The following is a 144,179-nucleotide window of genomic DNA, read 5'->3' as shown; positions in this document are numbered from 1 at the left end:
AATTGCAAAAAGAAAATGTTATTGTTCACGACCTGTCACGCTGCTTCTAGCATTTCAAACAACATATGCGTTTATGTTTTTACTTTATTCTTGCGCATGACTCAGAAACGAATAATAACTTTAAATTGTTCTAATCTAGAAACGCATTTGTTGAAATATTTCTAAGAAATATGTAGGTCGAGGAAATTCCAAACCAGTCGCATCGTAGAAAGACACGTACGCTGAAACTATGATTAGTTGTCATTAAGAAATTACTATCGTGTTTAAACCAATTGTAAACCTTTTCCACGCTCCTCTATATGTAAATGTTTGATATACAACAAACATTCTGTTTGTTAATAAAGGACAAAATAAGGAATTTTTTGCAATATTTAGCAACAAATATACATTGCTTTTTTTTAAATCAATCTATCAACAAATTTGAGTACCACGAAAACTCGCAGTAAATCGTACAGTTACAAAGAAGCAAAAATAAAATTTTCTTACGATATCAATAAATAACAATAATTAATTCTTCATGACTAATAATTGCAACGTAGAAGAATCCAATGTATGCAAAAATATGTACTGTGCGATATTATTAGTACAAATAGCTGCATTAATTATCTTATTAAGTAAGCGCAGAAAAATAAAACGTACAAAAAGTTGGCACGTGGTACAGCAAAGCACACGACCTTAATTTCTATCCATTCACCTACTGTCTCCCTTGTTCCGCCTTTTTTGATAATCAAGAAGACTCGCGCAGAAAGCAAGCGAATATCTGCGTTCACGTGCGAAGAAGCAGCAGAAAATAACACGTGAAAAAGGTGAGATAGACATGGAAAATGCGCAGTGTACATTTGTACAAGCACGAGGCAGGAATATCGAGACTTGTTTTTCCAATAATGCCGAAGGCTAAGAAAAAAAAAGAAAAAAAAAAAAAAAAGAAAAGCGACGTAAAAATATGATTGGAAAATGAAGCGATCGCGATACACGAGGTTTAATAAGAAGAAAAGTTTAAGCGAGCTTTATTCGGACGAAGAGTGGCTACAGAGCGGAGGATAAATGGAAGCTAAGCGCGGCTTCATAATTCAGGTGCATCATTCGCGGCGTTATAAAAATTATCAATGATTTCCTGATGCTCGTCCGTTACATTCCAACGCGGATGTTTCGAAAGGTCGTCACGTGCAGGAATAGCGGGAAGGACGAGTTTCATTCAAAAAATGGCCGATGCGTCACGCACGTACGTTCAAGTTCAACCGAAACTCACGAGCTGAGAGTTGTAATACACGTTCTCAGTAAAGAAAATAAACACTATTGCCGGCACGCTTCTACGAAATACTCGGCTAACAATCGTTAACAAGGTCAAACGTACAAAACATTATCCGCTATACTAAGTAAGAAGACTCCGGGCATGATCGCATAATCGTGGTATCGATTTCTCGACATCTCGGCAACAAAAAGAGCGATCGTATTACGTCGAAAGTACACTCCTGTTCATAAGTGTTACGATACTTACTCTCGCTTCTGTAAGCGTCGCAGGACACTTACACAAACTGAGGCAAACTTTGGAAATCGTTCGAGTATTATTGAGAAGTAGAAGAATCATTGTTATGATTTGAAAGCTTGGCTGAAGATAAACAGAAATTCGATAACGAAAAGTACAATTTTTAAATCTTCTATCAAAAAGATAATTATCGGTAGATTGTTAAAATTCTTGTGACAAACAACAACTTTGTCGCGCATAAAAAGTAACTTATGCCAAGAAATTAGTTTGGAAAAAGTTCCACGTGGAAAATTCAATGTCGCTTGGCTTGAGACAGAAATAAAAATAGTTCGAAAGAGAGCAAAAACGCGTTAGCAAAAACTCGTCCACGTTGGCTAACTTTAGCAATTCGTCGTATGCGTATGGTAGTATGATAAAATTCTAACGAAAAATATAAAAACTGTAAGTTTTCACCGAGGCAGTTGAGTCATCGAAAATATCATTTTCATTTATCGCTATCAAACCATCGAGCTTAAACGTCACAGACTAACGATTAACACTCTAATTGATAGCGAAAAATGATAAAGGTTTGGATTTTGCAAGATGAAAACCTCGCGAGGAAATATACGAGTGTCTCGCAGTTTAAAATACTACCGTCTTCGCTTCTTTCTCGCGTTTATACCTTTTCGAATATTCTTCTTTTCCTCGTCTATTTCGTTCATAGAGAACGTGCGATATACAAAAGCTAGAAAAATTACATTTACATATCGTCGAATAGTAAAAGCAAATATTTCAAAACTATGTATATTTTAATAATATCTGTCGAAATATAATATCCACTGGAGGTCACATAGACCCGAGGAGGACAGCAAAGTCGAGCAAATATTTCCTTTGCTGTATGTATGAAAATCAAAATCAGGTAACGTTGGTCGTAGACTGCGACATAAATTCAACTGCGGTTGTCCGTGTACAGTGTTAGATACAGTTTTACGAACGACGCAGTGGAAAGCAATTAATTTGCCCTTGGCTGGAAAATAATAAATTCTCTGCGCTATTAGAAATCAACGAAGTTTGGCAAACCAAGGACATTGATCACCAGAGACATTGAATACTTGCTACGCCTATTTATTTGGTCAGCGTGCACGTGCAACATCACTCGCATGTAGAAGGTTAGAATGTCGTGTAACACGATAACACGCTTGTATAATCGTAGAGAGACTAACGACAACGTGACTGCCCATTTGATAATTCCGTACATCCATTAATTTACCAAGATATTGTAATACCGCACGTACGCTCGGTGCATACTTTCGCATAAACGTTGGCACAATTGCTTTTAGATAGCTGCAGAGTAACCAGCGATAATATATTTCACTGCGAAATATCAGTGCTATTAATAGCTTTATAAAGGCTCTGGCAGACCTGTAAAACTTTCTTTCGTTCAACAATTTTTCTTTCACCTTTAGTTTCCCGATGCTCGTAAAATATCGAATTAAACGTCCTAATAGATTTAGATATTATCAGGTTGTCCGAAAAGTTTCTTTCGTTTCATAAGGTGATAATAGACGAACAACAATTTCTGTTTTATATTATTTCATTGAATTAGGTTTCTATTATTATTATGTTCGTGCGTAATTCAATAAACTAATATAAAACAAAAAACATTGTGCGTCTATTATTTCCTTATAAAACGAAAGAAACTTTTCCGACAACCTAATGTTAACATAGCCAAATTATAACGAGCAGCAGATGAATTCATCGTCACGTTATACGATAGTTCATTGAATCAAAAAACCTAATATGTTTGCGATACGAACTTTTTTCATTGTGAATTTTTCGAAAATATTATTCAGTTTCATAAATAATTTCGATACTTTGTTCTCTTTTAACGAAAAATCCTTTGGTAATTTTTTGTTTCGGAAACACTATTCCCCTGTAATTAAAAACGCGAATATATCGACGTATTCAGAAACTTACTCTTTTGGGATTCGAGACCCTCCCTGTCACAAACAAACGCGTTAATTACTATGTCGTGTTGCACGTTCCGATGTCCTATAATTTCGGCAGAAATGTCTGTCGCACACAGCCCTTGTGCACGAAGACGCTTCTGATTGCAAAACATTTTTCCAAACCGCGCAAAATTTAAAACGCGCGTTCGGAAGCTACACGGCTGACCACGGCACTGCGATACATTGGAAAACTAGAAACCACACACAAAAAAAAAAAAAAAAAAAAAAAAAAAAAAAAATTGGACAGCAGAATTTCTACTCTTGGAAATTTACATCCGAGATCTAACGATTCGCTAGTTTTTCAAATTCCGAGAATTTCCCTTCGTAACCCGAAATACAACGAGGAAAAGCTGCGAAGTTTCGAAATCCTAGAAAACGTTCAAACGTGCTCGTTTTAGAAGAGAAGACAAATTCCGTGTCGAATAATCTTACGAAAATGTTATAATCGATGTTATATTTCGATGCATCGAACGAACGAAAAACTATAATTTTACGACTTTTAAATATTTCCTCTTGCGGTCGGTGCGTTAAGATGCGCTCGAGCAAGTGCCGTACGCTTATCGCTCGCATAGTAATTGGCCTTCGTTATTAGAGCTTCTTTTTACACTTATTCGGAGCTCGGGGTGATTTTACGCGCACCAGACGACCGACTTTCGCATTAGTCGAGACGAAAATGCGACTATCTTCGTGTTCTGTACATAGCGACAATTAACAGCATCGATAAGGAAGCAATCGAACGATTTCTTAGTCTACTTTATTCGATTTAAAATAAACGATGCGACAAGGTGGTGCGCGTAAAATACAAATTTCTGTATTTATACGAGATATATTATTATCGCGAAATATTTTTAACCAGGCAAACAATACGTTGGAGAATGATTTTAACGAAGGAACGAATTGTGAAAAATAGACGGAACAAAGCGTAGATTGTTTAGACATTACGCAAGTGTACGAGACCAACCCATCTTTGCGTACGATATAAGATGATTCGAGTATTTTACGCGAAACAATGTCAGTATATTCGTAAGCAAAAATAGGAAACAATTGTTGCATAAACGTAGGACCATAAAGGCCTTCTTAATCCTGCCGCTCGGTTCTTTCAATAAATTTTGACCCATTGTATTCCTTTCACATTGAAAAGTATCTCAAGTTGGAGTGAAATATAAAGAAAAATCGTGGGGTATTGTGCGTGCGATCCCTTGTCTCGATCCTTCGTTCGACATTTTCTTAAAACATTAAAAGTCTTCTTATTCATAGAGATGAGAGCAAGGTTGCAACATAAAAATACGAGAATTGCAACAGGACTGCAAGTTATAACAACGGGGCTTCGAGTCATAACAAAAGTACGAAAAAATAATAAGCTGTTTACTGTTTGGAAGAGTAGAAACAGATTCGCGCTATTTACGTTGGTTCCATTTGGAAAAACGGTAATGTTCAAGCGTGGAAAGTGAAATCATTACGAGTTTTTTCATTTCCATGAACGTAATACGAATTCTTTGCATTGATTCCAAACACGTATTAATCTTATTTGCGTGAAAGTTTCTTAAAGTTCCCAACAAATAAACATTCGGTGACGTAACATCGTGCGATCTCGTGGGCCCAAGCACCGGTCTTCCTTGACCAATCCATTCTTCAGCCTAACGTCTGCTTAATCAACCTGTTGTCATTTCGTATTGTTACTACGACTTTGATAAAGCGTTTATGAGCCTGCGTTCGTATAAAAATGTTCTCTTCTCGATATAATTTCGCGAAAAAACCAAATCTTCCTGAATAATTATTTTCGGAGTAGAAATGTTATTTTTATCGAAGTTACTGAACAAATATCGACTCACCGGGACGAACTACCGCTCCAAAATATTCGGATAACGTCAACATTTTAGCAAGCTTAAAAATGCGCTATATTACGCATTATTTTCACGCAGACGTTATGTCACGTTCGGGACATCTGCACACAAAGGCCAATGATACAAACGAACGAACGAACGAACGCTTTACGATAAAATTACTCACATTCGTTCGCGTACCATTTATTATACAATTATGTCAGTACTGGGAAAATGGGAAAATAATGCGGTGCACGAAACGGGAATAATGGATGCGTTTGGCTCAACCTGTTTAATGATAATGAAATAATTTAGGTTGGCATTAGCATATTAAGTTGGCGATTCAATCGAAAACTTTACTCGATGTATTTTCACAAATATTAAAGCTGCAATAAATAATAATTTGCAGACGCAGTTCCATTTACTTTTAAACGAGCCAACTCAAAAGGTTTAAACATTACGAATTTAGACATTCTTCCTTACACATTGCCTTCAGAAACTTTTAATTTTTATATCTTGTATTACATATATGTATAATTTCCCAAGGCAATAATGATAAAACAATAAGATGTGACATACTTGAAATCACTTATTTCTATCCGACAGCTATAGAACCAATGTAATGAATAATAAATAAGAAATAACATATTTTTTATTATGCAAAAATTAAACTCAGGATATGACACACTGAAACTATAACAATAACTGTAACAAATTCACCTGTTCGATTTTGCATAAGTACTTTTAATCGGATTTCGTCGTATCGTGTCTTGTACTCTCTACCCGAGCAAATGATATATCGAAATGATAAGAACCGAAAATGTTTGAGCGATGTTGCAGTCACGAGACACAACGATGGATAAATCTGTTAGAAACAACCAATGAAGCACGAGATCACTCTTACCGTTCCTCTTACCAAACTATAAAAGTAAATTATCCGATGTTGTGGCATAATCGAAAAAAAAAAAAAAAAAAAAAGGTTATACCTTTGCAAAGAAATACTTTAACTTTGCTATTCGCGGAATACCAGGTGCACAAAGAAATAAACTGGCTTTACAAACAGTATGTTTTATTTTGGTGTATACTTCACAGTTTATATTGGTTGAGAGAAGAATCTAGGCATGAAACAAGTAAAAAACTCGAACGTGAAGTCTCAATGAATAGTTCCACCAACGAGAACAGTTCACAGTGGCTGAAACCACCGTGCGCGTAGTGTACATATATATCTATCTCGATATCGCAAATTCAAATTGGCCGTGTTGGGCCACGATCGAAGTCTCCGATGAATTCGTTCGCGGCCCGAGTCTCTTTTTCCACACACCTGTGCTCTTTTTCATTCTGCTTCGAGGAAATAAGCCAGCTGCGTGCTACGCTGCTGCTAAACGCAATGAGTCAGCAGCGTTCCCTTTACGTAACGATCCTTCAAAGATAGCCGAATAAAGACAGATGTAACAATAACGAAAAAGTTTCACTTTCATGACACATTGGACGTGAGTTTAACGCGAGTCGTAATCGATTGGAACGCTGCTGCGGATTTGTACGCAATCGTGAAAGATCGAATGCCGTGAAAATGCACGGAACGCGCGTAACATGAAAAAATAACATCTCCGAAACTATAGTAACGTCTATAATACTTAGCAGGTGAAACAGATGCCTGGGTGATTGCGTCGAGAGAAATTTTAATTCGCGTGAACGTTTGCAGTCTAATTCTGTATTACGTCGCGGGAAATTTTCCAGAAACTTTTCGATTGCTAGTCACGTCGATCTATCGTTACGAAAAACGAAGAACGTTAGGTAGCAAAGGTGGTAAAATAGACGAATTGGAAATACGAGAGAAATAATTTTGGCGGAGTCGCGGCTAGCAAAATTGAAATTGCTCGATATTCGTTTCTCTCGAAGCAGATTGTATGTGGACAGAGGCGTGGTTTTTTAAACCATTTATTTTCCCACTTGTACAACACGAACGAGGGGAAAAAAGAATCCTTTGTGAAGTCTGTTCCACCGCAAAATGCGCTCATTCGCCGCGTCGATCTACGCTCTCGCCCGTACACATAGCCGATTTTCTGCAGTTGCCACAGTCACGACACTATTTTCTATCACAGACATCTACACCGTTACAAAATCTACGGATCCAGTAGATTACGCTCGCAGAATGATCGCATCAACCGTACAACTCATCGGCCTCGCTGCTGTTAGTCATAATTTAAAACGCGTTTTTCTTCGTTGCGCAACCTCTCGCGAAACTTTTCACTTTCGTACGTACCAATTTCGTGCGGTAGTTATGAGTCACTGGTCATTATGAATTTCACTGCTTTAACGCGCACAACCGTATAATCGCGTTCTTAACCTTGCGTTCGCAAAATTTACCTACTTCTGCTTCGCTCGTCTTTCGTCTCTTGCGCCTCTACGAATCAACTTTTACGAATCGAGAGCTTACTACGGAGACGATCATCCAACGAATGTTCCATACCGATCGTTTCACGCTCGACTATCATTTCTCATTTATTTCTGAGTTTTCGCGTAAACCGAAAGATTCTCTAAATCGAAGTCCGGACAACTGATTTTGGTAGCAGTAGGTTCAAACAAAAAGATCGCGCATAATATATATATATATATTTTTTTTTAAAGTAATTCACTGATTAAATAGAACGATAAAATTGTATATTAGTTTAAAGATAAGGAATAACTCGTCGGCAGAAACCATATACCCTATCGTTAAAACGGAAAGGGAGCCATTACAGCGAATTATCTGCCAGTTTAATCGCCTTTCTCCGCTTCAACAAACGCGAAGATTAATCGCTGTAGTACGTTAAACGCACGCGTTTCCGGTTCCACTGGTAGCACAACTTTTGCTCAACGACGAAGTGTCTCGGCAAAAGAAGCTCTGGCATCCTTCCCCGATGTTTCTCTTGCGAGAGATATTTACATTTTCACAAGCAACGAGTCTGTCGCGTATGACAAACACGCCAACGCATACGTCTCTACTTCCATCTCAGATGGACGTACACTGACTTTCAAACAACGAAAATTTCTCAATGTCGTACTCGAATCGACAGAGAACTAACATTGCTTGCTGCGATCCTGTAATTTTCTATGCTCGAATCTCGCTGTACTTTCAACTTACGGAGAGAGAATTGTTTACGGAGAGAATTTTATTTTATTTGGAGGGTATCTGGCGTACGATTGACGCTTAACGATAACGATTTGTTATATTTCCATCAAATTCGAGATATTCTTTCAACGACAAAGAGATATTATTTCTTAATCCGATTTCAATTTTGACGAATTCTGTCGCACGTTTTAAACTCGTATTTCAAACTTTATGTTTTAACTTACATACGTTCAAGCGTTACTTTTCGGTGTAAGAAAATTGTCAAAGCTAATTACGACGATACGTGAAATACGCATTCGGTGAATATCACGCGATACCAAAGCCAAGTCGAATTAGTGCGATTCGATGGTTGGTGCAAGTATTCAGTGCCAAGGAAAACACGCTATCGAATAAATATACGTATATTAACACCCAAGTACACAGTCATCGTCTAAACTTTTACGAAACAATGTTACGTTTGTCTTGTGTCCGAGTGGCCTATGAGATCGGATGCTTCTAAACGATTCTTCTTCTCTTTTCGTCTTCTTTTTCTACGGCGACGATCCAACTACATACCGACATATATTCGCAGTTTCTGATAATAACAATGTGAAATTCATACTTCCGCAAGCATACTTCGACTTCAACGTGTACGACGAATACGTTTCAATGTCGCGTACTAAAGCATATCGTTTCTCGTATCGCGCGTAGGATTTTACTGTTTGTCGATTACCGAAACCACAGGAAACAGCTTTTTCTAATACAAAAGGAAAATGGTATTTTTTTTTTTAGTCAAATTAATACGATAAGCTAGAGGTTTGAATCTAGCAATTTCAGGAGTAGAAAATCAAAATTATTAAGCGAAAATTTTCAATGAACGTTGTTTTGTATTTAACCTAAATATCATTTTGCTCTTGTTAAACGTAGAACGTAAAGACGTGAAATGGAGTTATTATTGAAAGTGAAAAATTGTAATTATAACTCAAGTTCTCTTTGTTGCTCTCTTACGAAACGTTGACTTCATTTGCCAGAGATTACACGTACGTTTATCGCGTATATAATACACTATCCGCTTCGTCGTTCCCTATTGGGCACATCGTAGTCGTCAAACGGAATAATTAGCTAACTGCGAGCCTACGGCGTGGATCATCAAACAATACGTTGATCAGATAATGAACTCATTAGAAACGTTAATTCTTAGTCAAAGGCAGTCCCTGAATGCGTTCCCTGCACGATTTGAATTTCACCGACGTGATTAGCTTTGACCTATATTTCAAAGGGATCTTCCTCCCTACAAGTAAAATTTACGTGAAACACAGCGACGTTCCAACGAGTAATCAAACGGAATGGAAATACGATGATGAAAAGAGAGGCGCGGATTCGTCAACGAAGAACACGGCGACTGGGAAAAACGACGATTCGCGTGAAACCACTCGAAGATAACGTGGACAATGTGGAAAAAAAGAAAAATTGGAAAGCTTTACGGGCCGAGTCGTTACAAGCATATTACTCTTATCGGTATTAGTCATCGTTGATTTTAGTCACTTCGCCTCGTTTCGTTTCAGTTAAGACAGTAAAATCAACGTTTGTTAAAATAATGTGCACGAGTCAAGTATTTCTGACACTTGCTTTAATATATGTCAGCTAATGCGACACGCGAGAGGTCGTGTAAAAATTGAACGATCCGACACGATAATAGCTTTCGCGATAAGAACTTTCGCGATACTCGGTCACGATAAAACGGAAGAAAAGAGCGTTTCAATTTCTCTGCGATACACGTACACTCAACGAGCAACGTTTTCAAACAGACGATCGAGACGAAGAGCAGCGACGTGCGTGAGTTTGCCGAGGATACTCGAAAACGAGACAAGGAATGTATAAACAGCATAAAACACGGTTAAAAGTTGGAAGACGAAGTAGATGTATTAGAATGTGGGCGAATTATAACAGTTTATCAACCCACGCGATCAACGCCATTACTCGATTGAGACGAGAAAGAGGTCGACAGTATCTAACGAGAAACGTGTTCTACCACGGGAAATCCATAAATCCGATTTTACTCGGAATGAAAGAGACGCGGCGCAATTACGATCGATGAAGACCAAAGACTTGGGCTCGTCGAATGGTAAAAGAGAATTCCGGAAATGTCTATCGTTTCGTCGTCTGCAAACGTGGGAAAAGCGAATACGCGAAAAAGTCTACCATTCTTTTGTGTTCAACCGTGTCTCTTTTTTTAGCAGATAACATTCGTACGTGTACACGCGTGTCGCTAACGTTTAGAATTGATAACGGTTAGGTTAGTATCGATGAAACTATGTACGTTGTTATTATCGAACGTGTAAACAAGAAAATAAATGTACGTTTCGATAAACGTTGGAAATGACAGTTCCACGTTCGCGTGCGAAGAAACGGATATACGAACTATTAAGAGAAACTTGCGAATTATCTCGTGAAATGAATTTTCGCATCTCTGATTTCACATATTTTTTTAATAAACGACAATAAAAGTCTGATTCGAAGGTGGGTGCTAATAAAATTCTGAGATATGCAAAATTAAATCAAAGACATCTTTTATTGAACTTCTCGAACAATGTAATTTGAGTTAGTGCGGTACAGCACTGTAGCGACATTGGTTGACCGGCGTTGATCAGTCTGGACGACGAAGCAGAATCGAGTGTATCATCGTTTCGTTATCACAATACCTTGTATCGTCAAACGACGATGTTCAAAATAAATACATCCAGAAGGAGAGAGCTCAGAAGGATCGAATTTCGAAAGAAGAGAAAGAAAAAAAACAGAGCGAATCTACTCGAGTCACAATTCATGAAACAAAATTGTCGATAATTCTAACGAAAAAACACAACTCGCGATCCGTGTGAAAATCTTTTCGACGATCTTCGATTCTCTCTCGCTCTCTCTCTCTCTCTCTCTCTTTCTTCTTCCAGAGATCAAATAGCGTAAAGCGCGATTGGCAAATGATCACAATCAGCAAACACAAAAAGCAAAATAAAACCGGAAAAAAAGCGTTCGTCGAAACTCCGTCACGATCGATAAAAGTAAGGTCGAATGTACATTTCGCCGATCGTCAATTGCGATTCGTTCGCGATAGAATCTTTACAAAAAAAAAAAAAAACAAAAAGTTGAACGTCAAATATAAGTTCTTATCTCTCCCCGTCTGAACAGCGCGGCATCGTTTAACAAAACGAAACAGGCAACTTTTTTTCATCTCGATACGTTCGAATCGCTTTTATCAATTTTCGTTTCTCCAGCTGCAGCCTTCGAACGTTTCATATAGTATACAACACCAGGTTTGTATACCACGGCTCTGTTCCATAAGCAAAAAGAGACGCGACGATTCGACGCAAATAAATTAAATTTTCCTCCGTTCATCGTTTGTGAAAACAATAAGTGGACAAGCTCCGGAAGAGGAGGGTCGAACGGTATCATCGTCGAATCTGTATCGTACTACGAACTCGTTTCGCAACGTGTATCCGGATTGGCGGCGGCGGTGATGCGTTCTCGAGCGAAAAACCTTTATTCCGGAAAGGCGGATTGCAAGTGCCATCCGATCGTTTCTCCACGGACGCTGCCAACGAACGATGCACTGCTCGGTAGAAAAGAAAAGAACGCGTGATACATTGAAAAATGAAGGAAGAACGTGGTGGCGAATTTATTGGTGAACGCTATACAGGCAGGGTAAGACACGCGTTTGGTTACACAGCAGCGAACGTGATACCGTGCAAACGGCGTTACACTCGAAGAAAAATATCAACGAACGACGATGTTATTAAAGCAGCAACGATTATCTCTTGGCTTGGTATGTGATACGCGGTTGTTGCTACTTTAACAAGAGTCAACATCAATATTTATCTGTTGCTACTTAGCAATAAAACTTGCTATGCACGATGAGGACCAGAGCAAGAGAGAAATATTGCTAATATAATTCTTCGCGTTGGATTGCGCGTCTCGTTGGTCGAACCCCGGACGCGAAGCACGCACGCGCTAAGCCTAATTAGTCGTCGGTGATTCTCGCGGCACGCTCTTTCGTTGCCTTCGAAATTGCCGCATCGTCTCTAATATCCCCTAACACTCTAATGGTAAATAAAAGGCGGACCGTTTAATACGCGACTTCTCCTATACACATATAGACAACGGTGATAATCTAAGTGAATCGCCTTAACATCTAGGCTTACAGTCTAAACGAAAGAGGATGGTGGGTAATGGATACGTGTGTGTGTGTGTGTGTGTGTATATGTGTGTATGTTTGTTAAATATGCGAACGTGCGTTTTTTTTTTTTTTTTCCTGTCTGATTTCGCGTACGAAACGATGAAAGTTCGCGGACTCGCCGCGGTCTCGTGCCGGGTCGAGAAACAAGATCGGCGAGCACGGGCTGAGAAGCGTTATCGCGACGTCGTGTCAGAAAATCACGCGAAGCTCGTGATCGATACGATCGACGCACAGCTCGCGAACCGCGATCGATCGATTTGGCTTCACCGTGCCCCGTCTTACGAAAATTCACGCGATGCCCTTTTCCTACGATAAAACGTTTTAAGGTCACGGCCGATCGAATGGTAACGACGCGAGAAGTAACCGCGACACGGAGACGAGTAACTCTGTTCGATAAATTTTCACGTTAACAAACATTGTACGCTAAAGTACTAAAGGTCTTGGCTGAACCAGAGACCAACGAACATCTAACCAAGTTCCAATGTTAACCAACTTACTTCCTAGCACTTTCCAAAATAGAATCAAGGTCTGCCTTCCAATCTGTTTGTTTTGTACAGAGTGCAAGCTACAGATCAAAAGGCAAACGGCGTAAGCGTCGACCAAACGTCGGACAAACTTGGTAACTTTGAAAGATTACGAAGCAAAATGAAATCGATACACCGAAGTGGAACACGTAGCGAAATCTACGAGATTTTCGAATCTCGCGCGTCAATCGCAAAGGACAGACAATTTTAACATGCATTTGTCGATGATAGACACAACTAAAATTTAACTAACGTTGCAACAACGAGACCACGAGGAATGCTTTACGCATCTACGACTACGCAAACACGAATCGCGCAAGTAGCACGAAACAACCTCAAACTGCTAGCCATCCTTTCGACCGCGAATTTGTGTGTATCATGAACTTAGTTGCAGGAACAAAGGATTCGCGGGATATTTGCCAGCCACTGCACTACTAACCGCAAGAAACGTTCCGGGAATGATCGAAGTATCTCGATAGTAACACGGATCGATGTTCAAAGGTTCACGCGTAAACGTGACTCTACTTTTCAAGTAGCCGAAGTACGCAACGATATCGAACGTATTCGAAAGACCGCGGTGTAAAGACCAAACGATTTATGGAACGAAGATTCAAAGCGAGTTTCGCAACGACGACACAGAAAACGATATTCGACAATGAGAAAGCAATCATTCAAGGGGTAACGAGGATCGGAGAAAACTGTCGGGCATCGCGTGATTAAAAGAGGAAAAACGGAGAACGCGAACTTTCTTGGCGACCAGCGGCCGATTTTCATAGTTCCGTTTAATTACTACGTTACGATTTAAACAGTCACAACTCTAGTTGTTCCGGTGACGGTGGTTGGCGGCGAGGAGAAGCGTTATCTCGTTGCAAACGTTGACGACGGTTGAGATCGTACGACGCGAAAGAGGAGACGATGTTAAGAAGGCGAAAGAAGGCGAAAGAAAGTGAAGGAAGGGAAGGACGAGGAGAAAGAGAGAAAGAAAAAGAGAGAGAGAGAGAGAGAGAGGCGATTACAGGGAATCTTTCTCTCGTGCGATCAGCTTTAGGCTGGTAGTCATCACACACCGGCCTTATCGTTGAGTCGATTCGCTTGACGACACGAGCCAACCACCGTTTATTAGTAGCATGTTGTCATCGATAAGCAGACCGCGTGTATTCCCGACATCAAGGTACGATCCTTTAGACCTACTCTCGTGCGTGCTTCACGAATGCACGCACATCACGTATACTACGTGTATACAACGTACACCGTTAGGAAGAAGAATCGTTCGACACGTAGCTTTGCTCGTTACAGTCAGTTACACTTGTTCGTCGTTTCACCCAGGACTGCTGGCAACGAGGGCGTCATCGCGGGAACAAGACCGAGGAAGGGAAAAGATGGAAGTAGGATATAATTACAGCGACGCGCGTTACTTCGGACGAAAGGAGCGAAGGTTTTTCGCGGAAACGGATAGCTACCGTTCGAAACTCGAGCAGTTTTCGTTTCACGCGATCGCGCACGCGTCTACGCAAGTCCGTTCGGCTTTGTTCCCTATCGACGAACTAATTGAATCTACAGGGTCACCTCTCTTTCGCTCGCACTCACGCGTCTCCCTTTCTCTCTCTCTCTCTCTCTCTCGCTCTCGCTCGCACAGTCGACGTGTTCACGCTCCCTGCTACTCTGCTTCTTCTTTTAGCCTCGCGTGTACGCACGCACGCGAATCGAAGAAGAAGGAACGTTCGCAAACACGGACAGACGCGAAAATGTTCTCTCTTTGCACCGTAACGAGTCGGACCAGCAGACACATCGAAAGAGAATCTCGGATCCCGTGTTCATTCCTCCGCTTGTAGCAACGTGCGGAAATCCTGTTGCAGCTTTGACTCGTGGTAGCTCCAAATGTCGCTGAAATCTTCCTCGTCTTCGTCCACCTCCTCCGCGAACATACATTTCTTCTGCTCCGATATCGGCGCGTTCGGTGACGGCGAGTAAAACTTTATCTCCAAATCTCTGTGGCCGTTCGGCGACGTGATGATCTCCGTCGAAACTTCCAGCTCCTTCGGCGACTGTACGGTACTACCGTTCACGTCCATACCGGATGGTCCAACGTTACTCACAGGAATACCGATAGAGTCGCCGCGCCACAGCGTTCGGCGTTTCCCGCTCTCCGTCTGTCCCCTGTCACCGATCACGCCGAAGTCTTTGCTAGGCGTGCTGATCTCCTCGCTGAAATAACTGGTCGGATCGCTCCAGCTGCGCCTTAATACGACACCGGTGGTGCCGTCTTTCTCTTGATGGGCTCGAGGAACGTTATCGCCGTTGAAAAGCCTCTCGATACTCTGCTCCGGACAATTGAGGCTCGGCCGGGACAAGAATAGCGGCATCTGCGGGAAGTGGCCGGGACAGAAGTCGGTCGACGGTGACGGGGTCAAGAAGGGCGAGTAACAGTTCTGTTCCACGTCCCATATGAGAGCCGCGGGATCGCAGTACCGGCACTGGCACGGCCCTAATTCGTCGTTGATGCCGTCCTCGCAGCCTGTCGTCGCCGTCGGCTCGTTGTATTCGTGCAGATAGCGCAGAACGTTGTTGCCGTTGCCATTGACGGCGTGATTATGGTGATGGTGATGGCCGTTATGTCTGTAACCCTTTGGCGGAATGGTGCGCATTTGCGCCGGCACAACGATGTTTCTGTTGTCGTCCAACACTTTCACCTCCACGTGCCGGTGCGGATACCTTTGCCTCGCGTCAACTATCTCTTGCACCGACATGCTGCCCGTTGTCCTTTCTCTCGCTATGGGTGGCCTTCTATGGTTTCTAAGGTGAGGCGCGGCTTCGTAACGTTGCTCGTAACAAGCCGGCACGTACGGTTTTAAAGAACCCGCGCTCGGTTGTTCGTTGGCCACGCTCGAATTTGACTGTTGCTGTTGCTCGTCGTGTTTCGCTTCCACGGAGGCCACCGTGTTGTTCGGCGGTTTTCTGTCCTTCTTCCTGCGCTTTCGCGGCTTGATGATTCGTGGTAAGCTGTTCTCGGAATTGTTCGACCCTGAACTCTCGTCGCTCGCGATACTCAATGAATCGATATTCGCTATGTTGTTTCCTGTGTTCGCCGTTTCCTTGGTCGCCGTGCAATCCGACGATTTCGCGTTCGTCTGTTGTTTCTTCCCGAGCTCTATCGGCCTCTGGGGCCGCGACGGTGGACACCTCACCGAGTTGTTCATCGTACAGTTCGATGTCACGGTAGCCACGTTATTGTGAACGTAACTATTCACCGCGCCCGTATTGCTGCACACCGCATTAGCAATGCCATTAGCGTTCCCGCTGTTATGTATCTTGCCGCGATTGTGAAACCGATTGGCCAGGATTAGCGGCGCTCCCTGCGTGTGAATGGCCAATCTAGAAAGTGGATTCTTGTGTAGATGAACCGATACCTGCTGATCGCAAGCCTGCTGTTGCTGTTGCTGTTGCGGCGACGGTGATTGTTGCTGTTGCTGTTGCTGCTGACCGAGCGACGGCGACGATCTCTGCGTGCATCTGCGAGGGCTGGACGTCATAGATATCAACGGAGCGCCCGTCCAACCGCCAGGTCCGTACTGCACCTGACATTGTTCCGTTCCGCTCGGGAAGTTCACAGTTCCGTAACAGCCTCGCGTTTTCCCGCGAATCACAGCTTCCTGTTTCCTACCGACGATTGGCTTGTGCGATCCTGGCCTGATGCTCGACGATATCAAACAACTACCGATGTAACGCTCCACCTCCACGCCGCCCTGGGAGGCCGGGCTCATCTTACAAAACCCGCGACCGATACCAACTTATATAGCAACGACACCGTTATATTCTGCCGATTATCAGAAAATGCCGCACCTCACGGTATTCCAATCGTTGACAAGTACGTTACACCAACACGTTACTCCATTGACCCAAATTCAGGTACAACGTTTCCGATGCTTCAACGGTATCACCGGTTTAGCCCATTGTCATCCTGAGCCTCTTTCGAGTCGATACCACAAACAGAACTGTAACACTGTTAACGATCGATCCAAGCCGAACAAGCGTAAACAGCGTCGTTTCGTCAGACACGTAGCGTGGAACGATCACGTTCCAGACGACGGAAACGACCGATTAAATACGGGAACGGCGACAGTTAAGTGGATCGAAACACAGCGCTCGGTCGAACAACCATACAGGACCGCGGCTGCAACGATACTGAAGCTCGCTCCACCGAACGCGCTTACGCCGTCTTTCGCATCGCTCTGCGACGTGGAGATGCCCCACCATGCTACCCACTGGCCCCACCACCGTCCTTGTTCCCCACCACCTGAACCACGTTCACCGCCGACAGACGTGTGTCCCCACCACTCTTCCCATCCCCCTTTTCTTTACGGTGTACCTCTCCACACCGTTCAACGAAACTTTACCATCCTCCTATACCGCTTATATACACATAACGTTGTTCCTTCCGGTGGACGAGCCTGTCACAATTTAGCAAGGTATCGGAGAAAGCTGGGCAAAGAAGGTAAGTTGCGTGGTGGTTGACGTTAGCTAGTGGAAACTTTCCGACGACATCGACTGGCGAAGACGAATTTCAGACGGCCGATGGTCGTGGCTGATGCGCGCTTCTTTATGGCAGATAATCCGAGAACGCCGCAGCGGTATTGTGTCTCGTCGAGGTAAGTTAACGAAGATCACGGAGAAAGCAGAGGCTCGGCAGCTCCTTTCGTATCAGCGTGTTGCCGTCACCGTTTCTTCTACTTTCAGCAAAATTTATATCGGTATCTTATTCGGCAGTTATAAAAAAATTGCGCGTTTCAGAGTGCAGTGAACCACGCAATTACCAAACAGCGCATTAAATTGAGCTGATTCGATAAAGAATTTTAGGGAACGCGAACAGTACCGTGGAACGTGGGATTTTTATTTTATAGATTAGATGTTGCAGCACTCTCTCGGATGTATTGCAACGGTGCATAAGCAGGTCTCTTACAACGTTTTCTTAAACGATGTAACTTCCAAAATCTCGTGTATCTTAGGAAATAGTTCTATGGTGTAGATACAGCGTAGAAAATGCAAACGTTAATGTGAGGCCATACGTATAACTCTTTGTAAGGATTGCTTTGGGGTTTTAATAAATCAAAAATATCAAAACGTTGTTGTTGCATCTGATATATAACATTCTTTAAACCTCAGAGAGTATTTCTAATATATATATATATATATATATATTCGCACAAAATTAACACGAAAGTTTAGTAAATTGGAAATAGAATTCAGGAAAGTTCAAAAGTACAAGCTACGAGCGAGCATAGCCATACGCAGATCGCGATCGAGCGAAGCAACAAAAAAGAAGGCAAAGTTTTAATTTGAAACGATCTGTCAGGGTCCATTGGAAGCTAGAGCGGAGAAAGGCGGAGCGTACAAAATATATATATATAAGGTGGAAGCAAGATGTAAAAAGGAGGGAAGAAAAATCCTGCGAGGACACGAGTTATGTCTTAACCGGTGTAAGTCTGGAAGACCGTCGTCCGTGAAGTAGATGGCACGGCGACGAGACTAGAAAGAGTAAAGGAATAGAAAACGGGGGGAAGGGTCGGTCGGTAGAAAGAGAAGGAGAGGAGGGAAGCCTGATATCTTAGATCAGGTTACAGCACCCTCGCATCTAGGCCACCAAGCCTTTAAAAGTGGGTCACAAGTCATCAATCGCCTGCGGCACGCTACCTTGCTCAGTTGAACCCTCGCATACAACCCACCTACTCTTCTCTGGAACGTCTCATCTGGAGCGAAGTAACGCGACACGTTCGGTCCCTCCTTTCGTTCACGCTGGCGTTCGCGTTATCGTGTGTGCGAACCCCGTGTACTTGTTCACCAACGGCAGAAAGCGCGATCACCAGATTCCACGTCAGCGAACAAGAGACACGGCGACGAAATTAACACGTTACCAAGCAACGGCCGCCACCACGCGTTTTCTCGGCTACGTTTTCGAGAGGCTCTTACCTAGTAAAGTATACTTAGATTGATACACACCGCAGCTCAAAACTACCCGACACTTGCTTCTTTTTCATGAGTTACGTTTTAATTAGAGAATTATCGATAAGTGAAACTGCACTGATTTTACGATCGTCGTGGCTACGTCTGATGTATCGCGACCAGATTACAGTGATTTTTAACGGTCAGTACGCGATAACGAAACTAGTATTCGTAATTGCGTTTTATTTGGCAAGTACTTTGGCCTTAGATTCTTTCATTTCTGAATTCTAAGTCGGATCGAGAGGAATCATTCTAATTAACGGAGAAACTACCGATGTTAATTTACGTAATGATAGCTTACAGGTAAACGTATGTAGTGTAGCTTGCACGATAAGTAGCAAGATCAGATTTTATTGCTGTTTTTATATAGCTAATTTATATTTGTAGTTTAGTTTATTCCATAAGAAAATCCGTTGTAAGTACTGTTCCTGGTTATTAATTCCGCCATGGATGTTTCATATATCGTGACCTGATTAAAACGATCTTCAAAAGCCGATATGCAATAACGAAAATGTATTTGCAATTATGTCTTGTTTGTATTTTACCTTTAGATTTTTCAATTTCTCAGATATAAGTCACTTTAAAGCGAATCTTCCGTATCGATGGAAAAACTTCCCATGTTACTGTAAGCAGTAATACTTAATTAAAAAGTGTATCTAATAGCGTATACGACAAATGGTAACGTTACATTTTATTGCTCTTTTTATACAGGTAATTTAGATTTGTATCTCGGTAATTCCATAAAAAAAAAACGTGGTAAGTACAGTTCTTCGTTAATAATTCTGCCATTAATTTCTACACATCGGATAATCTACCAAAGCTTTCAGATACTTACAAGAAATATCGAATGCATTTAATATTTTACCGATTCCTTATTTTTATTTTCCTTTCATATTTTTCGTCATAAAGAAATAATTTCGCTTTCCTAGTAAATATTTCACTGCGGCAATTGAGAAATTGCAATTCGAATTCGACAATTAGATAATAATAATTAGATAATAGTAGTTGGTATCGAGATAAGAATCAGTAGTGGAAATGCAAATAAGTTTACGACTTGTTAGCAGATCTAATGAATAATAAATTATGATAATTAAATCGAAGAATGGGGAACGAGAGAAAGTTGGCAGATAATAGTTACTTGTTGGATTCTTCGGTCAACTTCAATCGACGCGACTCCCGCCGGTGTATCCGAGAAATTTGTAATTCATAAGAAATCAATACGAAACTAACTATCATCTTCTAATTTCCTTTGGGACCCAAGTAAACTTTGTTGCTATCTGGCAAATTCACTTTGCATATCGCTCGATAAACGACATCGTATATGCCAACAAATTTATGTCTTATTCATTAGCCTCGATCGATATAATCAGCATGGATGAAATTCAACGACGTATGAAGTACGATTTGCACCAAGTCCGGTAATTTTTAGATGGAAATCTGGTGTTTTCAACGCGGCAGAAATGTTTGCTCCTGTTATCGTGCGTGTTTGCACGTGCTGCGGATTAACACACAATACAATCGTCTGCCACGCCTTTGATGATCGTCAATGTCTTTCAGATGTACGTGTACATACGTGCCTGACTGTCGTCGTAATTCATCTTTACGTACCACGATATACAGGGTGTTACGTCTAATGTCTCAGGAAGGATCGAAGCTTTCAAAAACGTGTTCGTCCAAAAGTTGTATAAATACAAGGATTATTTATACAACTTTATTATACGATATACATAATTTTTCTGTAAGTGTAGCCAGTGGACGAGATATCAGAGCGAAGCTGATTCTTTTTTAAACACAAAACCTCTTTTTACTTTTATTCAACGTTTGCTAAGACGAACACAGCAGGAATTTTGTCACTGGAATTTATCGCGTCGTAGATTTTCCCGAATTTCGCTATGGAACGCTTTATGTCTGTCAAAATGTGCAGGGAATTCGACTGAAATAAACGGACGCGTGGCCTTAAGACTAATGAAACGCGATACATTTACTATGAGCGTAGTTGACGCGCGAACTTGTAAGGAAAGCTTTCTCGGTTCGTCGTAAATGTACTTCCTGCTATGAAATTTATCATAATTTTATAAGCCACGCGAGCCGAGAAACTCACGGACGTCTTGGCACACTTTCCTAACGGGTATTCCGTGTAAGAAACTAATCATGCCTGACATTATCGGCCTGGGCTGAAGCGTATATACGCGCTCGAAACAGCGATACGTGGCGTTTTTGTGAAAGAGAAATGACGCATATTAAAGAGAGCAGAGAAAAGTAGACGAAGTGCTACGTGAAAGTGCGCCGCGTGACCGTTGTGAAAATCTCGGTCGATACGTACGCCTGAACGGGTGATTTTACGGTGAAAGCGATACATTGAAATATTCACCAATACCACGCAATGGCGAAACGCTTTCGTTTCTCACTTGAAATTTACCGCCGATGAAACCTTTCTTAGTTGTCCCATATTTTACGACACGTGGAAAAGTGGTTTTGCTAACGTTTCAAAGATAACGTTCCTTGTTGCAAAACGAATAAATTCCATGAATCAACAAACATATATTGAATCTTCCTACAACACACACACTAGATCTTTCTATAAAATCCTCTGTACGATTTTCAAGTATTTGTCCAATTCTCTTTTTTTTTTTTTTTTTCTTTTTTTCATAACGTTTATTGACCCAGAAGATGATTATTACATATGTATGGAATTTTTTATTATTATAATTTATAATTTGGATTTAAGTCGCCGTAGAGCGGTGTTTATATATGGTATTGTTTTTTCTTCCTATCTCTGTCCTGAAAATCTGGTCGCAAAACAGGGCAGTTCGGTAGTTTGCTTTTGGTTTCGGTGGATCTGATTTTGGGAAGGGACGGGAGAGGGCGGGAGAGGGCGGACGGAATGGGGGAGAGGGGGTATTTGTTCAATTCTTTGGCGCGTGTAATGACTTTCGAGTCTAACATTTAGATATTCGTAATTCGTTGTCGTTAAATGATTGTACTAAGAAATTAAGTAATAAGAAGCAGGCGAAATGTGAAATTTCAATTATCGTAAAATCGACAGGAGTATTCATTCCGGAACTAACGTTGGAAATAAACAATGGTGTTTTTTCAAAGAAATAATCTAAGAGCAATATGAAAACCAATATTGGAATCGTAATTAAAATAGAAATTTTGCTTGCTTAACGTTACTTCCAGAGTTACTCAAAGTGCTGGTTCATAGTCATTGTAATGAAAATTATTAATAACATTTTTAAGAAATCGCTATTTTCAACCTAATATTTTTAAAAAAAGTTGAACAAAAAGTCGGTTTTTTTTCTTTTTTTTTTTTTTTTTGCAGATTCGTGGAGAAGTTTACAAGATAAGCCAGTCTCGATACTTTTCTTCGTCACTGTGTATAGTAAAAGTGAACACAACGCGGTCATCAAACGTGCATTTAAATTTCAATTTCAATGTACGGTGATAAATGTGTACGTGAAACACGATTGCAAGCGATAATTCTACATAAGTACATGCAATCTTAGAAACCGATTAGCGAACAATAATAATTTGAATATCGCATAATTAATCGTTAGTTCATATTTATAGCTGCGGGTGTTAAGGCGTTTCGCGATTAAGATCCTAGGAGACGCGAAGAAGCTCGAAGATTGCATTCTTTTCACGAAATACAACGTTTAAGAGCTTATGTAAGCCGACATTAATGATTACGCAACCTCGAAGAATCCTGTAACGCGTTTCTAGAAATTCTAACGTTTCGTATGTTCTCCGACTACTGGCGGTGGATGCGCAGCACTTTGAAAAAGCTACAGAGAAATTTCCAACACCATCTTGCCAGACGTCGTCCTCTAAAACTACGAATATCAATTAGTTTCACTTCTCGTTTACGCGTTTCACTGAAATATCAAACATCCAATTGTTTGCTGAAATCTACACAAATATATGCGTTTCCTGGAGAAAGTAAAAAAAAAAGAAAAAAAAAAAAATCTGATAATACGACACGAGCGCGCGTGCGTCGACGAGTTTTATTTGTACGAACATTCGATGCAACGTGATTCGATTCTTTTGTTATTTTGAAAAGCACGTAATTAGCGTTTCATGACGTATTTGAGAAATGCGGGTGAAGCAATGCAGTTGTTTTGCGCAAATCGCTGTTTATTCGTGTAAACAATTAGCAAGGTAAACATTGTTAACGTTTAACACGGCTAGCATTGACGCAAGATATTTTATGACATTTCAAATATTTTATTTACATATGTGGAACAATAACAAGCAATCGATGCAGTTTTATCGCATCGCCAGAAATCTCATATTTTAACGAAATGTTGGTTGTTGGTCAGTTTATAAAGATATTTTGCAACGTTACCCCGATGCTATTAACAATGTTCCGATCTCTGAATAAAATATGTAACAGCAATTCGACACGATCGAAGCTCCGGACACGCAATCGAAAATGCAGAAAATCTGATAAAAATGCAACAATTCTGCATTTTAGATTGGCCTGCGTACAAGTAGCACTGAGAATCCCATCGAATATTTATGGAGATTATTAGAAAAGATGAACGCGCGATTCATACGTTTCTCCGTCGCCATCAATTACGGAATTACGTGGTACGATTCAAGACCAAAGGTATCAAATATTTCTGGATTAGTGTCGAAATGTAATAGTAAGTATTCGAACAATACGATAAATTAGTTCGGAATGTGTGAAAAATTAAAAGCAACGTGATTTATCGGAGCATTGGAAGAAGGAACGCACGGCGGTATATTTTTGCGGACGCGTGAAATATTTTATTTGTCGTCCACAACTGTCTCTGTCATGAGTGTTCCGTGGTATACGTTCGTCCTTTATTTACCAGCGAGATCGCGGAAATATGCGATTGTAAGAAAAATTTATTCGCTATGATTTTTACACGCTAATCTTTTCGCCTATGATATAGTTCGTTGCTATATATCAAGCAGAGGCGCAGGATTAAAACTGGTCGAACCACTCGGCGAACTTGTGATTTTATTTTCGAGCATTTGCGTTAACTGACTTGCGTTAACGAGCGATTTATAGCGCTCGGATAATTATAAAAATATTTCATCGGTTTTGCTTGTAAAATGGGCGGTCGCGCGTTGCAAATGCTTTCTCTTTTTCTTTCTTCCTTTTCCTCTTTTTTTTTTTCTTTTTTTCTTTTTTCGTTGACCGTTAATAGGACGGCCGGGTGTTTTCTAGACAGCGAAGGAAAAAAGGGAGGGACGAAGATGCGTGGAAAAAGCGAGAGAAAAGACAAATAGGGGAAACGGTGAGCGTACCGGGGAAAGAAAGCTGGGCAAGTTAGTACATCGATTACGAGAAGTGTCGACCACATGCCTCGGTTCCGCACCAAAAACAACACAGACCCTCTACCTTTTGTACAGCCGAAAACAACCACCGTGGGATACGTTTCCGCACACTTTCTCAGATCTGTCTCCACGGGACCGGCCAAAAGGTTCGTCCTTTTTCTACCCTCTCGCTCGCTCCCTTACAAGTTCGAGGGGCACTCGATTATTACACCGAAACGGCTATAACTTTTCCTAGAAGGCATCCATTATCGTGATTGTTCGCGGGTTTACGGCCGACGCGACGGTGTAGAATCGCAGCAAACTATGTACACTATCGGTCAAAAGTATCCGGACGCCTGTTCAACTTGTTTTCCACGAGTTGTATTTCGATTACGAAACTACGGATAAATTAAAATTCAATGATTTTATATTTGACAATCGCCATAGTAGCTACAGTAGTACAATGACGCGCGTGAAAATTTATGAAATTGGCGATGTTTAAATAACATTTGTTATGATAATTGGTAGGTAAAACTAATTTCTCTATAGGCTACAGTTTTTCAATTACGTTCATGAAAATATGAATTTGCGCGTAAATATCTCTAATTACGTGTAACAAAGTTTTGCAAGAATGTGAAATTAGTTTTTCTGAATATAATGAATAGCGAGACCTAAAGTCCGAACGCAAATTTAATTGGAATTTTTATTAGTTACATAAAAGTAAATTCATATTCCCGCGTTTTATTTATTTATTTATATCTCTGTATATATATGCACACTATGGTCAAACGTATCCGAATATTTGCTCGTTTCTGATACATTTTAATTACAAAACTAGGCATAAGTGAAAATTCAACGATTCGTTTCTCTATAATCAGCTATAGTGTATATGACGAACGAGAGAAAGAAAAGTTGAAAGCTTAATGTTAGGAAACGGAATTCCACCTTATACGGGCAATGAGTAGACTTAATATACGTATACACCGAAAGGAACATTAGCAAAATTAAAATTAAAATTAAAATTGACATTAGCATGACAGGTACCAGCATGGTGAGAAATATCTAGTACAAAGTTACAAACATTCGTATGTAAGTGGGAATTTTAAGCCTTCTTTTCACCATAACTGCGTAATAATACACCGCCATGTGGTTCAACTGGTTTTCGGGCGCCAGCATAAAAATGTTTGTAATTACCTCATATAGAATTATTTTATATCACATTGCTTAACTAGTGAATCAGAGTCAGATCAGCAAGAGTTTTCTATTCTAATGGAAAGACTGGATGTTAGTAAGAACAATGATATTTAAATAATACACATAATAATATATATATATACAGTAAAATATATTATATATTGTTATATTTTTTAATGCTACTTTAGATGGTACTTTGTAAACTGGCTACATAAGAAACGTAGACGACAGTGGCCAATTATGGAATAATGCTACTTTTAAAGATCTGACAAATAGATATTTATCAAACAGTTATACGCTATCTTGAGTGTTTCTTTTGGCAAAGATACGTTTCACAATACCGTAGTGTAGAAATACGAATCAAGTGCCTAATCTGAACACCTAACAAATGTACTGGTACAGAGTTCGACACGTAAACAAACTATTCCAGATAGCTATTTTTTCGTTTAAATTCTTAAAAATGCGATTTCACAACCAAAGTGTCTCAAACAATAAAAAAATGCAACTATTTTTTTCATATTTGTTTTCCACGAATATGTTGTATCTGATGTCAATGTTTTATATTTGGATGTCCATTAAGTACAATTATTTTAAGGTTTTTTTTTTAGTGTTAATTCAATTCAATTATTGAAAATGTTTCAGAAAGTTGGAAATATAAGTAAATATAAATCGAATATCCACAGAGCTCTTTTACATGTTGCAACTGATTTTATGAGAATGACATTCGAAAAACAAAGTGGTATTCTATTTCATGTTCGACTGCTTCTAATTATATTTTCCTCGTTGTATCTGTATACTTTGATAGCATTCGTATACTGTTGGATTAGAGGTAAATCAAAGTGTCGGAATACTTATGAACGATATTGTACCTCGTGAAGGGAGAGAAATGGAGACAGAGAGAGGGAAAAACATCGTATAAGCGACTAGGTTGAATGAATTTTGGTTTTCATCGCGTTAGAAAGCTCTGACCGAATTGAAGTATACGTGCTATCGGGAGAAAGTCGGCCAATCGGCAGGTGTACATCAAAGGTTAGAAGATCAATGAAAATGAAAAACATTTTTGAACGGCAAAGAGGACACGAATTCGCGTCACGATAAGATCGTTTGTGTTTGCTTACGAATCGACAATTTCGAGATTCGTGTCGACGCATCGCAACGTTTTTCAAGCTCGCCGCTTCCACCGTACAAATAAAATCCGAATAGCGAAACGAATTCCGATCTACTAAATATTTCGAATACGTTCGATGTTTCAATTGCTTTAATTGGAAGAAATAGTGCACAACGTATGAAGCTCGTGATTTGATTCGCCCGTTGCGTCTATTCTGTCGGCAAAATAAAAAGCCGTGTCCATCAAACCATAGAGTATTGGCAGGACAAGTTGAAATAAATACGATCGCTGCCAGTTTTTTATCACTATCGGCTGAAACAAACTAGCGATAAAATAATAGCGAAATTCTTTGGATAATTTTCGCTGTCCTTTGTTATTCATCAAATCTAAAAATTTTCAATTACTAACGCATAAACGTTGTACATGCATATATATTACGTACATATTCGTTCGATCGAAAATCACGAAATTTACATTTTATCGCAAAAGTTAGAAAATACACTTTAATGTAAAAAATTCACTAAAGGTAAATAGAAAACAGATAAAAACGTGAAGAATAAAAATCTACCATTTTCCATACCTATTAATGGCAAGGAAAGTTGTTTATACAAATTGCACGTATAATAATCGTATAACGTTATAAGGTAAACGCAAATAGCAAACTATTAATATATTCGTACTTTCTTTAAATCGTTACGAATAGCGTCGCTACTTAATCGTAAGGGCGATGCTTTAGATAAAGAAGCCCTTCTCCTTCAAACTATTTATTTTCAATTCCAAATCATTTAGATCTCCATAATCGTACAGGCATCGAGCACCATATACTGGTGCTTTTGTGTTTTAGTCAGTTGATCAAGTATTACAAAGCAGTTTACTGCAAACGTCACGTTTCAGAGAGACATAAAATCGATGGACGCCAATCTAGCCCCGTTCCATTTTTGTCCTTTTGGGCGTTCCTCTCTTTCCAACGATTCTCCTATTACTGTAACTACCCTCTTTCGAGGGAAAACTTCGTTTCCCCGGGGTATTAGCCGACTGATTGGCGAAGACTCCAAGTTCACGCCCAACCACTAACGAACGAACGTACAGTAAAACTGGTCAAAGTGTAATACTGTCGTATATATGGTCGCGATGGGATTCTAAACATTATTTTCAGGAAATAAATGCTGCAGCATTCCGGCAGATTCATTTTAAATTTGTCTGTTTAATACACTGCGGAAATCTGTGTTGGATCGTGCAATAAGTAGACCGTGAATTGTTACGCGTTCAGGGGAAATTTGAAGATGTGGAAAATATGAATTTGCATAAAGAACCACAGTCTAGTAACGAATTTACGCGTCTTTCTATGTTTTTCTTATATTTTGAGAATGAGAAACGAAAAGACAATGTAATAACGACGATGAAGCTGCTACGAATTTATGAATTTATTAATTCTGTAGTCGGCGCAGTCATTAAAAATAATCAAGAGAATATCAAAGTAGAACAATCTATATTGTTAATTGCGAGAATGATACTCGATGCACCATACGTAACGAATTGAGGAGCTACGATATAAAGAATGCTCTACATGTCCCATCAATCGAACAAATGTTGAAAACCATTGATCGGAGATACTGGAATGGAATCAACGAATAGGATTCAGCAAGATCCTTTGATGGAAGACTGTATGATGCCAATATTGAGAAGATTACGTAGATTATACCCAACTATCCAACTGTTTCTCTTACAACGCTGATGAATGCGAACAGGCGTAGGCGAACGAATGTGTAAAAAGACTGGCAATAAGTGAAACGAACGATCTGAACGACTGATAATAAAAATATATATATATATATATATATATATATATATATATATATATGTCGAGTTAGCATTGGGGTTAAGGGCGTTTAACGAACCTTCGTTTGAATTAACAATTTTTTTAGTATACAGTATAAATGATAGTTAATGGTACAAATATGATTATTACAGAATAAAGTTCACCAGCAATAAACAATTTCATTACACAATAATAAGTTCTCGCTAAAGACTTATATTATAATAACAATGATTACTTAGTCACTAAATGAATATAATAATAAATTCACAAGGTGATTATATGCATATTACAGAATTTGACAATTAACCGTGACGATTAGATGCTCGAGATTCTAATGACAATAATACAATACACGGTCAACAGGATAGCAAATGCGCTTCCTTGTCAAAAGTCCAAGTGGAACTGAAAGCCCATACTTCAAGTACAGCTATAATAAAAAGTCTAGACTAAAGTATTGGGAATTTTCCCAAAAATTCCAAAGGAAAGGCTCCGATGTCCTTTCATATCCGACATATATATATATATAAAAAAAGCCAACAAATGGTAAAAGTAATGCACGAATAAAGGAGTTTTTTTTTTTTTAGAAAAAATATAGAATACGATATAAGCAGTCCATGCACGATTATACGTCTGTTCAAACTGCTTGCACTTCTATACACGGTTTGATTAACCCATTCTGAGTGCAATAAAATTTCCAATTGCAATAAAAAAGAAGTAAAACGGAATCTCGGTTACGCGAGTCCCATTTAACCGAAGTTCCGTATTATCCGAGGTGCTCTGGGGTTTATCATAATTTCATTTCTTGTGACTTCAAACCTAACCTTAACCCTAACCTAATCCTACCTCGCGTTTCTCCTCAACACGAGGACTACGCGAGTGTAAATAGTTAGGTACTGTGAAAGCGGTTAATCAAGATTTCAACCGATAGAATAATTAATTGATATTATATCAACTAAATACACGTGCAATATTACATTATCAAAATTATTCTATGATTTTATTCCACGATTTATGAACATCGATAGATCTTTCCGTATTATCCGAGGTTCTACCGCATATATTTTCACGTTGGAAATTATTTTTCTACGTGCTAACAAACATAGAGAAACATACTTTACTCCAACCTGCTTTTTCTTAACAATCGAGCCATATTGTTGATCGTGATCAGTTTCCAACATATATCGACTTTCTAACCGAATTATTTTACAACGGACCATGTAACAGAGGTGGATACGTCAAATCGTAAATTTGCATATCCCGATGGTAGATTACACAGATACAACGCCTCGGTGTGTTTCAAAATTCCTCGGAATAAACTGTTTGCTCCGAACGAGCTGACGGATTAAAAGCCAATGAGCCAACGGCGCAAGATTTCTCTTTGTCCCGCGCTGCTGCTCTACCAAACGTACGTCTTTATTTCTCTTAGGTTCCTTTGTTCTCGATAACAACACGCGAGGAGTCATCGCACGCGCAGCAGTCATCAGGCAACTCCAAGAATATCCTGCAGAGTAAATTCGAGAGATCGTTTGATCAACAGAGTCGCGGTCCATTCCACGAAGCTCTCGCATCGCAACTTCGATAAATCACTGTATCAGCCGATGAGCAATCTCCGATCGCCTCCTGCAAATGTGCCGCTGGCTCTCACCTCGGCGCTTCACTTTCTTCTTTACGAAAAGTTGTTCTAACGGACGCTGCTACATACAACGTTAAGACAGCTGTCCATTTAAGAATACCGCTTATTCGAGTCACCGGTTAATCGAGGTGGCCGTTTATTTGGGACAGACGACTGCAGTACTTCGTGAGAATGAGAAGATAGCAAGTGGAACAGCCCAGGGAGAAGAGATCTTGTCACGCGTTGCTGTATGATCTTGTTTGTAACGTGACGCTTCCGGTCAAAATGCGTGTTCATCTGCATGACTGTATCGGGTTTATTAGAAACGACAAATGAGCGATCAGACCCGCGTTCCTTTGTCTTGTCATCTCTTCGGTAAAGTGCTAGTATATGAGATTATCCTCGAGCCAATGTGGACATGCGGAATACAACTATGGATACAACAACTTTAGGAAAGCAGTTCTGAATATTGAAATGCTACAAAGATTGCGATCGGAGACCTTACAAATCATAACGCCCCATGGTACGTAAACAACGAGGATATATACGGTGATCCTGCAGTGGCCTCGATTAGACAGGAGATAACTAAATACAGCGAACGTCACGCTAAGCGGCTCCCGAACGCAAAAACTAACTGGACGCAGAGCTAACGTGTCCCAGAAACCGCGTGTTCAGATTAAAAAGACACCATCCGCTAGACGTAGCAAACAGATTTCTTCGAACAAAATTCAATAAAATTCAACTTCTTACACGCTATATGAAATAACCACAGCGAATTTACTTATAATTACTGAGAGGAATTGATCGTAAGTACTTTAAGCTACAATTTAAAAAACGTCTTTTCGTAGACGCACCGCTTATGTCGCTCGCTTCTCGTTCGTCTTCGCTCGCTGTAGCTCCGTCAATCCAGAACAGTCTTCGACTACCGTTCTGTTCGTTTTATATCAATCGACATTAGCCTCGCCGCCAACTCTGCAAGATTAGTTTTCGAGTGAAACGTTGAAAACATTGGTCCGGAGAAACAGAAATTCAGCTTGCAATAAGAAGTTCACAAGTGAAATATCGTTTGCAGCGTAAACGACCCGACCTGTCTACAGAGGATTAGGTATAAGATAAATTCGAGCATTTCCAAACATTTTCATTACTTACCACATGTTGTAAGGTAACCGACAGACCTTCGATACAGCGATAAAAGTGAATGGAAAATTGGCCGGCCATAAACTAGCAGATGCAATATCCCAATGGATAGAGCTGCGACATGGAACGATATCGAATCAGACCCTCCGATACACGGGCGAACCATCGAATGGCAGAGAAGGAGAGAACCACGAGGACATCGTCGTTTACGAACAGAGCTACGTTACGATACACCATGGAACCTCGGCGTATGTACCGACTACACATCCACCGACGCTTCAATGCAAGTCTCGTTCCACCGAGAGACATCACAATCATACGGGTTAATCAATATCGACGAATTATTACGGACGGAGCAGGGCATTTGATTTCCCGGCGATGGTTCGCTTGAGACGCGTGTATAAGCGGAAACGGATAACGCGCAAGTCTGGCGGAAAATAGAAAAAGATGTTAGTCGAGATGAGTACAATCAAAGTGTTAACCGTCACTGTATGCACATTTATAGCAAAGACGGTGGGATTTGAAGATTTTTAGATTCGCGAAATAGGAATTCGTAGGCACTCAAAACAGTCGAAATACTGAATTCTTTCTTTCTCTTGAGGGGATTTTCATCTATTCCGACAGGAACTAGAATCATAACTGAATTATGTACTTTCGTGCATTCACTTGAAATTTGGAGACGCAAAAATTAGCAGAATGCCCAGAACACGCGAAAATTTATGAAATATACAAACTGCAAATAGTATTTGTTAGGATACTCGGTAGGTAAAATAAATTTCTGTCTAGATTTCAGTTTTTTTTTTTTTTTTTAAATTAAATTGACACAGAAGTATGAATTCGTCTAAATATCCGCACTTTAATTACAACAATCTTCTTTCAGAATATCAAATTAGTCTTTCTCGATATAAATAATTGCAACGAACGGTGAAATCACACCGATTAAAATGAATCTAATAAGTGTAAACACAAGCTCAATTGGCTTACGATTAATTGAATAAAATCTACACAAATTCTTATTTACCTGAACGTCGAGAAATTCGAGTCACAAGAAGAGTAAGAAAAATGTGGACTCTTGAAAAATTCCAATTATCTCATCCATAATTTATAACGTTACGCGGAACGTTTTCATTCTTGAAACAAGTTGGTCGTTTTTGATTCGAAGCAAAATCGCCGATATCTTGACGTACAGTTTAGAAACAAAATTTGCTATGCTGATTACATTGGCATGCCCTGTAGGTTTGACATCGATTGCGAACCCGCAATTGCGAGATAGCGCGATCGGGGTGACTAATAAATGCAACCCAATTAACGCTCGACGCTTTCACAAACCTGACGAACCATAGCCCGCGGGTATTCAATTTTCAGTTAACGATTTATTATCCAATTATGTTAAAGCTTACGAATATACGTGCGCACACGTATATGCGATAATATAATTTATAAATGTTAAGAGAAGAATCACTTGCTGATACGAACATGGTAATACGATAAGTAAAAACATAACTGCAAGGTTTATAAGGAAAACATCACACGTTTATGTTCTTCCACGAGGGTGAAAGAATTAAAAAATACTTTTGTATCTTTAATTTTTTTTTTTTTTTTTTTTAATATTGCAAGTGCACCTAATATCGCCTACCAGATTTTCAAGTAAAGACAAGGAGACGTTATTTGTATTCCATGTGCATAAAATACGTTCCTTTACGCATGTTTGACTACAACCCCAATTCTGCCAATGCTTCTTTTCAAAATATTACGGGTGGCGATATTCGAAACAATTATCCTGCACGTCGACTTCTTACAACAAAGTATTCATTACGTTATATGATCCTTAGGATCCGTAATTAATTCTAAGAATATATAAATCTCTAAAGAATAATGTATAAATCTCTAAGAATTATCCGTATATATAAAGTATATTTAGTTAAATCGTGAAATTCTAAATTTTGTTAGCCCACTGAAAGTCTAAGTTTCTTTCTTATCAAAGGGGCGATACACTTGAGCGACGGTGTATAAAGTCATCAACTTGATAAAGATAAAGATTTCGTGATTTTGAGAAAACCGGATGATTTTCAATCGACAACGACACGTTGTGAGTCTACTAGCCTCTGACTATTAGGATACATTGTTATCCAAAGAGTGGGAAACATTGACAATATTTATTTTTGTTACGAGTTGCTCGATTCGCGTAACGATCTTTTCTTCTAAAATTATAATAACGTGCCGTTGTAAGAAACGTTTGCTCAATTTAACAAATAACACAAAGCCCCTTGTAACGTGCTATATTTTATACAATAAGAATAAAGCGTGGTCCCTTTGCCTCTAAATATCGAAGAAAGTCCAATTTCTATTTGAAAGTCCAATATCTCGACTCGGCCGAATAATTATCGCTTTCTCGCTCGTAAACTACGTTTTACTTTAGAATTGGCCTATTCTCGAACAATCGACAAATATACAGATCGAAAAATTTCATAGACACATAAAAAGATTCCGGAGATAATACACGTATAAATAAACGCGCATACTCAGCAGGAATAATACGCGAAAACGAAATGATCATGCTGAGAGAGAATAGAGCGTGAAAATGTTTATTATCGCGTATAGTTGGTACTGTATTCCCGAGTGAACGAAAAGTAGGTAAAATAGCTGATGATGCATCCGTATCTGCATGCTTAGCCGCTCAACTATATTTCATAAGTAGACGCAAAGCTTACGTTTTTAGTCAGCTATACAAACCAGTGGTAATATCAAAGTGAATCTTTACTGCATCTACGTGTATATATATATATATATATGTAAATATACTGGCAACCTACTCATTTCGGAGTTTCCAGTTAATCATCGCGCGTTAAAGTTACCGCATTTTTGATCGCATATTTCGTACATTTTCGGCTGGATCGTTTATGATGGATCGCAGTATCTGCCTCTGGGAGGCAGGCAGAGCGAGAAAATTTGTGCTGGGAAGTGAAAAAAAAAAAGATTCTCGAATTAGAAACACCGATGGTATATTTCGCCGAAATTTCGTACTATTTTTCACGCATTATCTGCTAACCTGCATTTTTTATTCGTATATTTCAGTTTGGCTTGTTATTTTAACTTGTGTGAACGAGTTCCAAAATTCGTATACTACATTTTCTAGTTTTAGTTGTACTAGTTTCCAGAGCGTAATATTAGTCTCTATAATTTGCTGATCAAATTTTAGCAGTGCCTTTAGGGAAATCATACCTTTTCTACATTTTTGCGCATCTATCATTATATAATTGCTAGCAACAATATTTAGTGAAAAATGAATAAATATTAATAACTGTTACGACCGTTCGCGGAGAGACACGATCGCGAGGAAACGCGTGAGCGAGAGGCGTAAATTACCGCTACGATTTTGATAGTCGACGCCGCGAATCAGTCGTTCCCCTGTTTCGATTAGGATAACACAGCTAGTTCAAATGATTGTAACACTGAATTAACAGGGTTAATATAAGCTTCTATATTGAACAATATTTAAGATTATAATTAACACGCTACAAATGATTTACCGATGATACGATTAGTTTATTATTATAATTCGACTCGACTTTATAATAGTATTTCTCGACGTATTCGTTTCACTAAACTCTCTGAAGCTCTCGAAACATTCGGTTTGACTCCTCGTACGATACTGATTGCCCTTCGATGTTTTCCTTCGTCTTCTCTTGGAGACGACCCCCACCACGCTCGGGTCTCGCGACCGTTCGCGCCCATGATCACGTATGCCACCTTTTTCGCGTAGGTAAAATAACGAACCGAATGCGAATCGATGCTTTTTAGAACTCGCTGCTTGACGACAACTATACGTTTGTCTCTACTTTGTGTATATCTCGACGGTCATGTAAGACGATTTGTCTGCGACACTGTAGTACCAAGGGAGATGGATAGGAACACGGCATATGGTAAGCCTCGGGGCGTAACAATAACAATGGACGGTTTCAACATCTACCAAAGTGCGTTTCGAATTTTGTCATCGAAGCAAATTAATTTTAACGCGTACGTATGCTTATAAAATTGTATATGTAAATATTAAGACGGCGATTCGTCTTAGACGAAAATATTTAACACATGTTTCTTTCTAAATAATTTATCATAAAACTTAATTTTTATTTTATAGATTTTATTGGAAAAAGAAAGTGGTATAGGGGAACCAGCGATGATTTGTCCTAGAACAGAGACCAACGAAATCATTAACACATTCCTTTCCACGTCTCGTTTGAGGGATTTGATATTCAAGCTACGTGTTCCGCTAATGACGCGCGTTGATGCATTCGTTAGGTCTGCAAGTGCATATTTTAAGTGTAATAAGTTTAAGATCGAAAAACTACTGGAAATTCACCACAACTTTTAACAAATATCGTCGTTATATTTGATAATTACCAAGAAAATAGCTTGCAACGCTTTATACAGACTTCTTTATTCCTGTATTCGTATCAGCGAAAAAGCTAGTGTTCCAAGAAACGATTTATATGAAGTTGGCAACTACCATATTACCACCTAATGACAAAATCCGTAATCACTTAGTTGCCGAACCAATAGAACGATCTTTTTCGCGTTTAGATTTTATGCGCGTTACATCGCACTAGTGTTAGAGATCGCTAATTTAGCGAGAAAGAAACCTGGAGATTCTTAATTGGATAACGCAAAGATTATTTTCCTACATGCGATAAATATAAAAATATCAAAATATGTTCACCTTGCGTAACATTGTATACACTTTGATCAGAATCGTTGATATACAATCGATATTTTGTTATGAATTTATGTATGAAAACAAGAAGAACGAAGATTATGAAGGAGCTAAATTGAGTATAAAAACGACGTAAACAAACATCGGTGAAAAAGTATGGAAGGAACGAGCTATTAACCTTTAACTGCAGCTTTTAGGTAAAGAACTTAATTCACTGTATTCAAATGACATAATAACTTAAGTGGAAGGCATTTGACACTGTAGGAATTGTTCGAATTTAATCTACCGTTACTTATTATTATAGCGAATCTCTATTATTTACGATCTTGCGCAGATAAAGAAAGATTTAGTAATTATATGATAATTGCAATAATTATATGTTTCCTTTCGATACTGAATAATCGTTGCTCGAAGCAAGAATTTTCATAAATAATTAAAAATATGACAAGTAAATATCACCGAGTGCGATACAATTTTAAACGAATATGCAAAGTAATACGAAAGTATTTAATAAATTACAATGAATGTAAAATTAATGTTTTTGAAATTAAAATAAGAGTTCAAGGCTTTAGGCACTTATGGTATTTACTAAGGGAAGAATAAAGAATGTTTAATTAGCATAAAATCCATTTTCTCGTTAATTTTTTTCAACAATCTCTTACCGTCGTCACTATCAACGAAATATCGTAGAAATAATCTATTTCCTCTTTCGACAAGAGAGTTATATGTCTTCATTTCGTATTCGCGCGAACAAATTATGAATCAACGTATGTACAGTTTAAAATATTTCTACGCTGTTCCATATATTCTGATATCTCATTGTTGTAAATCAATTACAATACTTTTTATGGCCGACTAAATCAAACTGATTAAGTATCCATAAAAGGTGGCACAAATTACATTTTACATGAAAAATATTGACTTTAGAATCGAGGGCGATTAATTAATATTTTATACCTCTTAGCGCTTATATATTACGGGTAATTGAGCTCTCAGACTTTTTATTCCAAAAATTGAATTCCTATTTTTATAAAACTCGTTACGTATTTTAAAGTCACTTCGATAATACGAATAGCAGAATATTCGATACTGTGAGAAAGGTTATGGGAATTATTCTTCTTCGACAAAGTTTTCTCTAGAAAAAATACGCATTTGAAAGTCGATGGTTATGATTTGGCAGCCAGTTGCATAAATCCTATCTTTCGTATCATGAAATAACAACGCAAGAAGTAATTTGATATTTAGGGATCTGTCTTGGAAAATTCAACGTAAATAAAGCAAAAGTAGATAAAGAAAAGGAAAGAATGCTTGATCCATCCTTATTATTCTACACCCTATCGTTTGCTTCTTTGTCTACGTATAACGAAGAAAAGTGCAACAACTATCTCGAGTTACTTAAAGCAAGACAAATAATTATTATTTACAAAATAAAAAGACAAGATGACATCTCTTTCTATTTCGTACATTCTTCTCCTTTTTCTCCAAACATCTGCAAACTCGTCGTGAGTTTCACATAATTGAACTTTTATTTCATAAATACTAATTATATATTATATCGCAATTATAAAAGGAGAAATACAAAAGGCTGCATCAAACACAGTTGCCTTTCGCCGGATATGCAAAAGTCAATCTCAAACTAACGGCTTAATCAATTGGTCGATGACATGACGCTAAACAGATTATTTGTTGAACAACAAACATTTTATTTCTCCCTGTGACTCGATCGAGGGACGAGTAGAGTGGCTCAGTGTACGAAAAAAAAAAAGGACAGAATTTAGATTAGTTTTTTTTCTTTTTTTTTTTTTTTTTTTTTTTTTTTTATACCAAATACATACACCGATTCGACGTTAAATGGTTTGCGAACGTGTATTCGATTACGAGAATGATTTATTCCGTTGCACGAAGTCATAGCATGTATAAACGAGGATGTTGGCGCGTTCGAGTTAACGAAATAACCAGTCCCAGTAACCGAATGTGAATCAGAACGTTCATGACTGTCCATTAATGCAATTCGTTCTCCTTTCAAATAGCGACGCGGATAACGTGCCTAAACTATCGTTAATTAATAAACAGTTGGCCATGGAAAATTACTTCGTTATTATCCCATACTCGCAGCAGAGATCGACGCAAATATCCTCACCGATGATGTTTATTTATCGCTAAAATTACCGATCACACAAATGCAAAACTTGTATCAAGGAATTTAAAGTTTGAAGAGATAGGGCAATGTTTACGATGCAATAAGAGATGCAAGTTTCTTATTCGTAAATTTTACGAAAACATTTAAACGTGTAAAAATACAGCGTGAATGTATGAAATTTCAATAAAAAATTACGAATTAGTCGTTTTCATCAGTCAGGTAGTTTTAGTGTTTTAACAAAGTATTGAAAAAAATATACGGGTCAAACCTTACGCGTGTCTACTTGCTGAAAAATCAAGCCAATGTGTAACCGACGCGACTAAATAAAGTCAATGGAACACATCGTCACGTTTCGCTAAGAATATTAATGGGAAGAAAGTTGTACCAAATCGACGATAATCCTAAAATACGACGAACTGATACGGATTGCAAATTTATATCGAAATGTATCGAGCTTCTTCGAGTTCTGTTGGTTAAAATTTGTCGCTAAATTTGATTTAATATCTACTTTTTTTTTATTAATAGAAACCTCAATGAAAGTTTTTATAGCGTAAGTGCGTAAGCGTGCAGAAACTATTTATCTTTTGAAATTGCTCAAATATTGCACTTAATCTAATCCAATATCTATCTCTTAAAAATGATTAAAACCCTTCATTCAATCTAACCCAATGCCTATCTCTTGAAGTTGTTAACATTTTTCATTTAATCTAACGTAACATAGAACTACGTCAAATATATAAGAAGAAGAAAAACAAAAAAAGAAAAAAAAAGAACAGAGTCAATGGAACACATGCAATATACATATAGCGAACCTCGTACTGTTCTTACATATAGGCTACTACACATACGGGGTCGCGTAACGGAGTTATGGGGTCGTGAAAATTTTCGCAATCGCCACACACCAGCGAAATAAAAAATGTTAATCGTCTATCATTAAAGCATCGTAAAGAATTCACCGAGTTGTTAATCGACATAAGTATGAAACACCAGCTTTTTAAAGAATCGTTTACACGAGTTTTTTCTTGGAATCAGCACACAATTTCTAGCAATAATTTCTAAAATAGTCTTTCAACACGCTTATGGCATTTCATACCACGTATCTATCGTAAATCAACGTTCTCACCATTGACGATTGTAAAATTAAAATATCGAGTAACTTTGAAAAACGTTGGAGATGTTGTTACGTCAAATATTTAGTCAAGATTTCATTCTTAATGCAAACATAAACGCTATAGTGGATAAAAATAAAATAAACGAACACGTCTATCTTATCGGGGTACGTCCTTTGGCTTTGACTGGTAATTAATAATAGAATTAATTAGAATTAATAGAATTAATAAAAGACTTTAAATTGATAATTAATAATAAAATTGTAAATATAACAAAGAATTGTTTCGAATTCAACTTTTTTCGCTTATCACTGGCTAAGGTTTTCTTTGTATTTTTATTTCAAGCACCTGTTTACGTACGTAACTAGAATCACGTACAATTGTCTCCGGCAAAATGGCCTAGCGAGTAGATAAATTTTAAGAAACGCACCGTGCGATTATCGATCGAAATAGGGTACAGACCTGGGCGACGACGAGTCCTCCAAGGCAAGAAATGACAGGCTCTAAGGATACAGACCCATTAACACCGAGACACGAGCACACGGGGTCGTTAAACTGCTCGGTAGCTATTGCACGCTCATCTGCTCGTGATTACGGAATCCTCGAACCAGAAGAAACGAGCGTGGTAGCGTTTCTCGAAGCTAAGCGCTAGTGACTTACCTGCAACAAGAAAAAGAGGAAGTTAGATCGAGCGCGTTGAAATTATGTATCTCGCGAGTAACGGGCGATTCACAATAGCGATCACGTCAAGTCAGGCACCGGCGAAAATCGCTTACACGTAACTCAACGAGAACATTGAGAGACGACTCGCGTTAGCGATCACGGTACGGTCAGATCACGACGAGTCAGGCACCGGCGAAAATTGCTTGCACGTAATCGATTGAGAGCATTCAGCGACGATTAACACCAGCGATCGTCACGTTAAGTCAGGCACAGGTGAAAATCGCTTACACCTGGTCCAATGAGAGCGTTCAGCCACGATTCACACTCACGATCACAGTACAATCAGATTACGTTTAGTCGGACACCGGTGAAAATTGCTTAAACGTAATCCAATGAAAGCATTCGGCAACGATTAACAGCAGCGATGATCGCGTCGAGTCAGGCATAGGTGAAAATTGCTTATACGTGGTCCAATGAGAGCATTCAGGCTGGATTCACATTGGCGATTATATAATCGAACGAGAGCATTCAGAGACGATTAATACTAACGATCATCGCGTCAAGTCAGACAGGTGCGATGTGAGCATTCACGGTAAGCGGATCAGTCGAGTCAAATGAAAATCTCTGGACCGGTGGCTGACTCGATGTGATCTGAGATGATCGCTAGTCCGAATCCAGCTTCGCAATAAGCGGTTCGATCGAGTCAAATGAAAATCTGTCGACGACAGTGCTTTCACACGCGTCTATATTTTCCTTGTCTTTCATACGATAAGTTTTACAAAGATTAAAGTTGAAATCTTTCTAAACTAAGCATTTTTCGACCCAAGTAGCTTAATACATTTTTTTTTTTTTTTTAAGGAATTAAAAAATGCATCGAGTGGTGTATAAAAAAAATGTGCAGTTTAATATTTAACGTTACACTGGCATTGAAATCTCTTTACGTTCGAATGTAAAAGAATCAAAGTATCTTATTAAGTTCCCCTCGTGAAGTCCAACAAATTTCAGATGGAACATTCCTTTGTATTTTTGATACAAAAATAGTCACGAGTGTACATTTCAAACGGACATACTGTATGCGTTTACTATGAATTAGCGTGAAATACTTTTCATACGTTCAAGTACCAAGATATTAGGTTGTCCAAAAAGTGTCTTTCTTTTATAGACACGTGTTTTACAACGACGCATCTTTATACAAACATGAAACCAAATTTGTCGGACGTTGTGATCTTTATTTCGATAGAACAAAATGGATCATACGTAGTTCGATAAAATAATAAAAAACGAAAAATGTGCGTCCATTATTTCCTTATAAAACGAAAGAAACTTTTCGGACGACCTAATACTAAACATGATTCAAATGATGTAATGCAACGATGTAATGACTTTTTCAACAATAACTAAAAGAATAATATAATGAATTTTATTTTGTTTTTTATGTATTCAAACTGAAAATTTCCAAATTCAACAATATGTGACATAGCACAGGAGTTAACAACCACCAAAACCTTCTGATTACTCAACTACTCGACACGTCGAAACAGTTCCGCAGGCTAAAAAAACATTACACCTTAGACCTGAGCATTAGATTCAAGTAGAATCAAGCATACTATAAACAACTATTAATCATATCATAGTACCACGTCAGACAAATTTACTTAAAATCCTCTAACGAGAATTGATTGTAAAATAAACGCAAATAAAAAAAAAAAAAAGGAAAAAAAACTGAAAATAATTTTGTATGAAGGCTACTTATACCAATACCAGCCAAAATAACGGGTACTTGTCAAGGTGTAAAAGGATGCTGCAATCTGTTTATCGAACTCCAAGTAATCAGTTTCTCCGTTTTGTACAACTTGCCACGCGTTTTTAAAATTTTTACCACGTATCATTCGATATGACGATATCAGTTATCAGGAAAATTTCGGATCGATCGCTAGATCGCTAGATGCTAACGCTAGAAATACTACACCAGTAAAAATAACTGAAAATATCTGGATTTATAAATGTATCAACCCTCGTTTAGGGATGATGGTCCCAGATGGATTAATAATACCAAAAATGTACTACATAACATGGAATTGCTTCTGTAAGAAAGTAATAAATCAATAAATATAAAAATATTCTATTATTAGGTATTTTTTAAAGACCAGTCATTTTCACTGGTTTTTGATAGAAATAGCTTCGTGTTAGCTATCGGTAGTTCTAGTGTTAAGTATTGTGAAAACGCGGATTTTATGCCGGGAATAGTAAATAATTAGGACAGGCGATTAAAATTTTTAAGTCGCCATTGTTACGTTTCGTCGTATAATTACGTGGAAATTATTCGAGGTTCGTGCACACGTTCCCGTAGAAAGTTCAAACTTTACAGAAGCGGATTCGTCGTCGGTTACGTAAATCTCAAAGCCACGAATAGGATATATATCGAGGAAGAAAAGAATGGAAAACCGGTTGGTAAATGTAGTTCTGTTTTATTCGCCTCTTATGGGTTATTAATCGCACCTACAGCAATTTCCACCATACATGTTTGCAGGCTAATAGTCTCGCGACGTTGTATAATAGTCGAAACTTGTTATATAAGAGTTCGCTCTCAAGGGAAGTACCATAAATTTGTATAACGGATACGCGAAAGAAGCGAACAAGCAATGCGTTTCTAAGTGGTTGTAATTACAAACTTTTTTTAAACTTTTTCCTTTTTTCAAACTTCACGCAGATGCAAATTTCGAAAACTTTCTTTGCATACACTTCGCTACGGCGAACCGTAACTTGTGCTACGAGTGGGATAAAAGAGACTCCATGGCTCATAGTAACATGAAAATCAAAAACGTGATTACGTTGAAAGCTTCGTCTTCAGGAAGAATGCATTAAAAATTCCATTAAACGCGCATACATTTATTTATTTATCGAGATAACTTGTAAAACTAAACATTATACAAGTTACGTTGCAGATCGAAGTACGAATCGCACATTATTTTCTTGGATCGTTGAGCTACAACTTTTCCAGGCTAAATAAACTTAAACAGAAGATTTTGGGAGAAAACTAGAAGAGAAATCTAGTTCCAGCAGTTGTTTAATTTATTTAGTTTAATTTTTTGCTCGTTACAAACAGTAACTTCTTTTTTACCTTACCTATTAATTTTAATCTTACCTATTAATTCATTTTAACACTTGATGGTAAACATTGTTAAAACGTTGGGCAGTAATACGGCCACAGACAATATCTCGGCTGAAGTAATAAATTAAATTGAAAATTAAAATAGATCATTCGTTAGGCATTTTCATTCTGTTCATTCCTAAACTTTAAAAATGAATTAACAGGTAAGTACGTAATATTAATAGAGAATGAGCCTTGACACATTATATTCCATGAAAAATCGTCCATAGCAGCGCTTTTTAATCTTCTATTTATCAGAGACTTGTTCAAACAATTTTTTGCCGTCACAGACTCTCGTGATTTAACTAAAAATTTAAATCCTTGATACAACAAATATGTATATTTAAAACATCCATCAACTGCTCATCCACGATCTTTTTGGAGAGAAGAGATTCGTTATAGATAAACAAATACATATGCTAAATATGTTTCATTCGGAGGATACAGTAATAACTTGCGTGTGCGAAGAATTTCATTTTATTCATAGTGAAATCGTAACGTCATTCACCAGTCAGGTTCACGAGTATTCGACAATTTGTTAGCTCTTTCTCTCATCATTTTCGATTCTCTTATTTCGAGCCCATCAAAATAAAGATCTATCAAAATAAAAATCAGAACGTTCGACAGATTAGGTTTCATGTTTGTATAAAGATGCGTCGTTGTAAAACACGTGTCTGTAGAAGAAAGACACTTTTCGGACAACCTAATACATACGACAGCAATTTCAGGTTTAGCCACTGTGTACAGTGGAAATTCCTAACGGCGTTTATAAAGTGGCGGTAATCGAAGAATTCGACGTTTCGTGCAGGCTACGGGAGTAAAACGAATCAATTAAAACGATAGGAAGTTGGGAAGGAAGAGGAGTTTAATCAAGTTGTCAAGGCAGGCGCAGGATGAAGTAGAGACGATAGATCTGGTCTCGACAACGCTCACACGTGCCATCAGGAAGGAAATTCGTTGTTCTCGGCGAGAACCGTTCGCGCGGAAAATCGTAGCGGAGAAACCGAAGCGAGAGAGACAGCGAAGAGAGAGAGAGAGAGAGTGAGAGGGGGGAGGGAGAGAGAGGAAAAGAGCGGAAGAGACAGAGGGATGGGATCGAAGGGGTGAAGTTGAGAGTGCGCTCGGGACCTTACGGTGCGTTCGTAGATCGCGGTAGCGCGATACGGGCTATTAAGTGTATGCAAAGCAGAGTTAATTTCATTGAACTTTCCGGTGGCTCGGGCGCACAAAGTTTTCCCTCGCAGCCATGAAATGCGGGGGTTTAAACGGCCATCAGGAGAATACATAATGAGGATGAGAAAACTATACTCGGCACAGTGACTACGAAGTGAAATACCTGACGGTGCGGTGTCGCCGTGCTTAACTTGTTGGATACAGGTCTGGCGCCTCCAGTTGACGCAAGTTACTGTATTACGTTGTATTACAGGGAGGTGTTGGCGTGAATGACAGACTTCCGTGTCACTCTTTCATCTCACGCTACGGTCCTAGCGCACAAAATAATCTTTAATCGTAAGAATTTGGTAATTAAGCGGCCGACCTATTGCTACACGGTGAAAGTGCTTATTTGGCTGTATTTTCTCTCTCTCTCTCTCTCTCTCTCTCTCTCTCTCTCTCTCTCTCTCTCTCTCTCTGTTTTATACAGAGTACTCATGGCTGACAATAAATTTATTCTTCGCTTATCGCAACGCAGACAGTCTCGGAAAATTGGTTACTCGAAGAAAACAGTTTCGAGCAAGGTTTCTCGTAAAAGTGTTTGTTTCGCGTAGAAATATGTTTAAGCCATTAAGATCCGAGTGCGAGTTTATCACGAGATTGCGAATGTTGGCGTATTTGGGGGAAATTTAAGGCCGTACACATCGACAGAATCCATATAACGAGCAAAAATATTTAATAGAGATACGGAGCACACTTTATAGTATATATATATACATGGTATATGGTTATTACAATTGTAGATAATGTTATCAATGGGCTATTGTTATCGTAATCAGTCGTGATAATTACACTTGGGAACAAACGATAAGAAATAAGAATTCGATCGAAATGAAAAGCATTACGACTATGAGAATCACATTCGGAAACTAATAATTTCAAACAAACGAAAGACAACACTGGATAAGTTCTTCAAATAAATTTTATGTTGTTTTCAAAAATAATTTATAGCATATATGTATATATGTGTGTGTGTGTGTAATGTTTTGCCAATTTGTTGTAAATATACTAGCAGATAAAATGTCAGGTAAAATAGAGAAATGAAACTGATAATGAATATTGTTTGTATTATTGACGAATTATAAATAGAAAATTAGTAAATCGGTCTTACACGTAGAGTAAAGTAAAATAGTTTTATAATCTTATCTTTCTATGCATAATATACATTATGCTTATGATTTCACTGTAGATTTAATTACAGACAAAATTGTTGAGGTTGATTGATAGAAAAACGAGTGGATGAATTTGTAAAAGAAAAATATATTGAGATAAGTATAAGTATAACTATATAAGTATAAATTCATGTATAGTATGTGCTGATCCAGATCCTCGCTCTTACAGTGTTACAATACAATAGAAGAAGACCATGATAGGAGCATGTTCATATATTTATAGCAAAGGACATTACCAAAAAATTAATCTTGTAGCTCTAGCTGAAGGCTACAAGAAACAGCAATAGAAATCTACTTATAGTTCTTTTGTTTCTAGACCTTGTAACCCAAAACAAAATTATATTCGAGGGCACAATAATATACGCTTCTCCTTAGAATTCTTTTGTTTACTAAATTCTATTCTCTTCGTAACAGCGGTCTCCAGGTCGCGGATATACAAAAGTAAAGATTTTTTTTTTATTTGGAAGTAGTTTACAATCAATTCTCATTAAGAATTATAAGTAAATTATTCTGGCGTGGTATTATAACGTGAATAAGTCTAGAGGGTAATGTCTTTTTAACCTGCGGATCTGATCCGTCGTCGTGTCAAGTAATCGAGTAACTAGTGGGTTTTGGTGGTTGTTAATTCTTATGTTATATCTATTACTGAATTTGGATATTTCTTCTTTATTGTTATTACTATTGTTTCATTGGTAACATACCAAGGTGCATCTATTAACATGTTCGTCGCCCAGCGTGATTCGGCCAAGTTTCCTGCGGGGTCCAAATCTGACCGCCGCTACGCAGAACGTAAATAGAGCGACAAACAGGAATTCATCGTTTATCGCCTTCGATTCATTGTTTATCGCCTTCGATTCATTGTTTATCGCCTTCGATTCATTATAAAGAAAAGGTTATTTATTACTGAAATGGAGGAAGCGATAAGCTATCCAGCTAGAGTATTCCGAGGGATCTCACGGCAGATATCTCGGATCTTTCATTTAGTCGAGAAGCATACTTGTGAGACGTACATCGGTGATTTTTTCCTCCAGAAAATGAACAGCGTGAAAATATATTTGAAAGCGAGGAGAGTAGCGATGACGGAGTCTATAATTATTTTTCAAAGTGCCCAAAATCACCCCCAATGTGTTTGGAATGTTTTAACGAATACCATACGATACAGGATAATGTAATATATTATCCAGAATATAAATTAATAAAAAGTATGGTATAATGTATTTTTAATATTTTTATGCTGTATATCCTATATATAATATCGCATATTTAATTAACTAGAACAAGAAGAGAGTCACCATCGTCGAAGAATTTCTATGTTGGAATTACTCGGTGTTCCCCATAGTTGGATCCCATAGGTCCAAACAGGTTTTAATATGGCTTTGTACAGCATTATTTTACTCTGCACGCTCAAGTTGGAACGTCTGCCAATGAGCCAGTGGAAGTTTTTAAATTTTAATTTAAGTTGCTTGGATTTATCTACGATGTCTCGTTTCCATGTCATTCTTCTGTTAGGAATTATGCCCAGATATCTGACTGAATCTTTGTTCGGATAAAAGTAAAGATGTAGAGTTTTTCTTGAAGTAATTACCTCGACAAAAATCAACTCGTTTCGTTTGGTAAATATAAATCATAACAATGATTTGACATAATCGTTTGTAATAAATTCAGTTCAATAGACTATCAGCCAGTTATTCTTATCAGAAATTGCAAGTTCCAAAGTGATGATAGCAAGCGGATTTCACTGTATTTGGCAGATGAAACGAATTTCTATCTGGTTCCCAATTCTTCGGTTATGTCTATAAGCATATGAAAATGAACATATTCCCGTAGTATCTCTATATTTATCATTACGTTACGAATACTTCAGTATGTTTAAATTTCACAAAATTGTAGAATTTAAGTGGAAGAGATAAAAGTGAAAAAGATACTAAGCGAATCTTTGAAATTCCCTTTCATATTCGCAATATTAAAAATAGAATTCGATCACGCAAACTGATCGAAAACAATAGGAAATAAAACGTTGCTTCGTGGGTTAAAGTTAAAACGCTTTGATTATACCCGATTAAACGAAGATTTATACGCTATCAACGTACTATTTTACCTAAGGGAAACGTTCCTTCTTTCTGGAAACCGTTCGTCTTAACTTACGTCCATCGTCGAATTCTTCGACGCTATAAAATGTTCGCAAATAACAGGTTTCGTGGGGAAGGAGAGATAACCAGCGTCGCCAAAAAGCCTTCGATGTAATTGACAGTTGCGTTCGTAGCAATTTACTCGACAGTCCTGACAATGCGGTTTCCACCGATTCATTCGTAGCATTAGAAATTTCTCTAAAAGCTGCGACCACGAGGAATAAATTATCGGTGGGATTCTCTAACAAAGGATCCCACTACTCCCATAAAACGTCTGCCAGCAGACCGTTTTCATTGAAACAGTATACCTTCCGTGTTTTCCATTCTGTTTTCCTGTACGCGAGCTTCGCTGTTCGTGTTTTTAAAAACACTAAGAACACTGGCTTCGCTAACCCTCAACCTATATAGTCAGAGCCACACATAGGGGTCCTGTACCAACCGTTTATCGGCATTATTCTACCCACTTATGCAAATAAGATCTAACGTAGAGGGGATCGAATAAAAAGAGCCGGCCGCGGAAAAGCGATGGTCTCTTAAAGCCAGTACTTGTATAAACTTCGATCCCGTCACGTCGTAAATCGAAAACTCGCAGACAGTTTAACGCATCGCGCTGCCTTTCCATATCGGGCTTGCACTTTATGGACTGAGAGTTCTTCCCTTGCGTGCTTTGTGTTCGCTGGCGCAGTGCTTTATCACTCCTTAACATTTATTTAATGTTATGGAAAGACATCGATGGGACGTACCACGTCGATCTACATACCGGCTCATAAATACACCGTTAAATTGAAACTTTTACTCACTTTCGTTTCTCCGTTGTTTAATCAGAATCCCATCTAGCCCCGTTTCTATTTAATTTATTCACGAATGATACGTCTGAGGCCCTCCTCTCTTGCAAATACCTCCTCCATGCTGGTCATTTAAAGATCTTTCATAGTATCGACGATCCATCCTATAACTACATACACTGAAACACTAGTGTACAATAGATCATCCCTCAACACAGATAAATGCTGTAAATCACGAGATTTAGTCAGAGGATATGCAACATCGTTTTCCATTACTTCCTAATTCATCGATTTAGTTTAAGATCTTTCATATTGTCCATCCTACGCTCTACCAATCCAGCGAAATCTACACAGTCTGGAAAATTGATGTACAACGAAAAGATCATCCCTCGATACAGATAAACGTTGTATGGTAAGATTTAGTCAGAGGATATGGCAGCACTGTTTTCGATTACTCTCTAGACGATCTAGTTCAAAGCTCTGCTAACTCAATAAGGGATCTAGGCACTATTTTCTTCTCGAATTTAACTTTTCCTGAGCAGTACAAGCGCATTATTTTCCGCTACTATAGATTTTTTCATAGCACAATTACTGTAATACTGCTCTACTGTGCCTTAACGGAGGTTAATATCGTAGTATGGGTCGATAGTCTGCACTCCTTGTTTCAACACCCATATTATTACGCTTGAAAGAGTGCAACATAGATTCTTACATCTAGCTGCGAGACATCGCGATGATCCCTATCATTAGTTGAGACTATCAACTAATTCTGTCTGATCTTGGCCTCGCAACATCGAAAGGCAAAAGCTTCGTGACATCTTATTTGTACGTAAAGTGTTTAACGATCTCATAAACTGCTGATATTACAGAGACTTAGGAAATTAATGTTCCCATGACAAATCTGCGGCAACATAAAATTTTCTACGCTCAACCGCGCAACACTGAATTTGCTTACCGCACCGGCATAAACCGCATGGCCATTAATATTAATAACGTACTTTCCGCAATTGATATATTCTCTGAATAGAAGACTTCTTCTACTATCAAGAAGTCATTATACAGCACTTTAATGCAGTTTTTTCTTTTTCAGTTGTAACGCTTATTTTTATTTGTAAATATGTATAATTGTATTATTTGTATATTTTAATGGATTATTCCTGTAAGCAACAAACAATAAGTGAACCTTCGAACCGTGCCACTCTGCCAGCAGTAATTTCACGTGAATGTAACTGCATTGCGACAGAATTATTTATCTATGTTAGTTTGATGTTGATACCAAGACAATAATCAATACAACAATGGAATAAAATATTACATGAAAAAAAAGCGCAATTATACGTATTTTTACGTAATTAAACGTAAAATAAAGCAGAGGAACAAAGGTGATAATAAATATCGTTCGTGTTATTGATAAACTAATAATAATCGATTAGGACGAATATAATGTCGTATACATAGCAAATTAGCAAACCTAAGGTCTTACACGTAGAAAACTCATAACGTGAAGAATCGTTCGAGTAGTTTTACAATTTTATTTTTGTATGCATAATATACGTTATATTTACCACGTCATTGCAGATTCAATTTAGGCCAAAATCAACTCGTGTCGTTTCAAAGTACCTTTATCGGCCAATACCTCGTAGCTATTGGGATTGTTATCATATCGCTTTCCTTTCTTTATGAATATAAAATATTCTCAAAGTAATATACCGCTTTCATAGCTTCGGCATCGATTCTTCACTGATCTATGGTAAAGATAATATAAACGTATGACAAAGATGATGATCCAAACATGTAACGATTGAATAAAGAAGATCTTGTCCTTGCAAACGACTCCGTGCCTTTTTACAAGACACTCGCCTAGCCGTTCTTATCGCTCAGTCGACGTGCTATTATCTGGCAATCGGTAAATCCCGACACTTAGTCAAACAACCTCATTCCGTTTCGCGTTCTTGCGTGTCGCTGCACCATCAAGAAAGCGATCGATGTAGATCGTTAAACGTGCTACATGGCTACATCCGGTAAGTGCAGCCGAGATTACGTAAATGGCAAACGGCTTTGAACTTCGGTCTTCGATTAATCAATCCACAGGCAGAAATGTAGAGGGGCAGAAAGATCAAAGACAAAATAATTAGCTGGCGCTAGGTAGGATAGAGATGGAACAGGTAGAAAAAGGATGGGATAGATGAATAGATAGATAAATAAATATAAGTTAATATACATATTTGTATATTAACAAGGCTAACAGAGAGAGGCAAGAAAACCAACGACAAGATAATTTCGCGGCGTTAGGTAGGAAAGAGATCAGAGAGGTAGAGAAGTGGGAATATATAGGTATATGAGACTTTATGTTTACGTATATAACATAATAATAAAATATATATATAGATGAGCCGTTCGCAGACCAAAATGTAGAGAGTAAGATGCTTATCTTACATAATTTCACTGCTTAAGTTCAAGATGAGCTGAAGTTAAAGTCTATGTTAAGTTCACTTTTGCTTTTAATTCTAATTTAATGAGATTATAATGGTGATAGGTTTCGTGCTGAAAATAGTATATAAGATAAGATAATGTAAGATATTGTAAATGAAAATATAACCGGAAGCTATCCGGAGCTAGAAGCCACGGAACGCAAATAAATATAATAATAGTATAATTTCATCGATATTTTTCATTTTTTATTCTATAGAAATAATCAACTTGACAAATAACTCTTGATGTATAAATTTTAATAGAAAAATGTACGTTAAAAATATCTACATATATAGGAGGAGATGAGAGACAGAAAGGAGAACGAAGAGGGTAATGGCAGGGAGACGAGAAATGACCAAAGACAGAGAGGGAACGAGGCATAGTATGCAAGGGGAATAGGAGATTTGGCATTCTATTCAGATGGTTTCGCGGGCAGACTAGAGCATACCTCGTTGAATAACTCCTTTGAAAATGCCAAACGTAGGTATCGATGGTCGCTACTACGTACTGGCACGTGCCTCGAAATCATCCTGTAAATACCGTCCTTTTGGAAATGCGGCGTCGTGCCAGCATAGGCCTTGTCTGTACGCCGAGTATTCGATGGCATGTACGTGCCTGTACAGATACATCGTTAATGGATTGCGGAATGAATGCTTTAAATTTCTCTTATTTTTTTCACTCAATCCCTACCCTACCCTACTTTGTCCTGTCTCACCGGTGAGAAGATTGAACGACGCTATACGACCATTCAAATTATCAGACATTTTCGATGACACTGGAAAATGATTAAGCTTAGACAGAGAATACCAAGTACATGCTAATTCCAATTAATAACGTTTCAACTGAGAAGAATTCGTGAGTATCGTGGACAGTGGCTGTTAACGTTTCATGACGGAATTTATTAGGCTACAAAAAGAACAAAAAAGAGAAAATCTTTTTGAGAATCGGTTTACCTTATGTACTGTGGTAATGTATCGGGGAAAAGTGTGCTGCTTCAAAAATACAAACACGTTTTATGAGTAATAGTAATCGTGATAATCAGACGTCCGATTATATAAGACACGAGTAAATGTTGCTATTGCGGTTCTATTTTCAGTTCTTACTAAACAGCGTAATATAAAACGCCCGCTTTGGCTCCAAGAAAGATAAGGATTTGTTTACCGTTTGTAAGCATTGATAACTTTTTGTACGATAATGATAAGTCTGGTTAAAGTGTCACTTCACTATCACTCCCCTGCGCTTTTAACGTTCTACATAATTTCTAAAGCACACACATATAAGCAAGCAATTCTATCACGTTAATTTCCATTGATCTGTCTTACATTTTAATCGCAACAATAATTTAGCGGTTGAATATTTCTTTTTAAAAAGTATATAAGTTAGACCCGTAGCCAGTTCGTTTTGAGACGAACGAATACGTATGACGGAACAATCAGTATTACAGACTACCGAATTTAACCTAACAGTGTCTTGCTGGAAGGTAAATTCCTCAATTCCAAATACATATATATTTAGTACGTATTTAACCCTCGAGTACAGACACTCGGTCTGCAGATTTCAGACTTCGATCTTCAGTATTCAGATCACAGACATATAGTCTCTCAAATTATTATCAATATTTTTAATTTTCCAACTTACCGATTATCACCAATAACAATTATTCTTAATTATTCAATATTAATATTATTCACTATTCAATAACAGTTATTCTTAATCTAATATAATTGTACCGTTCTGTAATATATATATTTGTTTATTAAATTTCTATAAAATAGCTCTTGAGTACCGAGACTCCTAAATTTCCCAATAGATGGTCGTAATAAAATAAAAACTCAGACTTACGTCACTGAAGGGTGACTTGTAGTTAAGAGCGAAAGCGCAATATCCGTTTTCTCGCTTCGCAATTCGCTAGCAACTTGCCTTCTGAGTAAAATTATTTCATCCTTTCTTAAAGCATGATAATAACGCGAAAAACCACCGGAAGCATTGAAACGAAACTTCTTTCTCCTTCTGCAAGAATATCCCTCTTTCTCTATTCTTTTTTTCTTTGTCTCTTTTTTTATTTTTTGTCGTTCCACGGAACGATATCGTAATCCTGGTAAATTTCATCCTCTGGTAAATGTGTTTTCCGCTGGTGGGATTGTTTTTTCTAATCTTTGATATTTAACAGTTAGGATAGTCCTTACGAGATTGGATCTTATGGATGTCGGTTGCAACACCAGCTTCCTATACTATCAGCGGAAAGAATATTGTTTCGTAAGTACATGTATCGCATCCGCTACGGCATATTATTTCCGCTAATTTCGCATAATTTGCGTTTTCGTTTTTCTTTTTCCATCCAATTGTTCGTCACAATCGAATCTCTTTGAATAGTTTCTGAAATTTCTCTACGAGAAAGGTCGTTTCCTTGGAGCTATCAATCTACGCGTTGATTTAATAATTATAAAAACCAGATTTTCCCATCAGGTTTCTCGCACCATCGATCCAATTTACCGTACACCGTCTATGCACGTTTCATAGACGTATTACGGCATCTAAGATCGTTCCAATTTAGCAGCTACTTTGCTACTACAAAACAAATGAGAATTTCCGTATAACTGAAAAGTATACTTAGGCGCATAATAGATAAACATAAGAAGATACTGTAGCAAATGTTACAAAATAAACCAAATATTTAACGGTTACACATATTCGTTACCAAACATCGATAAAACGGCATATGGAATAGCATAAACATGTTCTTTACGAAATACGTTTCTCGCAACAGCCTCCGTGGCGCAATCGGCTAGCGCGTTCGGCTGTTAACCGAAAGGTTGGTGGTTCGAGCCCACCCGGGGGCGGTTTATTTTGTTTTCTCAATTATTTATACATACAACAATTTCATAAACATAAGAACAATCCACCTCTTCATTTGTTTATTCGTTATTTTAATAAGAACATTTTTATATAAATCGACCAATTTCGATGATATCTGGGAATTTAATATACAGCATTCGTCGTTCCTGACAATATGTTTGAAATTTTCATATCGTTTTCGATAACAGTAGGTATCGTAAATATACACTAATTGATTAATCTTTTAGCTTCAATGTTGCACTGATTCGACGTTTATGTTAAAGGTTAAACTCCTTCAATTAATATCTAATGCGTGTTTAGAGAGAAATTTTTTATTTCAATTGCAATAAAATAGATTTCTACGTTTCAGATCGAGGATTTAGATCAATTAATTAAATAAATAAACCAAATTTATTAGTTTAATTTGAAGTTTGAGCCTTTCCGAATATCTTTGATAAGCAAAAGAGCGATATCATAAATGTTACGACAAAATTAGAGACGAAATGAAAGAGGTAAGTTGTGTAGAATATAAAATCATAAATAAATAAAAGATAATTGTATTCGATGTGGAATAAAATAAAAACGGAAGATTATATACAAAAGAATTTCGTGATTTCTGTCACAAAATTGCAAGGGTGGCAATATATTTCTTTTCATAAAAAAAAAAAAAAAAAAAAAAGCAGCTCTCGATATACGTTTACCATATCGCAAACTCTTATCACATATATTTCCCTCTTATCAATTTACATAGCTGAAAATAAAACTTTCGGGAAAGATGAAATGTAATGTTCCCCCTCAGCCTATGTATCTGACCCTGTAATAAAATGTTTATTAAAATCATCTCGTTTCTCCCTGCTGAATGATTTTTATACGAATGTCGCGCGTAAGAATACGGCGAGCGTTTGAATTCCTGGGAAACGCAAGACGCTCGTTCAAAAAAATCTGGAGTTTATTTTTTCTTCCGAAAGCAGCATCAAGATGGACGTAAATTTCCTTTTCCAGGAATGTGAAGTGTAAAAACTCGCTTAGAACAACGACAAGTCGTTTTACGCTGTCACGTCTCATGCAAGGATACGTTGGACAATGCAGCCGGCATAATAGAGTGGCATTGCCTTTGCCTTTTTTCTTTTTCCCCTCCTTTTTTTCCCCGAGGAGAATTTCGCGAGAAATCGTTGGTGTCCGTCGAAAATCGTGCATGTCCTAGCAAAATGGTGGTAGAGTAAGGACGATTTCCGGGCAAACTGCAAGCCATAAAACCGATGCGAAGCGCCGAAGCATGCCAGTCTGTGAGGTCGAAGAGGCCGCGCATATGCAAACAGAAGATGTACGTGCTCGGATTTGCGTATACGCTCCGTTTGTTTGTCCTACAACCTTGGCATTGGCGAATGCACCAAGAAGAACAAGCAGAATTACGGGTAAAATATTCTAACCTGAAGCTTGTGTTCCGATGTGTTGCAATTTCCTTTTTCAAAGAAAACACGAAAGCTTGGAAAATGTTGCTACTTTTTGCTATTCTTTCGTGAATAAATTGATCGCACAGGCGAATAAAGAAAAATGAAGAGAATTCGATAACATTGGCATTTCTTACATATCGTCGTTGGTATTTTAGGTGACTAAAAGAAATTGTAGTTCGGTACTAACAACGCAAGAATCACAGTTTACCTTTTGCCGGGTTTATATTTTCTATGCACTTTTTAAGTATGACATTGTAATTTTAGTTCCGAGAAATGCAATTGTCACCTGGTGAGACGTAAAATAGTATTTAACATAAAGCAATGGTTAAGAAATGACACGTAGTTTGATATAAATTTCTCAACTTTCAAGCTGCAAAATTTTACGCTTTAAATATATTCTAAACACAAATACAGTAGTTACTTTAGTCATATTTACCTTTTATTAACAAATAGAAATTGTTGAATAGATGTATAATAACAACGCAACACGTTACAAAATAAACACAGCTTCCGACCAATATTTTGAATTTCCTGGAAATTTCAATAATACAAAAATAGTGCTTTCTTTTTTTTCGTGATACGAAAATACAACATTGGTTTAATAATAAAATGAAATTTCGAGAAAATATAGAACGATGCAAACATTGCAAACACACGGAATAAAAAGTGCTAGTTTATTGAAAACGTGAATGTTATGTATCTTGCAAAATTACACGAAAAAAAATATTTTCCAAGAAATTAATCACGTTGAATTAGAGATATTTCATCAGAGTGCAATAAGACATTAGTTTTTAATTGACGCAATAAATGTGCATACGCTGCTGATCCTGCACGGTAATGTATTAACACATTCCTGTTCACGTAACAACCTACGATCAATTCACTAATCATTAACTAGTGAGAATTTATGCAACATTTATCTATGTACCTAGAGCAAACATTTGAACGCCACGTAATACACATTTAACAGTGAAATGTTGATATTAAACGTTTAACATACACGGTGATTTGTTGTAGTATCGTTCAAAAATATTGCGGTTTCTATTACATTCGTAAATTTTCGAACGAAAATGATTGAACGTGACGCGGGGAAGTCAGCTCGCGATATCGAACTCTAACGAAAAATAAAAGTTAATCTTACATCGAAAGGGCTGATTTTACGGCCTATGTGTATTACACGTATTTTACTCGTCTCGGTAAGGACCAGCCTGTATGAAAGATTGAAGAGTGCAGCGAAGTTAGCTATGCATACTGTTCGGTGTACTACCGATCTTCGAGTAACAGCAGCGCTAAATGCTCCCATCGGGAAAATCGAGTTATTTCGCAATTTCAGAAAAGCGAAGAATTTTTGCCACGCAACGCACGATTACGGGATTTGAATAAACAAACGTCCGATCGTGGAAATACGTTTGGCGCCGAGTTGTTACATAATTCAACGTCGCTTCGAGACTAATGATAAAAGCAATTAATGCCAAGTGTCGTAAGACGGCACCGCCCGATAAACTTTCTAGCGCTCGTATCAAAGATTGAATGCCTGGTTAAAGAACAGCCAGAGAATCGTAGCTGCTCTCGGCGAACGATGGATAACTGCGCGAGGCACCTGTTCGCGTATACGTACGCGATCGAAGTACCACGATTTCGCGCTTCAGTCCATTAGCTTCTGAAAAATCCTCCGCGCTAGAAATACTATAGCGATGGCGTTTATGATTCGATAAAACTGCTTTTCTCATACTCATCCATTTAGCCACGAGCACTTACAGCAGCTCGTTAAACTGGCAACGAAAGAAGCAACCGTCTCACCATCCTTCTTGCGCCATAAGAAAATATACAATTGGAATACGCCAAGTCTGTTAATTTAATATGTGCGGCTGGTTTGGCCCTGTGCCTAATGCGTCAACAAGTGCAATTGGTATACCGGTTAATATGAATCTTGTACGAAGAGACGTCGTAAGAAATCGTAATGCACACAAGATGCGAAAGAATATAACAAAATAAACTTTCGATTTTAGTAAACATCGTAGCAAGATGAGAATATGGGCAGATTCGTCTCGCGAACGAAGTATAAAACATCGTATGAACGTGTGTCCTAGTTTAGTTTCCTCCCTTATGGATGATTAAAGATCATGTTGAAAGTGTCTGCTTCGTGTCTTGACACACGACACTGAATGCTTTAGCATCGATTGCATAGTAAAAGAAAATAATAGATGCTAAAAGACTTACCCATGGGCTTTAAAGTTAATTGTTTTAGATCCTAATCTCGCTGTTGTAATTAGTATCACTAATACCACTGTCAGATTTATTAGTATCGGTAATAGTACGAACGTGTCTTGACACCTGTCTAACCCTTAGGAATATCGATCGACGTGAATATCGATCACGTAGAATTTTAGACAATCAGAATCTTATCATCGCCAGTTGACTGCTGTTTTATAAAAGTGGAAAAGTAAAAACTGATTGCAAACTTCACGTGTGATCGAAAGATGCTTCGGCTCTATATGCGGACAACGCTAAGACGCGGGGTAACGCGGTCCAGGCATAAGACGCACACTGTGACCATTTTCTTTAATGATTCATAACACGAAAGCTAAGTTACGTGGGTTATATGTTCGTAGGATGTTTTCTTGCTTATTTTAATTTGTAGATTCATGTTCTTAAGTATGGTCGTGTGTTCACGAATCGTGCCACATAGTAAGAGCTGTGTTGTACGAAGAACGCTGCATAATGCGTGAAAAGCTATTCCGTAGGTTCCCTTCGTTTCATTGGAATTAAAAGTTGTTTTCATCCTTCTGCTTGATTGTAAACTTGCAAAACTAATTTTTTACGAGAGTTCGGATAAGTTTGAGTCAAAGTTTTTACTATTTCACGTTTCATCGGCTCCTTGCGTTTCTTTGTTACGTGCTCTCGTTATTTCTTCACAGGTGTTCGGTAAAGTTCAGTAATTAATGGAAAATAATGAAAAGCAGGTTGTAAACGTTAGCGAAATTACGTAGGAGATACTGGGAATAATATGGAACTTTAAACGATTTTCGCACGATTTATAGCGAACGTTCGTCGAAATTTATCGAAGATCCACGCATGATTAAGATTCGCCAACGTGGATAATATTATCGAAATTACGCAGGCGAGAAGAAATCACGACAGGAAGATATAATAGTGAATCGTTCGGGTAATTGTGATTAAAAATACATTATATCCCATTCGAATGAATACAAACCGAAATCTGTTTTATACGGAGAGAACGCGTCTTTCTGTATATCGCTGTTTAAAATGAATTCAATTCGAATCGCGTTTTCAGAGATTAATACAACTTTTAAGCAAATCAGTTTCCACGCTATCTCGCTTACCAATATCCAGCATTACGCGCGTTTGATAATCATTGGGCATTCTAGCGGAAGATATCTCATACGAAGTAGCAGGAATGTTTAAATGACAGGCTTATAAATGCGAACTCCAACGTACCACCTAGCCGCTGCTATGAAACGGCGTAGTTTAGAAAATTATGAGGCGTTCCGAAACCTTTGATCTGCACAAATACGTGCACGCTACGCAGAATTATAATCAAGTGACGAAATTTCGAGAATTCGGCTGTGCACTGAGCTTCGCTGCTATTTTAACGAAGCAAAAACTACCCTGTGAAACCGAATTTTCTACTATTTTTCCGATAGATTTCTTGTAATCAGAGCAAACATTGATTACGATAGTTTTTATCAGACGATCGATGATTGCGATAGAACGAGAGACGAAAGAGTCGGTTTATTCTAGAAATAAAAAGGGAAATATTTTCTATATTCGTTTTATTAGATATTACTTTAATTTTAATTTTAATTGTTAAAAAAAAGACTATTAAACATTTTTTTAAATTTAATAAATATATCGAAATATACGTAAGTGTATAACTCGGCGATAAGTATACACAGAAACCAGTTAACAGCGTATAAATGTTAAATGTCACGTCGTATAAATGTCAAAAGAGTATCTTACAGACATTTTGAAAAAATGCAAAAAATGCCAAGTTAAATTTAATATTAACCATGCTCGATAGATTGCGGATATTTTTGCGGGAAAGGGAAGCTCATGAAGTATTACCTATATATAAACATTAATTAGCAATAGACGCTATATGAATAATTACGAATACTTTCCACAAGATATTGTATCTTTGTATCAACTTTATCGCGTTACAAGTTATCAAATAATTTCACCAATATCTTTTTATGTACATTCTGTGTAAACTCTGTTTAGTTTTATTAATACGTACGCTATGATAAATGCGGTGGTATGGAAATATCTTTTCTAACTTTATATTTCTTTTTATATTTCGATATACGTATCGAAGAGTATAGAAGATATTTCTCTTTCTATTTCCGCAGTTCAATTGTACAAACACTTTGTGCTCTCTTACCGTAAGTGTAACAAAACTCACCGATTCAAACGAGTAAAGAATAGGCATGAGATACTCGAAACTCAGGTAAATGATATTTTATACGAACAGAGAATACCGAGGTGATATGATTTATTTAACGTAAGAAAATCTCTTGCTTTATAAGCAAGTTATTCTCACGAGCCTTAGAATCGCATATATTAAACTGACACGCTGCTGTCTTATAACAAAAAATGAGTGCCAAATAAGTGCAATCAGTGTAACAGTATCCTGTATATCATTTTCTTAATTGTTGTAACATTTCCGTAATACAAAGTTAGATTTGCTCTTCCCAAGGTTGAAACGCAGACACGTGTAAATCATAAAAAAAGCACCGTGAAAATCTTCTTTATTCTCTCAGGGATATTAATTCGTACCACCAATCACGATATCGTAAGTTACCACCGACTTTTAGTTCTGAACATACACCGTATCATATTAATTTAGTTTAATCGTACTATATCTTACCGTAATTGTGCTATAATTGTACTGTATATGATGCAAGTTCAACGTGTATACATACCAGAACTGTATAAATTTCATCAGACGATCACGATCGTTTGTATAGAGAAAAATAATAAGTAAAAGATTTCTTAATTTTACAAACGAAATTTATTAAGATTGAAATTCCTACGAGACGGATACTTACGAGAAAAAAAAAAAAAAAGCACTTCGAGTCTCGATAGATTCCAGATCGCACAAGGTTCTTGATCCGAGATCGGCGAATCGAAAAATCGGGTTTCTCGACGCATCTCTCCGTAAAAAATAATACCTCTCTGCTTATATCTATGTAGAGGAAAATATTAGAGTTGAGCAAGATCTGTAGCAGACCTTGGAACGTAAAAAGCGAACAGCAGAAATAACAATCACGTGCAGTGGCCGGAAGACAGAAAAAAGCTGATATTCTTCGATTTTAACCGGACGAAAGCAGCGATCGGGCTATACCGCGCGACCCGTCGTCCGTGAAATCGAGTATTCCGAATTTTCCAGACGAAGTCAACTACCTACGAACATCTATGCTGCGACATCGGACATTACGTGCAGGTGCTTCCTCGAGTAGCTGACTAAGCACTTCGTAACGGCCGATGGTCATTCGTTTTCGACGCTATCGAGCTTATGTGAACGATCCTTCTCGTGTCAAGTGGTCATCTGCCGAGAGTTAGGTATTTTAAGAGAAGATAAGCTTAACTGCCGGAGAAAGCAAGTAGCACATCCGCGAAGAAGGATAGCATGATCATTCTCTATATTCGTTAAATATATATCGCTATCAACGTAACGTGAAAGTTATGCCCAGTTAAAGCTAGCAAGACGAATCTACGTTTGTATAATCCGAAAAAGATGATAACGAAAAGAGAAAGAGAGGGGGAGAAGGATGAAAGCACCAAAATATCAATCGCCAAAGTTAAGATGTCGTTGATCCGTATGCTTGTACAGCTATTCGGGTCGATCTTAATCCTTTAATTACAACTACGTATAGAAATATTTAATTAATTCTAGCAACGTACAGGAACACACTACATATACATACGTATACGATTAAACAGGATTAAAAGCTAAGCTCACACACATGCAAATCCACGGATCTACATGGAAGAAATAAAAGTATTAGGTGAATGTAAAGTTCTGTCGGTTTTACGTGATAAAATATTACTAGTATCCTTTTGTACGTCTACGTGTTGTATATTTCATTTTAGGACGCTTTCTCATCTCATTCTCCACTTGTTAAAGATTAACGCTAACTGTAAGGAATTTTTGTTTCTCAAAGTCTACGACGCGTCTCATCCGCAAGTGTTTGGTCAGTTAATTGCGATTGGTCTTTAAGCGAACATCTGCAGAGTGAAAATAAATAATAATAGTTGGCGTGTCTCTTCACTGACAGCTTCATTATCATACATATTTTTGTAGGTCTGTACCACAGTGTTATTTTTCTGTGCAATTGACGCGTATGATTTTTAATCGCGTACATCTTCTCACTTTGGACGTTGGCATAAAATAAACAGGAAAATCATAATTTATGTATTGTCCAAGCAGATTGTCTGTGGTTGTTACGTAAGATTGTTATAGAAGCTTGTCGTAATTTATTTAAAAAAAAAAAAAAAAACACAACAATATACTATTGATAGCTGAAGCAGGAGCCGGCAAATATTTTGCAGCCACCTAAGTATTTAATTAAACATTTACCATAGAAAATATATTCTATGCGTTATATAAAACAGTTTCAAATTTCATTTGCATCGTAACGAGACACGGCTGTCTTAATTATATTAACAAATTTCGAAACCAATATGAAAATGTATACAGAAGCTACAAAATATTTATTAATCATTTTAAACGCACACTAGGTGTTATGGCCTCGTTGAATATTAAAGCTTATTAAAACAATGGATAATCGAGCTGCTCAGAAGTCGAATTAATTAACTGCATAAATTGAAAAGTAACAATTGCAACTGTTTCATTTTCTCGCGAACAACCAACTTTTCTTTTTCTTTTTTTTTTTTTTTTTTAAACAGTTCGATGCTAATTATGAATCATTTAGGTATTCGAATAACGAAACTCACGAACTCGACAAGGTACGGAGTTGGTCGAATTAACTTCTCAGAGGCTCGTTCGACTGCCTAAGTACTTGGTTCGACCTCAGCGAAGTATACCGTTGCGCCAAATATCTTGAAAATTTGATGTACATTTTCACATGGACCCCAAAGTTGGCGAATATAAAAACGATAATCCGTCTGGTTAGGCCGATGAATTTTCAAAAAATTTCGCACAATACACGTAACATATTCACGAAACGCTTCTACAGGTGTTCGACGAGCAGTTTCCTCGGCTACCGTAAATATTCGGCGATTTGATAAATTCCACGCTTTGTCCGATCGACGAGATCGCTGGAATAAAGAAGAGGCCTGTTGTTTTGATCACGAAGGGGAATATCGTCGAAAAAACATCTCGAGAAAGCAGCTTCGCCATCAATATGTGCAAGCCGTTTTTACGAGTTGCAAGTGCACGCATATAGACGCAGGATGCGCGTGCGGAGCGCAGGTTGCACACATGCATATTGGAAGGCTGGCTGCGATGCGGACGTGCTGGCATTTGGCATTGCGCCGCATATTATCCAAGGATGCACGAAATGCCTTGCCATTTGCACACGAGACACGCTCGTTCGACGTTGTCGTTGTTGTTGCGTTGCCGTTGCTGCTGTTTCACGTCGTCCCAGCCTCATTCCTACATGTTCAGGCCCTGTGACAGGGCGCGCTCCAACTCCCTTGTCTCGCCAGATGAGACAAATGCGTCCTTTGAATAACGCAAAACAACTTTGAAAAGTATCTCTTAAAAATTCTCTACACTTGCAGATGCCTTTGCCTGTTAAGACATGAACCGTTACGCAGGCCGAAGGTCGGCTCATTCGTGTCAAAACGTCGCCATAACTTACAACCCTTAGGTGTTGACCGGCCGCGCGTACCGTCCGAACCAGGAAGAACTAGAATTTTATTTTTCCCTCTTGGCGAAATTTCTATCCGCCCACACCAACATCACTTTTTTCCCTCGTCATATCCATTACAAATCGGCCAGAAGTAGAAGTAGCTTCCAATCGTTCGCGAAAAAACCATTTGCACGAACAGATGGATGAAAGAAAATCAGCAAGCCGGTATCACTTTCGTGTCTCTCAATTCCTCTTCTAAATAATCGCACAAAGAGAATTGGCATGCGAGATACGGATGAGATTTCACTATCGAATCCGGCGGATTATTCTTATAGCTTTCTTATACATTAGTTATACTCTGTGAGATGGATTACTTACTCGGTTAAAGGAATTGTGGCATTCGAAATACATATGTAAAGATACATAGTGGGTTTCGAGTAATTTCAATTGTATATACACGAAGGATAGTAATATTTGTTTTATTCTTATTCATCTTCGATTATGTACATACTTGATCCTTAACCCAATTAAATTTTCTATATCGCTTTCTCCATCATCACGACTTAATTTCTATTTAACAAATGTATCATAAGAGAAGAAGATTTTTATTAGTTTTATATTATACATCGATTTTAGGATTAATTATATTTTTCACTCTAAGTGATATAACATCATAAACTTACGGTAAACTAACAAAATAATTTACTATTCCAGTCGATACTAAGTCGAGAATTTTCTAAATCTAATTTCTCTATGAATATTCATTTTATTCCAATATTAATTGCGCAAACATCACAAATTTTTTTCTGAAAGATAATTTTATAAAGAGGCATGTACAGTTATTGGCATGATAGTTGGAAAACATTAACGAATTCTCCACAAGTTTTTCCTCGTACGAAATACTTTAGAAACAGAAATTTAGTAAACCGTTAAATATCTTCGGAATACGAGCGCATAATAATATTTCCGATGATAATATTTTGCCTGGTGATTACAGTGATTAGAAATCAGTGGCTGTTTTCATAGGAGATGCTTTTACGCGTTCAATGCACGCGTTCAAATATTGTTTGTTGATTCTATCGATCGTTCTACTGGAGGAATTTGAACACAATAGATAGTAGATTCTGCTTAGAGCACCATTAACCTGCTCCTCTTGTTAATTATTGCCAAGACATCGTGGACTTAATCGCGTTGTAAATTGGTGCAAATCCATGCCTACAGTTAACCCAAGGTACAAGTAATCGCTTTCGAATCGATCAATCATTCACTAACGTAGCAACGAATACCTGCTATACGTGTTTAAGCACCGACACGTGCACACGTTGGATCGAGGAACCGTTAGAACGTTATCGACATAAAAGTTGATTTTCACATAATTAACAAACGAGCTAATTGCCGTAAAATATCATCCACGTCGTTTCATACAAAGTATAATAATCGACGTGTCGTAAAAGATTTAAATTATTTTTTCCTATAACGCAAGTAAATCGTATTCGGTTTCGCGTAATTACGATCTGCAAGGTAAATTTGTGCGATATTAAAAATGCGAAACGCGAAAGCACAAAGGAAGCCGATAACAGAAATTGAACCGTTGTTGATCGATCGTTTCATTCGTCGGAACAATATATCGTAAATGAAATTTTTATTAAAATAATTATACGACAGAGGAAAACACCTAAATTAAAAATATCCTGTCAGATATTACGTCCGGAGACCGGACGTAAATTAACGATTAATAGAATCGATATAAAGTTGAAATTAGTGAAGAGAATAGAGGAATAATCGGATAATAATGAAGTTTCCAAAAGAACTAACAGTAGTAGAAATAATGTGACTAACAACGTGATTGTTTATCTATTTCTTTTCGAATCGTACATAACTATGAAAATTGCTTACTCACCGTCGATCTCTCTTCGAGAACGAATACAGTCATTAGTAACCCTGTCGTAAAAAGCTTACCTGAAACAAAATAAAAAGAATAAGCTCATTAATATCAGCATCTACAAACATTTGTATGTGATTAGTATCACATTGTGTATCATATGTATAAACGTCTAAGCAGATCGAGTATCACCGAGTAACTTTAAAAATGATTATCCTCTTACGATTATTTACTACAGAATCTATCGCTCTCTAGCTATTTATCATCTGGCAGAAATAATTTACTACGATTAGATTCGATTTCCTTTTACAGAGAATATACATATTCTATTAACGAGAAGAAAATAGAATTTTCTACGCAAAAGGCAAGATACAGTACGATATAGTTTACATAATATTTATAACAGAAATGGAAAAACAAGTTTGTACTATGAAAATAATTTCTAATACAAACTTTCGCTTTTCTACGATATATAAGAAACGATATGTTGCCTATGATTGTACAGAGTTGAAAAATATTTGAACAAAGTATTAAAATTTTAATGAAGTTAGAGGAAGAAAAATACCTTATCTTCGCTTAAAATTCAAAAATTCAAACAAAGTTATTGCCTTTTATAATTGGTAACATGGTATTATGCGTTTTCGAAAATTACAGATAATAATTGGAAAGATAACCGATGCTGTGTGTTTTATTTTAAGATTATCGAATATTTATTTAAAATTTTAAAAAAATACGAGAAAAACGTCGCGCGAGTGTGATATTAATTCACAGACTGCGAATCTATTAACAGATGGATCGCCATAAAATTTTAGAAATCAGAATTATAAACCGTAGGAATCACGAATGACGTAGCACGAGCGATCTTTTTTCTAGAAAAAAGTAGGTGAGTCTTTAATTTTATTCCGCCGGTACGTAAAATTACATTCAAATCATACGTCCCTCGTTTCACCTATATTCCTGGAAAGATATTACACAATGGATGGCACGTGAACGTTCCACCGAGAAAACCAGGCTATGCACACGAAATAACATGAAAAATTTCCATTTAATTTCCATTTATTAATATGAATGTGAACGATCGTAATGTTCAACCGGTAGCGACAGTCTAATAGATGAATTAACGATGGGTTCGAACAAATGCATCATCTGCATGTTGATTGGGGTCAAACACCTGCGACTGATCTCTTTGGCAAACTGCACCAATTCATTCGTAATTCGCCGCGATGTCGTGATACCGGAATCATCAACAACTGGAAATTATCCACGACCTAACATATAAGCAAGTCATCTCTTGATCAATCTTTCCGTTGATATTAAACTTTCAGTAGTATAAACATTTACAGTTTACACACACATACAGTAGTATTAATATAATGTATTTAGTATAATATATAATATATTAATATAATATATATTTATAAAATAAAGCTACACAACCGTTCAAAAATATATGAACACGTCTGTTTATTTCCGAAAAGATATATCTTAATTACAAAATGACGAAATAAATCGCAATACAATGACTTTATTTTCTATCATCGTTATACCGCAGTTACGGTAGAATATTATGACGCAATTGTGTAGATTTTTAAAATTCAATACGCAATAGTAAAATAGATATTTGTCACTGAATGTTATACAGATATTTTGTTGCTCGACGTGCTCTTTATATTCAGAACTTTTAATTTTTAAATCACGAAACAGATGGAGAAAGTTCTTCTAGAATGATAGAAAGATTTCATAAAAAAATGTTAATACAGGTAATTTAAATCGAATATATATAATAGATAATTTATATTTATAGTCTGTTAATTGTATAAGAAGACTTCTCCTAATTATTAATTCGTGATTAATTTATACACTTTGCACCGTTGCTACGAATCGACCAAAATGTTTGAATACTTGCAAGTTCATGAAATATGTTTTCGTTTGGAACTGCTTATTACATTTTAATATTAAACAATATTAGTTCGTTTTCCGCTTTATCTCTTACAGAATTTTAATTTGTTATAAATTTTATATTCATTTAGCTATTACGTGTATAATAGAGCTCGTTGGTAGACAAGTGAATCTTGTGTAATATCTATTTTGATTATCATAATGGGCAGATTTTTTATATTTGTAAATTACGATCGTTTTATATTTGCACGTGGATTTAATTATTCAAAATTTCGGCTTCTTTTAAGACAGAATAATTCCCCGGCAGATGTACAGTTTCATTAGTCAGAAAAGCTAGGACCGTGAATCATCGCTCAAGACAGAAGTGTACGGTATCGAGTGCAAAGGGTCGTGCGAAACAGGTCTAAAAGAAATACAGTTCATTTATAGGCCGGTGAAGATGACGCTCCATCGCTTCTAATCCCTCATTTCATTGGTAACAACGTACCACGATCCCGAAATCCTGCTGGACATAACGGTACCGACTATTCGATCGATCGCAATAAAGCGTTAAAACGATTCTATGTTCTATCGGACGTGTACGTATTTCTACTCATTAAACAGATACGAATATCTAATGAGAGAGAAAGAGAGCCGTTGCGCTGCAGCGCATCAGATGAAATACACGGTACCGATACGATGGAAATACCGTTGCCAGGAAACGTTCGGACGGTGGGAGACAGATCGTGAAAACATTAGAGAAATGTCACACAATTACTACGTTAACGAGTGTTAAGAAATGTCTAGCAAATAGCAAAACGGTACACTGTAATAATGTTTACTCATTTTTCCTTGTCCAGTGGCTGTACCGCGTACACAGATAATGTTTAGCGATAGATGTTAAATTTATCGATCGTGTTACGAGTAACGTACATTCTCGAAGAACCGTGAATGGTAAAAATGAATAGAACAGATACAAGAAAATCGTATTCGTACGAACTTGTCGGAATTTTGTTGGAATTCGTATGGTAGAAACGCGCCGATTCCCATGATTTTTCGTTTACGTACAAACAATTCACATTCAAATGAGCGGATTCGACTGGCGAAAGTTCGCTTGATCCGACTAAAATTTGTTCCAAATAAACATAGTTTCTCGGTATTTGGATTTGTTATCGACCCATTAAGTACCAAGCGACGAGATAGTAAAATTCACGTACACCGAAGTTTATCAAAGAGACGCAAGCGAAATGAGGCGAGGAATTAAAGGCGAAGAAGCAAGTGCTATAATTCGAAAATAGAATAGTACATCGCTGTGTTATAAGACACTTTGATTTCTTCAAATTTCGTAAGAGGAACTTTGGTGGAAGAAAAAGTAGCAATGAAAAGAAGGCAGACTTAAATTCTCGGAATTCCTCTTTACAACATTACAACACCAATTTGATAGAATTCGATAATGCGAACTGATCGAAAGGAAATGACAAAGGAGATGTTGCGTTGACGTTGGTCCTTAACGCGTCAACAGGACGAATCAAAAGGGGGAAAAAAAAAAAAAAACAAACGTTAAGCGTTAAATCCGTGGAACATACCGGAGAAAAGAGATTCTTATTGAATAACTTGAGAACCAAAGTACGATTCGTTACTGTTGCGAGTGGCATTCGGAGATCTCTGGAGATCGCAGAATGTCCCAGAATGCATCATCATCTCTCAAACTCGCATCAGCACGGTACGTTTTGAAATTAATGCTCGGCCGTACTATCCCTTCTGCCACGTGATATGAAATTCCAGAGTCGAATAGATGCGTTTCCATCTGTAGAACCGCGCGTACGTCTACATGCGCTAGCTTTCGACTGTAATATCGTCTGAGTGAACCTAGCACGAGCATGAGATTCTTCCTGCTCGATATATAGCATCGAATAGCACCAGGTATTCGTGGATCGCGGTCGCTACAATTTCTACCGTGGCCGGAGTATAATTAAGGATGACCAATCCGACATCGACACAACTCGACCAGGGCTCGCGACCTTCCTTCCCGCGAATCAACTCTTTTCCCTACTGTCACTTGCAGAAGCCAGAAAGTTACATCGACCATGAATATCAATTTCCTCGGCAACAGTTGCGGGAGATTTCGAAGAAGAACCGAGGCTTAGGCCTGCCAAGTTAATTAGTTGGCGTGTACTTAATAGCTGCGCGGTCCTTTGTCAGGAAATGATGGCTTATCCATGGTATCTTATTAAACGTACATTTTGTGGGACAATGAAGCGATAAAGACATTTGATACATTTCCGAAATAATAAGTTTACATTGTATAATGTTGCACGTGAAGAAAGAAGGTAATATTTAACAACCCAAGTATAACACAATGGCAGGAGAGCTATTCAGAAAGCGACAACAACGATGATATATGTGAAACAAAGCGGTTCACGTTATATTTGATAGCTTCAAATTTAAAGCACTCCGGAGGATGATACACAAAAGTTTCAATATTTATTTTCCCCCGTTGGACCGTCCTTTGCAAAAATGAAAATGCTACGAAAACTTGGTAGATTTGTCATGGGAATCGTGTTAACACATAGTGCTATGGATATCTATTGTCAGCTTATCATTATTATTATTATTATTATTATTATTATTATTAATTCATTTCTTACAGTTTTATCCTAATTTATTCGACTTGCTTTCGGATCCACTAAACTATTAGGTTGTCCGAAAAGTGTCTTTCTTTTACAGAGACGTCTTTTACAACGACGCATCTTTATATAAACATGAAACCTAATCTGTCGAACGTTGTGATCTTTGTTCTTGATAGAACAGAATGGATCATACGTAATTCGATAAAATAATATAAAACGAAAAATGTTGCGCATTCATAATTTCCTAATAAAACGAAAGAAACTTTTCGGACGACCTGATACAAGTTCATAAAGAACTTTTGGTGGAGGATAGACATATACTGCCACTCGCAGAATTTAGAATAACGACAGGTGGATGTTGTTAAGATATACGTAATAATGGCAAACTAAAGATTGGAACTAATACGCGCTATCTTTTTCTGGAATCATCGCGTCGTATGAAATACGCAGCATCGCGAATAAACTCAAGCCCATTTTTAGATCTTTCATAATATTAAAATAAAAATCCACGTAATTTCGTATTATTATAGTATGTATGAAGCAAAATTGAAGATACTACAAACAAAAATTCTGAAAGAAATTAAATCTTCCTTTAAACTTGTGTCTTTGGCTGTTAAAAATATATAAATTCGATGTCAATTTTGTTACCTTTTCATTCAATGTTTAGCGAATTCTCTTAATTTTTTATCACTCCTATTAATCCGCCTGGTATCCACTAACTTATTTGAAGTTTTGTTTCAAATATCTGCGCACGCGGATTTTATTTTATTTTATTAAGTTAACCGACATTTTTTATAAGCGGTTTCTTCTGATCGTAAACTTTTCTCACTGAAATTCCCCACTGGGTCTCGATCGGGTTCTGGTTATGACTCAATGTTAGTCATCGTAATAATTCTATCGCGAGATCTTGGAACCAGTTTTTCGTACTGGCGAATTGTGTGAATAGGAACGTTGTTTCGTTGAAAAATCGTCTTTTTGTCTTCTATTTCGGTTACGAAAAACAATAGTTCGCCGTGTAACATCTCCTGATATTTTACAACGTTCAATTTATTCTTTACGAAAACAGTTTCACTTAACATATCCACTAGTTTCTTGGAAATATCGAAGAAACAAAGCAGAAGATGTGTTTGTCGGTGATCATTCACAGCGCCGTGCCATCATTCGAATGCCAACTAATTTTAAATGTATCGCTAGAATCACGAGTCTCTCTGTTAACTTGGAACAATCCTCCCTATCGTATCTATAGCTTGACACTCAAACGATCTGAGACTAATGAACTGAAGAAGTACGCATCTATGAAAGTAAAATGTTTCTCAGCGGTATGTCGATTGTTACAGCAGTCGCTATAATTTATGACGTTTACGATCGAATAGAAGCACAGACGATAGCCAAATTCGCCTTACGATCCTCCCAAGAGCGTATTTACCGAACACTTCTCGAGGGAAGTGACACGAGTCACCACTTCGGTCAATTAGAAACAGTAAACTGTTTAACCTAACTGCAGTTACGCAAACAAGTTTTACGAGAAGACGATTTACAGAGCGCAAGGCGAAGATTTGTTTTGTCAAAAAATGAAAATTTCTTACATATACGGATAAATCTTTTGTACGATATGAAACGTATCGTACAACGTTTTCTAATAAATTATACTGTGCGTACATGTTACAGATTTTAGTCGATAGAGCACGTGTTGGAAGGAACAAATAGAGTGAATCAAGGATACACCACAGCTACCTTCGTTACCACTTCACACCAAATAGACTCCACCGTCATTAATTTAACGTTGAAACATAACCAGCAGCCGCAATAGCGTTGGTTACAAGCGAGCAATAAAATATACCTGGAGCATCGTGATATCATACAGTGTACGCCAAAGTACCGAGTCTAAATTATCTATTTAGAGGAATAGAGCTGCGTATTTACTTTAGAATATCGAGCGTAGTAGATTCTTAAATTAAGCTTTCTCTAAATTTCCTTTCGATATTAGTACCAGACTGCCATCTTTTATGCGTTTATGAGAATTTTAAAGACGCAGAAATCTATACACTGTACTTGATAGACGAAAATATAGAAACTATCGGAAATATCTGTTGTAGTATTTAATAGGTGAAACCCAGCATTGCGTAGAAAAATGTAACAGGTTTAGAAATAACGTATTTCCACAGAAATATGAATTTGCATGAAAATCCACGACTTAAATAGATTAATTTAAATTCAATATCAAGATATTTTACTTTCCATGTGAGATATGAAAATAAAAATGTACATCTCGTTCTCATCTGAGAGAAGTCACGAACAGTAATTTACTCTGGTACGTATAAGAACATAAATATTTCACATATAATCGAATAATTGGAGCATTATTACGTGATTTATACCTGCAATCGAGCCTCCAATTAATAGAGAAATACACACATGATAAAAATTCACGATCAATTAATTTTGAAATTTAGAGATTCTCTTGTAAGAAGATCGAAGAACAAGAATAGATACTGAAATAAACTACAATACTTCTATTGAAAACCTGCGTGTTTAATATTATCGTTTACAAAATAATTTGAAACAAATAATCTCTGAAATGAGAACAGAGTTATTCGATTATCAGAAGAATATTTCTCACGACTACATCGAATAATTCAAATCCTCCTCAATTTTTATTCCCAAAACTACGCTCAATCGTCTGACTGAAATCGACATACTTTCGACCTACAACACTGAAATAAAACGTCTGTAAAAGATGGACGTTCAAAGTGAACAATGGATATTACAAGGTTACAGGCGTACAACGATAAAGTAGAATCGCACGTTACAAAATGGACAATACGTAATCGTGGTGTCTCTGGCGAACAAAGCTATCCATCGCGATAAATAATTCGTAGGGAATGAGAGTTACAACAATAGGAGATACAAGGCCGAGAGTATGAAAATGTACAGGGGTGGAGGGAAAGCCAGTAGCTTTTGCCGAGCTTCTGTTCTCGTCCGCTTTCTCTCGCTTTCTTGCTTTTCACCTCGACGGGGCAGGTTGGTAAAAAGAGACGAGGCAGTAACAGGCACAAAACAGCCGGCATGGGCTGAGTAGATCTCCGTGAATATTCGTTCAAAAGGAAGCACATTTATTTCAGCAACGGTGTCTCCTGCATCTTGTAATAGGTTGGCCTATTGTGGCAAAAGCGGTACGTTGACTGAATATCGCATCTGTGTGTATGGATGTGCGCCTGCATTTTCTATTCTTCTTTGCTTAGACCTGTTGTTCGGCGATGTCCTTGAACGTGTACCTACAATCCCGTTCATACGTATTAGGACGCCTGCTGAAATTGTAATGCATCTGTAGCGTCATACGAGTCTTAGGACGTTTCGATTCGAAGATGCCTCACGTAGTTGTTTTGCCACAGAGGATTATAACACTGTACGATGCACTCTGGATAAAGCAATTTCGCTGCTACGTATAACCGACAACCGGCGACAAGTTCAAACCTTCCGGTAGCTCCTCCTCGACCAGTATAAATAGACGACCATAGTCAGTCGCGCGAATCAATATCAGTATCGAGTCATCGAGATCATCGGTCAAACAAATAAGAATAACGAATCAGTCTAACGAATCAACATAACGATTAGTATCGGTACCGCAGTATCGCGCAATCTTATAACGAATATCATCGAGCGAGCAACGCTTGCGATTAACTTTGTATTCTATATTTTCAAATATCTGTAAATGTAGTTAACGAAATCAACTCGCCTCGTTATCAATTTAACCAACAACACGTCTCACCATCCACCGCACATCTATTATCGATAGATATATTTTCGAGCCTCGAGTTTACGACGAGCTCAGATCTCGTTGAAAGAATTTCATCCGAGTTAAATAGTCCAAAGTCCAATTTGTGGAGTTGTTAACAGCTTATGATTAAACGACACTGTCCTATGTCGGGTAAGGAAATACGAGGTCAAACGTTCGACTATATGTATTTATTCCTCGATAACTATTCCTTAAATTTAGTGGAACTACGGCTAAATGGAAAATACAACGTAGCAAGTTTCTACGAGATTCGGTGAATCGTCTCCGGGGACTGATCTCAAGATCTAGTCTGCCCTAGAGATTCTCAGTAAGTATACGTATAGATACTGTACAGTATATTGCAAAGAAAAGGAAAGGCCACTAGAGATCAACTCGTACGAACTCTGTCTTTAACGACTCGGACCATCTTTGCATCAGGCAGCTACAATTGAAATGACCAAGTCGTTCAACTAAACAACGGAGGAATAGACTGTCTCCGGCTGAAGGATGAACGATCTAATGGAATATTGAAAGTCATTTCAATTTGCTTGGTACTGTGTTTACACGGACGAATATAAACAACTTGGATCGACTCGATCGTTTGGCCGAAAATTTCCTAACGTGAACGAAGCTTGGAGGTGATAGAGGCTGCTTGTAAACAACACCAAAAAATCCCATTAAAACAAACTGACTAGGTGCATACGGCGAGTTGGGCGTAGATAGACAAATACGTAAGTTGGACTCGATAAAAGTGATTGATCGTCCAACGATATAACGAAACATAATAAAATAGATATCTAATACGATGATGAAAATCCTAATACTAACACGAATATCAGAATTGACCGAATTGAGGCGAAAAGTACGATCGATGTAAACGAAGAAAACTCTTAATATCGTATTACATAATTGACGAGATATTTGCAACACTACTATGTTGAACATACGAGTTCTTTAGAGTCTAACGAGGTTTTAAGCAACGTTCCAAATAAGATTTGGCAACGTTTTAACAATTTATCAGGTTTATCTTATTTTTCTGTAACCGTATGATCCCAAACGAGCTTTAAAATAATCGTTCTACGGGTTTGTCTTATTTTCCTGAAAGCGTGTCACAATAGTGGGATTCTGTATACATCACATAGAGATGACATCCCGGACGCACTCGCGAAACTGGCGAAACGAGAGTGGCAGCCAGCGGGTATCCCTTCTAATATCCAGCCTCGGCCGACTCTCGTTGCGCGTCCCAGTCAAAGGAATTGTCACCTCGTGAAATCGCGCTTCCTCCACACCCCTTTTTAGTTTCTCTCCTCGCGACACTGCCGGATTTCCGTCTTGCAGCGTAGTAGACGGTACCGTGTCGCAGGAAATAACTCCAGGCTCCGGAGGCGTTTCGCGCTGTCTGCCGCTTTGACGATTATAGAACGTGCGTGAATAACCCACTTATTTTCTCCAACCACGTTCGCACTTCAGTTTAATAGTCGGAGCAGCCGCAATTTCGAGAGTCTACCTATATATGTACATACTCGGAAAGCTACACGCGATTACACGCGACTGCCGCTTTCCCGTCTTTGATCTAGCCGGGGAATTAACTTGAAACTATCGCCTAACCGGTGGTAATTCAACGCTCAACAAAGTAACCATTAAACAGAGATGCTAATACTTTACGGTTAATTGTCTGCCTACGTTATTTTTCCTGCTGCTCGTAAATACGTGGACGCTCGATACGTGGACGATCAATGCTCGAACGTTAGTAAAATTTCCCAATTAACTACGAATTAATTTTTCTTCTTGCGGATTTTAACAGACATACGTACAGCGGATGAAAAAAAGTTCAGAATTGATACACTATGAATATTTATTTTTTATAAGTTTCTTACTATAAATTTTCCACCATGTTGCTAACAATCTATTCTATTCTATTAGGTTGTCCGAAAAGAGTCTTTCTTTCGCAAACGTGTTTTTCACAACAGTGCACCTTCATACGTACAAACGTGAAACCAAGTCTGTGAAATGACGCGGTGTTTATCTCAACAGAACAAAATGGATCGTACGTAATTCGATTAAATAATATAAATTAAAAATCGTTGTGCGTCTATTATTTCCTCATAAAACGAAAGAAACCTTTCGAACCTCAACCTAATATTTTCTAGTACACGTATATTATATTTGTTCGAGAGTTAAGACCTTCTCAGTGGTCAAAATTCAATTTTGATTTCAAATTAAAACAATTCGTCGAAATGTTAAAACGTTAAGCTTAAAATATTATTCGGATTAGTCGCGATAATCTGTCTATCCATTTGGAAGAACCTTTTCTATTTTATGTACAGCTCGACTGCCAAACGAGCTGTAGATATGAATTCCTTAAATAAAAAAATAATGCTCTGTAATATTTAACGCTTGCAGATGTCAATATATTTAATTACTTCCACGGCACATTAGCTTTCAAACATAAATTTTATCGTGTCAATATTTCACGACAAATTTAATGAAAAATAAAATCGCTCTGTCTACGTGTAACTTTGCAACTAAATTACATTTTATTAAAAAAACAAAAAAAAAAAAAAAGTGTCCATATTTTCGAATAACAACGTCTTTGATATCGATGTTCCACCATCTATCATTGAACGTGACCTGTTCAATCTAATTTTACGTTAAATCATCTGCCACTTGAAATACTTTACCTCTTGTGCATCGTTACACCGATAACACTGATTGATAACATTGATCGTAAGAGTTAATTGATGCAATTTCCGATCTTTCTTTACCATTCTTTTCCCGAATAAACAAAAGTACTTTTAATAATATTTTAAGAAAGTCTTTCGATTTCATAATTGCGACATATTTTCCTCAGACTATAGAGATTCGGTAAAATAGAAAAAAACACGCTTGAGAAACACAGTGGAATTAATTTCTGTGCAGATTTTAATCCATGTTCCACGTTTCACGCGATAAAGCGCGAAATATAGAGAATGTAAATTACAGTTAAATATCCCCGAGCAAAATTATCGATCTATACGAACCATTTTCGGGGCAAAAGTACGCAAACTGAACGCATTGAAAGCAGAATACGTATTATCGTTGGTATTCATCTTTTGTAAATCATAACGAGCGTATTTCCTCTATCTACGACACAAATTTCTGCGAGATCCTTTCCAATACACAACCTCGATATATGCGCGTCTGCCTCTTTCACCTACTCAATAAATAGATAAAAGATAGGAAATGGAGGTCAAATCGCAGCAAGAGAGGATAAAAGCATATAGAAGGGAAATCTGTGAGCGAGCGGAGAATATAGTAGATATACATAAAAATCTTCGAGCCGATGATATTGCGGTTAGTAGGACGATCACCGGAGAAAGTTACCTTCCCCCTTCCCGCCGTGCCGCCAACTGACCCGCTCCTTTCCTGCGTGCTCGGAAACCTTCTCCGTTCTCGTCTCCCGATGTCCTCATTTTACGATTCACTCTACATCTCGAAACGCTCCGTTTCCACTTAATTGGAATGAGTTTTGTACGTTCGTGTCTAAGAAATACAAACTGCGATCCGGACAGTTTGCGTTTGAAAATTTGGTGAAACTTGTTCGACAACGTCTTCGCTGAAGACCAAGTCGATTTTGCGAAAGGATTCAAAATAAGATTATCCGATGTTTGCCATTGCTTTGCGGTGCAAGATACAGGAAATGAGAATACAAAATTGCAATTTGACGGCCTGCAAAATTTGCTGAAACTTCTGCTCGAACAAACGTTTCACCAAAGACCAAGTCACAATCTTGCAGAGAAATTAGAAAAATGAATGGAACCGAAATCGTCGAGCGACGTGTAACAATTATTCGCTTCGCAACGCGAGACGCTAAAAATAAGATGAAAATTGCCGGCAAAGAGAACACTTTAGGATCGAAAAGAATACACAGTTGTTGAGACAATTATTATTTTCAATGGCAAATCCGTAACAATTATCCGGTTTTCGCTATTGTTTCACACTGCAAGATAATGCAGGTAAGAAATAAGAAGCGGAAATTCCGGTTTGGCAATTCGGACTGAACGATTTGATGAAAATTCTCTTCGAACGAGTGTTTCGCTAAAGGCCAACACTGTTTTGTAGAAGAATCCGGATTACCGAGAAATGTGTAACAATTATTTGAGCCATGGCTTATCGCGCTTGAACCATCGCTTCGCTACACAAAATAGTAAAAATAACAGGAAAATTACACTGCAAACAGACCATAGGATTGAAAACAATACACAGTTGTTGAAACGATTATTTTTCGATCGCAAATCTGTAACAATTATCTGGTTTCCGTCGTTGTTTCACACTGAAAAATACTGAAAATAACACGGAAATTATTTGCAAACAGATTCACAGAATTTGAAAACAATACGTGGTCGTTGAAGCGATTATTTTCAATCGCAATTTAACTTTAACACGTGTCAGAGAAGTACTCTTGAGGGAGTAACGTGTTTTAGGACTTAATTGCTCGCACATTGGCCTCCCATCCGTACTTCGTTCCGATGTAATCTAAATTGAACAAGGTCTCAGCGGATCGATAAGACATTGTATTCTGTCTAAACACTTTCCGTGACGTATACGAAGAACAGAAGGTAAAGCACGAACGATGAGATAGCTAAAATTCTTCTAAAGAATAATATACCTATAAAAGTATATAAATGTTAATAGCGAGCGACAATTCAGTAAAAGAAAAACATTTAGCAATAATTTTTAGTCGATTTCAAGTAAAGATTTAACGCGATAATTTTATGAATACACGTTGTTTGAAAGATAAAATATAACGAAATTTCCTTTTTGTGTGAAAAGTTGAGAAACTGTTTCGTTTCTTTAATTTCTTCTAATTTCGCCTGATTTATAACGACTCGTATTTTTAAGTAACGTTTAAACACGTTTGAAAGAGCGAAAGTATCGTTTTAGTATGCCAGATAAATTTCATTTTTATGTCGGTTTTACATTTTCCAATGACCTGAAAGTACGTTTCTATAAACAAGCAGTAAAATAAAATATCTTACATATTTATAATTTTAAATATAATCTTAGTATTAGTAAAAAAAACGCTGGAACGTAAATGTCATCGACACGAAACTCGAACACGCTATCTGATTGTACAAGCTAGAATATCAAATATTTCATTTGTCAGATCAATTAATCAGATATACTAGGAACTTTAAAAATTGATCGAAAAGTTGAAATGAAATATATTTGACAAATAACGGGCATTAGCCAAAGCGGTCCACAAAGCGAAATACAAATTTCCGACAAAGTTTAATTCCAGATTTTCTAGAATCAACGACTCTACTCTTTTAATCTCTTCTCATAAGTTTTTAATCACTTGGGCAGTATTTTTCTAAAATTGCAAACTCTATACATACCGAAGAGAAACGTCCGCGAAGTTCAGAAATGTTCGATCGACCGCTTTATAAAGTTGAACCTCGAACACATAAAAAAGGGTACGCGGGCCAAGTTCTGCGTTTTCATAACAGGTAGAAAAGGAGAAAAAATAAAATGGTGAATAGCGTAGAATACCGTTGAATTTTATGAACGACATAAAACCCGGCAGAATTCTCGTGAAGAAGACAGAAAACTATGCGAAAGCAGAGAGCTACTTCAAAGCTTAATGACGCTTGCCTGGCTCGCGTTTCTTTTTTCGTTATCCTTTCTTTTTTTCTTGAATTACTTAAATGACGTAACTCGGTGAACCATATATACCTTCGAGACTTTGTCTTTCAAGATCGTGTGTATTCGAAAATCGCAAGGCTACAAATGTACAAAGCTACGAAAAACGCTTGTACACCGTTGTATTTGTTAGAGCATTTATATAATAATTTGTTAGGTTCAAGTCATTTAGCAATACTTTCATACGACTGAAAAACTGATACTACCAAAATGAAACGTAAAAACAACGCTAAAAAACATTACACTGGGAAATAAGTTTGCGACAAGAATAATTACTCAATTAATTTATGGTATATATTTATCCATTTAGGGCACATGTTGGTGCAATATATTTATTTTATTATACTGTGTTGAGTATCGTGTGCGATATATACGTGCAAGTGGGACATTATAATCCTGTTAAGTTAAGCAATAAAAATATACATATAAATATATATATAAATATTGAGTAACGTTGGTATAAACTACAAACCATTAAGGACGATGAAAATCGCAGTTTTCTACGACTTTCGGTTTGCAATTGTAATAAATCTGTAATTTTCTCCATCTTTCGATGCCTGTTGCTTGTTTCAGTTTTGTTTTTTCTTTATGTTAAATTTTCCGTATGTATATACGTGATGTAACTTTTTTTTTTTTTTTTTTTTTTTTTTTTACTATTATTAGGTTGTCCGAAAAACTTCTTTCGTTTTATGAGAAAATAATAGACGCACAACGTTTTTTGTTTTACATTATTTCGTCGAATTACGTACGACCCATTTTGTTCTGTTAATAAACACCGCGACATTTCACAGACTTGGTTTCACGTTTGTACGAAGGTGCACTGTTGTAAAGAAACACGTTTGCGAAAGAAAGACACTTTCCGGACAATCTAATACTATTTGTTTTCTTCGCGACTCCGACCACCTGCGATTTATTTCAAACTTCTTTTACGCGTCGCCTAGTCGACTGATCCTTCTATCGTCTGGAAAGGATTCAAATCGTTCGGTACAGTTTTAAAAAAGTTATCCTGTTTCGGAGGGCGTTCGAATACTTTCGTGAGCCACTGTGCGTGGCACACGCGTGGCTGATAATGCAGCAACGATTAAACTCGACTTTTCCGTGGCAAGATTTTACATTTCCAGGCATAAGGAACATCATATTTAGGATCCCTCGATCAAATCGCAAAATGAAGGATCAACTTGTATTTATGTTACAGCTGGAAATAAATGACGCAAGACTAAACGAGCATGCCAATTAGCTTCTTCTTCAATTGGAAAATAAGAGTACGTATATACGGATAGGTTTTGCAGCCACGGTATACGCAATACCAAACGATATTTGCGAAGCTGCCGGAACGAATAGCCCAAGCACAAGATGCATCGTTGTGAATGTTCGGGCAGCCTAATTGGAAAAATGTACGCCGGGATATCGAATCGGAAGATCGAGATTTCCAGGCACGTAGAACGTTTTGTTTCCGTGAAGAAAAATATGTTTCCGTCGCGAAACGTCGAGTTGCCGCGTTTCGACGCAGTCGTACACCGTGCCACGTGCCGCGATTCGTATTCAACGAAAGACGAAAAAGGAAAAGATGAATACGCTGGCTTTCACTCTCTCTCTCTCACTCTCTCTCTCTCTCGTTTCCACGCTTTTTCTATACTCCGCGAGAAATCGAAATCCAATTCCGTCGGGATGAACTCCCTTTCAGAAGCGGCATCGTCACAAAGAATTAAATCTCGTTTAGACCGGTACACACGACTGCGATACCCCTTTTTCAGCTTCGCTCTTGTCTCAAATTATACTATTTATCTGTCCGTGAAGAAGCCCATTCACGCAAAAGCAACTTCTTTATGCGTGTACGATGTGGCAAGAAAGTAGAGACATTGAATCTCTGCTGGCATACTTAGCAACGATAATACTTTAAAAATATCCGCTCCTAACTAGAGACACAATAATATGGATCTCTCTCTTTACTTTGAACGTTTTCGCTAAATTCTATCACATTGACTGCCACGAAACCCGTATTCGGGTGTCGCTTATTTGACTACTCGCGAAGGATCGTCGTAGGTATTTGAAAAGATATTCCAGACGAGATAACAAAACTATCGAATTGTTATAAAAGTAATACGAAAATGGTTTATTAAAAAAATTATTTAGAATGTAAAACTTTAAAGCATTCTATACAAAGCTGAGGTTGGTCGGGATAATTTAGACAATAAGTTGTTGTTTTCTTTAAATTCTCTCGTATCTTTGATCAGTCCGTTCTTTTATCTGCATAACATAGTTTGCACGCGCGTCTAATGCTTCTTCCAGAATCATTTTTCCGAACGGCGATATTATGCTGACCGTTGAAGACAAGGATTTTTTGTATTTTCAAACAACCCTAATAATTTTCCAGCTAATAAATCTCTAAATATTCTAATATTTATATCCTTCCTTGTTGAGATTTTGTAAACCGTGAAAAAGCGTTTACAGCAGAAATTCCCAGAAGGAGTTGAACGTCAAGTTTCCTGTACCATTTGATTCCTTTTCTAATTTTGGTGGCATAAGAAACCATTTGGTCGGAATAATCTATACCACACATTTTCCTTCGTTATATTCAACAACAGCTAGTGGTTTTAATATTGCGGACAAACGAAACGAGAGATCATTCTTGAGAGACCAGCACTTGAGCGACTCGCATTACTAAAATATCGATGGGAGTACCTAGCAGAGAACGCTTGGTACTGCGGCACGCGTGGCTTGACGGAGATTTCCTTGAAACACGCGTGGTAGTCAACGCGCTATTCTCTTCGTAACAGCGATCTCCAGGTCACGGATATACAAAAGAAAAGGTGTAGAGTTTTTCTTCAATTAATTACTTCAACAATTCGGGTAAGCGTTTTAAAATAATGCTGTTTGAAGAAGCCAAGGTCGACCAAGTACGCAAACAAGTTTATAACGTCCGTCCGACCCAAAACTCCCAAAGCGCGAATAATATTTTCATCGTGTCTCGCCGTATTTCCTCTAAGCGATATCGTTTTGTCCCTCGAGGATCACGAAGAAAATTAAACTTTAGAATTGTCGCGGTTTAGAGAGATTATTGGGAAATTACAAAAGTTTGCCATCTCTCAAACTTTGTAACTCCATTGGCTTAAATAACGTCCGTCGAGATAGTTTAGAAGCGTTGATATAATACATTTTGAAGGGTTGCGTTCCATCAACGGTTTCGTAAAAATTCCCCGACCAAACTTACAAAGTCCTTGCTACCTGCTGGGTCCTAGGTGACGCTGTTCGACGTTCCCTCTCGGTCCATTTAATTGGCGCTTTCTATTATCAAGATCACCGAATGGAACACGAAGAATGGCGTAAAGAAACGATCTACGAAGAATCGTTTTCCTTCTCTTTACATACAAATTGCTTCTCGGTGATTTCTAAAGTATCAAAGAATCTATTCAACGTTTCTATAACACAAAGGCAAATCCTGCGCATTCATATCGCCGGGAGGTACGCTTTGCTCCATGCGAAAAGTCTTATGCCATGGCACGAAAGCGACCTATCCAGAAATTTAAAATTCTCGCTGGCACCCGATCGCAAAAACTGGTTACCGGGCCCTCGGCGTATCAAACATCGACGGGAACTATCCAAGAAAGATGTCACGTTCGGTAAACAATCCTCTCATTGGAATCGGGAATCGGTAGAAGGCGGATCCGAGCAGTCATAGAAATTCAAACGAGCATCTATTGTCCCAGGCCAGGGGCAACTTCATCGAATTTCGCCTTTGTCCTTCGATTTCACAGTGTAGATTATCGCATCTTCGAGATACCAGGTAATTACGGGTATACGGAGTGAATTGAAAATGTCTTCGATATTATTAAAATTATATGGAGAAATGTTTCGGAGGTCCGTATAATCCGACGTTACTCGTCTCCCCTGTAACTGAGCGTAACTAAGCGTAAAGATCAAGAGGTCAACTTGTATTTTTTTAATATATTAATCGATACAGCTTGGGAATTTCTTCGTAAAAAGCCATGAAATTAAAATAAAATGAAAATAAAAGAAAAATTAAAATCGCGTTTCTCTAAAACACCTTTTAGAAAGTTCTTGCAAACTTCAAAAGAAGAAGATGTAGCGGCACTCGACACCAACTAGTGTCGGACGACGGCAGCGCAGTGGTTTTCTCTACACCAGCATCAACACTATCGCAACTACTACCTCAAACACTTTTGTTCGTTGCATCTTCAGTTTTACATTACGTTAAAATTGTATAAATTGTCTAAGAGATTTTGTCAATTTCTGTTCCGATATTACGAAAAATGCAAAAGCGTGGTTAAATCTGTAATTGCTCGCGACACTGTATTAGTGGATTAGCGGATAAGTGTAGGATTATTCTGAAACAAACTAACTGTTGCAATGGGATTTGCAAACACAGGATGATACCGACTTTAACTATAGCCTATTCTTGAACTGTGGCGTGGAAAAATTGCACGCGATAACTCTATGGATTAGTTGGTAACTTTTCGCTCACAGCTATAAATCCAACGATCGAAGATTTGTAACGTATCGAGACAATCCGAAGCCGCGGACAATTTGGACGATCGTTCGATTCAATGCAACGTCCGATAGATTTCGAAATAAAGGATGTTCAAGTAAATATAAGATGTCGAAATGAAAGAATGTTGGCAAATGGTACAGCATGCAAGAAGAATCGGAAACGAGCGAAAGGAATCGAAACGATATTTAAGAAGGCGTGTAACCAGAGTGGTACGTGGTTGTGTAGACGGAAAAGCACAGGAAGAAAAGAAAATCAGAAGAAAAGAATGATCGTGGTGACGACACACGAGTGATGGGTGCATCTAAACTTTTCGTAGAATAATGGCATCGCAAACGGAAACGACCCGCTTCTGCCAACGTTCTAGTAGTGCATGTTTCAACGGACAGGAAGATTTCGAGGACAGTTTGCGACCACGACAAACGAAACTCTTGTGAATTGCGGCGTGAGAAACCAGACGAAAGGAAAGCAAGGGAAAGAGGGAAAGAATAATCGTATTATAAGTATTAGATTGCAATCCTCTTAAACGCTTTCGGACGGACTATATGTGCTGTGCTTTTCATAAAGTTGCAACTGTTCCTCTGAGTGGACGCGACTGCTGTGTTGATAGTAAGCAACGATCGTTTAACGTGGTAAAAGATTTTACAAGATGTCTGAGAGATTTTATTTCAGCAAAATGCAGATACCCTATGAATAAAAATAGAGGGAAGATTTTACATAGATATAGACTCGTGAATGTTTCTTTAAAATGTCATCGTGAAAATAATTCGCTTGGTAGGTATACAAACACCATCCTCGATGATAAACAAATTCAGCATCGGTTCTTTCGACAAAATTAGCAGATGTATCAGCGGATTTTTGCTTGTGGAGAACTTGAAGGAAAAGAATTAATACGCAATAATATAATTAATATAATAAACCTATCGTTATACATATATACACACTATTATCGCAATTATTATAAAAATGTATGTGCGTTTTATTAAAATTAATGTTGACTTTCACGGAGGCCTGATTATGTAACTCATTTTATTTTATGTATAGATACTCATTTCATCCTCGTGCTATCTCTTCAAAAATAATTAATAAGAAATAATAAGAAATTCTGAACGCATTCACTGAAACAGAAGGAAACAGATCAACAATTCGTTAGGTAATAAACTCAATACTTGATCGAATATCAATGCTGCGTTTTTAAAAATGGGCAACAATTTGGAATGGAACTGATATAAACAAAGTACGACCTCTGTATTTTACCGAGTGAAAAATCAATCCGCTACTATTTCGTGTTTCTGTTAGAACTTTTTAATACAGCATTCACGAGTCTCTGTTTGCATAGCATATTTTTCTTCTATGTTGATATTTTATGGAATAAATCTCCGTACGGAAATTTGCGAACGAACTCATTGATAGTGAAACGAAAACTGTTTATACTTTTTTAGACCAACGTACCCTTCGTTTCCAAATATTCTTGCTTGCTTCTAAAATACGAAACAACAGAGAAAAATAGAACGCAGTATCGTAGAAACGTTGCATTAGCAGCGTACGAATAGCGATTTACAGAGAAACATAAAGAAAATTTATACACAGACTTGAACGGAGATTAATTCAAAGTACACAACCGTCGTCCTACTTGAAAAAGTATGTTCGCCGCGCGTACGTACAGCGATAAACGAGGCAAGCATCGTTTGCTGGCAACGATAATTTCGCGACTGAAATTTCAATCGATTGATCGGAATCGCGATGAAGGTGATCGGCGCCATATCCGGGATGGCACGCACACACAGAAAAATGAATATTCATCTTGGCCATAACGCGCGCGTCGACAGCTTTGTTGCCGATCGGTGATTATTGATTCGCGTCACGCCCGCTGGAATTGGCCGAGAGAAAGGCGAAGGGAAGCGGAGACAGGACGAAAGTATGTCCATAAAAAGAAAAAGGAAAAAGGAAAAAGGAAAAAGGAAAAAGGAAAAAAGAAACGGAGGAGGCAGGGAGAAAAAGCGGAACAACCGATGAGATACGCGTTAGCCTCGTAAAACGCGATACAAAATTACCGATAAATTTTGAGGATAGCGCGCGGCCGGAAATTTATCGTGATTGATAACGCCCGTGCCATTCGTTATCTCGATTTTGTCAGCTACTGAGGAAAAAACAGGTCTCGCGTTACTTTTCGATCGGTGTCCGCTACGATTTATAACATTGCAAAACCAATAGTTCGGCTGCGTATTTGACAAAAAGAACTCCCAAGGACGCGAGTTACGAGCCACTGTTTTCGCGTCTGAAAAGCTGGCGCTGCTTAAATTTATCGCAACGTTTCCCAACGCGTAATTAACACACGCGTGCACGATGCCGCGCGCCTCCAATTTCTATGAACCGCGAACCACGAAACGGTATAGGTCATTCACGATAAAGGCGTAGGCGATCGAACACAGCCTTATTTCCTACGTGCATTAACGCAATTGCAGCACTCTACACGGTCTATGGGTGATTTATGGTGCGATTCAACGGTATCCTGTCCCTTTTGAATCATCATCCTCTTGTTTGTTTCGACGTGGTCCTATCCAACCTTCGATATATCCGCCGCTATCTCCGCTAGAATATTTATAACGCAAGGGCTACAATTAAACGAAGATTAAAACTTTTTAACGACGTTACCGGCAGGATTTAATAACGTTGCAGCTAATTTCCATTATTTAATCACTACAGACGCTATAATCTTCGACGATTCAATTAACGTTCGTACGAGAAAAAACAACCACGTAAGGCCGTTTTCTGTTGCGTTTTTCTCCAAGTAAATGCGAGCAAATAGTACACAGGCAACGACGCATTACCTTCTAGCGTTTTCTTTGCTCAATTAGATGCGATAACGAGGCCAATGAAATACGCCAATTTGTCAAATACGAGAATAAGTTTCCTTTCTGCGTTTCCAATTTCCAAAAGCCAGCTAAAATTTCGCCGTACGGCGTGAATCGAGGTGAATCACCACCGACGCTGGTAATTACTTTCACAGGAAATTAACGCGATCAACACGCTCGTTTTATCGGCCTGCCTAGCTACGAAACGGACGACGATTGAAAACGAAATCCCATAAACCGTCGTCACTGTGCCGTGTACCGTGAACGATTAAGAAATTTTTGACTTTCTTGCAATTTCTTGGAAATTCTCACGACACGTTATTTAGTAGATTATCCGTACGTGATTAGATTTTTAAAGAGCAGAGTCTTACCATAGCACGCAGATATTCATCTTCAAAGTTGAAATTTTAACGCCTAATTCCTATAGCAAGTAGTCGCTGTGAACACGACTTTTTTCGTTTAATTACGGAAAAACAGTCCTTACAACGTTGTTGACGAAACCAATATGTTGCGTAAAATGGATAGGATAATATGTTTTTCCAATTTCACTTCCAACCTCGCCGTTTTCCAACAAAACTAGCGCGAAATTTGCAATATGCCGATTTTTAAGATTCTTAAGATTTTGAAGGATTTGCAACGTCGCTGTATCGTAGCCCTGTACGACAGAGAATAAGTAAATCGATGGAGCCACGTAGCGAAACAGCAGTCGCTTGTATGTTTTTTACGGCGAACGAGATGCACGCGATTTTACGCGATTTCAGTTCAATGCAGTAAATGAACGATACTACTTTCCTCGCTACTTTTGATTCAACCAATAGAATTGGTTTCCGTACAACGACTCTGATTGCTCTCAGTTGCTTGTACCGTGGTCTTTGGTTCATCCTTTTGTACTCTCGATAATTTCCAATAATTCACTGATTAACTGATATCGATAGCGCGTATTTTTCGCAATCGTATTTCGCTTATTCTTCGCGTGCAACGCGTCAAATAATGGAGATAGCATTGAAGAGGAAAAATGGAACGGAATTCTTAACAAGAAGCAATAGATGGCGAATGCGAATGCATTATAATCCGCAAGTATGGAAGATGATACTTAAAATACATCAAAAGAATTAACGTAGGAAATGAAAAATGTACGAATTAAGAGATGCAAGTTCTTATGAAAAAAGTACGGATACCTGCTAATATCGTCTGTATTCACTGCAGAGAGAAGTAATAAAAAAAGGAAAGAAATATTTGATGGGTTTTATGCCAGTTCGTTTAATTATTTCTTTATCAAATGTTCTATAGGACGTACGTAACATTATTCTAGATGATTAATTAAATTAGTTATCTAACTTGCGTCGCGTGTTTTCGCATATTTATGAAAAAAATCTATACAGACCTGGCTCGTCATTAAACGTAATTTCTTATACCTACAATGTAATTTCCTACAGCATCCATTACCATAATTCAAATTGGACGTTTTCTTTATCTCAGTGCTGTCTTCTTCCGCCTCTTGTGCGTGCTTTTTTTTGCATTAGAAAAATAGAAAACGTAAAATTATGCACGCGATCCGAACGCCAACACACTTATAGATAATAAAAGTAAAAGAAAAATTCAAATTGCGCTACGATAAATAAAAGCAGTAAAAATTGCCAACCACTTTCTTCCTCTCGCTTTTCCATCGTCTCGTTTTTCGATTTCCACGTCTCATTGTTCGACTCGTTATATTTTTCCTCGTAATACGACGAATAATTCTCGATTGCCAGCAACGAAGACTCGCAACTAAATTGCTACGTCCATTAAGCATCGTTTCGGGATCCTAGATCGCGGAAGAACAATGATCCTCGTGCAGGAAGTTCGAGGGAGGCACGAGTGGCACGATCGTAAAGCTAAAAGAAGATCGTTGCTTGACAAGACCGTTAGCGTGACAGGTGAAACTCTGAGCCACGGCGTCGTAAAATCGCGTCGGGAGAGAGTAAAACGTTCCCGTGGATTATAAATGAGGTTTCGCCTCGCTTTCTCAGCCCTCTAACGCGTGTTTGTCCTCGTCGATTCGCGACTGTCAGCCAGTTAGGCATCGGCAACTTGCTTAATCGATAATTACAAACGATCGTTGATTACTCTGATAATCGATCGTTGTGTGCAGGTGTTGGAATACCGCAGCCAATCGCGTGTTTCTAATGTTTCTAATGTAGTGAGGCAAGATTCGTCGTGTGATCGAAGCGAGCAAGATTCCTATGGTTCGAAATAAGACGCAGTTATATCGAAGGCTTCGTTCTTGAGAAAATCGCGTCTGAAAATTTGTCAAGTATGCGCTATCGCTCATAAGCGTCCGGATATCAGGTCGATTTGCATAATAGCAACGGTATATGTAGTTGATTAAGTTGTATCAAAGGGTAGAAATTAATGATGAATCGAAGACTTCTCGTAAACGAGAACTAGTTTTAACAGTCTTCCTAACAACTTATAAGATCCTTCTGCTCTGAGCTAGCTTATAATTCGAAAATTGAACGTACAGATTCAACCCTCGAAATACCGACACACGCTCACGAATCAGCCAGTACAATACAATTAAAAGTTGGCAAATGATAATTTGGAACAGTGTTTAATTAATATTTCCTTAATTAGGAATTATATACACGTGCTAAAGGGAAATAATGTCGCTTAATTAAGCAGGACGTTTTCTTATTAGTGTTGTAATAGGGGAAAGTGAAAAAGCTGCTCAAGATAAAACAGCGTTGAATTTGCAAATATTAAAAATGAAACAACCGATCTAAAGAAACGAAGAGGCGTCTGAGTGAGAAGATATGGTAAAAAAAATGTGTATTTTAAATGAGGCATTTTGCAAGGAAATTCAGACAGTTGGATGTTTGTTTGAACTTAATTACCGGCAAATGAATTTCTCGATAATTCTTCGTACATATTAAAATATTAATTCGTTATCAGTCATCTTGTCGTCGACATTTCTAATCACGTAAATCGTTTACAGCGAAATGGAAGATACAATTAATGGCCTAAATGATTCGCTATAAAATGCAGCGGATAATAACTCGCATAGTAAGACACCGCAGCACGTAAGCTGCTTATTCAGCTTTTACACTGTTTTCTATCTGGTTATACCGCTCAAGAATTAACTGAAATCACTGTATTTTAATCTACATTTACTGCATATTATTATATCACAATAAATGGGAACTGTACTTTGAATAAGTTTAAAGTCTAAAGAAAAAGAAACCAGACTAACGTAATCGCTGTATGTACCTCGTGGCAATTTGCTATTACCGGAAAATCCAAATTGATAATTCTTGCCAGGCTGTCATTGCGTCAGTCGTAAAATTATCGTGTGTACTGCAAGATTCGATTCGTGTTGACGTCGAACAAAGCCAAACAGTCCAAGCAACAAAATGAAACTGCGTTAAGAGGAACAATAACGAAATCCAGCTCCTTTTTCGTTATAAAATTTGACAGGCGTATACCGTTTCATTCTCGACATGACTGTTTCTCGAAAGCCTCAAACAGCGTTAGACGAAGCAGCGTTAAAACGTATCACTGCTAAACGTGGTCATATGAATAGAGGCATAAGCCGTTTTTCATTCATCGAACCGACGTTTCGAGCAGTTAAGGTTGTCAGGAAAATTCTTCTTTGTATCGGCGCAAAAGAGCAAGAAAAAAATTGTTCGAGAGATTTCAAGATTTCAAAGGTTTCCCATAGCTGTTTAATCGAAGTCAAGGAAACTTGCATTGCTGCAAATTCATTCGTGTACGCATTACAGTCGACGTTATTTCCCATCGTCGGTACAAGCACGTCTGGTGCTTAAAAGCGCAAGTGCACTTAAGTTTGTGTCTGAAACGCTTTATCTTTATGGCTCTTAAATGAAGAAAGCAGGAACAGGATGTACGGACAAAGGAATCGAAATATACCCTTTTGTAGCATTCCACCATGCATAGTTTCATATCTGTCTTTGTTCATACTGCAATTTCAGGGTAAAAATCACTTAAGAGGACGTCGGGTAACAGAAGATTTTATCGGTTCCATCGGAATCAATTAAAGCAAGGAGCGACGTGTCGTAGGAAAAGTTAGATCGATATTCATATTCGATATTCCGATAAATTTTCCAATACTCTCATCGCTCTATGCGTTAAATTTTTATTGCCAAACGTAGATCGGTGTAATATTTCACTTATTTGTTGCACGTACTTATTCGTTAGCAATTAAAAGGTATAGTCGCTGTAAGTTCGCTCGTTATTTTAGTATAATTTCCACGGACTTAGTCCTCTGATCAAGATTTAGAAGTTTGACCTAAATTGTACCACAGCAGTGCTTAGTCAGCGTCTTATGTTTAAATAATTTTCCAATACGCCTTTCAACTATGTTATAGTTATTCTCACTTATATATCTATTATCTTATACATGTAAACGAAAATCGATGATAAAACATGTTCGTATCGGTGTAGTAAATTTGATCATTGAGCTCTGTCCTCGCGCTTAAGAACAATTATTATTTCAACGTTATTGATATTTCATTAATCCTACAGTGTTTTCTTAATTACTAAAAAATTTTTTTTGCTAAAAAATTTTTTAATACGAAACAAGTTTTCAAAGATTATATTTTCGCTGTTTAATAAAACTTTCTGCGTATATACATTTCGATCATGTTACATTATATTATATTGTTATATTCGATTATATTTTCCATTCGATTTTATTATAAAGACACCATTGCTCGTTTCTCTCGAGATTCATCAATGTTAATGTTTTCGCGATTATTAGAAACTCAATGAAACACTATAGAGATTGGATTTACAGTTACGTAACGCGGTGTCTTTAAGAAAGGAGAAAACTTTTCAGACACTGTCACAGAAGTTTTTATTTAAAAATTTCCTAATGTAAAATTTAGCACCAGACTTTCTATATTCACCTCCGCTACCTGCATAGTTGCAATTTCCAGAAACTTTTTGCGCTCCCGGAATGTTTTCTATCTACCTATTACCTACTCGAATTCAAAGAACGGTAAATTAAAGAATAGAAAGTAGAGATATTACAGCTCCTCGAAACAATTGATTATTCTTAGAAGCGAGTTTTATAAATCGCTGCATTTCTCGAAAGCAACTTTTCAATATTTGAACACCATAGGAATCTCGATATTTCTATTTCTATTAGTATAACAAACAGCTATTTATATATGCACGCCATTCGCTTGAATAAATTTATCTACGATTATTATCATTCTTGAAGCTACACTTGCAGCCTTTTTAGCGATTTCGTTAGTTAAAAATGATTCAACCGAACCGAAAACTTTCAACATTTTCTTTAATCATACGTAATTCGAAAACTAAAGTACATTTGACGTACCAAGTTTTTTACTTGTTTTAGATTCACCAGCCGAAGCGTTAGAGGTGCATTTATAATTCGTTCTGTACATTAGAATATCCAGCAATTTAAATATGAAAAATGTTCTACTCGTATTGGTGTTTGTGTACGATACGTACATTTCATTATAGCACTGACATATCACAATTTTCAAAATTCTACGATTATTTTGATCAACTAGCGAAACGACACGCACGAAGAAAACAAATCGATTGATTCTGCTGAATGGCGAATCCGAAGCTTCTCAGCTATTAATTATAATTAATAATTCATTTACACAACTGACTATCTTTCTGCATGCATTAGAACCTGGAAACTTTGATATTCTCACTGACGAATTATATCGATTGTTTTGCATCGCACTTGGAAGGAGATCTGCAGGTTCGAACTCGGTTAAAAGGTGTTCGTTCAGGCAACGAGCCTCGTGAAACTTTCTCTTCCGTTGCTCGAGTTCCTCGGCTACCGATCAAAATTATTTATTCGCGTCATCGACGATCTTCCTGCGTCCATTATTTTGCCTCAACTTAGGAACTAATTAAATAGAAAAACTACAAGTCGGAGAAATCGATTTACGACAAATTAGAAATTAATTATTTTGCTTTAACTTGGAAGATGTGGCGGTTTGCGATCGGTCGAAAAACGTTCGGATAGAAAAGCGCCTGGCGAAACTTTGCCTAGGACGATAAAGGGATCGGTGGCACGCAAAACTGGCAGCCGGGCCAGCCGAGATCGGTAAGGTGGCGAGAAAAGAAGAGAAACGATAACGAGAGAAACTCCAAGGTAGAACGAAATTCGAACTATCTTTCGCTGTTGTTCGTGCAGCTCGAAGGAAACGCCCTCTCTGGTCGCAGCAGCAACAAAACGTGGGAAAGAGCGGTGCCGGTTAGTTCTCAGAGATAAAGAGTCTCGTTTATAATAGCTGCTGCCCACTGGCCACATTCGCGTCTCTGTTCGTCAGTGTGCGTCGAGCGAATGCCTTATCGTTTGATTCGCTTCGTTTGCCGAGTTCGCTAGCTGGTAGAGAAAGGCAGGAAATCGCGTCCGTGGTTAGGCTGGTGAACACGTGCGCGCACATACGTCGACATCACTCGCCAACTACACGTAACAGAATTTGTTGGATGCAACGGATTCCATGTTGTACTTCGCGCGTCGTTCATCTCTGCACGGGACCAGCCGAGAAAGTTGGAGACAACCGACTACTTAAGTAGACTAATCGCCCTCTCGACCCGTTCATTCGATCGCATTGTGGGAGAAAAGTTGCGAGCGTGTTAATTACAGAGAAATTATCGCACGGGTAGCTTATGGGTAGATTATTGTCGCGGAGAAAGCGGTTTCTTTTCGAAACGTAGCAAACGGGGTTAAAAGGAATCTTAACACTTAGCCAATCGAATAGGGGTTAGAGGGGAGATCTCTCTTTCTCACTTTAGCAACGCGTTTTCCTTCTTCTTTCTTGTTATTATCGGTTATTGTTTACCTGTGTAGCCGCACCTGAAAACGGAACTTGCCGACGGTTTCGTCGATGCGAAGTATATCACCGAACGCGTGTGTGCGAGGATATCGAGAGACGGCAAAGGAAACGAATCTGATCATGAAGAAACATTCGAGTTTTAACAGCGAAACGAGAGATTCGAGTTTTAACCGCGAAGTGAGAATAGTCGAGTTGTAACCGAGAAGCGAAAAGTGGGTTGGAATTGTACAAAACGAGTTGGAGCTGAGCATTGTCAACACTTTACCAACCGATAGTCGATTAATCGGTTTTTTGTCGCCGACAATCTTTCTCATTATTTGAGCAGTAATTTGTTATTTAGTACTAAGGTGCCTTGCTCAGTCGCGTTGCTTTCTAAACTGCCACAGTTTTATACCAATTTGAAAAACGTACCGTTCGCGATGAACAAACAGAATGGTATTGGAGAGTCTAAACCGAAACAAAGTCAGAGAGAATCTGCGCCTGAGCTGCCGGTCGGATGCCGTGCGTATGCCGTTGAATCGCTAGCGGTCAGTAATGTGTTAAATAAATATATTGTTGAAAACCGCCGAGTATTTCTTTGTCGCCCTACACCAAACACCATCTCATCTGCAATAGTTGCCAATTAATTGCGTCACTTTTTCTGCTTTTATAAAGTACGTTATATAATAAAATATAGTAATCCAGTGGTTTTTAAATTAAGTTACACTATCAGTTATGGCTAAATAAAGTTATAATCGAACGATACCTTGATATCTACATACATAAAAATATATTAAAACGCATCGCGAATTTTTAATTTCACGTTCAAGTCGTGTTATTTATTTCTAGTCATCTTTAATGTTTGTAATTTTACCTATATTTCTTTATACTTTTAATATATGTTTAGAATTTGATGTTTTGTGTAATTACACCTTAGTCCTAAACACTAGATTCAAATAGAATCAAACATACTACAAACACTTATTAATCATGTCATAGTACCATAGTAAATTCTCTAACGAGAATTGATGGTAAATTAAACGCAAATAAAAAAAAAAAGAAATGTTTTGCGTAAACGATATGTGGAATCGTTAAATAAAATCATTACCGTAAAATATAATTCACCACTTAAACAATTTTTAGACTTCTTTGTTTTTCAAGTAGTGAATATTAGTCCTCGATACTTGGAGAAATGCGCTGTGGGCTAATTGTTAAAAAGACACTTGTTCGTTACGGGGAAAGAAGAATTTTCGGTTAGTTTGCACGTTTACGAAAGAGGAAAGCGTGGCGATGAAGCGGAAGAAAGAAACTAAGGCTGTGCAACTGCGAAAACTAAATTTTTGCGGAAAACGATGCTTCGTTCAGCAAAATGTTATTCATTGACAAAATATAACAAGACTCGTTCGTTACACGTACTATACTGCTTCGTACGACTTTACAATATTTTTATTTCAATATCTCGAGAACCTGTCAATTAAAAAAAATTGAAAAATGTCAAGTAAGAAGAATTTAGTATTTTAAAAAAGGATGTAAGTCTATTACGTAGTTTCCTTAAAAAGGATGTAAACGTCAGTAGAGATTTTCTTGTTTGATAAGATAATTGAGGCAGATTTATGTACGAACATGTTCAAGCATGAAAGACGGTGACACTTACAGCCTAATTTAGGAAACGGATCGTGTAACATAAATCCTATATCGCGTAGGAAACGCTAAAAATCGCATGAATTATCGCGATAACTCTTTCGTCCATATTTTCTGCTTACGGTCTTCGCATAAACAACCATAGCAAGGAAAAAGGAATGTTCCTTTTTCGAATGGCACTTATAGCCTTTATTATTTCTACTCTTCGAGCAACGAGCACGATTTCTTTCCAACACGCTTGATCAAACAGCAATAAAAAGAAGAATCGAAATTCGTTTGTTACAGGAAAAGAAGAATTTTCGTCAAGTTTGCACGTTTAAGAACGAGAAAAGTGTGACGATGAATTTGCTTCTTAGCATCGAATGCGGTTTCTATTAGAGATGCTTAGCAAGCAGAGTGACAAAGAATCGAGATTTATTTGTTACAGGAAAAAAAGAATTTCCGTTTCGTTTGCAGTGTTTAAGAGCGAGAAGGCTTGAAAGTTGTTTCTTCTCGAAAAGAAGAATCTTTGTTCGATTTTGAAATTTGAGAAACTTCCAAACTATTCTTAATTCTAGTAATTCTAGCAAAATTCCAACTGTTACGTCGGTCGACTCTCTACCTAAACCAGGCTACACACCACGGGCAACATGGCATCCAGATGTCTACACATCCTTACTGCGTATCCTCAATAACCTTAAAGAGCCACCATAAATCTCGGTATTTTCATAGTTAAGGTCCTTCAGACCGAAGAAAAATCTTTTTACTAAATCGTTACTAGCAGCTTTCTTTCTATTCGAGGGCGGCTAAGACCCTTCCTAGTCCACCAACCTTCTTATTATCCAATCAGAAGCAACGTCTACTGCCCTCGCTTTCCTAACCAAAATTGTCATCAACAAATCCGATGGTTCCGTGTGCTAGACACACCCGTCACTATCTTTCCTCCGACACAGCATCGTCACTGAAATTCACTTATTCTTCATCGTTAGAATAGTCAACACTGATCTAAGGGTAGAAACCCGGTAAAGATCACTTACTTAACTCGCACATGCGCAACAGCGTAACTATCCTCTTTACAAAGTTGCTGGAATAAACATTAATTTATACGTGTTAATTCGGTGTATACTCAATTGAACCACCCCTATTATCTTAACAGAAATAAGGGGATCGATCAGTTCGTGGCGTCGATTATCTAATCGTAACGGGAATTTACGACTCCCGTTGACGTGCTTTCTCGCGATCGCGTCTCTCCACGAATGGTCGATTAAACACAAACATATATAAAAAAGAAAAAAAATAAGGCATAGTAAATATAACGTTGAAAGTATCCATATTTTATTGTATTTTATTTATCATATTTTATTGTATCGTAGAACGACAATCACGATTTTCTCACCAACTACCCGTTACATCGCTCTCAGAACTTCGTTGAAAAATATTTCAGAGACATTCGTGTCGTCTACAAGGAAGATGAGTAGAACAGGAACTACAAAAGTCCGCCTAAACAAGTTTGAAAAATGGTTGTGAGAGAAACACAGGAATTAAAAGCAATATCACTACCACGACATTTACATGAACTTGTTATTCGACTCGAACGACAAAAATTCAGAGGCCCCGCAAAACTGCTTTCTCCTATAAACTAGAAATTCACTTTGAATTAGAAATTTACTTTATTAGCGAGCTATGCTGACGTTGACCAGAATTGATTTTATCTTTGCACGAGCTAACGTTGCAAAAGTGATGGAACGTCGTTCGAGTGTCAGGAATACCAAGTTCAAGGCCAGGCATTTGTTCGTTCCGTTTCATTGTCTGAATAACCTACTTACATAAAAATGAAAGTGGTTGAACAGCTTATATAGATCTATCTCATACAAATATTCAAATCCTTATGTTTCGTGATATCGTAACAACGATCGATACTCGAGAACAATAAAAAGAAAGAAAGGAACAGAGTATGAAATAACATGCAAGAGTTAAATAGTCTAATAATCGAATAAAAAGCTATATTTTATTACACGAATTTTTATTATAACAACCGAAAAAATTATAATCGACGAACGCGTAGAAACAATTAAAATCGAACTCACGATACGCCTATCGAGTAAACAGGATTCTTTGCGTTGGAATTAGCTGCGAGTCGCGTTATACCGAAGAACCGAGCGTAAATAATACGCCGACTTTCAGAAAACAAGCCGGATTAACGGAGTAATGAATTCCCAGCGAATGAAAAGAATCGTGGATTGTCCGTGGCGAGGAAAAAATCGCAGTGCCCTTTAACCACGGATGTCGGCAGCTTTGAGAATGGCGATAAGTTGTCGGGGAATACAAGCCGGTGGTTATCCTCCGTACACCGATTTAACGGCGAATTTGCCCGTGGTTAATAATAGTTGGAGCAAGGGAAGTACTCGAACAGCCTATCGGGTGGCACGGGTCAGGTGCTCGTAGAAAGTGAACCGTATACTTGCAACTCCACAACGAGAATGAGAACGTGAACGCAACCTGTGTCTGGTTAGCTTCATTGGCTATCGAAACGTGTCCCACTATCGTAAGCACCGATTCTACGAGCGACAAGAAACGCTATCGAAGGAAATTCGATGTATCGAACGATAGATACATCCGACGTCCAACCGAGTCACCAGACACTCTCCTACTTTTGACAAAATCATTCTTACAATGCGCAATTGTATTAGGTTGTCCGATAAGTTTCTTTCGTTTTATAAGCAAACAATAGACGCGCAATGTTTTTTTGTTTTATATCAGTTTATTGAATTATGCGCGAACATAATACTAGAAATATAACGAAATAGATCATACCTAATTCAATAAAATAATATAAAAAAGAAATTGTTGTTCATCTATTATCACCTCACGAAACGAAAGAAACTTTTCGGACAACCTAATACATGCAACGGCGACAAAAAGTATTTGCATAGCATTGTATTTGTTGAAGTATTTACGATGGATACTTGTGGAGCGTTTACTACCTGGGTATCCCAGTACTCGGAGTACCGATTATTGCGCGAATTTCTACCGAAGAATCGATTACGAGCAGAATCTGAGCACTCGAGTATTCGGATTCGACTTTTCTTCCACGATTATCCAAACACGCACGAAGCTTTTCTTGCACACCTGAATTTGGAATAAAGAGATCAACTTTAATTAAATTTACTAATACAACGGCAGCTTGTTAACCAGACACCAATTACCTGCGAGTCAACTCGTAGAAGAAAAACGCTTATCCGGATCTAAATGGAGCGAGTAACCGAGCAATAGCACGAGCCCTAATTTATATAATATAATAATTATACAGTGGTAGATTTTAACGACGAAACTCTACCAGTATATTGTACGCAGCTGAAACTGATAATAAGCAGTACAATATTGACAGCGGCTGAAAATGGAATTTATTACTCCGAAGATCATTTCTACGTTGTTTGGTTTCAGTAAACGCGTCAGTAAATTTCTCTATCGATTCATTACGCGACCTCGTATTTCGTATTATCGTCAGACAGTTTTAATAAACTTTTAACTCTTATAACATTTTTCCTTCTCCTTATTTCTATTTTTAATTAGGTCGAAATACTTTTGACATTACGCAATTTCAACATCCGCTACATCAACGCTAGCTTTCTTTCTTTCACGATACATTTAATTTCACGGTATGAAATCGCGCATATTTCAATTCCACTAGGCAGTAACTTATGGATAAACAATAAAATATCATTGCAAAAACGCGTATTTACGTATGTGTTATACGCTACATACGTAAATTCCAACTTTGACCAGAATATGTCCGTACGAACGGAAATACACGTATCGAGCTAATTGTAAGCCGAATCGCGTTTCGTTATCGTTCGAGCTCGTAATTCGTTTTTCATCGACGACGCAAAACGTGACTATCCGCGTCGCTCGGCATGCCGCTAGGTACATAATCCCCGATATTACGAGCCTGAATGAGAGTTATTAGTGGACAAACGGTTTCTAAAGCTATCGATCGGTGCAAGTCGCTCGAGTGGAAATCCGAGGCACGTGATTTCCTTTTACAAAGACAGGACACAATGACCGATAGTTGTGGCGAGTCGATCTTTGCGTCGATATACCAATGACAAATATCTCCTATAGAAGGTAAAAAAAAAAAAAAAAAAAAAAGAAAAAAAAAAGCAGAAAATAGCGATTTCAACGTTAGTCTTTTTTAATTTACCTTGGAACTTCCTATTATTTATACGATAATTTTCCTAATAAATGAAAATGAGCACGTAATTTGTTTCTTCGTAGAGTGGTACATTAGTCGTGTATTTGTTCGACGAAACTGAAAAACTGACGAAAGACAGAGTCGATCGGTTTGGCTCGCTTATCAAGAAGAATTACGCACGATTTTCTTACGATAAGATGAAGAATTTCTCCTTTAATTCTCGCGGTTTTCAAAACACGTTCGATCCTGGTAAATTCAAAGATTTCAGTGATTTAAGCAAAGTCCGGTTTTTCTTCGTCGAACTAGAACAAAATCGATACACTACACAGAGTTTGAAGAAGCAACCGCGTTAGCGTGCAACGTTGAGCGCGGATCGATGTAATTTTGTTTGAAATGAACCTTTCAACTTAACGAACGAAGTAATTTTCAACGACCTCCGGAAAGAGGCAATAAAAAGCGTTCAACTTTCAAAAAGAAGTATCCACCGAGGAACGTGCAACGAGTTTTCCGCCTGAAAACACTCCACGCTTTCCCACGCCCGAATCGTTCAGCGAATCGCAAAAACCACAGCGAATGCGATTCGATGCGAAATACAGAGGCACAGAACATGTATAAAAACCAAGCAAATACGATATTCGCGTTTGCACCATCCAGGTCTATTCAAACTCATCCAGCCGTACATAAACATAATAAATAAATAACGCAAGATAATTTCATTAACGCTGTTACATTAACTAGCGTTTCATCAAATTTCATTCGAATCAAACACTTTAATAAAATCGTTCGTCTATCCAAATCGCGCCATTAAATTAAATTAAACGATCCGTTTACAAACCGTGCGTTTTCCTGAAATTCATCCGTCATAATCATTACGTATAATTATTGTTATTCAACTGACTCGTTACAATCATTATTTTTACGAAACTAGTGGGAAATCTAAAGGACCAAATATGCGCGTAATAAGCAAAGTTCTATAAAATATTCAAAGAACGGTATTTCTTGTAACATTCATCAAACAAATCTATATCTACTTTCCATTTCTTTGATTGCGTACAGGAAACATAAAAATACGTAAGAATTCTTAGTCTAATTGTTCGAATGCTTACGAATACTTTAGCAAAAACGTGGATGGTTTCTGATTCGACTGAAGTTCTGTTTGCCGGCCGAAAAGTACCGGCGCGTACTTTCCACGCATCGCGTCGCACAACGTGGCGTCTGTACCTGCCGGGAAAAAAAGAAAAAGAAAAAAAAAAAAAAAAAACAAGCAAGAAGAAGGAGAATGTAACGAGGTCGACAAGAAGGCATCGAAACGAATTCGTAACGCGTGTCATCGCGATTCACAGCTCGTGTGCTCAACGCCTAACCGAGTGCGCGCCATACACGCCGAATAACGAATGAATCATAGGAACTCTCGCCACGGTGTATACACGAAACCGCGGTTCACTTTCTCCTCTCAGACTCGTCCTCAATTACACGGAGTCGAGACCGAGGCCCGGTGCAATTATACGGGTGAGGTGGCACCGAGCAACCTAGTGAATCGCGCATAATTTCTTTCTTCCTCTTTTTTTTCTTCTTTTTCTTTTTTTCGGTCTGCAAGACCCCTTTCACTCGTCTCGCGTCAGCGAGACCCAGTTTTCTTTCTCTCGAAAAGACTAAAACGAACATTTTCTTGTTTGTTTGTGACAAGCGTTTCTCTGCTTTCTATTCCCCCACTCGAGCCGCATCAACGAAATCTTCCGCGCGCATTCCGCTATACGTCCGCTATACGTGCGGATATCGCAACTCGAGGAAAATTGTCTAATAAAGGAGATCGTGACTTTTTAACGAACAAATAAAAGGCACTCGTAAAATGAAGGATGGATCAATCGTAAAAGAGAATCGCCGATGTATCTGTAAAATAACGTCGATTTTCGAACAAACCAAGTTTGCAAGAGTATCTCGTTTATTTTTCAGACTGAAAGTTTAACGGGTGTAAAAGTACGTAACAGTTTAGCAGATACGCGCAATTGCGAGTACGCTTGTTATTCTTTGTACGGAACTTTACATTTGTTTCTTTAATTCCAATTGTTAACGACATATAAAATGTACAGGCGATGTATTGCCTTATTTTTTTTTTTTTTAGTACACAGCCTTTTCACAACGAACAGCTGCGAATTATAAAATTTCTTCGCGATTAGTTTATCTACTTGGAATAAACTGTTCGGTTAACTAAGAGTTCTAAAGATAATTAATATCTGTCGATTTATCGAATATCGAATCCTTGAAATTTCCTATCGTAATTTTCAATGAGTATACTCGTAAAATAAATGCAAGAAGAATCTGTCGAAGAAAAAGTTCTACTGTAAAGTGACGATCGATATTTTCACATTTCTTGAAACTTTCAGTTTATCAATTTTTGTTTAATTTCCTAATAACTGAATTTGAAAAAAGAGCTACGAACAATTGTACAGGTATGCTATATATTTGAGGATTAATTAATTTCAAGATTAATGATCGTTTAGTACCGTGCAAAGCTTAAAGACAAACTTAAAAATATATTGCATTTTATTTTGAAATAATCGATTAAACGACATTAAATCTGTTTTATTTCTATCAACTATCTAATAGATATATTATAATTTACGTTTCTAGAGATTTCGATAAATTTTCAGAAATTCTCATGTTCGCAATTTATCGATTATGCCTTCTAATATGCATTTTCCATTGACTGTATGACAAAAGCAAAATTTGTGTTTTTACAAACTTTAACAAATCTCCGAAAGTTTCACTTAATATTTCGACAACTATAATCTATCGCCATACTGAATTGTATTGATTTACTTTAGAGTGTAAGAGAACAATTATGGAGAAATTAATTAACTTTGTTCGCGTCGATTATTCTATGACTGTTTGCAGTGCATATGCCAAAGTTATATCATAATAGCGTCTGAACACTAAACTCTCGACTTGATTTTCCTGTTGAGAAACGAATGTAGACATTGCGGTGCACATGAGGTTCCAAAGGGTTACGGAAGGAAGAAATTTAAACTAACAGAACTCTCCGATTTATCTCGTCAATTGATTACGTACGTTGGAAAACAAATAAAATATGCGCCAACGGTGAACATCAAATATAGAAAGACGATGCCATAATGTTATTAAAGGCCCTATTTCAGAAGATCTATATAAATACACTTAATGCAGATTTATGTAAAATTTCAGTAACCATGTCTCTATACTTACGAACGAATAGAACATTTATCATATATTTTTTTCTACGATATAATTTTATCGCATAATGTTTTGTCAGGTAATAGAAATTAAGAGAAGAAGCTTTTCTCTATCAGTGAACAACTTTGCCACATTAAAGAGTAAACAGTAGGAAATCGATTTACTTCCATAGCTCTTCCGTGGGATTTATTAGCAGCTTCAAGTAGCTAGCTGCTTCTTTCAAACGTTAAAGATTACACTTTAAGATAGATAGATATTTATTTTAATTCCCTTACAAATTACCAATGAATCTTAATCTTTCCATAAAAACAACTACTATCATGATATCTACAAATTCAACATATAATATTCAATACACTCGCAATAAGTGAGTAATACAATGAATATTTTGTGGAGAAAAATTTGAATGCATTATGCAGATGTTAAAGATGCTAGAGTATTATTTTATCTTTCTGAAACAGCACAAACGATAACAAACGATAGTCGTAAAAGATATATACCATAAAAGAATTATTATTAAATATTTATACAGGCAGAAACAAGGGCCAAGTGAAAAGAATTCAAAAATGCAAGCAACTATGTAATAAATCTCATAAAAATTACTACATTGTATATCTATGTTCCTTCAATATGAATCATTCTGATTAGAAAGTTCAAAGAAGAGAAAGAAATAGATTTTAGATATCGAAGAATGATTCACATACGTTAAAAAATTATCTTCTTAAAGACGAATAGATCTGCACAGTGTGAACGTGATTTTAAATAGAAAAGAAAAAGAAAAAAAAAAAAAAAAAAAAAGAAAGAAAGAAAGACGAAGCGAAGAAAGTGGAGGACGATGATGACGAGGTAGTATCCTCTGGAAGAGGAAATGACAGGCATAGTGCCGTAGTGGCGAATAGTAAAAGTCGGAGAACAATGGATAAACGGAATGGTACAGCCGAGACCTTTCAGGCAATCGGGTAACTGGCAAAAATTGTGAAACACAATGGATAGAAGAACGCCTTCCCTTCTGGTCCGCTTTGCAATTCCCCCACGTTTCACCGAGCATTCCCTAACGTAACCACTTGTACAACCCAACGCGCCTGCGCCCCGGCACACCCACTTGACCCCGAAGTTAAAAGAAATTAAATTATGTAGGCTCTAATGTGTTCTCCAAGGCATTAAATGGTCTTCATAAGCTCTGCGTCGACATCACGAAATTTTTATCTTCCAAATGGCCACTTTGCATCGGCGATATTTTATTTCTAATAGATTAACGCAACGCGTTCTATCCGCGCGTTAATCTTCGTGACAATTGCTGACAGCGTTACTTATCATAAATCAATGATTAATACGATTAATAATCGCCGCTTGCTAGAATATTAGGCACTAGAACGACGAAGAAACGAAATAGAAATGACTAAAAAAGATAAATAAGAATTACAATGGACTTTCGAGAAACTTATTCTAGAAAATATACAACTTTCTCCAAGTCCGAATGTTACTTACCGTGCACTGACCTTCCATTACGATTTTGATATAAAGTCAATGAGATATCTTATCACGATTATAAAAGTTTTAGTATTGTTTGTTACAACCAAGTGAAATAATACAGAGAGAAAACAAATCGATTAATTATGCCGAAATTAAAATTTTAATCTTTTATTTAGACTTTTCAACTATTAATTAAAATAATTTATTTGCATTATTGTGATTGACAATCTCTTTTGCTCGATTCTCATTCTTTTTTGTTATATCTTTTAGAAATATTAATATTCTTATTGAATAAACTATAACCATTTTGTTTACATAGAATTGACAAAAGATTGTATTAACATTAACATGTTATGTATGTATATAATTAATTCGTACATTTGTTTAATGTTTAACGGGTGAAATTTTCATTGTACTTAGAAAATATTTGCAATTATTATGCCTCAACAACGATATGTTATATTTGAAAAAAGTTATGTGTTAAAAGTTTGAAATGTTGTTATGGAAAAGCAAAAGGTAACTCGAGATTAGCAAGTTACATAGGAAGTAGACATATACAGCCATCTGGTGGCGCATTACTCAAATACATATAACAACCGTTAATATCGATCAACGATGACCCTAGTTAGCATGTCATCGTCATTATTTATCATTGCATGCTAATAGCAAATAAACAAATACAAATTAACATATATTACCTTATTATATCACATTATATATAAATATTACATTAATGGAAACAAAATTAACTAACGATATTAAGCTCCTCTACAACATTAAATATGATTCATTAAATAAACGATTGTTTTGATCACATACCTTGTAAATTGTCCAGCATATATGACAGCAGCTTGTGAGTCCCAGATGGTTCTCCATATAACGCCATTATTTCCTTGCTAAGTGGATTTCCCTGAAGTCCTAGCACTTGTAATTGGAACAATTTTCCTAGTTCATATGGTAACACTCGGAGGTAATTTTGGTTTAACAACAATTCTCTGAAATATAAACAAAACATCAGAATAAGATACATAAAAAATCTAATATGCATTCAATTAATAATTCGTGTTATCTTTTTACTGGACAATGCATATAAATGCAAATAAGATCATACCTGAGGTAGATGAGGTCCCCCAGTTCGGCTGGCAAACTCCGTAATTTATTGCTACTGAGATCTAAAGCACGTAAGTTGACTAAACGTCCGATCTCAGATGGTATCCTTTGTAAACTATTATCATTGAGATACAAAGCCGTTAGATGAGTCAATTGCCATAAATTTGGGCTTAAATTTCTTATACTGCCTGTTATCTCCAATTCTGGCCAATACGATTTCTTTCCAGAGTTTGCATCCTCCGTAGACATAAAAGTATGTGTACGACGTGGGTTGGAGTTTTCATACTTGTCTTTATGATTGCGAGACATGTTAAATCCTACGCAAATATTGAAATGATATTTAAAACTATTAAACATTACAATTACATAGCTATAAAACAAAGAAATTATATTAAACGATAGAGAATTAAACATTCGCATCAATGAAAATATTATATAGACAAATATTTTTTTAATACTTCTCGATGTGACTACAAATGTTACATAATATATCAAATACAACAATTTACGTACATAAAAATCTTAATTTATTTGCAATTGCTAATAACAGAGTAATTTATTCATTTGTATGTAGGTTAATTAACCGAAAATAAAAAATATACAATACGAGGAATCTTTTGTAGAAATTTAACTAAAATATAATTTGTTATACGATAATGTGGTTGTATTATCAACTGCGTATAATGTTTATCATATCAATTATGGAATTCTCCATTTTATATTGTGCTTGATTTATTTTTAAAATTGTAAACATTGTAACAGTATATATTCCTCAGTAACTCATTGATATTATATATGTTCAAAAGAAACAAGCTTTTAAATACAGAAAAATTAATTTAGAGTAATACATAAAACCATTTGACATACAATCTTATTTCATCTTTCTTAACACACATATGCAATATTTTATTATCTAAAATATTACATTACTTTAATGAAAGACAAAGTATTGTGTATGTTCTTTGTTTTGCTGATACTATATGAACAAAACTAAAACATATTTTTAAAAGTGATACAGACTTTTTCATATTTATAACTAAATTAAGAGAGATTAAGAGAGATAATATTAAGAGAGAATTCATTCAATTCAGAATGCATCATTCACAAATTCTATGAAAGTTTACTTCATAACCTATGAAGTAAAAATGTTCATTTCTGAGTGCTTAATACTCGAAACATAACCTCATTACCTCTTACGAACGTAATGATCAAAAGATCTATAATAAATGCTAATATAATTTTTGAATAATACTTCAAAAAGCAGTTTATTTTTTAATGTGGACAATCTTTCATCTCTACACAGTTCATATGCTCTGTACGACAAGTTTCCGCACTAACATACATTTCTCTAACCGGATAGTTTCCCTACCTTTGAAATTTAATACGAAACCCGAAGGAAACTGTTACGCACCTTCATCTACCTCTTAGCACACACAAAACGCACGATGTGTTGATACCGAATGAAAATTTACGCGTAAACAAAACTACCTTGACAAACACAAATCCTCCATTTATCAACTGCACTGATCGCAAACTATAAGTGATCGTGATTCGTCGTGTTACTGCCGAATCTTCCCGAAGCAGCCGACGCCAAACGATAGCCTTAAATTAAAATTTTACTAAAGCAGAGAATGTCTAGGGACTTTAGAAAATAACTATATATACAATTGCTTTCATTTATAGAATAAGATAGAATAAATAATCTTATATTAGCATTTATATAAAGAATAAATTTCAAGTTTTGATTATTAAAGCGTGTTTTCATTATATATTATATATATATATATATATATACACATTATAGGTGCTCTCTATAGGAAGTAGTAAACTACTATTTCATTTTAAGTACTGTAAACCATGAACTTTATCTTCTTACTAGTAGGTAGTAAGTAGATTTTACGCAAAAAATAAGTCACATATAAATGTTACGGAATATAAACACGTGTGTTTTTGTTAACAACGTATAAATCCTTTCTTTAGAATATCGATGATTTTATCTCATATCTGTTGCAAAATATACTTTTACTTAGTATAAAACTTTCTTTCTAACCAAGCATACTAATAAAGATGGAATACAATGTCTTTCGAGGTGAGAATATTTTCTGATGTAACCTTTATTACTTTCACTTAATAATTGAAGAATTTTAATAAATTGATTTGAATTTTGCAGATTATTGTAAGGCCGAAAACAGTGAAGATGAAGAAATTAATCATGATCTACAATCACGGTTGTATGCTGAAATTTATTATACTTCAAATGATGTAGAGAATATGGATGAAAAATCGAATGTTAAATTAGAAACTATTGATACAGCCGCTAACAGACTTCGTACAGATGCAAATACTAGTAAAGTTTACGGTTTTAATGATATTCCTAGAAAGAATGATGTTGGAAGTTGTAGCGAAACTTATATAAAAAACGAATCAGAAAATAATTCAGCATCAATGGAAGATGATAGTAAACCAGATATTACTTCTATTTGTATTAAAAGTACAACTGAAACGTTATCTAAAGATGTAACTAACAAAAGTATCCCTAGTGTACCTTATGTGAAAACGTTAAAAGAAACTGATGAAAATATTGAGTCTGCAAAGAACAACAGGCAATTAACATGTCATAATATAGAAATAAATAATATTGAAAATAATGTAAAACCAGAAATAAAAGATGAAAATGAGGAAAAGTTAGAAACCGTACAGTGTCTAAATAATGAGACAACTGCAAATCAATTTACTCGTCTAAATTCTACAAAACATGATGACGATAAGAACAGTGAGAAATGTCAGAGAATTGCGTGTAATGAAACAAGCAATGATAACATTCTTAAAAAATATGAATTTTCTAAATCATTTATCAATAAACTATATCTAGAAAAATATGAAAAGTTGAAAAAGAAACTACAAGAAGTGGAAGAAGAAAAAGAAAGAAGTTTAAAAGAGAAAGAACAGGAAAAAATAAATATTAAAGAAAACCAGCAGAGACAATTCATTATTGAATATGATTCACATGGCACAAAATCCGTATATGAAACAGAAACAGATACAAAATACGAGATACTTTGTAGAACTGACAAACTGCAAAAACCTATCAACTATTGCGAAGAAATAACAGTGTTAACATCAGACACAGAAAGTGATTCTGAAGAATCCATTTTAGAAGTACCGATTCCTCCAAAACCTCAACCACCTATCATAAATTTACAGGACTCGGATGAAAATTCTGAAACAACAAGTAGTAACAGCGATACAGATGAAGAATCTTCATTCATTATAAGGAAGAAAAATAATTTGGTAGAAAATGTTAAAACGAAGGATTCTATAATTGACCAAGAGTCAGATAGCTCTACCTCAGTTATAGATTGTACTAATGATGAAACAGCAACAGAAGATATAATGTTAAACTGCACAGAAATACAGAAAGGTGCATCAAGTATAAAAGAAATAATGGAAATGAATAAAAAGGCTCAATCAGATCAATATAATAATAAAGACAGAAACTTCTGTGAAAAAAATAAGTCTATTGTAAGAAATGAAATTCATACTAAAGATTTTACTAGTCCTGACATGTTATTTAGCAATGATAAACACAATACATTTGAATTTCAATCGCCATCCAAAATAGTTCACGATAAAGATGTTTTATATGAAAGAGACAAAAGTGGATCAGATAATTTTGCAGACGATGTAATGGTATCAGATTTCCTTAATTTTGAAGAACTAACTTCAAATAGAAAAAATTGTTTTGTAGAAGATGTAATGGTATCAAATTTCCTTAATTCTGAAGAGTTGACTACATATAAAAAAAGTCATCCTGAAGAAGATGTAATGATGTCAAGTGTTCTTCATTCTAAAGAAATGACTCCAAATAAGAAAAGGCATTATGAAGATGATAATGAACCTTCTACAAGTGTAAAACAAAGAAGAAATACAGATAGTGGATTTAAATGTTCCAAAGAAAATTTTGAACAACATAATAGTAATGATAATAGTAATCGAGAGTGGGAAGAATATTTCTTTCGCCCTATGTCGGAGAAACTTAAAGCTTTCTATGAAACTCAAGGACAAGAAAATTTTGATATAAAGGAAATTCAGAGTAAAATGTCGAGTAAGTCATTGAAAATTAATGTAGTCCTATTTTCTTTGTATTTATACATTTATTATTTTTAAATATTTTTTATTGTAAATAAATTATAGAGGATCCAAGACTTTGGGCTATTTTAGATGAAGACCTGATGCCTAATTTGTTCAAACATCAGAGATACTGGTATATGAAATGTACTAATTGCCACCAACAAGGTCATCAGAGACATAATTGTACAGAGCCATATAAACCTATTCGATGTCATATGTGTGGTACTCAAGGACATACAGAAACTCGATGCCCTCAAAAAATGTGCCTCACGGTTCGAAGATATGTCATAAAAATATATTATGTGATAACTGTATAGTAATATGTTAATTTTTTACAGTGTGGTAGAAAGCAAGGTACATTTAGGAAAACTTGCGAGGCTTGTCGCATACTGTATTGTAACATGTGTAATGCTATAGGACATAAATCAACTGAATGTCCAGATCTCTGGAGAAGATTTCATCAAACAGTGAGTTTGTTGTTAAATACAGTATAAATATTTTATGAAATTATGCACAATTTAAATATAAAAAGTAATTTTACTTGATTTTGTTTAATTTTAGACACGAACATCTGAGATAAATATACCAGAGAACTTATCTGAAGTTATGAAACCTGCGGATTTACTTTACTGTTGTAATTGTACCAAACGAGGACATGATTCTTCTACATGTAACGAGTTTCGCTGGTCACAGCATTTCCCAACACCAGCTTTTGTATCAAATTATACAAGTGAATTACAATACGAATATCCTGCCTGTGAAAATACTAATGAAGATGTAATACCATTAACTAAATTAAAAAAGAAAGGTGTGACATTTCCTTCAGATAAGGTTGATTTAGACAGTTCTGGTGTTGTATATTCATATGGAACATATTATACAAAAATGCCTAATGGCGAAGAAGCCAAACGAAAACTTTTGACTCTTGATATTCATCCTTCTCACATAGCAGGTCTTTTAAAGGGTCGCATTTCTCCAATTTTTTTGGATGAATTAACAAAAATAATTAAATTTGAAATTAAAATATATTACAATATAGATAATGAATTAATGATAAGAGTTCGATCTGCAGTACATCTGCCTCAATATATATTAGAACTTTTCCTTTATTGGCTTAAACTACATGATGAGGATAAACTCTTGGATATTACTATAAACCTTCCCCGTAGAACAAAACAATTGCAAAAATTTTTGGCAAAAAAACTACACGAGTTCGAACAGAATTTAGTAGATCCAAACTATATTTGTAGTCAAATAGAGGAGCTAAAAACATCAATGACTACTATTAAAGACCTAGCAGTATCATTTTCTGTTGCAAAGAAGATCATAGACTATCGAGGCGATTTGATGAAAGTGTACCAGTCAAAACCTAATCATACTCATCTAGTAAGGAGATTAAAAAGAGCCGTGAAACATTTGAAAAAGATTTCAAACACGGAAGTGTACATGTCACATTATTTGAATATTATTGTTCTTTACAATAAAATTTTTGTACCTCGTAGATTAACAGATATCGAATTAAAACGTTTTCTTGCAAGATATTACAAGACAAGCGTGAAAAAAAAAGATGGAAAGAAGAATGAAGCTAAGAAACTAAAGAAGAATGAAGCTAAGAAACTAAAGAAGAACAAACTTACACCTTATAAAGCATTAATGAATAGTTTACGGGAATATAATAAGGAAGAGAATACTACAAACAAGAGTGATGCATATTCATCAAAAGATATTGAAGCACAAACTATACAAATACCTAGCATTGTATCCACTGAACATATTCCAACGAATAATATTATCCAATCTAATGACCAAGATGTAACATGTAATACAAAAAACGTTTTTACTGAAACACACACTGCAGAAAAGAATTTTACCGAATTTACTAATGATACTACACAATCGTCACATAATCAGGATATTTCAAGTAATCAAATGACAGATCCTATACAACACTCAAATATAGTTACTATACCTTTTCAAAAATCTACACATACCAATGTATCATCAAGGACAACTAAAAATGTACCTTGTGCCAAAGTGAAACCCTCAGGGAATAACAAAGAAAAGCATTCAGAAACAGAAAATAGTAATGATAAAGAAGAAAAAACAAGTAACTTACAGGAACAAAATAACACAATTAATTCTGAAATAAATGTTACAAAAAAGAAAAAATCTAAAAAAGCAAAAAAAGCAAAACTAGATCTTGAAAACAGTTTAGAAATTATAGAAAATCAAGAAACTGGATCTGACACATCTTTAGAAAACAAAGCTAGTGAAATTATAAATGAAGCCCTGGAATTTAATTTGCCATATATGAATAAAGCTGTTGAAGAAATTAGGAAAAGAATAAATGATAAAAACCTTAAACAAGAGCATATTGATACTTTACTAAGACTAATAAATTTGGAAAAAGATCACAGGAAGTATGTAAGTTCATTTTATAATTATTTACAATGAATTTTATTTTTTAAAATACGGTGTTACGGTTATATGTTATTATGAAATTAATAAAATAAAAATCTGTTAGCATTTCTAAAACGCTACACTTATTAAAATTTTTGTTCAAAAACATTTTTTATAAAGTTACAAGAGAACTAAATAATATAGTCTACTTTTAAGTAATAATTTTTATATAAAACCATATACATGTACAGAATAATGCTACACAGTATATAATTATACTGCAAATGTATTTCCATTTAAATTAATACTTTGTATGTGGGTAGCTTTTACTGAAGACTGTTGACTCTTGTAAGTGTCTCGCGTACAATCATCTTAAAGTAATTTTAAGTTTCAAATTTGTATATCTAGATGATAAGCTTGAAACAAATATCAAATATCAGGTTTATTTTAAAAAGTAGTATATACAAATTACCTTTGCTTATTTCTTTGTAAATAAAAAAGAAATTGTTTTCAAGCAAAATAAAACATGTATTTTGTACTTCTTATCCTGTACACATTTATTTCTTAAAGTATAATTATATTTAAATACAGAGTTTTACTCTGATTGATCAGTTATTATATTAAGTATAAAAATAAGACTGAGTATTGAATTTTTTCAATTTATTTTTACTCTTAAGAAAAAAATGTATGATTTATTCTGTATTTCAACATTCTGAAAATATCTTGTATCATAGAATGAAATTTACATTTTAATATATTATGTTCATATGTACATATTGGTATTATACTGGTCAGATATGCATATGATTAATGAGCCATTTATGTCAATATAACTAGGATAATGGTATGAATTATATATATTCTCTTCATTATTTCTTCATCGGTGGAGGTCCTCCCATAGGAGGTGGTGGTCCGTTCATTGGCGGTCTCATCGGACCCATAGGTCCCATAGGACCCATCATTGGTCCCATTGGCCCCATAGGTCCCATCATAGGTGGCCTCATACCCATCATTGGTGGCATTGGCCCATGTGGCCCCATCATCATCGGGCCTCCTGGACCCATAGGGCCACCAGGATGCATCCCTGGAGGTGGCATCATACCTGGGGGACCCTGAGGTGGTACTCCAGGACGTGGTCCAAGATTTGGAGGTGGTGGAATTGCTGCTCCTTTATTTGCTGCGAAAGGGTTAGATGCAATTTTTCCGGCTTTGAATGCCGCCGTTGTTGCATCGATTAGGTGTTGTGCTTGTTCCTCCATCCATTTCTGATAGAAATATTTAACATTATCCTTGTGTTTACGACCCTGACAGTGAGTTTTCCGTACACTCGGCGAATCATGCGTTAGGTATGTGTCACAATAATCACAATAATATTTTGGCATTGTTTTTCCAACTGTATAACGTAAGAACGTGTATTTCTTATAATACGTTGCACAATTTCTTGTAATTGTATGAATTTCTCTCACAAATGAATGTCAATACTTTATTACAGGTTATATACACGCGTACTTATTAAACTTTGACCACAAACTTCAACTATAGTTAGAATGGACAAGTTAGTCGAAAAATTAAAACTCTATTAAACTCCACCTGTTGGCGTATAGAGTAAACTTATGTTCGACATTCTGTTGAACTCACATTAATTTATTAATTTCATCTGAAATAAAATTATCTATAAATTCCATAATCTTATGATAAGGGAATAAAAAGAAATGTTTACATAATATTTTTTAAATAAATCTAATCAGTTTATTTTTATAAAATAAAATTTTTATGCTAATAAAATTTATGTACATTATTATATAACAGTTTACTAATTGTTTCAAAATTTTGGTCATAATAGTTTTAACCGCAAATACATTAATCTAAAAAATCAATTCACGAAACTGTGCGTTATAGTATTAATATACATATAATAATTATAACAAATTTTAATAGATTCATAATTTCAATTATCTAAACAATTTTTTATTATCTCTTCTACAACCTTAGCTCTTATACAAAATTTTAATAGAACTAAATAGTTATATAATTTTGTACGTGGATTTGGTAAAGCTTTACTTATTTATATAATAGCAGTATCAAAATCATATCAGCATTAAGTCTCCGTTTTACAATTTTATCGTCTAATTATGTGTGCTGTATTTGCCATCAGAAGCAGAATATAACACTCTTCTAATTGTCTGGATATCTTAAATAACCGAATCATATCTTTTGCTTCTTTCCTAAAGGAATCATTTCCATTTCTTGTATATTTCTCCTAAATTTTTTATAAAACAAAAGAACATCTGAATGAGCCCATACTTGTTGTTTATTAAAATCTAAAACTCTTAAAGATTGCAAACTTTGTGCCCGCGAAAGGGCTACATACGACTGGCCAGCATCAAAGACTCTTGCAAGACACATTTCAACACAATCCAAAGTCAAACCTTGACTTTTATGAATGGAAAAAGCCCATGCTAATTTTAATGGAACTTGTATCCTATGAACAATACTTCCAGTACTTGTTTTTAAATTCCATTTTTCTAGCTTTGCATGATATTGAACACCAGATTTAAACTGAACTACAGGTATATTCTCTACAAATTTAATAACTACCCCCCTTGCACCATTCACTAAACCATTAGCGACATTTATATTTTTTAACAGCATTACTTGAGCACCTATTTTTAATACTAATTTATCAGGAACAGCCAATTGCTGATTCAGTGTGGCAGTCATTGCTGAATCAGAGTCTTGGGCCATATAAGTTTTTGATTCATCTTTCAACTCATCCAGTTGAAATTGATTAATTTCTTCAGCTTCATTAACATGAGAACAAAGTCTGGTTGCTAAAATGCCATTACTTTCTATTTTCTGTTTAGCTGTTGCTTTAAGTTTTTCTGCAGTGTCATCCGTCACTCTACCTATCCTAATATTATTTAAAATCTTAATAAATTCAGGATCCGTTTGTCTATGAACAGTTTGTAATTCATAATTAAAATGTACACATTTTTTCCATGCGCTACTTTGAAAACAAAATTTAGCTTTGTTTTCTTTTGAAACTGGTGGTAATTGAAAAAAATCCCCGCACAATATCAATTGCATTCCACCAAATGGTCTTTCGTTTCTACGAATATGTCTAGCTACAGCTTCAATCTTATCAAAATAGTCTCCATCTACCATAGAAATTTCGTCTATAATGAGATGTTTTGTTTTTCTCCATGAAATAGCAGCAGAATTGCGAGAAGCCATTTGAAAGCATCTATCTAAATTAGCGGTTCCTAGTCCGATTCCTGCGAATTGATGCAAAGTTATTCCACCTATATGACATGCCGCTACTCCTGTGCTTGCTGTAGCCATCGTGACATCAGGCGGGAGAGCCGCTATTATTTTTTTCAATAAAAACGATTTTCCAGTACCTGCGCTGCCAGTAAAAAACACATTTTTACCACTAAGTACCGCATTTAAAACTTTACTTTGTTCTTCCGTAATTTGTCCTACAATTGGATTTTCATACAGTTTTTTCGCAGTGGACGATTTCAGTGCACTTTCATCCGACCGTTTTCTTTTTTTAGCAGCGCTAGGGGATGGTGTCGTAATCGTTGCACGCGATACAGCAATAGCCTTTTCTTTAGCTTTATTTATTTCAGTAGTTGTAACAGGACTAATTTCTTCATGGTGACCGAGCTTATTAGAAAGTAGTCTCTCCTTTAATGGATTTTTTACTATTTGATCCGACTGACTTGACACCTTAATGTATAATGTTTTCAAAAAATTAATTAACTGCGATGTCGGTGCGTTGGATAAAAACAGTGTACAATTTTCTTCTTTAAACTTGATTGAAGCTTTACCTTCAGTCATAAACTTATTGAAAACAGATATAGATCTCAGCGATAACTTCGTCAGTAAACTTCCCTTTTCTGCATGCACTTCGATAAAAATTTCACGAAGGTTATTTCTGATTAAACGTAAAGTTACTGTTCGATGATTTGTTTTCCTCAAAATTGAACCTTGTGAGTTAGTCTTTTCGATTGTAACGGAACACGTCACTGAATAATTATCTTGATCCATTTTTACTTATGAAAATAAGTTGATCAAATTTAGATGTAAAATTAGTTGATCAAATGTTAAGACCTTCTCTATTCATTGAATACAAGACAATTACAAACTTTTCATACAAGAATATACTGTACTAAACAAATACGTATGTATTATTCATATCCCCTGACGCCATGATCAACTGATTTGGCGCGATATTTACGCGCTATATCCTAGGGACATTTTTTACTCTTTAAAGATAGTTCTTCACTGTAAATGATTGGTCGTTACCACGGTCATATGTCCCACTGCGATATCGCGTCGCCTATGTGGATCAGATCTAAATGTACTTGTTATTATGTTTATCTAATTAATTGCTAATTATCGGCTATGATTGGGCAGTAAATAATCACTAGGAGGTTATTCTAAATGCAAAGATAAATAAAAATTGTCGAATAAAATTTTTTCACAAAATGTTTTGTTTTCGGGAGAAATAAATTTGGAGATTAATTTATAAACTGAGAAATTATATTTCATATTTTTTCATCATTTTTTCAAATATATATACTTCCGTATATCTATTTACATATATATGCGCATATTAAAAGTAAGAAATATAATTTCATGTAACTTTCTATACGAAACGACAAGATAATATACAAAGCGTTTTTAAAATGCCAAGATAACGCACGAAAAAATTAATTTCTTTTCAATTCACTAATTACAAGGAAGGTTCAAACTACCTACTAACAGCCTACTAACTAAGCATGTTTTATGTACAGTGTACAGATGATTTGACAATAAAATTTAAAATAAAATTAATTTTCAAACATATTAAAACATTTTTCATACACCTAATATGTACATTATTTTACAATTATTATTCAACCACAGTTATAATTACTGTTATTCTAAATGTACATAGTATATAAAATGATATAGCTTTATTCAATAAAATTTGATATAAATTATTAAATACATATCCTTTGTGCCAGTTAACAATGTAAAAATATAAAATAAAAATAATAAAATACATACAATGTATTTAGTTAAGTTTTATATTTATTAATACTACTCTTCTACTTGTATTACATATTGTCTAATATCTGTGCTTATGTCATTCTACATACACGCTTCGTTTTTACAAGCATAGTTTTCTACTTATCGTCTACGTTCGGAAGGTTTACAACAAACGGTTTGTCTTTTTCAACCGCAAGATTACGATAGCTGCAAAGCCAAGGCATTCGTTGATCCAGTAGAAAGTATATAAAGTGGAGTCTTGGTTTTCTGATTCCCTTTTAACCAAAGTTATTTTATGATCCATGTTATCCGAAGCTCTGAACTTTACTATAATTTTATTTTTTTCAAAATTTTAACACGAAGAGTATAAAAGCGTAAACAGTCAAATATTGTGAAAGCAGTTGATCAAACTTTCAATCGATTAAATAATTAATTAAACTTAAATATCAAGTTGTGAAAAAGGTTCTTTCGTTTTATAACAATATGGACCATACATAATTCAATAAAATAATATAAAACAAAAAATGTTATGTATCTATTATTTCCTTATGAAATGAAAGAAACTTTTGGAACAATTTAATACAGTTACAATATTAAATTATCAAAATGTTTTCTATGATTTTATTATGCGATTTCTGAACACTAATAGACCTTTCCATATTATCTGAGTCTCCTTCACATCAATTTCGAGCAGCTGGCCCCTCGTTGAGCATCGATCGCATAGTCGGCTTTTTCCGTATAAAAGACATTAAAATACATATATGGAGTGTGGCTGATTGATACACGCCAATAAGAGAGCAGAAGCAGCAATGAAAGAAATAAAAACAAAGAGGTAGAGAGAAGCAGCAAAGATGTTAGAGGAAAGGAGGAAAAGTGAGGAAAAAGACGGAGTCTACGTACCTCTTGTGAACGAGGCGAGGAGTGACGGGACCGAAGAGTTGCAGGGTCAAGGTTAAGGCGAACCACTCTTTCCTTTCTCTGTCATTCTCTTTCTCTCGCCGTTTCTATTATCCTCTCGGTGTTCACGATATTCTCAGTGTCATACACTTACACGAGTCAGTGTAAAGGGTCACTGACCTTCTGATTCGGGTCAGCTCTGTTACCGTGAATACTCTAACCTTCCTGTTGATCGTAAATAATATGAATGATAGCGCGTCAGTTGCCCCGTTTCTGTTGGAAGGATTACATTCTTCAAATTTAAACGAACGTGAATATGTTAAATTCGTTAAATGATAGCCAATATAGATATATAGCTGGCAATGAGAGTATATTGTATATACAGTGACTCGCGGAAGTATTTTAACACTTACGAAGCATCTTTATGTATACATTACTCGATGATCGCTAATGATAATGATCAGAAGAAAAAGAAACTGATAAATAGGTACACTTCTTGATTTTGTTTCTTAATGCCACTGTACGTATAATTAAAAGAAATATTTTAATACAAAGTAACTAAAAATGGAAAGAACCCGTTGGGTCAAAAAATGTAGTTAATGATATTTTATAGAAGCCAAAAATTTGACTCTTAAGACAAACAAAATCTTGATAATTCAATATTTGAATATTATGACAAATTATTTACAAATACTTTTAGAATTGTAAAGAAATATACGTGGAAAAATACGTGTTTAACTCTAAAATCAAATAAACAGATAATTTGGGTAACGCTAAATTGAAAATAATAGACAATATAATGAATGTGAAAACTGCTACCTTATGAAAAATGGAAACTATAACGATGTGATATTCTTTTTCTGCGGCCTTTATGTGTGTTATCATATTATATCAGTAAAATGTTGAACTTTCGTGAAACACACGACTGTCGTCAATGGACGACATAAGATTTTCGTCCAATGTAATGTTAGATACGAGAATCGCTCATTGACCATTTTGTTTTATGATTATTTTACTATACGAATAATTATAATTTCGCGAATGTTTCTGCTACACCTATCCTTTTTTTACGAAATAAATATTTTTACTCGTATGTTAAATTCTGAGCGGTTACCGCGTTATCTGATAGAAAGAAGGGAAAAAAGACAGGTATCTATTGGTCAGGTTTAGATATGGAAATGAAAGTAAAGGAGAGGGAGCAGCGCTGAAGAGAGATGGAAGACAAGATGTGTGGAATTTATGAGAGAGGAAGAAACGATAGCGTAGCTATCAGGAAGATGCGGAAGTGTCAAGGCATGTCAGGAAGGAATATCAAGGATTTTCTGGATTATATGAACAGAAGGCTAGAGGAAATGGAAATGATCATGTGTGAAAAGTAGAAGAAGGAAGGAAGAGTCAGGGAGAGAGCGACTAGTAGTTATGGCCGTTGGAGTAAGAGAAGGATAATTATATAGTAATTTAATGTTTAGTAAAGTAACGTAATATAATCAAACTTTGATAACTTCAAACCTCTATAACTCGAAAACCTCTATAAGACTAAAATTTTGTTCATTCCCGCTGCAAAATCTCTAGAAGTAGAAATAAAACTTATTTTAACTTGAATTATTTACCATATATCCAGATGCATTATTTTATTTCCATAACTCGAAATTAGCCATATCTCTATAATTCGAACTCCTATTGCCACTGCTTCTGTAACTCGAAATGTACTTATAGTTACGCTGTGCATCACAAGTAGAGGTGGTGCGAACTGCTACTTGTGAATCACGAATGACTGCATCACGTTCATTTTCAATCATGATGATTTTTCAGAGTGATTTGTGATTTTTCGTGCTCGCCTCTGATTGGTGGAGAGCATAACTGTTCTTCTCAAGCATCACATAACCAATATATTTTATATTAACGATATATTTTTATATTAAAAAATATTACGATTTTGAAATCGAGAGAAAGCATTAACATTCGACTTTTTAAGAAACTGCTATAAGATAAAGAACAGAAAGTTGAAATACTTTTCGCTTTTAATATTGAATAAAGTAAATTTACGTTATATGAAGAAAACATAATATTTTTATGCAAGCTATATTAAAGAATTTTATAAGAAATAATTCAATCAAGATCGGGAATTACGATCACAGTGAGCAAATTCAGTCAAGATAAAAGAATCACGATCACAGCCGTGCATTAAGTTGAACGTGATCGTGATCATTCTGGTAAATCATTGCCAGTGATTTTGTACGCTACCTTTGGTCACAACATGTGAAAAACGAATCATTCGATATTGTCTCCTTTCTCTTAACTATCATGATTGTCTCAAATGACACAAGCCGTACTTCTTGACTACTTCTTTGTCCTTCGATCATGTGCATATACATACAAACTAACCTTTTTTCTTCACTCGAACGCGTAATTGCCATCATTTCTCACGCCTTTAACTTTTACATTTATGTACGTTGAGTAAAATGAGTTCTAAAATGAAGCTTAAAATATCAACACTTTCTGAAAAGATAAATGTAATTGTGCCTTCGTACAAAGCTTCTATATATAGAATTTTTGTTCGTTAAACTTCTTTTACTCGGAAATTGTGATGAGTCGAAACCTCTGTAACTCGAAGATTTTAATTCTTCGACTGTATAAGACAATTAGTTTGTAGAACTCTCAGACAGAATGTAGGTAAAGACGTAAATGAGGATGTAACTGGAAGTCATCGAAAGCCGAAAGGCATGGATAGAATAAATATAATAATATAATATATAATACCTGTGTTAGCTAGCGTATATATTTATGTGTGAAAGTTCATAGAAGCTTATATCTCAAAATGAGAAAATTGGATTCAAAATGAAATTATTGGCATGTACATTAGTGATTACATAGTATATAATAGCAAATTATAGACATTTTGCTGAGTAATTCATATCTTTCTCATTTAATTACATTTTACAAGAGCACTTACAAAATACATTCATTTATTGGTAATAGTGTTGTATTTTGCTTTGCCATTTTTTTGCGCTGGCAAGGAACAATTTGTCAAAATGCACCTGCGTTTGAAAGGTTAAAACATCTTATAACTTCCATGTGTATAAATGCTTATATTGGTTTCAAATTTGACCAATGTAATCACGATAATCGTATTTTATTACAGTATTGATCAAATTTCGGAATTTATCTGACACGTACAATATACACATAAAAATATTTTACGGTTGGTATTCAAATATTTTCGTGCAGCACCATACAATGTACAGTATACGTACGTTATACAGTGTACGATTTGTTTGACGAGTCGTCATTGACGACTTTGATTTGGTCCTGTTCTTTAACTTCTTTTTATAACTCCAAGCATGTTTTTCTGTCGTTAAAGAATTTCTTAAGTTTCACAAATGTTATTGACACTCGTGCATTTTCTTTTCAATTTTATGTTAAAGAACTGTTCTTAAACATTGTACGACTTGCGCTTGTTGAAACAAATGTGAAATCGGAATATGAAAATTCAAGGACTCCAGTAGTTATAACCAAGTTTTATTTAAAATTCTAATGTCACTGGAACTTAACATTTAGACTGAACTTTTATTCAAAATTTCATTTTATTTTTCCACATCACCCACATACTTGTAAGAATTTTTGTAATTACTATCACAAATTTTTATATTTATTTTGTGTCATATAGAAGAAATATATTTGAAATACCGTTAGCTTATATTTAAAATAACTGTTTATTTGAATTTTTTATTTCATTTGTTCGTTGCAATACAATACAATGCAATGCAATGCAATACGATGCAATATAATATATCGATAACTATCCATTGAATTATTTTGCATATATGAAATTTGTCAAGAATTTTATTTATAATTGTACATTTTATTGACTAAGAGAGTCAGAAATTTTACAGTTTTACGTAAGAATTTTTTACATAATCTTCATTTATTTACATATTTTTGCGGTTAATAATACGAAATTATTTATTATACACTTTCAAATAGTATATAACAGTAACAGTAAGTCATATCTTTCTCATTTAATTACATTTTACAAGAGCACTTACAAAATACATATAATATATGTATAATCGCATAAGAATAACACTCTCCACGTAAAACCTAAAATAGTATTTTATAGGCATTGCAGTTTGCAGTTTAATTAATAATAATAAAGATTTTATTGCGTGAAGCTTTTAAACTTCACAATCAGAAGATTCATTCATTTATAAGGCGGAATCTTTTGTACTACTCCAAACTCTGTTGGATCACAGATAATAATAATAATAATAATAATAATCGGATGTTACATTCTGCTCGTTTATACTTAAAGTCTGCTCGTTGCCTGTTTGACATTTGGCGGATTTTCTGCCGAAACTCGTTTCATCTGACGTTAAAATCAATAAAAGTAATATTACGCTAAAGACTTTTATCTCCATTGTTGTCGACTTTCGTCAAGCCTTCGTTTTCTGGTTGCTGAATATGATACAGATTTCCAAAAATTTTCTTCATATGAAATTTTACTAATATGCATTTATCAAAGATTACACATTTTAAAATAGGTATGACCCTTATAAGATTTAAAAAAAAATAGCTAAGAATATCTTAAAACAGAAGAGACAAATTTCGAAGTTTGTTGACCCGGAAATGTCATGGTAAGGTATACTTCGATATTACTTTTACTCTCAATAGATGTCGCCGTCGTTGCTGTCGACGATTCGTATATGATTATACATTGAGTAAAAGCATAGCCTGAGTTGGAGTTTTGAAGGTTAGGATAATCGAAATTGTCATTACCACCTAATAACAAAATCCGCAATCACTTAGTTACCAATCCAATGATTCATAGCCATGGTAATATTTTTACTAATTTATATGTATACAAAATAGATTATCTTAGAAAGACTATTTGACCGTGTTGTTGTCCTTTATAGTTCACTGCATGAGAAAAGAGTTCCTGAAGCCAAAGAAAATGATACATCCAAATAGCAGAAAGTCTATCGTTATTGCGAAAAAAGCCAAAAAGTAAATAGAATGACTATTAAATTGTGTGATTTTGTCATGTACATTTCATTTATTTTATATGATTATATAATACTTTTGTGTACTGAAGAAGGAAATGGACAATGTGTTTTGTTTCAGAATATCAAATAGACAGAAAGCAAAAATGTCCCGCTTGATAAAACAGCATTCAATAGGAGAGAAAATATCGTGGATCAGAAACAATACGATTCCAGGTGTGTGTTCCTATATTCCATGGTTAACTGCAAGTTTGTTAGAAACGGAGGTAAAACAAAAATGTATGTACATGATGATACAGAGATTGTACATTAAAGATGTGATTAGTTATAGTTCTATGTTTAATCCAAAGGTACGTAGCAAGAAATGATGAAGAAACAAAGGAACAAATTAATATTAAAAGATCTATAGGTAGCAATAGGAGTAGACAGCATGCCAGCAGGGAACATATAATTAGAATAACCAAGTAGAGAGAACTAGGGAAATATGATACATGTGGAATAGGTAAAGAATTACAGTCAAATTTATTTTTAATATATGCTGATATACAAACCTTCCTTTATTTTTCAGAAATTCCTGATATTTTAAATGCAACTCAGTGTGAAATATTAATGAATTGTAAGAATGTATTACAGTGTGTGAATAATTTTAAATTTATAAGGTTTGGTGAGAAAGATTTAAACAAAGTGTTAGAGCTAAGAAAAAGAATGAAAATAAGCCATGTTAGACTATCCAAATCTTTATTAGCTATGCCTGTAAACAAGAAGAATTTATTAAGTCAATTGATTCAGGTGAAAATAATCAATTGACAGAATGTGTAATGGAAATTGAATAAATTCTGTAGATATATGTCTTTTTTACTTTCACCTCTATTTAAAAAGAAGAAAACAGAAGAAAAGCGAACGGTTTCGTCCTTTTTTGTTTGCGAAATGCTAGAGACCGCATTTCGTCTTGCTCTTATCTTCCACGAGAAACAGCCACGTCACAAAATACAAGAGTACGATAGAAGAGAAAAGAAAATGTTCGATTGTGAAATATAACAACAAAACTGAAACATGTAGATGAATCACGTGCACGTCATGAATATTCTGCATCGTTTCTTCACCTTTTCTTCATTTTTTTCACTAGTTTTTCCATTATTTAAGAACGAAGATATAGTAATTATTCTCAAAATTGTACATTTCGAAATGGTAAGAAAATCAATAGTACAATGATAAATATACGATTTTAAAAGCTTTTTAAATTCCTTATATACTTAGAATTAATTAAATAGCTTAGTGTATAAGAGAGTGAACTTATGTCGCATGTTATAAATGCAGCTGCATTCGTTACAACAATTCCAATTCCAAGGAATTTCTTTCGAAGATCGCGGTGAAGAATTTGCTTTGTTAAATTATTACTGATATAATTCGACAACTTGTGATATATCGATACAACTTGTCAACCATCGCTTAATAGCTTCTCGCTAATAAAAACAATTCGTAACTATTTAATAAGAAGCAGCATATTCTTAGTTATTTAGAAATTTACTTAATGATGTTTAAAAATTATAATGTAAATACATATATTTCATTTCATGTTTTACTAATATATCTCTAATTTAGATTAAATATCTGAAACTTGAAAGAAACTTTTAAAACTTTCAATACATCGCATACGTTTCAAATTTAGTGCATAGTTCTTAGGTTAGATTACCTTCGCTTTCCAAAGATTAATCTTAGTATATGGATTTATTGCATCATACAATAACCTCTCTTTGCCAGAAAATTTTAGAAATTATCTATATGATCATAATCTTATTTCATGGTGGATATATTAGATTTGATGGACTATATTTTAATTTTATTTTATATTGCTATTAATAGAATAGTAAGTAGAAAGATTACGTATATGCACTGTTACATAGTACGAATAAGTATACAATTTTTTATATTTCGCTTGTAACAGCAATTTGTAATTCTGTAATTATCTGTCTTCACATAATACTTAAAATTCGCATTTTAAAATCATAATGAACAATATGTTCCTTCTGAAAATATTTGTTACAATACTAGAAATACTACTTAAAGAAATAATGTTTCTTGATGTACGCATATATACGTGTGCACCTTAGTGTTCAAATTCTTATAGTTATCTGGCTTGAAAATGTTCAGTTCATCAGTTCGCAAAATGTAAGAAAATTTTTTACGACGTTTGGTATTTCCATTTCTCGCGTGCATTGCATAGAAACGAAGCCACGCCGCCTCAGCCAATCATGAATTGGCTAGGCTCACTTTTAGCGGGATACGACCACTCTACTGTCGAAGAACGAGATTTTTTTCTGTTTTCCTCCATTGGTAGTCTGATCGTTTTCATTACCGGTAAACTTGGAATTATAATTGCAATTGATAGTAATATTATGAGTGCATATACACTCAATCGCGTGGATGATATTATCACAAAATGTGATTGTATCGAGACGTAAATTGAATCGATATATGTCTCGACATTTTTAATATTTGAGATTGTAACGAATGACAAAAAGCGAGGCAATTCCACGGCCTAACCACACACACACACACACACACAATGTGGAAAATACGTCGTGCACGATACACTAACACGTCGTCAGTCGCTGAGAAATTATTACATTACTTAATTCTAGATCATCGTACCCAATGTCTTTCTCCCATTCAAGTAGCACCTGAGCACGTGAATGAGGTCCTGACAATGGGCACGGAAAGGGTTAAATCTGAAAATCCTGATCTAAAAATATGATTAGCGTGTGTAATATTTTTATAACGTACTAACGCTCTTTGATTTTATATTTTACTACCTCTGTTACGTCATGAGGCTCAGTAGAGATCATATTTCCAACCGTCGCTCGCGGTCCTCCAGCGTCGCAGATATATCCTCTTATCTGCCCGACGAAAAACATATATTGTATCGACGAGCGTGTAACATCAACTACACTTCGATCTACATCAGAGACCGGGCCGCGCTTCGGAACCGATGGGCTGATGATAGAAATAAAAATGCGGCCTCACTCGGCGACAGTGTATGTCGGCAAGGCAAAGTGCTCAATGAACCCTCAATATCCCAACGGTCCTTTCGCCAAATATTCGAGAACGGCTAACAAACGCGTGAATAGTGGGGATGACAAAGAAAGAAACAAATCAGTTTTTAAAGGTGGAATTGTAAGAGCTTCAGTCTTAAAAAGTCGCTCCTAGAGTTCGGAAGTCAAGTGTAAATCAAGTGTGAAGAAATAAATTCTGTCTTTGTATTTCTTTATATTCGTTTTTTATCTTCTATTTTACGTCTTCGATTTTTCCTTCCTTTCTTTTTTATTATTTTACGTGACAAGCGCATAGTTGTCACCAGGCAGCGAGTTCTGGAACCGTCGATTTCGGACCGTTATTTTAACAAAGAAGTCGGCATGCGTGATCATTATGCGCTCGTCGATACAATGTATGTTTTTCGTCGGGCAGATAAGAGGATATATCTGCGTCGCTGGAGGACCGTTTATTTATGTGCATATCTTTCGGTACATTATGTTGCAAGTCACTATGTTATTGTAGGAAATAACAGATACTGTTAAAAGTTAAAAGACGAAGCAAGTGATTTTCTAATAAGCGTGTTTTTTCTCATCTTAGTTATTTTAAATGAAATTTTTAATTTTTAATTCAGTTTAAATTCTATTACTTAAAATTCTTGTTTTCAACGTAACCCTAGTTTCGATTAAAAAGATACAAACGATTCTCTATTTTGGCTAAAATTTAATCGAGAGTAATTTGATCTGTAATTGACCATCATTAGTAGTTTATTTTTCATGTATAAAATGCTCTCGTTTTAAAGATTCCTGTTTCTTTTGTATTCCAAATCCAGTAAATGAGATTGTTTCAGATTTATCAATTTACAGAAAATATTTTCCAGTTATATATTTGAACGTATCATAGCATATTAAATATGTATGCTAGATACTCAAATGATTTTTCTTTCATTGTGTGATTGTTCAGGCTACTTCCTGTTTTCCCAATTGTAAGAGAAACATATAGCATGTTTATATAACTTAATATAACTTTTCGATAACTTCATAACTTTAGTACAAGGAGTCGTATTTCTCTTATGCCAGACTCTAAATTGTATATGCAGTGTCAATAGTTTCATTTTCCTTCTCTCGTTCCAAGTTAGACAAAGGTATCTTTGATACGGAATGTTGCCGATAGGGTTGCGAATTATTGTAAAATGTTAGTACTGATCGATGTGATCGTTTTCGTAGATAAATCAGTTGATTAAGTTTTGGAAAACGACTACATCGATAAGTACAAGCACTGCACACTAATTCGATACCCAAGCTAAGAACTACGCACCAGTCCAGTTTGGGTCACCAAAAGCCGCGAAAAGAATATTGGATGATCTAGATTGGACTGCAACATGGGACGCCGTTGGACACCGTTGGACACCGTGGGACAACGTGGGACTCCGTGGGACTCTGTGGGACACCGTGTAACACCGTGGAACACCGTGGGACACCGTGGGATATCGTGGGACACCGTTGGACAACGTTGGACATCGTTGGACGACGTTGGACATCATTGGAAAACGTTGGACAGAGTTGGACAGCCTTGCACAGAATAGGAAAACGTTGGGCAGAGTTGGAGAACGTTGGACAGAGTTAGAAAACTTTGGACAGGGTTGGAAAACGTTCTACAGAGTTGGAATGCTTTGGACAGAGTTGGAATGCTTTGGGCAGAGTTGGAATACTTTCGACAGAGTTAGAAGACGTTCTACAGAGTTAGAATGCTATCTACAGAGTTGGAATGCATTGGACAGAGTTAGAAAACTTTGGACAGGGTTATAACGTATAACGTTATACACTATTACCTTATAATGTATAACGTTATATACTATTACGTTATAACGTATAACGTTATATACTATTACGTTATAACGTATAACGTTATATACTATTACCGTATAGCGTATAACGTTATGTAGCATTACGTTATAACGTACAACGTTATGTTCTATTACCGTATAGCGTATAACGTTATGTGGCATTACGTTATAACGTATAACGTTATATACTATTAAGTTATAACGTATAGCGTTATATAGTAATACCTTATAACGTGTGGCGTTATGTACTATTACCATATAACGGTTAACGTTATATACTATTACGTAATAACGCATAACTTTATGTAGCATTACGTTATAACGTATAACGTTATGTGGCATTACGTTATAAAGTATAACGTTATATACTATTATCGTATAACGTATTACGTTATGTAGCATTACGTTATAACGTATAACGTTATATACTATTGACGTCTAACGTACAACGTTACGTAGCATTACGTTATAATGTATAACGTTATATACTATTACGTTATAACGTATAACGTTATATACTATTACCGTATAGCGTATAACGTTATGTAGCATTAAGTTATAACGTATAACGTTATATACTAATACGATATAACGTATAACGTTATGTGGCATTACGTTCTAAAGTATAACGTTATATACTATTATCGAATAACGTATTACGTTATGTAGCATTACGTTATAACGAATAACGTTATATACTATTATCGTATAACGTATAACGTTATGTAGCATTACGCTATAACGTAAAACGTTATATACTATAAGCTTATATCGTATAACGTTATATACTATTACGATATAACGTATAACGTTATGTGGCATTACGTTATAACGTATAACGTTATATACTATTACGTTATAACGTATAACGCTATATACTATTATCGTATAACGTATAACGTTATGTAGCATTACGTTATAACGTATAACGTTATATACTATTACCGTATAGCGTATAACGTTATGTGGCATTACGTTCTAAAGTATAACGTTATATACTATTATCGAATAACGTATTACGTTATGTAGCATTACGTTATAACGAATAACGTTATATACTATTATCGTATAACGTATAACGTTATGTAGCATTACGCTATAACGTAAAACGTTATAGACTATTACCTTATAACGTATAACGTTATATACAATTAGCTTTAAACGTATAACGTTATATACTATTACGTTACAACGCATAACGATATGTAGCGTTACGTTATAACGTATGACGGTATATAATATTACGTTATAACGTTCAACGTTATGTGGCATTACCTTATAACGTATAACGTTATATACTATTACGCTATAACGTATAACATTATACACTATTACCTTATAATGTATAACGTTATATACTATTACGTTATAACGTATAACGTTATACAAAATTACCTTATAATGTATAACGTTATATGCTATTACGCTATAACGTATAACGCTATATACTATTATCGTATAACGTATAACGTTATGTAGCGTTACGTTATAACGTATAACGTTATATACTATTACCGTATAGCGTATAACGTTATGTAGCATTACGTTATAACGTATAACGTTACATACTATTACGTTATAACGTATAACTTTATGTAGCTTTACGTTATAACGTGTAACGTTATATACAATTAGCTTTAAACGTATAACGTTATGCTCTATTACCGTATAGCGTATAAAGTTATGTGGCATTACGTTATAACGCATAACGTTATATACCATTACGCTATAACGTATAACGTTTTATACTATAAGCTTATAACGTATAACGTTATATACTATTACGATATAACGTATAACGTTATGTGGCATTACGTTATAACGAATAACGTTATATACAATTAGCTTTAAACGTATAACGTTATATACTATTACGTTACAACGCATAACGATATGTAGCGTTACGTTATAACGTATGACGGTATATACAATTAGCTTTAAACGTATAACGTTATATACGATTACGGTATAACGTATCACGATATGTAGCGTTACGTTATAACGTATGACGGTATATAATATTACGTTATAACGTTCAACGTTATGTGGCATTACCTTATAACGTATAACGTTATATACTATTACGTTATAACGTATAACGTTATATACTATTATCGTATAACGTATAACGTTATGTAGCATTACGCTATAACGTAAAACGTTATATACTATAAGCTTACAACGTATAACGTTATATACTATTACGATATAACGTATAACGTTATGTGGCATTACGTTATAACGTATAACGTTATATACAATTAGCTTTAAACGTATAACGTTATATACGATTACGGTATAACGTATCACGATATGTAGCGTTACGTTATAACGTATGACGGTATATAATATTACGTTATAACGTTTAACGTTATGTGGCATTACGTTATAACGTATAACGTTATATACTATTACGCTATAACGTATAACGTTATAGACTATTACCTTATAACGTATAACGTTATATACAATTAGCTTTAAACGTATAACGTTATATACTATTACGTTACAACGCATAACGATATGTAGCGTTACGTTATAACGTATGACGGTATATAATATTACGTTATAACGTTCAACGTTATGTGGCATTACCTTATAACGTATAACGTTATATACTATTACGCTATAACGTATAACATTATACACTATTACCTTATAATGTATAACGTTATATACTATTACGTTATAACGTATAACGTTATACAAAATTACCTTATAATGTATAACGTTATATGCTATTACGCTATAACGTATAACGCTATATACTATTATCGTATAACGTATAACGTTATGTAGCGTTACGTTATAACGTATAACGTTATATACTATTACCGTATAGCGTATAACGTTATGTAGCATTACGTTATAACGTATAACGTTACATACTATTACGTTATAACGTATAACTTTATGTAGCTTTACGTTATAACGTGTAACGTTATATACAATTAGCTTTAAACGTATAACGTTATGCTCTATTACCGTATAGCGTATAAAGTTATGTGGCATTACGTTATAACGCATAACGTTATATACCATTACGCTATAACGTATAACGTTTTATACTATAAGCTTATAACGTATAACGTTATATACTATTACGATATAACGTATAACGTTATGTGGCATTACGTTATAACGAATAACGTTATATACAATTAGCTTTAAACGTATAACGTTATATACTATTACGTTACAACGCATAACGATATGTAGCGTTACGTTATAACGTATGACGGTATATACAATTAGCTTTAAACGTATAACGTTATATACGATTACGGTATAACGTATCACGATATGTAGCGTTACGTTATAACGTATGACGGTATATAATATTACGTTATAACGTTCAACGTTATGTGGCATTACCTTATAACGTATAACGTTATATACTATTACGTTATAACGTATAACGTTATATACTATTATCGTATAACGTATAACGTTATGTAGCATTACGCTATAACGTAAAACGTTATATACTATAAGCTTACAACGTATAACGTTATATACTATTACGATATAACGTATAACGTTATGTGGCATTACGTTATAACGTATAACGTTATATACAATTAGCTTTAAACGTATAACGTTATATACGATTACGGTATAACGTATCACGATATGTAGCGTTACGTTATAACGTATGACGGTATATAATATTACGTTATAACGTTTAACGTTATGTGGCATTACGTTATAACGTATAACGTTATATACTATTACGCTATAACGTATAACGTTATAGACTATTACCTTATAACGTATAACGTTATATACAATTAGCTTTAAACGTATAACGTTATATACTATTACGTTACAACGCATAACGATATGTAGCGTTACGTTATAACGTATGACGGTATATAATATTACGTTATAACGTTCAACGTTATGTGGCATTACCTTATAACGTATAACGTTATATACTATTACGCTATAACGTATAACATTATACACTATTACCTTATAATGTATAACGTTATATACTATTACGTTATAACGTATAACGTTATACAAAATTACCTTATAATGTATAACGTTATATGCTATTACGCTATAACGTATAACGCTATATACTATTATCGTATAACGTATAACGTTATGTAGCGTTACGTTATAACGTATAACGTTATATACTATTACCGTATAGCGTATAACGTTATGTAGCATTACGTTATAACGTATAACGTTACATACTATTACGTTATAACGTATAACTTTATGTAGCTTTACGTTATAACGTGTAACGTTATATACAATTAGCTTTAAACGTATAACGTTATGCTCTATTACCGTATAGCGTATAAAGTTATGTGGCATTACGTTATAACGCATAACGTTATATACCATTACGCTATAACGTATAACGTTTTATACTATAAGCTTATAACGTATAACGTTATATACTATTACGATATAACGTATAACGTTATGTGGCATTACGTTATAACGAATAACGTTATATACAATTAGCTTTAAACGTATAACGTTATATACTATTACGTTACAACGCATAACGATATGTAGCGTTACGTTATAACGTATGACGGTATATACAATTAGCTTTAAACGTATAACGTTATATACGATTACGGTATAACGTATCACGATATGTAGCGTTACGTTATAACGTATGACGGTATATAATATTACGTTATAACGTTCAACGTTATGTGGCATTACCTTATAACGTATAACGTTATATACTATTACGTTATAACGTATAACGTTATATACTATTATCGTATAACGTATAACGTTATGTAGCATTACGCTATAACGTAAAACGTTATATACTATAAGCTTACAACGTATAACGTTATATACTATTACGATATAACGTATAACGTTATGTGGCATTACGTTATAACGTATAACGTTATATACAATTAGCTTTAAACGTATAACGTTATATACGATTACGGTATAACGTATCACGATATGTAGCGTTACGTTATAACGTATGACGGTATATAATATTACGTTATAACGTTTAACGTTATGTGGCATTACGTTATAACGTATAACGTTATATACTATTACGCTATAACGTATAACGTTATAGACTATTACCTTATAACGTATAACGTTATATACAATTAGCTTTAAACGTATAACGTTATATACTATTACGTTACAACGCATAACGATATGTAGCGTTACGTTATAACGTATGACGGTATATAATATTACGTTATAACGTTCAACGTTATGTGGCATTACCTTATAACGTATAACGTTATATACTATTACGCTATAACGTATAACATTATACACTATTACCTTATAATGTATAACGTTATATACTATTACGTTATAACGTATAACGTTATACAAAATTACCTTATAATGTATAACGTTATATGCTATTACGCTATAACGTATAACGCTATATACTATTATCGTATAACGTATAACGTTATGTAGCGTTACGTTATAACGTATAACGTTATATACTATTACCGTATAGCGTATAACGTTATGTAGCATTACGTTATAACGTATAACGTTACATACTATTACGTTATAACGTATAACTTTATGTAGCTTTACGTTATAACGTGTAACGTTATATACAATTAGCTTTAAACGTATAACGTTATGCTCTATTACCGTATAGCGTATAAAGTTATGTGGCATTACGTTATAACGCATAACGTTATATACCATTACGCTATAACGTATAACGTTTTATACTATAAGCTTATAACGTATAACGTTATATACTATTACGATATAACGTATAACGTTATGTGGCATTACGTTATAACGAATAACGTTATATACAATTAGCTTTAAACGTATAACGTTATATACTATTACGTTACAACGCATAACGATATGTAGCGTTACGTTATAACGTATGACGGTATATACAATTAGCTTTAAACGTATAACGTTATATACGATTACGGTATAACGTATCACGATATGTAGCGTTACGTTATAACGTATGACGGTATATAATATTACGTTATAACGTTCAACGTTATGTGGCATTACCTTATAACGTATAACGTTATATACTATTACGTTGTAACGTATAGCGTTATATAGTATTACCTTATAACGTATAACGTTATATACTATTACAATATAGCGTATAACGTTATGTAGCATTACGTTATAACGTATAACGTTATATACTATTACGTTATAACGTATAACGTTATATACTATTATCGTATAACGTATAACGTTATGTAGCATTACGCTATAACGTAAAACGTTATATACTATAAGCTTACAACGTATAACGTTATATACTATTACGATATAACGTATAACGTTATGTGGCATTACGTTATAACGTATAACGTTATATACAATTAGCTTTAAACGTATAACGATATATACTATTACGTTATAACGTATAACGATATGTAGCGTTACGTCATAACGAATGACGGTATATAATATTACGTTATAACGTTTAACGTTATGTGGCATTACGTTATAACGTATAACGTTATATACTATTACGCTATAACGTATAACGTTATAGACTATTACCTTATAACGTATAACGTTATATGCAATTAGCTTTAAACGTATAACGTTATATACTATTACGTTACAACGCATAACGATATGTAGCGTTACGTTATAACGTATGACGGTATATAATATTACGTTATAACGTTCAACGTTATGTGGCATTACCTTATAACGTATAACGTTATATACTATTACGCTATAACGTATAACGTTATACACTATTACCTTATAATGTATAACGTTATATACTATTAAGTTATAACGTATAGCGTTATATAGTAATACCTTATAACGTGTGGCGTTATGTACTATTACCATATAACGGTTAACGTTATATACTATTACGTAATAACGCATAACTTTATGTAGCATTACGTTATAACGTATAACGTTATGTGGCATTACGTTATAAAGTATAACGTTATATACTATTATCGTATAACGTATTACGTTATGTAGCATTACGTTATAACGTATAACGTTATATACTATTGACGTCTAACGTACAACGTTACGTAGCATTACGTTATAACGTATAACGTTATATACTAATACGATATAACGTATAACGTTATGTGGCATTACGTTCTAACGTATAACGTTATATACTATTATCGAATAACGTATTACGTTATGTAGCATTACGTTATAACGAATAACGTTATATACTATTATCGTATAACGTATAACGTTATGTAGCATTACGCTATAACGTAAAACGTTATATACTATAAGCTTATATCGTATAACGTTATATACTATTACGCTATAACGTATAACGTTATAGACTATTACCTTATAACGTATAACGTTATATACAATTAGCTTTAAACGTATAACGTTATATACTATTACGTTCCAACGCATAACGATATGTAGCGTTACGTTATAACGTATGACGGTATGTAATATTACGTTATAACGTTCAACGTTATGTGGCATTACCTTATAACGTATAACGTTATATACTATTACGCTATAACGTATAACGTTATACACTATTACCTTATAATGTATCACGTTATATACTATTACGTTATAACGTATAACGTTATACAATATTACCTTATAATGTATAACGTTATATGCTATTACGTAATAACGTATAACGCTATATACTATTATCGTATAACGTATAACGTTATGTAGCATTACGTTATAACGTATATCGTTATATACTATTACGCTATAACGTATAACGTTATACACTATTACCTTATAATGTATAACGTTATATACTATTACGTTATAACGTATAACGTTATACACTATTACCGTATAGCGTATAGCGTTATGTAGCATTACGTTATAACGTATAACGTTATATACTATTACGTTATAACGTATAACGTTATGTAGCTTTACGATATAACGTATAACGTTATGTACTATTACCGTATAGCGTATAACGTTATGTGGCATTACGTTATAACATATAACGTTATATACTATTACCGTATAGCGTATAACGTTATGTAGCATTACGTTATAACGTATAACGTTATATACTATTACCGTATAGCGTATAACGTTATGTAGCATTACGTTAAAACATATAACGTTATGCACTATTACCTTATAATGTATAACGTTATATACTATTACGTTATAACGTATAACGTTATACACTATTACCGTATAGCGTATAGCGTTATGTAGCATTACGTTATAACGTATAACGTTATATACTATTACGTTATAACGTATAACGTTATGTAGCTTTACGGTATAACGTATAACGTTATGTACTATTACCGTATAGCGTATAACGTTATGTAGCGTTACGTTATAACGTATAACGTTATATACTATTACCGTGTAGCGTATAACGTTATGTAGCTTTACGTTATAACGTATAACGTTATATACTATTACCGTATAGCGTATAACGTTATGTAGCATTACGTTATAACATATAACGTTATGCACTATTACCTTATAATGTATAACGTTATATACTATTACGTTATAACGTATAACGTTATACACTATTACCGTATAGCGTATAGCGTTATGTAGCATTACGTTATAACGTATAACGTTATATACTATTACGTTATAACGTATAACGTTATGTAGCTTTACGATATAACGTATAACGTTATGTACTATTACCGTATAGCGTATAACGTTATATACTATTACGTTATAACGTATAACGTTATACACTATTACCGTATAGCGTATAGCGTTATGTAGCATTACGTTATAACGTATAACGTTATATACTATTACGTTATAACGTATAACGTTATGTAGCTTTACGATATAACGTATAACGTTATGTACTATTACCGTATAGCGTATAACGTTATATACTATTACGTTATAACGTATAACGTTATACACTATTACCGTATAGCGTATAGCGTTATGTAGCATTACGTTATAACGTATAACGTTATATACTATTAGGCTATAACGTATAACGTTATAGACTATTTCCTTATAACGTATAACGTTAGATACTATTATGGCATAACGTATAACGTTATGTAGCATTACGTTTTAACCTAAAACGTTATATACTATAAGCTTATAACGTATAACGTTATATACTATAAGCTTATAACGTATAACGTTATATACAACTACGTTATAACGTATAACGTTATATACTATTACGTTATAGCGTACAACGTTGTAGACTATTACGTTATAACGTATAACGTTATATACTATTACCTTGTAATGTATAACGTTATATGCTTTCTACAGAGTTGGAATACCTTTGTACAGGGTTGGTGTGCTTTCTACAGGGTTGGAATGCTTTCGACAGAGTTGGAGTGCTTTCGACAGAGTTGGAATACCTTTGTACAGAGTTGGAATGCTTTCTACAGGGTTGGATTGCTTTCGACAGAGTTGGGATACCTTTGTACAGGGTTGGAATGCTTTCGATAGAGTTGGAATACCTTTGTACAGAGTTGGAATGCTCCCTGCAGGGTTGGAATGCTTTCTACAGGGTCGGAATGCTTTCTACAGGGTTGGAATGCTTTCGACAGTGTTGGAGTACCTTTGTACAGGGTTGGAATGCATTCTACAGGGTTGGAATGCTTTCGACAGAGTTGGGATACCTTTGTACAGAGTTGGAATGCTTTCTACAGTGTTGGAATGCTTTCTACAGAGTTGGAATACCTTTGTACAGGGTTGGACTGCTTTCTACTGGGTTGGAATGCTTTCGACGGGGTTGGAATGCTTTCGACAGAGTTGGAATACCTTTGTACAGAGTTGGAATGCTTTCTGCAGTGTTGGAATGCTTTCTACAGAGTTGGAATGCTTTCTACAGGGTTGGAATGCTTTCGACGGGGTTGGAATGCTTTGGACAGAGTTGGAATACCTTTGTACAGAGTTGGAATACTTTCTACAGTGTTGGAATGCTTTCTACAGAGTTGGAATACCTTTGTACAGGGTTGGACTGCTTTCTACTGGGTTGGAATGCTTTCGACAGAGTTGGAGTGCTTTCGACAGAGTTGGAGTACCTTTGTACATAGTTGGAATGCTTTCTACAGGGTTGGAATGCTTTCGACAGAGTTGGGATACCTTTGTACAGGGTTGGAATGCTTTCGATAGAGTTGGAATGCTTCCTACTGGGTTGAAATGCTTTCTACAGGGTCGGAATGCTTTCTACAGGGTCGGAGTGCTTTCTACAGGGTTGGAATGCTTTCGACAGTGTTGGAGTACCTTTGTACAGGGTTGGAATGCTTTCTACAGGGTTGGAATGCTTTCGACAGAGTTGGAATTCTTTCTACAGCGTTGGAATGCTTTCTACAGCGTTGGAATGCTTTCGACAGAGTTGGAATACCTTTGTACAGAGTTGGAATACTTTCTACAGAGTTGGAATGCTTTCTACAGGGTTGGAATGCTTTCGACGGGGTTGGAATGCTTTCGACAGAGTTGGAATACCTTTGTACAGAGTTGGAATGCTTTCTGCAGTGTTGGAATGCTTTCTACAGAGTTGGAATACCTTTGTACAGAGTTGGAATGCTTTCTCCAGGGTTGGAATGCATTCGACAGAGTTGGAATACCTTTGTACAGGGTTGGAATGCTTTCTACCGTGTTGGAATGCTTTCTACAGAGTTGGAATGCTTCCTACAGGGTTGGAATGCTTTCTACAGGGTCGGAATGCTTTCTACAGGGTCGGAGTGCTTTCTACAGGGTTGGAATGCTTCCGACAGTGTTGGAGTACCTTTGTACAGGGTTGGAATGCTTTCTACAGGGTTGGAATGCTTTCGACAGAGTTGGAATTCTTTCTACAGCGTTGGAATGCTTTCTACAGCATTGGAATGCTTTCGACAGAGTTGGAATACCTTTGTAAAGAGTTGGAATGCTTTCTACAGAGTTGGAATGCTTTCTACAGGGTTGGAATGCTTTCGACGGGGTTGGAATGCTTTCGACAGAGTTGGAATACCTTTGATATCAAGCTAAAAACTACTTGAATATAGTCTGGTCTTGATCATCCAAAATAATTTTGGTGATCAAGACTGGACTAAGACCCCCCCGCGGGGGCAACGTTGGACACCGTGGGACATCGTGGGACATCGCGGGACGCCGTTGGACACCGTTGGACGCCGTTGGACACCGTTGGACACCGTTGGACACCGTTGGACACCGTTGGACACCGTGGGATATGTCTTGACTCTCAAATCCATTCTGAGTCCATTCTGTACAATGATACTTATCTGACTTGGAATGAAATATAAAAATCGATTCTTCTTTGCCACTGAGTCTTGCGATTATTTTGTGCACGGGAGTGCGTCGCGCGAGTCCATTGATTCTTTCAAAAGATCGCGAACGAAAGAGTTCGCGCCGCGATTTGTCTTTTATTGTCTGTTTGTCCGGGCTTCTTTTTATTTTCCCATTTTTAAGGGAAGATTATTGTGGTGATGTTAAAGAATGTTAAACAGTTTAGTACAATGACTCGAATGATCCTCCCAAGACGTGACATTGCATGTGCTGTGTCAATAGCTTCGATTAAGTAAATTATTATTCTATTTCCGATTTATGAAATCATTCGCTTATTTCAAACGAATTTTTAACGAATTGTCTTATTGTTTCAAATTGAGTTATATCTCAATAAATCACTTATGAAATTCAATTTCTTTTGTTGTATTATGTAAATTTGCTACAGTTAACGTTGCAAAACTTGCAACTTGGTAACAGTTAGATTCAAATACTTCGAAACAAGGTTTCGCGTGCGTTTGTCAAGTATTCCTTAAGTATATTTAGTGGCGAACTTTTGAATTCTTGCAAATATTTATAACTCGCGACTATAGTGTTTTAGTGGAATGTATATTTCGTATTCTAATAACGAAAATTCACAGTATATATTCTAATTGCGAACAGTATAATTTTTGCAAGCGATTGCATTGCAATCACGGTATTCGTAAGCATTTGTTAGCTATCGAGAAATATTTCACAATTTTCAACTTACATTTTCATACTTGTTCCAATTTCTTAATAATAATTTTTAAGTATAAAGAAATAGCAGTATTTTCTAAATAAACGTTCGATATGAAAAAGAAGAAAATTGTCGAAACGACGTTTCGCTTCTTTTCCACCCCCCACCCCCGCCCCTAAACTGCTTTATTTTCAGGGAATATTTGTGACCGCGCGCAATGCGGTTGTAGAGTCAGTGTTTGCTACGCAATAGTTTCTTTTCAATATTTTAAAGTCACGATAGTTTTGATTAAATTCGATCGAATAATCATACGCGAAAGTACTAAAATTTTATCAATCAAATTTGTACGCGATATTAGAGTTCTTGTTCGCCGATCATAATTTAAGCGGTCGCGGTAACGTAGTCTTTTATTTTTCTTTTTTTATATATTTATGTTGTTGAATATTCGTTTTCGGTATTAGAGTCAGTGCCACCCTCAAGAGGATAAAGCCTCTCCAGGAGCTCAAGAATGTAAGTAGTTTTATATATTGCATTTCAATTTGTTCTATTTATTATATTTTGTTTGAAATATTGTTAATTATAAAATCAAAGTGATTGATAATTCAGAAAGCTGTAAATGTCCTCTTTAATTGAAATAAAGTTTTAAAGTCTTAACATTAAAGTACAATAAAACTGTCTGATACGTATCAAAAATCACTGAATATTTTGTTCTCAAATTTTTATATTAGAGTTCCAATTTACATACTTATTAGAGTTTAGTCTTTATTATTACTAAAGTTTTAAGTTTGTTATTATGTATTAACGATATTAACGATATCTTATGTTTTGTTATAGACATATCACTGCTTCAATTTCTTCGTCTTCTTTGGGAATGTTTTAACAGTGGCTCCAAAGCCAAGAATGTAAGTACTTTTACATATCGTACTTCAATTATGTCTATTCTGTATATTTTTCTTCGATCACTATCGATTAAGACATACGATTTGATTGAAAATTTGGAAGGTTAGCATTTTCCGAGGTTATTCTTTCATTAAAATAAAATAAGTGTTAAAGTCTTCGTACCGAATTACGAAACAAATGACTAACATATTTCAGAAATCATTAGATTCTTAATTGTTAGATTTTAAATTTTCATATTAGAGTTTGAGTTTTTATACTTATTAAAGTTTATTAGAATTTCAACCTTTATTATTACTAAAGTTACTAAAGTTAATAAACCTTCATTTTTCATTATCTTCAACTTTTCAAATAGTCAGCAAACACTTATCGTGTTTTCTTCTGTAACAGATTTTTGGCAACCTCTATTTTTTGTACCATTGGACTTTCTACGGTTCCAGCCTGGTGTTAGTCTTCCTGATAATATTCGCTGGGATACCACAGCATCCAGGGTAACGTCCTCTGTTTCTTCGCATCGAACGGTGAGTCGCATGCATTTCTGTTCCTCCGGTCACTCAATCATGTCGTAGGATGAAAGGTCCGAATCGGCACGGGTGACCGATTGTATTACGTAGAATTTCTTGCGAGCACAGTGACCGCGGGTATTTTTTTATACCCGCGACTAGTAACATTCTTTTTTCAAATTTATTAGTTTAGGATAGGTTTTCTTGCATATCGCGATTATAATAATTAGTTTTTTAACAGTTAGGTTAAACATATACATTTCCGAATATATTCGTGTTATTTATAAATATGCGTGTTAATATTCCGTATGAATATTTGCAAATGGCAAATATCTACACGAATATACCTGTATGACATAAATGTACTTGATTTTTAGCAATGAATTGATCGTGACAATATTAAGTCACGTTTATCAGGTAAGTCAATATTAAGTAAAATTCATTTTTTTCCGTACAAAAATGTGTGAAATCTTACGTGCAAGAAGACGCTTCGCGACAGGCAGGTGTTTTAATCAAAGCAATAATTTTGAACACTGCTTCTGCTTTTTCGAGTATGTGGTTTGATGAAGAGATCGCCTGAGATTATTTCTTTCGTAGTAATATATTTAGAGTCAATTATTCCATTTGATTGAGTCTCGACGATGTGTTAGTGTATCGTGCGATATAACGACGAAATAACGACGTTATTTTCACATTGTGTATGTGTGTGTGCGCGCGCGTGTGTGCGTGTGCGTGCGTGTGTGTTGTTAGGCCGTGGAATTGCATCGCATTTTCTCATTCGTTACAACTTCAAATATGAAAAATGTCGAGACAATTTCTGATAATATTATCCACCAGATTAAGTGTAACCATTGCTTTTAATATTGCCGTCAATTACAATTATAATTCCAAGTCTTCTTACGTTTATTTTAACGATATCATTTCCTTAGACGTGTTTTATTACGTTTTACGCAATCACTAGCCTTCGTCAGTCGATTTCAGGAAAATAGTATGTACCTTAGAATGCGCATGCTGTGTGTTAATCTCGTGTTCCTTATATACCACTGGTATGCACTTGACAATGTGCCGAAATGCCAATCGAACGGTAACGGTTTGTTGATATCTTAAAAGTTGGTTTTTCCATTATAACACAAACGAATTTAATCATTTTTTAATTTTTATTGTAAATTAACGCTTTCAACAATTTATTATAATAACCATTTCTATAATTTTTATATTTTTTATCAGTTGAAACTAAATTTGCATTTCTATGGTACTACTTTTTGACGTAGAACTGTTTTAATCAATATTCAATATCAGTTTATGACAAACATAATTTTATTATAATAGCCAAAGATGAAGTTGACTAGTGGTCAGGAGTCGAGAAGTGAAAGAATCTACATAATATTTCCATTTGTAATAATTATTTATTTTTCGGGATTCTTTTACAAACATTTTCTACTTTGATGATTCATTATAATATTTTATCAATTTTCATAACTTAATTACAAGCATATACCATTATTCAATAATTAATTATTAAATATATAAATCTAATATGTTCTTACGCGTTGTTTTACTTTCAAATATAAGATCATGTTATAGTAATAAAAATTTTAGAATTTTTATATCAATTAATAGCACAGTAAATAATGATAATAAATTATTCTCAATTAAAGAAATTTCTCTTTTCATGATAGTTCCGCTATTAATTCTCAAAGACCATTGTAAATTGCTAACATTTTTGTCACGTTTTTCTATTTATTACAATGTTTGAATCATTGAAATATATTTATTAATAATTGTATGAATAATTAAGCAATATACCGTAATGATATTCTTACTAATAGAATATTTTGTTTAATAGTAGCAGCTACACTCATGTAATATAAAAGATTTTCATTAAGAACATAATCTTATTCGTAATTGTTACTGAACATTGTCTTAAATATGTTTTCTATTTCTCAATTCCATCAATTTGACTGTTTGAATACAATAAATTTGCGCGTGCTCGTGTATACGAAAATCGAGCGTTCTTATTAGCGGAATATATTGCGAAGTCAAATCGAGCGTACCTATTGGCGCAATGAATTGTGACGTCATATGAAGCGCTCCTATTGGTCCGGAATATTGGAAAGTCGTAGTTCCAACCTAACCGAGCGGTGACATGTTTCTGAAAGTCGTGCAGCGAAAATTCGGGCGTCATCCTGTTGTTTTATTTCGACTTTATCAACGATTCTACGCTTCTATCTGGTTCATTCAAATAGTACGTTCGTATTTAATCGTTTATTGATTATCATCTTAGTAAAATTATATTGTATCTCAAAATTTTCTTTTACTTTTATCATTGACTGCGTATTTGTCAATTTACAGTTATTGATCGTTCATATTATCGATCTTTGAGGTAGAATTTGGGTTCTATTATTACTTTATTCACATTACCGGCCTTTACTATAGTTTCTTCTGTTATTGCAAATTATTGGTCTTGTCGTACATTTATTTGAAATTGTTGGTTTTCTTTTGTGTAGATTATTGGCTGGTTACATGATTGAAAGAATAGGGGTCCAGATCACAGACGCCACAAGCGATTAACAATTCCATAATTCGAACTGAAACAAGATGGACGTCATAGATGATTATTAATAAATCGAGTCGTTGATTTCTCATGCAGATTTGGTAACGATTGAAGTATTATAACAAAGCAGAGGTACGTGCACGACTATTTTCTTTTTTTATTGGATCAATAGTAATCGATATTTGCTAAATAATTGCTATACAGCTTACAATTGGCATATAATAACATCATTTTATAAATAGTTGCATAATTTGTTGAAAATATTAAGAAGAAAGAAAAAGAGGTGAAATAAATCACATTTAAAACTGTTCACATATAAAAATGTTTCGGGTATATAGATTATCGTTAATAATCAGATATACTATTAAGTAATTAATTAATGTTTTTATATTAATATATAGGAAATTATGCAAATCATTTAATTGTTATTAGAAAACAATCTATTGCGAAATTATTATATTTTTGTATATTGAAATGAGAAAAAATTAATATAATATAATGAGAAAAATTTTTATAGTAGTTGGATTTTAACACAATTTCAATTTTTATTTCTTTAATATTTCAACTTTAAATAGAGTTTAGACTTTTTCTAACAATGAACGATATATTTCTAAGAACAAATTATAATATTTCATATGTTTTGTTTCAGTTTTTCATAATTTCTACTTTTTCCAGTGCTTCTGGAAGGAAGCAGTGATGCTTCAAAACTAAGCATGTAAGAATTTTTGCATATTGTACTCCAACTAATTTTATTCCTTATATTTTGCTTTAATTATTCAAAATGAAAAAACAAGTCTGATTTTATACTTTAATATCAGAGTTTCAGTTGTTACAGTAATTAGAGTTCACTAACAGTTTAACTTTTTTATTGTTATTAGAGTTTAAGGATTTCATAGAATTCCATATTACGTTATTAAAAAATTTTTTGCTGAATCATTACTTAATTTTCAAAATAAATTATTCACGCATGTATTATTTATATATCTATAAGAAGACATATGTTTTGTTAAAGGTTTATCACTCCTTCCTCTTTCTCCTGCTTCCTGAAAAGGACCTAGTGGTGCTTCAAAAGCCAAGAATGTAAGAAATATGTAAATTGTTTAATTCTATTGTTTATATTTCAATTTGCTACTCCTAATTTGATTATTGTCATTAAAATTTTAATGAAGATTAATAGACATTAATCCTCCACTGCTTTAAATTTTCCAATTAATTAACGTTATATCTATGAGCAAATAATAATATTCGATGCATTGTTACAGCTTTTTCCATGATGGGATTGCATGACTCCTCCTTGATAACGGTCTTCACGACGACTTTCCCTGAGCTACCATATCATCGATGACTACGTTCCTCGCATCTTATCGTGAGTCGCATGCATTTCTGTTCCTC

The 144,179-nt window shown here is 35.8% G+C and overlaps 6 protein-coding genes, 1 long non-coding RNA gene and 1 other non-coding gene across 14 annotated transcripts; 3 read left to right on the top strand and 5 right to left on the bottom strand.

Annotated features, from left to right (window-relative positions):
* Positions 1-10,941: 10,941 nt before the first annotated feature.
* On the bottom strand, positions 10,942-17,376 carry LOC139986872 (uncharacterized). Its single transcript, XM_072002571.1, has one exon. It carries the CDS (start codon positions 16,899-16,901, stop codon positions 14,955-14,957), a length of 1,947 nt encoding a protein of 648 aa, XP_071858672.1. The 5' UTR covers positions 16,902-17,376; the 3' UTR covers positions 10,942-14,954.
* A 22,257-nt stretch (positions 17,377-39,633) lies between these two features.
* LOC139986873 (CCR4-NOT transcription complex subunit 6-like) lies at positions 39,634-106,151 on the bottom strand. 4 transcript variants are annotated; one of them, XM_072002573.1, is made up of 4 exons: positions 105,951-106,127; positions 104,583-104,898; positions 104,291-104,466; positions 39,634-39,756 (listed from the first exon to the last, which is right to left on the bottom strand). In XM_072002573.1, exons 2-4 carry the CDS (start codon positions 104,888-104,890, stop codon positions 39,671-39,673), a joined length of 570 nt encoding a protein of 189 aa, XP_071858674.1. In that variant the 5' UTR covers positions 104,891-104,898; positions 105,951-106,127; the 3' UTR covers positions 39,634-39,670. The 4 variants fall into 4 exon arrangements, with proteins under 4 accessions (XP_071858674.1, XP_071858673.1, XP_071858675.1 ...); XM_072002572.1 differs by having other exon boundaries at positions 39,636-39,756; positions 105,993-106,151; XM_072002574.1 differs by lacking the exon at positions 39,634-39,756 and adding an exon at positions 39,775-39,913 and having other exon boundaries at positions 105,993-106,151.
* Trnan-guu (transfer RNA asparagine (anticodon GUU)) lies at positions 53,604-53,677 on the top strand. The gene has a single exon. It is a non-coding gene; the product is annotated as a tRNA-Asn (tRNA).
* A 294-nt stretch (positions 106,152-106,445) lies between the features above and the next one.
* Positions 106,446-111,580, top strand: LOC139986990 (uncharacterized). Of its 2 annotated transcripts, none has more exons than XM_072002805.1 (5): positions 106,446-106,670; positions 106,752-108,686; positions 108,803-108,984; positions 109,051-109,179; positions 109,274-111,580. In XM_072002805.1, the coding sequence occupies exons 1-5, from the start codon at positions 106,649-106,651 to the stop codon at positions 111,164-111,166; spliced, it is 4,161 nt and encodes a 1,386-aa protein (XP_071858906.1). In that variant the 5' UTR covers positions 106,446-106,648; the 3' UTR covers positions 111,167-111,580. The 2 variants fall into 2 exon arrangements, with proteins under 2 accessions (XP_071858906.1, XP_071858904.1); XM_072002803.1 differs by having other exon boundaries at positions 108,776-108,984.
* Positions 111,581-111,616: 36 nt separating this feature from the next.
* On the bottom strand, positions 111,617-112,654 carry Snrnp-u1-c (small ribonucleoprotein particle U1 subunit C). Its single transcript, XM_072002807.1, has one exon. It carries the CDS (start codon positions 112,492-112,494, stop codon positions 111,982-111,984), a length of 513 nt encoding a protein of 170 aa, XP_071858908.1. The 5' UTR covers positions 112,495-112,654; the 3' UTR covers positions 111,617-111,981.
* Positions 112,655-113,019: 365 nt separating this feature from the next.
* Positions 113,020-115,341, bottom strand: Pif1 (Pif1 DNA helicase). Its single transcript, XM_072002806.1, has one exon. It carries the CDS (start codon positions 115,163-115,165, stop codon positions 113,318-113,320), a length of 1,848 nt encoding a protein of 615 aa, XP_071858907.1. The 5' UTR covers positions 115,166-115,341; the 3' UTR covers positions 113,020-113,317.
* Positions 115,342-116,028: 687 nt separating this feature from the next.
* On the bottom strand, positions 116,029-119,110 carry LOC139986604 (uncharacterized). Its single transcript, XR_011799684.1, has 3 exons — positions 118,660-119,110; positions 117,053-117,274; positions 116,029-116,924 (listed from the first exon to the last, which is right to left on the bottom strand). It is a non-coding gene; the product is annotated as an uncharacterized lncRNA (long non-coding RNA).
* A 2,680-nt stretch (positions 119,111-121,790) lies between these two features.
* On the top strand, positions 121,791-123,113 carry LOC139986419 (translation machinery-associated protein 16 homolog). Of its 3 annotated transcripts, none has more exons than XM_074111683.1 (5): positions 121,791-121,882; positions 121,963-122,053; positions 122,171-122,265; positions 122,400-122,551; positions 122,618-123,113. In XM_074111683.1, the coding sequence occupies exons 1-4, from the start codon at positions 121,867-121,869 to the stop codon at positions 122,405-122,407; spliced, it is 210 nt and encodes a 69-aa protein (XP_073967784.1). In that variant the 5' UTR covers positions 121,791-121,866; the 3' UTR covers positions 122,408-122,551; positions 122,618-123,113. The 3 variants fall into 3 exon arrangements, with proteins under 3 accessions (XP_073967784.1, XP_073967783.1, XP_073967782.1); XM_074111682.1 differs by having other exon boundaries at positions 122,171-122,315; XM_074111681.1 differs by having other exon boundaries at positions 122,171-122,328.
* Positions 123,114-144,179: the final 21,066 nt, after the last annotated feature.

This window comes from Bombus fervidus, chromosome 4 (assembly GCF_041682495.2).
Source record: "Bombus fervidus isolate BK054 chromosome 4, iyBomFerv1, whole genome shotgun sequence".
In the NCBI taxonomy this organism is placed as follows: domain Eukaryota; kingdom Metazoa; phylum Arthropoda; class Insecta; order Hymenoptera; family Apidae; genus Bombus; species Bombus fervidus.
The sequence above is the reverse complement of the archived record's forward strand: the minus strand, read 5'-3'. Positions and strand labels throughout refer to the sequence as shown.

What these genes read in the sequence shown, in the direction of transcription:
- LOC139986872 (XM_072002571.1), bottom strand. Translation starts at nt 16,901, where the DNA reads ATGAGCCCGGCCTCCCAGGGCGGCGTGGAGGTGGAGCGTTACATCGGT.
- LOC139986873 (XM_072002572.1), bottom strand. Translation starts at nt 104,890, where the DNA reads ATGTCTCGCAATCATAAAGACAAGTATGAAAACTCCAACCCACGTCGT. An exon ending in GGGGACCTCATCTACCTCAG is followed by an intron (nt 104,467 to 104,582) that starts GTATGATCTTAT and finishes TTTATATTTCAG; the next exon opens with AGAATTGTTGTTAAACCAAA. An exon ending in TATGCTGGACAATTTACAAG is followed by an intron (nt 39,757 to 104,290) that starts GTATGTGATCAA and finishes CTGTATCCTTAG; the next exon opens with AGCCTGTCATTTCTTGCCTT.
- LOC139986990 (XM_072002803.1), top strand. Translation starts at nt 106,649, where the DNA reads ATGGAATACAATGTCTTTCGAG. An exon ending in GGAATACAATGTCTTTCGAG is followed by an intron (nt 106,671 to 106,751) that starts GTGAGAATATTT and finishes TGAATTTTGCAG; the next exon opens with ATTATTGTAAGGCCGAAAAC. An exon ending in GGAGAAGATTTCATCAAACA is followed by an intron (nt 109,180 to 109,273) that starts GTGAGTTTGTTG and finishes GTTTAATTTTAG; the next exon opens with ACACGAACATCTGAGATAAA.
- Snrnp-u1-c (XM_072002807.1), bottom strand. Translation starts at nt 112,494, where the DNA reads ATGCCAAAATATTATTGTGATTATTGTGACACATACCTAACGCATGAT.
- Pif1 (XM_072002806.1), bottom strand. Translation starts at nt 115,165, where the DNA reads ATGGATCAAGATAATTATTCAGTGACGTGTTCCGTTACAATCGAAAAG.
- LOC139986419 (XM_074111681.1), top strand. An exon ending in ATTGCGAAAAAAGCCAAAAA is followed by an intron (nt 122,054 to 122,170) that starts GTAAATAGAATG and finishes GTTTTGTTTCAG; the next exon opens with AATATCAAATAGACAGAAAG.